General features: G+C 45.3%; 1 protein-coding gene across 1 annotated transcript; it reads right to left on the bottom strand.

Annotated features, from left to right (window-relative positions):
• Window positions 1–42,230: 42,230 nt before the first annotated feature.
• FNDC1 (fibronectin type III domain containing 1) lies at window positions 42,231–139,318 on the bottom strand (the record flags this gene model as incomplete). The annotated part of the gene is made up of 23 exons (XM_082669391.1): window positions 42,231–42,891; window positions 46,042–46,164; window positions 47,524–47,685; window positions 48,462–48,491; window positions 50,549–50,628; window positions 55,336–55,444; window positions 60,261–60,491; window positions 63,189–63,332; window positions 64,766–64,834; window positions 72,328–72,714; window positions 73,832–73,943; window positions 75,870–75,970; window positions 77,774–80,374; window positions 81,834–82,022; window positions 84,684–84,791; window positions 85,505–85,692; window positions 87,623–87,740; window positions 89,228–89,326; window positions 94,168–94,374; window positions 109,934–110,002; window positions 110,428–110,514; window positions 112,852–113,046; window positions 139,210–139,318. 23 exons carry the CDS (start codon window positions 139,316–139,318, stop codon window positions 42,776–42,778), a joined length of 5,634 nt encoding a protein of 1,877 aa, XP_082525517.1. The 3' UTR covers window positions 42,231–42,775.
• Window positions 139,319–144,179: the final 4,861 nt, after the last annotated feature.

Here is a 144,179-nt window from a genome sequence, read left to right as displayed (position 1 = left end):
TGCTCTACTTCCCAACATCTGCACCACTAAGGGGGGGCTCTCTGTCTCCTACCCTGCCCCTGAGCTTCCTTGTGAGCCCCCAGTAGAAGTTCATGGACAAAATCCTGGGAGTCAGAGCAAACTCCCCTGATGTCTGAGACTTCCATGCATCTTATAGAGTCATGTTAGCTTACTGTTGGCTTTTAGAAATTCTTTAAAAATCTAGCTCATTTCTTCTTACTCACCTATGTGGCAACTTCCTTTCCTCCCATGTTCTTTCATAGGTGAGCTAGTCTGTGCATCCTGACTTTCCTGGGGAAGCCCATTCCTCCTGGATTTTGTGTTACTTAATTGCCCTGTGAGGTCAGTTCTCTGATAGGTCAAGAAATGCTGTGATATTACATTTTTTCCTGCATTTTTCTCATTATTATAGTGGGCCAATACTCTTGCAGCTTTTTACCTAGAGGTGGAAGTGGAACTCCAAGGAGGTTTTTAAAACTTGAAATGTTCTCATCAGAACTGTGATTTTGAAGGTAAAGTGTAAAGTTACAATTAATGATATAATTACGTGGAAGGAATTTTTAAACCTATGACAGAGAATTACAAGATAACAAGAAGAAATAAACCTTATTTTCAACCAATCATTATATTTATAAATATAGCCCAAACACTTTTTGTCTGCAAGAAACCAAGTATGTCTTAATTTTCTTAATATCAGAGTTTCAGGTCTGTGTTCCCCCCAGATTTCTATGTTGAAATCCTAACCCCCCAATGTGATGGAATTTGGAGATGAGGCCTTTGGAAGGTGATTAGGTCATGAGTGTGGAGCCCTCACGAATGGAATTAGCACCATTATAGAAGGTGTTAATCCAGAGAACACTCTCACCCCTTCTTCTACGTGAGGACACAGTGAAAAGACAGCCTATGATGTCTGCTGAAGAAGCAGGGCTTACTAGACACCAAATCTGTCACCATTTTGATCTTGGACTTCCTTGTCTCCAGAATTGTGAGAAATAAATGTTTATTTAAGCCACCCACTCTATGGTGTTTTTGTTATAGCAGCCCAAACTGAAAAACAAAAAAAAGTAGGCTTGTAGGGACTTCCCTCATGGTGCAGTGGTTAAGAATCTGGTTACCAATGCAGGGAACATGGGTTCGATCTCTGGTCTGGGAAGATCCCACATGCCACGGAGCAACTAAGCCCATGCGCCACAACTACTGAGCCTGCACTCTACAGCCTGAGAGTCACAACTACTGAAGCCCACATACCACAACTACTGAAGCCCATGCGCCACAACTACTGAAGTCCACATGCCACAACTACTGAAGGCTGCGCATCTACAGCCCGTGCTCCACAACAAGAAGCCACCGCAATGAGAAGCCCACGTACCACAACAAAGAGTAGCCCCTGCTCGCCTCAACTAGAGAAAGCCCGCATTCAGCAATGAAGGCCAAACGCAGCCAATCAATCAATCAATAAATTTATTTTTTACAAAAGTAAGCCTGTATATTCTGGAATTAATTTTCTAATACAGACTAACACTGTAAAGTTACATACACACACATATGTGTGAGTGTATACATAATGATTGGTTGATGATCTTTGGAAAGCAATACATTTTTGTTAACTTTATTTTTAATCGATATGTAATATATATTTAGAAATGCACACAAATGTAAAACTCAACAAGACTATTTTTTAAGATACATCTAACTTCTAAATATATCCTTGTGTTATTAGAAATTGATCATTGTTTTCCGTGTGAAATACTTAATGCCCGCAATAGGAAGTAACAAAGGAGAATGGAAATAATTATTTTGTGAATTGAGCTGAATCTGTAGTTTTGAATGACATCTTCTATTTCTCAGCATATTTTCCCAAGTCCCAAAGACTTCTTGGATAAGGCTGAAACTTCTTGAGTATCTTTTGCCAAAAACTGAACGAGAATAAAGATGATATATTTAGAAGCAAGGGCTTGAATGAACTTCTCACATTCTTGCAAACATAGACAAAATCGCCCCTTTGGTTGAAACTGGGTGACATCAGCTCCTATCTCCTGTCACCTGGCTGGTGAGTGGGTTATTAAAATTAGGAATTCCACTCTATATCAGAGAAAAAAGAACTTCTGGTTTGCTCGTCTTCTTCCTCCTCTTCCTTTCTTCCTCCCAAAGTTCATCCTGGGAAGCCTCTACTTCAGACGAAGGATGTATGTTCTTTTGAGGCTGACAGAGGACTGGTTTTCTTTATGAAACATGAACTCCTATGGTTGACTTTGACTCTTTGAGTATGTGGCTGCTTTTGGCTGAAATAAGAGGTCTCATTCCATATTTTTCATCAAGCAACAGCTCGCCTTAAGCACTTCCTGGGAATCAAGGTTCCCTGGAAGCACATGACTTCCTGCTTGTCAGGTTTCATTTTTCAGATCTCTGAGCCCACCCTGCCATTTGTAATGTAATTCCCATCAGACTACCAAGAAACATTAGCAGAAATTTTGAGTTATTTTGACCCTATTCTCCAATAACAGCAGAAGAGTTCCTTGGGATTCTTGTGGTTCCTCAGAAAATTAGTCTTTTTCTATTAATTCACTTTTTGTGGATCCATCTAGTATTTCACTTTTTCCTCTAACACCTTAAATAAGTTGTCCCTGGTTTTTACTCTCCATCAGTGCATTCATTCCCAAATTAGGTAAACCAAAATGAAGAACTTGAGGTCAGCTTCATTCTGGAGTATAGGATCTGGTTGTACCAGTAGGTAGAAAGGGCCAAGGTTTGGTTTAATTGCCTGATTCTCCGCTAGAAACATCAAGCCAAACCAGGCCTTGCCCCCCTGATGGAGTGGGTCTGGAAGGCCTTGGATTCCTACTCTTGTCTTAGGGTGGACTGAGTCAAGGATGAGGATTCCTGTATGCAAAGGTGATAGACAACTTGTAACACACCTGAACTTCTTCAAGCCTGGAATCCAAACTCTCTGGGGAGAAGGAATCCCAGGTATCTGGGCAGGTCCTCTGTGGGTTTTAGTAGTTCTCTCTTCATGCACAGAAATTGAAGTTCTGATAATGAGCACTCACTCATCTTGAGAGACCCAGGATTGCCTTGTCTGACTTCAGCCCTTTAAAAAAGTCATCCCTACAAGGATGATTGAGCCTGATCTAAACCTTGGATAAAAGGCTTCAGAATAAATCTGATCCCACTTAGGGATCTCTCTTAAGGCAGCTCTTCTCCCTGGCCTTCTTATTTTTGGAAGACTTACTGTCCTTTCCTTTCTGCCCCTCTGGTCAGCCAGGCTGGCATCTCTACCCCTGATCTATCAGCCTCTCCTGGACACAATGCCTTCTGTGGACTAGCTCATCCAGGGAGGCCCTGGCTGGTCTGCTCAGCTCTTCCAGATACTTTCAACCTAATGGCTTCCAAATAGGTCTGAGTCCCCCCTCAACTGGCAAAGTGTCATTGAATCAACCAAAATGAAGAGCTAAAAATTCATCTCCTTTTTCTGTAAGATCACTCTTAAGATTGTCAACACTGGTTTTTCTATCAATTAACTAAAAAATACATTTTTTTCTTATTAAATGCAATTATTGTTGATTGTCCTATACAGGAGGAATTATAGATAGTTCACACTCTTGGAAATTATGGATGAAGATATGTCAAATTGGAAGGCTTTCAGTGAGTTCCTCTTCAATTACTCCTCTGGGAACTTTTGGACTCACTCTGCTGAAACTCTGAGAGCTCATTCCCAAGAAAACACTTGCGCAGGGGGTGTTAATGTCTTTTATTTATTTATTTTTAATAAATTTCGTATTTATTTTTGGCTGCATTGGGTCTTCGCTGCTGTACGCGGGCTTTCTCTAGTTGCAGCCAGTGGGGGCTACTCTTCATTGCAGTGCACGGGCTTCTCATTGTGGTGGTTCCTCTTACGGAGCACGGGCTCTAGGCACGCAAGCTCCAGTAGTTATGGCACATGGGCTCAGTAGTTGTGGCTCGCGGGCTCTGGAGCGCAGGCTCCGTTAGTTGTGGCACACAGGCTTAGTTGTTCCACGGCATGTGGGATCTTCCCGGACCAGGGATTGAACCCACATTCCCTGCATTAGAAGGCGGATTCTTAACCACTGCACTACCAGGGAAGTTCCAATGACTTTTAAAATGAAATTTATCTTGAGATTGTTCTTCTGCATGAATACAATCACCCAGGGAGTAGAGAACTTTCTTCTAAGAAGTTTCCATTTAGTGGGTGAGAAAAAAATCATTTGGCATTTGATAGCTGCCAGTCTCATTCCTGTGAGGTCTAAGGCCATGAACTGAATGTTCTTCTTGTCTAACATGGTTCCTTCTTTCAGTATCATCATAAAATGGAGATTCATGTGAATGAACTTCTAATCATGGGAAAGTTCCACAAGTAATAGGAACATATATGGCTTTGGTTCACACATTCTAAAGTAACGCATAAGACCTCTTATTTATGAAGCCCTGGAGTGACGCTGAAGAGTATAGTCCCCCCTGCAACCCTGTGAGGAAGTATGATTACTTCTTCTCTACAGATAAGAAGCTCAGAGAAGATAAAGCCTGGAAGGTTGGAAGGCTGGTAAGTGGCAGCCGCTGAGTTTGATTCGAGTCAGTGCTAGACCCCGAAGCTAGTGTCCTCCCCGCTCTCCTTCCAGGTTTCAGCCACCGCCCCCCACACGTATCCAAGAAGCACCCCTCCAAGCCTCCCAGCCTGCAGTGTCTTTGTGCCACATGACCGGGGATCAACATGGCTAGTTTGGAGTTTGCCAGTCCCAAAGGCACAGCTCACAAGAACGAATAACCCCCCCAAACCAGGGAGCAAAAGCATTAAAATGAAGCACGTCTCTCCCAAAGCGAGCGAGGTTCTATTAGTGACTGTTGAGATTCCTGTTTGCAACCCAGTATGCTTGACAAATGATCCTGGCCTCAGGCTGCTCCCAAGTTTCCATGGGGCTGGTGTTGGTTAAACTGCGACCACAGTTTAGGGATTTGTCTTGTTCTAAGCACGCTCTAATGTGGACCATTTTTAAAGTCTTTATTGAATTTGTTACAATATTGCTTCTGTTTTTATGTTTTGGTTTTTTGGCCACAAGGCATGTGGGATCTTAGCTCCCCAGCCAGGGATTGAACCCGCACGCCCTGCCCCGGAAGGCGAAGTCTTTAACCACTGGACCGCCAGGGAAGTCCCTCTAAGCACCCTCTAAAGTGAGAAGTTTGCTCTTCCCCTCCCACCCCACTCCCATCCCCACTGCTTCCCTTGCTTTTTGAATCCCTGGCTGAGGACACAGCTGCAGGAATCCACAGCCACGACCAAACAAAGCAGGACGTCCTGTTTGCTTTCAGCTGTGGGGAGAGGCCGGGGCCTGTGTCAGAGCGGAGTGGGGACGTGCGCACGCACTTCGCTGAGTCCGCGGCTCTGCGGACTTCTTTGTTTGTCCAGACCCCTGGACTTTCTTTCCTGGGGACTTCAATTTACACAAGGACTGCAGGTTGTTTAGCTTGAATGCAAAGATAAAAACAAAGCTTCTTAATGCCAACCCAGGGCCTGCTTTATAGCTCTCTATGAAGAGAAAAATCTATTTACTAAGAGTTGAGGCAAGAACGTGCCTTGAAGCTAAAGTACAGATTCCCTAGAGATGTTATAGGGATTTGCTTTTATTGCTCAACTTTGCTTTGCTTCAAAAATTGTCCACGTGTTTGAAATTTCAGTTTCCCCCCACCCCCAACATACATATACCTATCTCACTTCACCTTTTTTCAATGCTTGAATATCACTTCCCCAAAGTCCTGATTCCCATACAGTCTCCAGTTAAACCTCTTCTGTCTGCGTTTTGGGTGAGATACATTTTTTTTTTCACAGAATCCTTTTAAAACTTCTATTTTCCTATTTGTAGCGCCCAAAGTCTGAACACATAATGGCCGAGAGAGAAGTACATGTACTGAATATTAAAATTTTACAAAGGAAAGAAAATCTGACATTTTCAAAATCTCAAATATGGCTTTGAGGTTTTTTTTTTTGTTTTTTAAAGAATACTCTCTTCTTGTTATTGTTGCCAAGTTAAGGTAAAAATCGAGATTCATCCGTTTCCTCATGCACTAGTTCAATCAGCATTTATTAAGTATGTCAGTCTGTATGCTGTGCTCTGAGGCTACATGGATAAACATGCCATGGTGCTATCATTGAGAAGGGAACACATATGCACGTAGAGAAGAAAGGTATGCATAATAAATAATTGTAATAAGTGTTGCAAAAGAGCACCGTGGTAAATTGTCTGCAGGATGGGTACCACCGCTGAAGGGTGTAAACAGGACACCATCCCATGTCTGTGTGCAGCCCCTCCCATCAAGAGGTGGAATCAATTTCCCTTTCCTGACTTCAGGCTGTTCAAAGACCTGATAGACCAACAGGATGAGACAGAAGGGGTGACATCACCTCTGAGCCCAGACATCAAGAGGCTGCCCAGCTTTCCTCCTCTTTGAAGCCAGCCGCCATGTTGGAAACTCAGGCTGGACCCCTGAATGGTGAGGGTCCCAGGGCAGGAGAGAGGCCACATGGATGAGAACTGAGCCACCCAGCTGACACCATGTGAGCAAAGATGAACCATCTCTTCTAAGTCCTGCCCAATTCCTGAAGCATAAGATCAGAGGCAGTGAGATGGCTGTGGTTTTGAGCTCCCAAGTTTTGGGTGGTCTGTTATAGAGCAACACTGGTGATAACCAGTACAATGTGGAATAAAAGTATGAATAATTCTACCTACATCATCTGGGAATGAGTCAAAGAGGCCACAGTGTACAAGGTGACAGAGAGACACCTTATCAAAAATTATCATTACCAAGCTTCCAAGGCAGGAAACGGATTCATATACAGCAATAGTGAACACCTAGGTGATGCTTATTCCATGCCTGGTGCTGTTTTTAGTGCTTTACGCTCATTAACTCATTCAGGCCTCACAGCAAACTTCTGAGGTAAGTGTGCTGCTATTATCACCCCCATTTTACCAGTGGGAAAACTGAGGTTCAGAGAGCTAAAGGACCTTGTCCAAAGTCACACAGCCAGTAAGTGATGACCAAGGAGTCAGCAGCAGGCCCTCCAGCACCAGTCTAGGCTTTTAGCCACCATGTCTCATTCTGTATAAGCCAGAGTTTGGGAAGGAGCCCAGGCTTTGTCACTTAACTATCAGGGTTCCATTGAGGGGAGGATTCTGTTGATACAGACATGTTTGAGAACCACTGGCCCAGATGATCACCAGGGGTCTGAGATTCTGCAGTTTGATTGGCTGTGCTTTCAGACCCAGCACCGCAACCCCGCCCTCCTCACCTAGCTGACTTCCAGATGCCGGATGCCGCAGGGCACATGGCCTCTCTTCCCTGTCTGGCTCTCCCATCCAGCATCAATCTAGCTCTTTTCAAAAGCTGCAGGGGCCAGTGACACAATCAGAACCCTGGGTTTGTCTGTGATCTTTGTGCAGGTCAGAAGTTAAGAGGAGATGAGGGTCCCTGCCAGCAACGTGATTTTTTTCATTAATGCACCAAACCAGAAAACAACCTTGTCTAGAATGTAGTCTCTAATTCAGTATTTTGAAGTATTATTGAGATCTTTCTAGAAAAAGACACTTTTATATAAAGTGTCATTTTAAAATTGTATTACATGCTTAAAAGTTTAATTTTTCTTATTTGGGGACCATATTGATCATGGTCTATAACAGCAGTCCCCAACCTTCTTGGCACTAGGGACCAGTTTCATGGAAGACAGTGTTTCCACGGACAGGGGCGGGGGATGGTTTCAGGATGATTCAATGGCAATACATTTATTGTGCACTTTATTTCTATTATTATTACATTGTAATATATAATGAAATAATTACACAACTCACCACAATGTGGAGTCAGTGGGAGCCCTGAACTTGTTTTCCTGCAATTAGATGGTCCCATCCAGGGGTGACGGGAGACAGTGACACCCAAAGTGTGTTGCTTATGTCCAGTCTACTCAGCTTAATTGTCACTTGCCACTCACTGATAGGGTTTTGATATGAGTCTGCAAGTGGTTGATCTATTATGGTCTCTGTGCAGTCAGACCTCTCTGCTAATGATAATATGTATTTGCAGCCGCTCCCCAGCGCTAGCAACACTGCCTGAGCTCCACCTCAGATCATCAGCCATTAGATTCTCATAAGAAGCGTGCGACCTAGATCCTTCGGACGCACAGTTCACAGTAGGGTTCCCGCTCCTATGAGAACCTGATGCGCCCGCTGATCTGACAGGAGGCGGAGCTCAGGTGGTTATGCGAGTGATGGGGAGCGGCTGTGAATACAGAGGAAGCTTCGCTTGCTCGTTCGCTTGCCACTCACCTCCTGCTGTGCGGCCCGGTTCCTAACAGGCCATGGACTGGTACGTGTCCATGGCCCGGGGGTCGGGAACCCGCAGTCTATAACATTTGAGAAAATTCACGTCTGAGAATCACACTGATTCCATGGAGTGAGGTCTACCGCCCACATATGTGTTATCTATATTTGATACCCCCTAGAGGCCCCAACTTAGCTTAAGTGCAGTAGGCTTATAAAGTTTTAGTTTCCTCCCATCGGCAATTGGAAGCAATTCCTCCCCCTAAGAGGAGGGTCCAGCAGGGAAACTGCAGTCTTGCCCCACGGTGGCCAAGGCCTAGAGGCTCAGGCTTGTCTCCTGCAGCGTCTGGGGGCAGTGGAAACTGTCCTTACTGCTGCCCTGGGGTCGGTTTCAGGCCTCCTCGGACAAACACCTGGAAACCTGCCCTTCTCTCTGGGGTCGCTGCCTCCTTGCTTTTCTACTCCATCCTCCACTGAGTTCCACTGCAGTGTGATGTCTGTCCTCATCCCTATTACATTAAGAGTGTCTGCCTTGGATGTTCACAGCCATCTGTACAGAGAACCAGAAAAAGTAAACCTCCTCATTGGTACCGGCACCGCCCACTTCTCTAGGCTTAAGTCTGATCTACCGTTTGCTAAAAGGCTGCCTTCCCTGGGGGGCGGGGTAGAGGAAGAAAGTCAAGAATCCCGTCATGCCGGCTGGGATGGGCTGAGAGAAGCCTGTCTCCCCCCAGATGGATCCAATCCTGGACCAGACTGAGGTGAACCAAATTCCTCTTTTGTGCGGAGATTACACCATCATGTGGCTTCAGACAACTCCCCTGTACAAAGGAAAGAGAATCCTATCTGCTCTGTCAACTTTATACAAAAGTTATCAGGATTAAATGAGAAAAGCCAAAAGTAAACACTGTATATATCATGTACCATGTCGTTGTCATCTTAAATGATAATCGCGTGTTGCAGAGAGAATTCATTTCTCACGTGAAGGTGTGGCCTTTTTTGTTTTCTGTTAGTGTTATATTTTTGGTAAGAGATGAAGCAGGGTAGGTTTAAAAATACTAATCATATTCCGGCCTATGTTTCTTCTAGGACACTACTAATAAAAGCCAAGTTCTAAATCGTTTTGCTGCACAGAAGAGAAGCAATGTATTTGACATCGTAATCTTAAAATGAAAATCCAGCCTCCACTGATTCTCCTCTTTTTCAGTAAATTGCCCTTTGCCAGGTCTCAGGAGCCCCCCAGCACGTCAGGGTCGCCAGTTGGTGAGAAGGTGTCTAAGGCACCTGAATGGATCCGGGAGAAAGTCCCCGACCCAGCAAAGGCGGCTGAGAGACTGGCTGCCGGAGAAGTGGACTGTGTTTTATGGGAAAAAAGGTGGACACAAGCCCCGTGGTAGGGACTCCAAACCCTGATTTAACCGGCAAGTCAGAAAGCCTCTGGCCTTTGCATCCTGAGTGATTTCGCTGGAGGGGAAGGCGCAGGACCAGGAGGCCGGCACCTGCAGAGGCAAGAATGCTCATCTGGGAGAAGACAGAGCTAAGGAAGTTTGTGTTGGAAGCTGAGACTAGAACACGTGTTTCCTGGCTTAGAGCAGCGTCCGCAGAAGGGCGGTTACATTAACCAATCCCCTGTCGGAGAAGCAAAAGCCTGTTCCTTTGAGGTTCACCTCCTACCGAAACATGTTTTCCTAGTGTGAGCAGAGATGTCATGTGTCCTGGAGTTAGCGGGAAGGGGGTTTATCTGCTCCACTGCAGCTGTCTTGAGAGACCAGTGGCAGAAGAGGTCTGACCTTCTCCCCGGGACGCAGAGCAAGTTTCAGGAGAGGCTGGCAGGGAGTTGATGGCCCAGCAGTGGAGCCCTGAAGCCACGGGGCTCCCTCCAAAGGTAGAGGTCTGTCCTTCTCACCTTCAGGGCAGATTGCAGGGCCCATGGCACTTAATCTTCCAAATTTACTTGACCAAAACGCTTTTCTTTTCCAAGTTTATGCTCTGAAATGCTTCACCATTTTTCAAGGTGATGTCTAGATATGGCAAATTCAGAATATCCCTCCCCTGTTCGCGTGGCTTTCTCTCCACACCTGATCACTGCTCCGAGGGAGCTGCTGTCACAGGAAGAAATGTCTCCAGCATGGCAGGAAATGGAGAAACAGTGTGACGTCAACATTCATAAAAAAGAACGGTGTTTCCCATCATTCCAGCATTTGGCCACTTCTTCAGCACATCTTCAAGTTTAAGAACTTTATAAACATTGCCACAGAATGCATCACACCCTTAATTAAAAGTTTTGAACTTTGTATTAAGTTGGGTGTTTGATGAATTTAGAGGCTCTTCTCTCTGGAAATGACACACATGCCCCCACAGCCAAATGCCATTCCTGCTTGAAGCTGGCAGGCTTTGGGCTTCATTGCCGTGGTGGCAGTTTTCAGAAGACATCGTGAGTTTCCATGAGACACATCAGCTGAGTGAGGATTTGGAGGATTACCAACAGCTGAGAGGTACCGGAGCCGTTAGGATGAAGAGGAAGCTTCTGCTGTGTGTTTGCTTCTAGGCAGCTGCGAAAAAATTATGTGTTGTGCAGACATAGAGAACAGACTGGGGGTTGCCAAGGGGGACAGGGGGTTGGGGAGGAAAGGATTGGGAGTTTGGGATGCAAACTATTACATATAGAGTGGATAAACAACAAGGTCCTCCTATATAGCACAGAGAACTATATTCAATATCCTATGATAAACCGTAATGGAAAAAATACATAAAAAAAGAATGTATATATATTTATAGCTGACTCACTTTGCTGTACAACAGTAATTAACGCAACATTGTAAATCAACTCTACTTCAATTAAAAAAATAACGATTACGTGTTATGTGCAACAAACATTTCTGCAGGCTCACTGTGAGCCAGGCATCCATCTGAGCACGTTACAGATGCTAACTTGGTTCTCGAAACAACCCACGAGGCAGGTACTCTTATTTCCATTCTAGAAGAGGAAACCCAGACACAGAGGCTGGGAACCTTGCCCAAGGACTCAGAGCTCCCGAGGGGTCCAGCCAGCAGTGAGGCCCAGAGACGAGCCCCTCCCACACACTGGGAGGCCTGCCCCAAAAGGGCCCGCTCGCTCCCCCAAAAGGCTCCTGAGAGGAGGACGGTCAACGCGGAGCAGAGGTAATGATAACCCCTGTTAAGGTTTTAAGTTATGGATCATTAACTATGGTTTCCCTGTCACCGTCCCAGGAGCTACCACCTGAAATGAAGTGTCAGGTGACCTGCGAGACCAGGGTGAGGGAGAGTAAATCTCTTGGGGAGAGAAACCCCAGGTCTTTATCTCTTTTTTTTTTTTTTTCAATTTTTTTTTTTAATTCTTTTTTTTTTTTTTAACATCTTTATTGGGGTATAATTGCTTTACAATGGTGTGTTAGTTTCTGCTTTATAACAAAGTGAATCAGTCATACATATTTATCTCTTTTTGGAGTAAAAGAAGGAAGAAGAATTGGCCACGGAGGGCCGGGGAATGTTTGGTTTTGTTACCTTCTGAATCCTCAGCTGAAAGGGTTTCCACAGTTGTTTTCACTGTCACATTGGCTGTTATTTCTTTGTTATTTATTTATTTTTTTAAAATAAATTTATTTATTTACTTATTGGCTGTGTTGGGTCTTCGTTGCTGCGCGCGGGCTTTCTCTAGTTGTGGAGATCGGGGGCTACTCTTCATTGCGGTGCGCCAGCTTCTCATTGCGGTGGCTTCTCTTGTTGCGGAGCCTGGGCTTTAAGCACGCAGGCTTCAGTAGTTGTGTCACACGGGCTCAGTAGTTGTGGCGCATGGGCTTAGTTGCTCCGCCGCATGTGGGATCTTCCCGGACCAGGGCTTGAACCCGTGTCCCCTGCATTGGCAGGCGGATTCTTAACCACCGCGCCACCAGGGAAGTCCATTTCTTTGTTATTTAACATCGTTCATCCTTAGGGAATGTCGACTGAAATAAAAAAGCACAACCTGAAAGCTGAGAGTTATGTTTTATTTGACGGGCAAAACTGAGGACTTCAGCCCAGGACACAGCATCTCAGATTGCTCTGAGGGACTGCTCCGAGGAGGCGAGGGGAGGAGCCGGGATACACAGGAGTTTTTGCGACAAAGACCAGGTAGCCAAACATCAAAAGATTGCTGTTAATGAAAGAAAGCCAGACACCTCAAGTTAATAAAATTAGCGCTTTCTATGTATGGGAAGATGCAAAGTCTGGGCTCATTGAAATCGTTCCTTTGATACGCACCTCAGCTATCAGGGGCCAGTATCCTGTGCTTTTTCACCCAGAGTCTCCTCAAGGTGCACCGTCAGGGGTGGCTGCAGCGGCCGACTGCTTGATGGTGGGCATCCCGCCTCCATCCTGAGTTCCCCCAGGGCTCACCGCTGGGGCGGCTGTGATGTGATGGCTGGATGGCTGCAACATGCTCTGTTTACGGATACGGCAGGCAATATTTTTCATTCACAGTAATAAGAGTCTACACTCTGGGCCTCGGCTTAAGCTCTAACCACATCTTTCTCATCTAGTGCCCATTCCCCACCTCACGGGTGTGGATGCTTCATGGGCTTTTCCGAAGCAGAGATGTTCCTGTAAAACAGAGCGCTCTGGATCCAGCCACATGCGAGCTCACCTGGCACCAGGGAGTTCTGGGAACAAGACATCTTCAGTGATGAACCCAGGAAAGTTCTGGGCAAACTGGGTGGACTCTAGACTGTGCTCATACCCATCTCTTTGCCAAGGGAAAAGGATTTAAGCTATTAATCTCTATCTAATCTTAGCCCACTTGTGACAAGTACTGCTCTGTTTGTGAATCACCTGGTTGACACAGAGGAAAGACCCATTGGAGGGAACCCCCAGCTACCCTGGAGTCGGGCCAGATCCAACTGGGTTGGTGTTGACTTCACTGAAAGTTCCATGTTGAAATGGGAGTGAGTGGGGGCTCCTGCTGGGAATACTCTAGTCCACAGCACACTCATAGCACACCCCGCTCTGTAGCTGAAGTGAGGCACTGAGTAGATGTGCTTTGAAAAGAGCACCTTCGCCTTTGGCTTCTGACCCCTGATACCAACCTTCCCTAACTCACCTCTCAGCCCAATCATTCACTCCATGAATAGGGCAAAATGCACATTCGCTGCTCTGCTCTGCAACTCCTGTGTGATAGAAATACTAGAAATGACTTGGACTAATATTTGGACAAATATTTATAAAATCACAGAATAATCCAGTGAATATTATCTCACTCATGCTTTGGGCTATTTTCTTTCTGAAATGTTTGCAAAGAATTAGGAGATCTGGAACACCATCTTAGTACCAGTCTTTAAGCTTCAGCACAGTATACAATTTTTTTTTTTTTTTTTTTGCGGTACACGGGCCTCTCACTGTTGTGGCCCCTCCCGTTGCAGAGCACAGGCTCCGGACGCGCAGGCTCAGCGGCCATGGCTCACGGGCCCAGCCACTCCGTGGCATGTGGGATCCTCCCGGACCGGGGCACAAACCCGTGTCCCCTGCATCGGCAGGCGGACTCTCAACCACTGCGCCACCAGGGAAGCCCCTATACAATTTTTTAAACAGTTGAATTGGGGTGTAATTGACATGCTATCAACTTAATTGCGTTAATTATATTAAATACGATTATAATTATATTAATATATTACATTAATTATATTAAATATAATGTATTAAGTTTAAATATAATTAAATATATTTAATTATATTAAATATAATGTATTAAGTTTTGACATATGTATAAATCCATGAAACATTGGTGCAATTGAGATAATGAAGATAGCCATCACCCTGAAAGTGTCGCCGTGGCCCATTGTAATCTCCTCACCACCCACTCTCCTTTCCCAGGCAACTACTGATCTGATTTCTGTCATTTGAGTTGTTTGCAGTTTGGAGCTGTTATAAATAAAGCTGCTGTGAATAGTTTATGTACAACTCTTTGTGTGGACATATGCTTTTATTGTCTAGGAGTGCAATTACTGGTCAAGTTGTAGGTATGTGCTTAACGACAACTTCTGAACAGGTCATAACATTTTACATTCCTACCAGCAGTGGATGAACATTCCAGATCCTCCATATATTTGCCTATACTTGGTAGGGTTAGTCTTTTAAATTTTTGTCAATCTAATATATGTGTGAGTTGTATCTTATGGTTTTATTTTTCATTTCCTTAATGATTAATGATGTTGAACCTCTTTCGTGTGTGTATTTGCCATTCGTATATCTTCTTTGGTGAAGTGTCTTTCAAGACATTTGTCCGTTTTTATTGGGCTGTTGGTCTTCTTATTTTTGAGTTTTAAGGATTCTGTATGTGTTTTGGAAACAAGTCCAATATCAAATGTATACTTGCTTGCAAAGACTTTCTCTTAGTATGTGGCATATTATCTTTTTTTTCTTAGCAGTGTCTGTTGAAGTTTTAAGTTTTGATGAAGTCTAAGCTATCAACTTGTTCTTTTATGTATTGCGTTTCCTTTGTTGGAAATAAGAAATCATTGCCTGACCCAGGGTCACAAATATTTGTCCTCTGTGTTCCTTCTAGTTGTTTTATACATTTTAGGTTTTACAATTAAGTCTATAATCCAATTTGAGTTAATTCTTATATATGTCATGAAGCATAAATTGAAGTTTTTCTTTTTCCCAATAAGGATATACAATTGATCCAGCACTATTTGTAGAAAAGACTGTCTTTTCTCCACTGAACTGCCATTGCAGCTTTTTCAAAGTCAGTTGTCCATATATGTGTGAGTCTATTTCTGGATTATGTATTCTCTATTCCACTGTTCTACATGTCCACCAATACCACAGTCTTAATTATCATTTCTTTATAATGTCTTGAAGTTAGGTAGTGTAAGTACTCAACTTTACTCTTCTTTTTCAAAGAATTTTAGTTATTTCATGTCCTTTGAATTTCCATATGAATTTTAGAGTCAGCTTGTGAACTTTTATGAAAAAAGCCCAGATGGGATTTCATTGAAATTACATTGATCAAATTGGGGAGAATTGTTATCTTTAATTATGTTGAGTCTTCTGACCCATGAACACAGTATATCTCTCCTTCATTCAGGTCTTTAAGAATTTCTCTCAAGAGTGCTTTGTAGGCTTCAGTGTACAAGTCTTGGACATCTTTTGTCAGACGTATCCTTAAATGTGTAATATTTGAGTGTAATTGTAAATAATTTTTAAAATTAATTTCAATTTCAATTTCTAATTGTTCATTTCTATTATATAGAAATACAGTTGATTCTTTTTTTTTTTGTGGTACGCGGGCCTCTCACTGTTGTGGCCTCTCCTGTTGCAGGGCACAGGCTCCGGACGCGCAGGCTCAGCAACCATGGCTCACTGGCCCAGCCGCTCCGCGGTATGTGGGATCTTCCCGGACCAGGGCACGAATCTCCGTCCCCTGCATCAGCAGGCGGACTCTCAACCACTGCACCACCAGGGAAGCCCCAAGTTGACTCTTATATACATTCATTTGTATCTTTGCAGACTTGCTAATCACTTATTATGTCTAGTAGCTTTTTTCTAGATTTCATCTGATTTTCTACATACATGATCATTTTTCTTTCCAATCCAGATGCTTTTTATTTGTTTTTCTTGCCTTATGACACTGGCTAGAACAATGTTTGAATGGAAGTGATTTCAGTGGACATAATTGTCTTGTTCCTGATCTTAGGGAGAAAGCATTCAGTTTTTCACCATTAAGTGTGATATTACCTGTACATCTTTCCTAGATGCCCTTTGTCAAGTTGAGAAAGTTCTTTTTTCCCCCTAGTTTATTGAGAGTTTTTATCATGAATAGATGTGAGAGTTTTTTCAAATGTATTTTTCTGCATTTATTCAGATTATCATATGGTTTTCTTTATAAGTGTGTTAATATGGTGAAATGAATAGAAAGATTTTTGAATGTCAAACCAATTTTGTACTCCTGGGATAAAACACACTTGGTCATAATGGCCACGATTCTTTTTATGTATTGTTTATATATTACCAGACTCGATTTGCTAAAGTTTTGTTAAACAATTTTGCATTTATGTTCATGACAGATATTGGTCTATAAATTTCTTTTCATGTAATACCCTTGTCTGGTTTTATTACCAGCATAATGTTAGCCTCATAGAACGAGTTTAAAAGTATTCTTTTCCCTATAATTTTCTAGAATTTGTGAAGAGCTAGTATTATTTCCTCCTTAAATGTTTGATATAATTTACCAGTGAAGCAATCAGGGTCTGGTGGTTTTGAAATAAAAATTTGATTTATTTAAAAAGCATAAGGTTTTTCAGGTTATTTATTTCTTTGTGAGTGAGCTTTGGTAATTTGTATCTTCAAAGGCTTCTTTTTTGACTTCATCTAAGTTGTCAAATGTACTGGCATAAAGTTATTTATAACATCCCCTAATATTTCTAGGTTCTATAATGATTCCATCCTCTCTAATTCCTGATATAAGTAATTTGTACCACCTCTGTGTGTGTGTGTGTGTATATATATACATATATATATGACAAATATTACTATGTATACATATATTTTCTTATCAGGTTGGCTAGAGGTTTATCAATTTTATTGTGATTTCCCTTTTCTGTGGAACTTAAAGAAGATCAAAAATCGGGAAAATAAATTATCTTTTAACCCCCAACAAGCAAACTAACTAATAAACAAAACCTCAAAGATAGGTCCAAAGCATTTGGACCAAATCTGGTTGTATCTTTTTCACCTTATAATCATGAATCAAACCCATTCTGTGTAGAACTGCTGTTGCACCTCATAACAGAACAAATTGGATCATATAATTTTATATAATTCTGAAATTAGGGGACATAACTCTGTCAGTAATTTCCTTTATATGTAAGGATTGTTTGACAATAGAAAAAATAGGAAGTGAAACCTCACCCCTGCAGGAAAGTAAAAACTAGTTGCTTCAGGTTCTTTCCTGTTCATGCTGAAGAAGAATGAAAATGTTTCTTGCTTTTGGAAGGACCCCAGAGCCCAGCCTTGCTACTGAAGAAGGTAGCAACTTTCCTCTCTGAGACAAACCAGAGAGGGGTCAGGTTACAGCCACTCAGCAAACCTCACTGGAGAGACCAGAATCCTTCCAGCGGGAATAAACCGTCTGCCATCAGGGAGATAAAGGAAGGAAGAGGCCAGGAAACTGGAAATGAGGAGGATCTGTGTTGAGAGAAGTGACAGGAAACACAGAAAAGCAATGACTCTCAACTCTCTGAGAATACTGATTGTGTTGCTGGCAATGATGTCCAGACCTCCAATCTGACTCATTCCAGTTCCTTTGCTGTTAGAAGTTAGACATGTAAACACAGTGTCTCTAAGGGTGTTTCAACTGCTCATAACATCTGTTGGCTTTAATTAGGCACAAGGACCCGGCCACCTTCCAGCTCATTCTTTGCAGACCATGATTTTCATACCACTGATCTGGATCATTCATTTCAAATCCAGACAGGAAAGAAAAGATCAAACAGTGGTTGGCACCACAGGGAAGTCTTCATCTGAGGGCAGGGACGTTATTCCAGCAGGAAAACACTTCCTGTTATCTATCCCGTTGCTTTATAATATCCAGGACAACCTTCCTTCCCTGCCCCACAAGATGCAACTAGGACTGGACATTTGTAGAGGCCAGTTCTAGATAGATGTGGAGCAGGGTTCTGGAAGAATGCTTTACCTTTAAATCTTTAAAAAAAAAAAAAAAGCATAAGTGGCTGGAACATTAAAATAATCACAAGGAATACAAAAGGTTGTTTGGAGTAGATTTTTGATTGCGTTAGCCTCCTAGAAAAATCTCTTTATCTCCATAACGCCTGGAAGATCTACTGACCTTAGCAGTGTGGTTTCCTGTTCCCTCTGCATTTGCAACTGGTTACCTTGGGCTGCTCTATACTGGGAGCTTCTGAAACACTCCAGATTCACTATGTCAGGGCTCAGCTCACACCTTTTCTCCCCGTCCTGCTTTTGCTCCAGAATGTCTGTGTTTGCAAAAGTGGTTCAACCCACAGGTTGAAACATATCAAGGCCACAGTAATAGCACCACAAAAGGCTCTCAGCAGAAGTGGCTTTCTAGCAACTCCAGGGGTCACACAGCTGTTTAGGGGCAAACGTGGGGTTAGAAAGTGTGCCTCTTGTCTACTTGCAGGACTCTTTCCAGCAGGATTCTTTCCAGTCTATCCTGCTCTCTAAGCCACTGTTTTTCCAAACTAGGTCAGGGTCTCGAGGGGACGGCTTCCCAGTCCCCTCACGGCCTCTGCGTAGCACAGGGGCCGACCATGTACACACAACACTCTCGCCTGTGCTGAACCGGTGTTGCATTCCCAGAATTCCACCTCTCTGCCTGCTTTCAAGCACGGGGCAACCTGGTCTACCTCTGGCCGTTCCTCTTCCATTCCTCCCGGTTCTGGGATGGTTCTGAGTAACAAAAGCCTCGACTGTCCATGTTCACGAGGCAAGGGCTTACCACCCTCACATGGAGCCCACGTGGACACATGTGCACACGCACACACACAGGAGAGCATGCAGCTAACAGCACAGCATCCAGCCATGAGCCAGGACCTATTCGGCCATTCCAACGGGAACAATTCATCTGGAACATCACAGGTGGGCTGCCCCCACCCATCTCTGCATTTTAGGTCTAGCAGCTGGAGTGCCTCCAGGATCCTGCAGCATTAGGAGCAGGGCAAGAGTGGGAAGAGGGAGGACATGTATGTAGACTGGTCTGAACAAGAACTCAATGAGAATAGGGGCTGCAGACACGCCCCCCCCAGCACGTACGGCATCCTTGAGGGAACGAGTAGACGGTGCCCCATCCAGGTGGATGCTTACACACATACAAGGATAGATGGGAAAAAGGCTGCCCAGTGAGTTTGCCAGGGATCAGGGCTCGGCGGACCTGGCAGGGGACTTGGGAGCCTTCAGCCCACAGGTGTCCCTTGCCAGGGCACCCTCGTGCAAGGAGGAATCTGCCCAAGAGAAGACGGACCCCTCCAGTGACAGAGTCTCTCTCTCCCTCCCCTTCCCCTGGAACATGGGGTATGAGAAGAAAAGTCAAATTACTCAGTGAAGGAAGAAGCCAGTACAGCGAGAGGGATACATAAGCAATGATTTAAAAGATAACAGCCCAATTTTTCCAAATCATGGGACGGATGCTCTTTCCACCTCTTTTACATAAGTGCCCCTGACCTTGTGGTCAGGACAAGGCTCCAGGAATCAGCACTGCTCAGTCACCACATCTGTGGACGAGAAAACACAGGGCGGTGTGTTTTCTCTTTTCAGAGAGCACCCTAGGAACACTGCTTTATAAATGTTTTGAGGTTTCCAGCAGTCCTGGGGCTGCCATTCTTGCACACAGGAAAGCCGTTAGGTACATTTATTTTCTTCTCTACTATCTGACCAGGCAGGAGATTGTCTCTGCTCATAAAACCATCTGTCATCTCTGCTGCTGGAAAGTTCATCAGTGATTTAGGACCTTCTTTCCTTCTCGTCCCCATGTCGCACACGTGTCTTCACCTTTCCTGGCGAAAATGTCCTCCTCTGGTAAATTTCCCAGTGGCTGGCTGAGGTGCAGCCTCGTGCATTTGGACTTGAGCTTCTTTCCCATGTCCCAGTCAGCCAGCAGCCAGCAGGGCAGTCTAGTGAACAGCGTAATGGAAATTCAGCTGACGGGTGGAGGAGTTCCAATATAAATTTCCCTTTCTCACCACAGTTTTATAGAACTGTGCAAAGATACACATCAGCACTTTTGCAAGTCCAGCTTTCTTCTGAAAAGAATCAAGCCCACCAAAGCTCTAAACTTTTATGCTGTTATTTTTAACGGTTCAATCAATTACCCGGCACATGGCGCTCCTGTAACCCTATCCTATGCCATAAGAAGACAGTTCGAATAACAGGGTTTCAGGAAAGTCTGTGCCACATCAGCCAGAGTTTTATGTAACCCACCTCCCGCTCAAGGCTTTACTTAGTGTATTTTCTCCTGCGTTCTCAGACACTGATCTTTCTCTTTTATCCTGATGTCTCATTATTGTGTTTTTTTTTTTTTTCGTATATGGGGGAACATTCGAGCTCTGACTATACAAGGCAGCATTTCCATAAAGCACTTCCCTAGCCTCTATCTGTAGGTGAATATCCAGCAAAGAGGGCTGGCTTGCTCAGGCGGGGTTTAATTCTATGGGATAGGACTGAAGGGAGAAAGTATTATGAACAAAGTGACAGCCCTCAGTAAGTTCTAGCAAATTCCAAAAATATTTTATAGGCTTTTGATCTCATTATGCCCTCCTTGGTAAAGGAAGCTTACTATGCAGTTATTTAATTTTTGTGTACTTCTCATACGAAAACTTTGAGCTCTCAAGTGGGAAGATCAATTTCATGGGCTTGCCCTTACACTTCAAAGTGAATCAAACAATGGCGAATGGCTAGAACACACTTCAGAGTTGATATTGTAAGTGTCCTTAATTTATGTTTCCTCACTTCTGTGTCAAAACGAAAACTTGACGAAAGGAATTATTTTGATTTACAGGTATGACTGGTCTTATATAATATGAGCTCCTTGAGGGCAAAACTGATGTGCAATTATCTTTTTTTTCTGGACACCTCAGAAAGTAGTTTTTGTAACTGGATGGGACCTAACCCTAAGGGCTGGACAGTCTCCCAGACCTAGGAGGTCACAGCATTCCTCGCCCTTGGTCTTGGCGTGTACCTGCACCCGCCCCCCCCATCTATCTGCCAGGGCACCGCCTGTTCATCTTTCAAGACCCACTTTTTCCAAAAAGTCTTCGCAGACTTCCCTGCCCCCCACACAGTAGAAATGATCATATTGTCCGTCGAATCCCCACTGCATCCTGTATAATCCTGACACCATCACGTGCCTAACACTTTTTTTTTAATTTATTTTTTATTTTCGGCTGCGCCGTGTGACATGCGGGATCTTAGTGCCTCAACCGGGGATCGAAACCTCGCCCCCTGTACTGGGAGCACGGAGTCTTAACCACTGGACCACCAGGGGAGTCCCACACTGTATTGCACTTACAGCTTTACGTGTGGATGTCACTTTCTCACTCGGGGTTTCCCAGTCTCTGTGCTATTGCCATTGTGGGCCAGATAATGTTTTGCTGTGAGGCTGCCCTGTGTCCTGTGGAACATTTAGCATCATTCCTGGCCTCTACCTACTGGATGACCTGCTAGCATCTGCCCCCCCTCCAAAACCGTTGTCAGACAAATGTCCCTCGGGAGGCAAAATTACCCCAGTTGAGAACCACTATTCTGGACTCTGAGATCAGAGGGTGATAACAATGTTTTACTTATCTTTAAATCCTTAACACCTAGCGTATTCCCTGTTGTAGAGAGGGCATTTAGTAAGTATTTATTGAATTTTGAGACTCAAGTGAATTAATACATGTTAATAAGTTATTAATATTCAAAAATGTTATTATTTATTTATCTATTAATTTATCTATTCTTATTTATCTATTATCTGGAACTATTGCCCAATCTCAGCTATAGGTAGTGGTGGTAAGACCAAGTTTCTAACTTTAGGGTGAGGATTAACTGCGAGGTGTCGGCGCCCAGCACCTGTGCTGTGCAGCGTTTGTTGACTCTGAACTTGGGAGGACCTCTGAGCGGGATCGTAATCATTGAAACTCTGGACTCCTGCGCACAGGCTTGTGCCAGAGCCCTGGTAATCCTGGATTCTGGACCCCGTCTTAGGTATCGACGTTAGTTATGAGAGCTTGCTCTGACTTCTTACTGTAGGCCTGGCCTGGCTCTCCAGCCTCCAGACCGCTCACGTCTCCCGACTTCTGAAAGGGATGCGCCCCTTACTTGCCGTAAACCTGAACCAAGACCTGTTCCTTCCTGTCTCAGTCACATCTGCTGAGTTAGCCCATGTCCTGGAGTAACTTGTTTTGCCATTTTCTGGGCCCTCTGATGAGGTTATTTGAAAACTGTGTAAACCCTGCAAGATCTTATACATTCACCCTGGTTCTGAGACTCACTTGAAAAGTAACCAGTTCTGTTCAACAGCTGAGTCTGGGGCTCTGTACCGTGTAAAATCCCATGGTATTTAGATTCTGACTGCCTCAGTGTGTGAACGTGGTTCATGACAGAATTCAGTAAGTAATAAACAATCAGAAGGGGCGTCTCCTTTAGACCCAGGATAACGTAAGAAAGACAATGAGATTGGCTCAAAGTTTGGGCCGCATCAGTCTCATCATGACATCAGTTGCCCCCCTTTGAGCTGGAAATGTGACCAAGTGATCCCCACTCAGAGGAGTACACTTTGACAAAAGTTTATGTAGTTTATATTTTTATCCATCTTGCAAATTCCACTCCTAATTTTCTTTCCGCCTTCCCGTAATAATCATAGCAACGTACATCCCGTAATAAGGAGTATGATGTTAGCAGAGATCAGAAAAGCTAACCTGTGAAGGGACTTTCACCGCCATAGCATTTCCCAAACCCAGCGGCTCATCTCTTCATTCCCCTAGCCCTCCATTCATTCATTCACCTGTTTACCTATTCATTTGTTTGTTCATTCGACAGATTCAGTAGCTGTGATGTGCCTGGTGCAGTGCTAAGACCTGACTTTCAACGGTGAGTGAGAATGACACAGTCTCTGCTCTTGTAGAGTTTTGGTTGAGCGGGGAAGACAGACAATAACACATAATCATGCAAATAAGTGTACAGTCAGCACTGCAGCCCATGCTACAGCAAAGTCGGGGAAGGCTTCCCCAAGGAAGCAGTGCTGAAGATTTTCCTTTAAAAACCTACTTATTTCTAGGAACCACCTTCAGAAATTCTAATTCAGAGGTTTGAGGTGGGCTCCCGGGAAGGTGCATTTCCTAAGAGCACAACTGAGACTGCGCAGCCCTGACAGGCGGGGAGGCCACGCCCACTGAAAGTTCGGTCCAGCGCGCTGGAGAGCTGTAAACAGATGGGTCAGGAAACCAGAAGAAAATGCAGGTGAGGATCAGTCTGATACAGTCTCCAGCTCCAAACCCCACTTCCTAGCACATCTGATTCTCTTCCAATCTTCCCCTTTTAAAGACAATTCCCATTAAAAAAAAAAAAAAAACCTATGCTCATCACCTCCAGCTCAAGGACGGATACCAGCTTCCAGTCCTGTTCAATGTTGCCCAAGCTTATTTCTCTTTATGTTCTTTTTGCTACTCACTAGTGTCTGTGTGAGTTCCTGGGTTCCCCGTGAGAGATCCAGTTCTTCAGAACCTTAGAGCTCGGAAAATTTGTCGTGAAAGTTTATCCGAGAAGAGATTTCCAGATTCTCTTTAGTTATTTACATGTGAGCAATCAAAAAGCAGGATTGTGTTAAATGATTTAATTTGCCTTTCTTTCCTTGTGTGATTCCAACCTAAAACCAGCAGGACTGAATCCATGAATGGTCTGATGTTACTAAGCTGTAAAGGCTCCCCATAACCCCCGAGCTGTCAGGGCCTTAAGAAATTCTAGACCCCAGAATGCAAGAGCCAAATCGCCAAATACCTGTTCTGCTACCAGTAGAGATCAAAGATTCTGCTTCTCATTTATAACTTCTTTACTCTTACTTATACCAAAGAAGTGGTAGCCAAACCGTAAGTTTCATGACCTTGATGTCTCAATGACTTGCAGGATCCAATGAGTCTGTATTTATGATAAATACAGCCTTTGGAAAGGCTTTTAATGTGCTATTGAACTGGTGTCAAGGAGAAAATGTCAAAATACTAAAAATAGACTGACGTTTAAAACCTGGCCTCCGAGTCCACTAAAAGTTTATTCATTTCTCTCATTTTATATACACAGAAGTGATCTCACACTGCCACATGGTAGAAGGAGCAGAGTAATAGGGAAACAGTCAGATGGGCTGCACAGAAGTTCCCAGACCGGGACCTTGTGAGTGACGAGTGGCCCGCAACAGCACAAAGCATTGACTACCTGCTCTATCTGCTCAAATCTTCCCTTTATATAAATGATTTCCAGAGTTTGTTATTTTTATCAATGCCATCACAACTGTATTGAATCAGATCTAGCTGATTTACACTCATTAACATGTGTAGAGCTGGAAGAATAGCTAAAGAATCTCTTGTCTAGGAGTCTTCAAAATATGTTCCTCAAATTGCTAACATTCTTTGCAGGTATTTCAGGCTCTTCCATAAGTTTGAGGTGGAGGCTGAAGGGCAGATGACAGGGGTCCGGGCCCAGGCTCCAAGCCCCAGCGTCAACCAGGAATGTTGCATTTGTATCTGTTACTTATATTAGGATGCTGAATTCAGATTATTTTGAAAAAATTGCTGTAAAAACATTATGCTTCCCAACCCAGTCATGAGGCTCAAATGACCGAAGGGTTGAGAATTCCCGAAGATCACGTAATTGAATAGTGGTAAAGTACGGTGGAAACTTGTGCTTCTGGGCCTCAATACAGTTTGCAGATTTTGAAATTTTAATCTCAATTACAGATTTCAAAACCCTCTGATTAGTCTCTCAAATGTTTCTTTGCAATACTGTATAAATTCATGCTGTGCTTTGACTGGGAAAAACTCAGTAAAAACTCATGTTGTTCTAATTCATTCTTGAACAACAAATCCTTAGAATTCCCAAGCTACTTTATTTTCTTAAGCAAAAAACTTTCAGGCACAAACCCAAATGAAATTCTCCAATTTGGAATTCATCTGAGCACTTATATAATTTATTCCAGGGATAGATAAGAGGCTCAGTTAACATACCAATATGGATTAATTGATCGTGACTGACCAAGAAAGATCTTGAGGTCACCACTGGCCACAGAGATAATGCAGCAGTGATTAGCGATGTCTGCCATGGACATGGGAGCAAAGTGTGGTATGACTGCTTCATCTTTGTCATCCCCAGCCTCTTCTGATTACTATGCTTTGGCTTACAAATAATCTTGGAGTTGTTCCCTTTCCCAATTAGATGATGAATTTTCAAATTCAGGGACCATGACTGAATGCCTAGCAAATTGCTATATGTAAATGTAGGTGCTAAGAATCGCCTCCATCAATTCCATCATACTAACTGATATCAATTAGTATGAAGGAATTGAGTTGAGTTGAACTGAATAAAATCAAACTGAATCAAATTGAATGAAATGGTTCATCTAGATAGGATCATCAAAGTAAATGCTCAGTGGAGAATGCATATATACTCAGAGGCCAAAAATATTTTCAGCAACACTTAAAAATATTCTAGATTTCTTCTGAGAATATCTCTCAACAAGTTAATTTAAATTGACCCATGGTTTCTAAATTTTTTTTTATCTGCAGGGTATCAAAGCATAATCTTGGAACAAAATTAAATCTAAACAAAATTAAATGTATTTTGTAACTGTGCTGTCCTTGGCTGCTGAGTTATCAGTGGTCATGAAAAATGGGGATGTAGATAATGGAGATCATGGAAAATTGATTTGTGAACATTTTTAAAAGAATGATTGGAAACAAGAATGAATTAGATCACAGAAAGGAGCCAACTCCACAGAAATTTGCAAACATCACGAGACTGGAGGCTGTCTTTCCACGATGTTATTTCTGAGTTAACTGTCCTTCCCAGGGAGCTTTGCTCTCAGCTCTCCTCAACAGCGTACCATTCTCAGCACAAAGCTGAAAATAGAGTAGAAAGTGTCTGAGTCACAGTGACAGATAACATAGACTGGGTGGCCTAAACAGCAGACATTTATTTCTCACATTTCTGGAGGTTGGAAGTACCAGAGCAGGGGGCCAGCATGTTTGGGTTTTGGCGAGCGCTCCCTTCCTGCCTCGCAGATGGCGTTCTTCCGGATGTGTCCTCACATGGCAGGGAGAGAGCAAGCTCCCTGGTGTCTCTTCTTATAAGGGCTTCACCTTCATGAACTAATCACCTCCCAAAGGCCCCACCTCCTGTCACCACCATACTGCGATTAGAGCTTCAGCATACAAATCCTGGGGTGGAGGGGCACAAACAGTCCATCCTTTGCAGGGTGTGAGAAGAGAGATGGGTCTAAGGCTGACCTTGGGGGCAGTCTGGGCTTTCCAGACTCATTTGAAGAGGGGACATCAGCAAAGGGCAGAAGAGGTGAGACCACAGAGGAGGAGAGAAGCCCGGGGGTGGGGAGTGCGGGGGGTCACGGGGCCAAAGGAGAAGCCGTGTCTTCCCCTTGCAGTGGAGCTGACCTCTCTGTGCTGTCTTCTTCCAGGTCAGTGACAGACTGCGCCCTGATGGCTTATTTTTACTTGCAGCCACGTTGAGTTTGCTTTGCTGGTCTTCAGCATGGGTTTCAAGTACAGACTGTCTCCAGGAAGAAATCTTATTTGTGCCTAGTAGTTATAAATCTCAGCCCCTCTGTGACCAAAAATGCACCTTTGATTCTGAGCCTCACTACCCTGATCCCACCGGGTGGCAAAAACGGAATCTCCGTTCATTGGATGCCCCTCCCCTTTTCTGCAGTCGTGCTAAGTTCTATAGTGCGTGCATTGAGCTAAGCCATCATGCATGTGGGAGGAGACAGGCCCACGTTGTTCAGTGGTGTCTGCTCAACGGGTGTCTGCTGAGATCTCCCTCTGATCGTAGGGTCTGTGGTTATCAATCCTTGTAAGTCCTGTCGACTGGCCTCTTGCAGACCCAGGGGCTTAGCTGTTACTTCTATCCCTCCCCCTGGGGCACAGGGATAATTCTGCTCCTGGCTGGGGAACCTTGATGAGACTCGCCTTGTCTGCCTGGGTTTGCTGGTCCCTCCCCAAGTTCCAGCCACTTGGGCAGGGCTCTTGTGGAGCTACCCCATCGAGCCCCCCTCAGATTCTTCCCAACTTCCCCAGGATTTGCTGCCTTGCCAGAAGGTGGAGTGCAGGACCACTGTCCAGGGAAAAGAGAAGACCAGCCACATTCTTCTCAAAGCTCCTGCCATCCACTATCTTGTTGATGCTTGCACTCTCCATTTGCCAACAGAGACGCTGGAAACGCAAAGCCAGGAGAGATCACAGGCTCCATTATTCAAGGCTGATCTTCAGCACTGAGATCTGTGTCAGTCAGGTAGCTCAATAAGTAATTACAAAATGAGTTAATACCTTAATAAATGAATGGATATCTGCTCTTCACACCACCACATCCCCCTCCCAAGACAATGAACACAGAAGAAGTAGCCATGACATAGAGGGGGAAAAAGGGGAAGAAAAAAACTTAATATTTCCAAAATATTACCCCCTCACGTGTATTTTGACCTGAATTTGTAAGAAACTCAAAGATAAATCTCTGCTGTGCTAATAAATGACCTCCGTATCACAGGAGAAACACAACAGGTGTGGGTCCTTTGCTCCTGCTGCACATGCAGGATGAGTTGGAGACACTCCGCTCACTGTGGTCACCCAGAATCCGGGATGGTCAAGGATCCACGGCAACACTTGCCTTCGTGACCTTCAAAGCAGGAAAAGGGAGTGCCTCACTCAGGAAATTCAGTGCTTCTGCTTGGAGGTGGTGCACATCACTGCTGCTGGAAGCACAAGGAATTTGCCGTCCTACTCAGTGCTTGGAAAGAGGAGAATAGAATATTTGGGAAGAGCCACAGTAATGGCCATTGTCCACTTAAATAAGGACAATCACGTTCGTAACAAGAAAAGCTCTGGATGTATGGACGCCTTTCTGCAAGAGTCACACAAACCTTACATCCTACTGACCCATCCAGGTCAACTTCTACAGCCACAGGCCCAACTCAGAGGGAATGAAAACATCTCCGTGACCAGAATCCGCCTACTCATCATCGTTCCTCGCCTGTTTTTTTTTTTTTTTTTTTTATCGGCAGTCTCTTATGAAGATTCTCACTGCTTTATTGTACCTGAATTTTCTCCTCACTCTGAAAGAGAAAAGAAACTTTGGAGTTGATGAGATTTAAGATTTTCCTTGCATCGCTTCCATTTGGAAGGTCCTGTGTCTCACCTAGCTCTGTGGCTGGCGGGACCCCAGTGTGTGGTCAGCAAAGAAGACATAGCAGACGGTGGTTCTGGGGCATTTGAGTAACTTGGTACTTTTAATAAGCAAAGTACTTTGTATCTTCTCTTGTAAGTGAAAGTTAACAGTTCAATTTTATTTCACATTTGGCAACAGGTTTTGATTATTTGAAATATGGGGAAACTAATAGAAAGCAGAGACTGAGTCCTCAAAAATCTTTTTAGGTCTTTCCACATTCTTGCTCAGTGTGCAACCTATACACCGTTACATGTGTGATTATAGCAGCTCAGTGCATGTGTTCTGCAACAGTTTTTACAGACACCATAAGGGGATGTCATTAAGTATAAGTTCCTAGCAAATTCTCACAGTGCTCAGGCCTGGCTGTGTGCTGGGTGTACAATGCTGAAAAAGTTATACAAGCAGTATTCACTCAAGAAGGCCTTTCCTCCAAAAGATACTACAACTAACTTGATTTTTCTGTCAAAATGGACATGTATAACTTCATAATTCCAATCTGATACATATATATTTTATTTCCACCTTTAATAAATTTAAGAAATCATTCTATGATGGCAGCAAAATTCAGGTGATTTTCTTTAAGGAGGGTCTGTCAGCAATATGTGATAAAACATTTAGAGAAGTCTTAGAGGATCTTGGTGGCTTTTGCAGGGGGAGTAAATCTAGAGATATTTGCTTTACACTGGTTATCATGGCAGAAACCAAGGAAGATGAACTCTAAGTATGAATCCTTTATAAGCTGAGGGCTGCTGTATTGGCCCAGATCAGAAGCCACTAAAACTTAGTGAGGTTAGGATTTCAGACTAAATTAAGATTTTTGTTATTTGCCAGTTGCAATAAAAGTGACTTTAGCTTTTTTTCACGAGGAAAAGACAGTCTTCTTGGCTCCAGCTGAATAAAATTTTAGTCATGAGATATAGATGGATCATTGATGTAGGAACAAAGTTTCTATTACTCGGTGGTTGACATTCAAAACTGCAGACAGAGGCTGTGCAAATGTCTTTGGGGTTTATTCAAAACCTAAGCATACGAGCAATGGTTCTGGGTGATTAATGAGCCCATAACAATGCCAGGATTTCATCCACCCTAACGTGGCAACAGACACAGGAAACAGCCTGCATTTAGGAATGGTGGTTGGCTCTCAGAAAGCAAAGAACTAAGGGCAGACTGTTCGTCAGAGAAGAATAGTTGTACTTTTTATTATCTCTCATGAGCATGTTGCAAGAATGCTCAACAAAAATACTAGAAAATTGAAATTAACAATATATTAAAATAACAATAATACTACATCATGGCCAAATGAAGTTTATTCCAGGAATGCAAGATGGGTTGTATATTTGAAATCTAATGATATAATTCACTATATCAACAGATAAAATAATAAAAACTATCTCAATAGATAGTTTGACAAAATTCAATATTCATTAATGACAGTAATTCAAAAGAAACTAGGAATAAAAGAGAGTAAGTACAAGATAAAAGGAATCTACAAGAAAAGCTTACAGTTAACATCATGCTTAGTGGTGAAAGACTAAATGCTTTCCTCCTAAAATCAGGAACAAGGCAAAGATGTCTTCTTTCACCTTTCCTATTCATCATCATACTGGAGGTCCTAGCAGAGTGATAGGCAAGAAAAAGAAGTAAAGTGCATATATATTGGGAAGGAAGAAATAAGCCTGTCTCTATTCATAGATGATATGATTGCCTATGTAGAAAGTTCCAAGATGTCAAAAAATGTCTCCTAAAACTAATAAGTGTGTTTAGCATGATTGGGGACATAAGGCCAACATACAAAATAAATTGTAATTCTATATACTAGCAATAAGCAATTGGAAATAAATTTTTTAAGTACCATTTATAGTATTGCCAAAAAAATGTGAACTATTTAGACATAAGTCCAACAAAATATACACAGGATTTGTATCCTGGAAACTAAAAACACTGATGATAGAAATCAAATAAGATCTATATAAATCAAAAGATATATCAAATTCATGGACTGGGAGACTCAGTATCGCTAAGATATGAATTCTTCCCAAATTTATCATTGATTCAATGTAATGCCAATCAGTCCCACAGTACATTTTTTTGGTAGGAACTGAAAAGCAGATTCTAAAATTTCTATGGAAAGGCAAAGGAACTTGAATAGGCAAAATGATTTTGCAAAAGAAGGGCAAAGTTGGATAACTCGTGTGAGTTCAAGACATTACAAAGCTACAAAAAAAAAAAAAAAAGACTGTGGTATTGATGTAAAGATAAACCAGTGGAACAGAACATAGAATCCATAAATAGACCCCCACATACATATCAACTGAATTTCAATAGAGGCAATTGAATGGAGAAAGCCTTGTCTTTTCAACAAATAATGTTAGAACATTTTTGCTGCATATGCAGAAAAAAAAAGAACATCAACCTATACCTCACATCTTCCACAAAAATTAGCTCACAATGGATTATAGACCTACAACTAAGAGCTAAAATTATAAAACTTCTAGAAGAAAACATAAGAGGAAATCTTTGTAATTTCTTAATTATTTCACTAAAATCACAATTCATAAAAGGAAAAACTTGATAAACTAAACGAATAAAATTTGAAACTTGTGCTATATAGAAGACACTGTTAAGAAAAGTAGTCAAGCCTCACACTGGCAGAAAATACATGTTAATCATGTATCTGACAAAACACTCATTTCCAGACTATATAAAACATTTATAAGTTTCATATAGTAAACTTAAGTAAAAATAAGTAAACAAACAACCCAATTAAAAGAAATGGACAAAATATTTTAAAAGACACTTCACTTCGACGATATCTGGATGGCACATGAAGAGATGCTCAACATCATTAGTCATTAGGGAAATGCAAATTAAAACCACAGTGAGACATCACTCCACACCTGTGAGAGTGGCTAAAGTTTTAAAATAGAAAAATCCAGGTGCTGGCAAAGATGTAGAACGACTGAAACTCTCACACACTACCAGTAAGGATGCAAATGGTACTCCACTTTAGAAAGCATTTTGACAGTTTCAGACAAAGGCAAACACACACACACTTAACATATGACTAAGAAAGTCCACTCCTGGAGAAATAAAAGCTTATGTTTGCAGAAAGTCCTGTACACGAACATTTATAGCGGCTTTATACACAAGCACCCCAAATCAGAAACTACTCAAATGTCCTTCCATCTGGTAAGTGCATAATCACACTGTGGCGTATTTATACAATGGAACAGTACTCAGGAGGTAAAAGGATGACTCCATGTAGTAACACCAGGTACGAATCTCAAAGGCATTAAGCTCATTCAGCGTGAAGGCAGGCTCAGAAGTCTGTATGGTCCCTTTTACATGACATTCCGGAAAAGGTGAAATTATAAAGATAGAAAACAGGTCAGTTGGTGACAGGGCTGGTGATGGGGAATAGAAATTTAGGGGGTGATGGAATTTAATTATATTGGTGGTTACATGACTGTATGAATTTATCAAGATTCACAGAGATATACGCTACAAAGCGTGAATTCTACTGAACAGAAAAAAATTTTAGGTGAATAAAAACACATTATACATACACACACACTCACACAGGAATGTTATTCAGCCTTAGAAAAGGAGGACATGTTTGAACCCAGAGGCCATTAAGTCGTGTGAAATAAGGCAGTCACAAAGGTCATGTACTAATGATTCCACTTATAGGAGGAATCTAAAATAGTCAGACTCATAGAAGCAGAGAGTAGAATGATGGTTGCCAAGGATGGGAGAGGGGAAAATGAAGAGTTAGTAGTCTGCAAAGTTTCAATTATGCAAGATGAGTAAGTCATAGAGATCCACTGTACAGCATAGGGGCTATAGTAACACTGGATTATATACTTAAAAATTTGCAAAGAGTGTAGATTTTTTTTTTTTTTTTTGCGGTACGCGAGGCCTCTCACTGTTGTGGCCTCTCCCGTTGCGGAGCACAGGCTCCGGACACGCAGGCTCAGCGGCCATGGCTCACGGGCCCAGCCGCTCCGCGGCATGTGGGATCTTCCCGGAGCGGGGCACGAACCTGTGTCCCCTGCATCGGCAGGCGGGCTCTCAACCACTGCGCCACCAAGGAAGCCCCAAGAGTGTGGATCTTACACTGTGTTCTTATCACATGCGAAAATAATAATAAATAAAGAGGGTGTGAGGAAACTTTCGAAGGTGAGACATATGTTTGTGGCATAGATTGTGGTGTTGGTTTCACAAGTGTAGACTTATCTCCAAACTCATCAAGTTTTATATATTAATTATACACACCTTTTTGTACGTTACTCATAGCTCAATAAAATGGCTTAAAAATAAAAAATGAAAACAAAGAATGAATCTGTACTTGGAAAGGTCTCTGGAACTTAGTAAGGACAATTGGCTATTATAGATGTATGGGTGGATGTATTAATGGTATTCACCTTGTATTTGAACTGTGAAGCAGATTACAAGGTATATTCCAACTCAGTCAGTACATGAAATATCCTGACTACAGAAAAAGCCGTGAATTTATACCAAGAAAATCTTCTGGACTGGTCAACAAGCTTTGTACCTCTCAGGCCACCATTTGTTTTTCATTAACCAGAACATTCCCAAAGGAGAGACCACATTTTCCAATTCAGTATCAAAAGCTGAACAGAGCAGTCGTCACCAAATAAATATTTCCTATACAACAAGGCAGCCCAGAAACGTTGGAAATGGAATTTAGAGAGTCTCAAAGCAGCTGTGCTTTACACGGCATAGAACAATAGAGATGACAGCACACAGAGAAACAAACATAAGATACGCATCACTTAGATATTATTTCACCAAGCTTCAAAAAAAGTCCAGTTTTTCAAGTATTGTTTTAGGGTAGAGTGTGAACTCTGAGATGGGCATGAACTCTATGTGTCTGTTATTCATGCACACTCCCTGGCACTTGTTGTCATGGAAAGTTTGTTGAATTAAAGAAAGGATGGATAAACGCTGAACAGTGGAGAAAGCCTGACATTGTTGCTAAACGTCACCAGGTACTGAGGGCACAAGCTAGGTTGCATCCACTCTCCCGACATGGCCCTGGGTCTGCAGTTGGGTCCCGTGAAGTCCTGGGCCAGCGTGGGCATGTAGTGCCCGGGAGCAGCTGGCCATACACAGCCATTCCTGAAGGAATCTTAGGGCAGGACCAGCTCCCATAGGGAGCTTTCGAGATCCATCTGTGAACTGCTGCACTTTTTCATCCTGAGGCAAATCCATACATCTCCAAACCTTCCAAGGTTGGGTAGTGGGGTTGGGCTTACTGGGGTCTTGTTAGGGTGGCGGGTGGTCCGGAAGCGATGCCTGCGCAGGGCCAGGTGGGAGGGCCATGAAGAGTGCATGCGCGGCACATGCGCAGGGACGGACACGGGAGGAGACAGAGCGCTCCTGAGTCTGGGCTCACAGGAGGCGGCTGGGAGGAGTAACCCCAGGTTCAGCCCCGCGCGAGGGCGAGGCGTGGGTGCTTTTCCCCCGAAGCTGACTAGACCTTTGAGGGCAACAAACCCAGCTTCTCTCCCTTTGGGCTCAGCAGCAAACAGCACAGTGCTGAGTACCCAACAAACGCTGAGCAAATCCTTGATAAATCGAACTAAATGAGAACCTGTTGCTGAACAAAGCCAAGTTTGTCAACCAAGGCAAAACCTGGGGTGGAAAACACTGAGTTCATTCAAACTATCATTTCTCTTCCATTCCAACCACATAATATGGGGCCCTGAGAATGAAAGTTTAGTTTTTGTCAGGAATCAACACTAAGAGACATTGGGAATTCCCAGGCGGTCCAGTGGTTAGGAGTCCACGCTTCCACTGCAAGGGGCACAGGTTCGATCCCTCATTGGGGAGCTAAGATCCCACAGGCTGGGCGGCATGGCCAAAAAAAAAAAAAGCCCAAGAGACATTTACAGGGATGAGACAGTGTAGTGTGGGGACCGCAAGCATGTTTGAATTTGACTACGGGTGCTGTTCAACTGAGAGCACTGCTGAGAGGTCAGTGTTGACAGTGATGCAGCTTCTTCTGCCTTGATCAACTAGCAATGTCCCTCACAATCAGGGAAATGGGAATGGTAGCCAGGTGCTCACACCTGCCATTCCTGCTGCTGGGAGAGCAGGGCCTGTAACTAGCTGTGTGCCTTTCGCAGGTGATTTCAGCTTACCGGGTCTCAGTTTCCTTAACTGTATAATGATTTAAACTAAATGTCCTTGAAAGTCTACCAGCTCCAAGAAGAAAAGGGAGTGTGAAGGACCTTTCTATTTAAATGAGCTCTCTAAAAATTGTCTTTAACTAATTTTTGCTAATGGTATCATAATGGGCCGAAAGTAACGAATGATTGCAAAAAATGCATTATCACTTCCCACAAGTGGTGGATGCCTCTAATCGTGTCTCTGCAGACCTGCTCTCTTCCTTTCTTCACCCTGCTCTCTGTGGCATGAGCCAACCTGTTTCAACCTCATCAACCAGCCTCCTTGCCACCTGGCTTCCAGGTGGCTTTGGGTAACGAGGACCCTGGCAGGAAATAAGAGGGAAGGTGAGAGGAAGGGGAAAGAGAAAAGGAAGGGAGGAGAGTGAGCAGGAGGAAACCTGGGCTCCCTCCCTGCAGGGTTGCTTGATCCATGGAGTGAGGTCATCACTTCTCTAAAGCTGGGCTTGTCTGTCAGACTCTCCTGGATTCTGCCAACCACTCATCCCTCTGGCCCTCCAGGCTGCAGGTAGTAACAGCCCACTGGTGCACTATTCCTTGTGCTTCTCCACCTGCACCTACATAAACAATCCCTTTCTTAAACCTCCTTTAATTATCCTAATTTGAAGGTGACATCTGTTTACTGGTGGGATACTAATCCATCATCACAGGGCCTTCTACAAGTTAGTAAATAATAAATGTTTGCTTAATTAATGAAATATGTATAAGGTCTATATCTGCTCAGATGGCTGCATCATCTTTGAAGAAATGGGACAACAGTTGCAGACAGCAAGGATAGAGAAGAATTTGTGGAGCAGAAACCAAGGTTTCTGATTGAGAGCAAACATCTGGACCAAACAGACAGATGTGGTACCTGTAGACCAGCGTGGCTCTTCCGGCGTCTCTCTTGCTCCCTGAGCCTCTCTCTTGGTATCACTGTTGAAAATCTTGATGCTGTTATTCTCCCTAATCTATCTATCTATCTATCTATCTATCTATCTATCTATCTATCTATCTATCTATCCATCCATTCATCCATCCATCCATCCATTCATCTATCTACTATCTACCTACCTATCAACTCCATAAGGGATATGTAATCTGATGGATGCATCTCAGCATTCCCTACTGTCATGCTATAGTTCCAGAACTGTTCTTGTCCAACGAGAATTGGACAGTGTAGCCAACTTTTGCTCCTTCACAAAGCTGCTTTTCTCAGAAAGGGACAGTGGATTGAAGTATAAATTGCAGGTGCTTTGAGGGGTCCTGTCCAGTACAAGTAGACTGCAAAGACATGAAAGACAGGCCAGAGAGGAGCAGGAAGGCAAGAAGTCAACATAGAAGTCCATCTTTAGAATCTTTCTCGCCACCTCTTCCCTAGCCTGAGACACAGCTCCCACCCAGGCCCTTCTACTACCTGGCATCAACCAGCCTTCTGGAAGACAGGGGAAGGAGTAAACTTCTTGGGACCCCTATTTGCATGGGTTTTTCCTTCCCTGCTCAATTTTTTTTTTTTGCCCAACTACAAGTTTCCCTGCTATCAGATAGAAAGAAAAAAACGAAATAGGCTTGATTTACCAACCTTTTATATTCCAGGTTCTATGTTACAAATGACCTACAGTGTATCTCATCTCCAATTTCTAAATGGAAAAAAGTCACAGAAACCAAAAACATTGTCACAGAACTGGAAATAAGCTAACAGAGGACCATTGTCAGACACTGGACAGATTTCTCCATGGCAATGGGACTTCCTTGAGAAAATGATCTTGGCCTCAAATTCTCTGAAACAAAGTGAACAGGGCCAGCAGAGTGCACAAAGTAGGACACATGGAAGAAATGCACTTAGAGAAGAGCACAGAGCACCAGGCTCTGTGTTAGATGGCAGGATGTGATATAGTAAATGAAATAACAGAGGTGGCCTTGTTACCGAACCAAACTTGGGTCCGCTTGGTCACGCACAGTAAAGCCAGTCTACTGACACTGGGTTGTGCTGAAAGAAAGTGCAGCATTTATTGCAGGTACCAAACAAGGAGTCCAGGAAGCTAGTGCTCAAAAGACACGAACTCCCCAAAGCCTTTCAGGGAGAGGTTTTTAAAAACAGGGTGAGGGAGGGGGATTGTGGGGTGTGTGATCAGCTTGTGGACATGCTTCTGACTGGTTCGTGGTGATGTAATTGGGAGTCAATATCATCAACCTTCTGGTTCCAGCCAGTCTGGGGTCTCCGTGCTTGTGGGCAGCACACAGTTAACTTCTTCCACCTGGTGGGGGTTTTGGTATCTAAAAAACAGCTCAAAGGTTATGACTCAGGATATTACCTATCGCTCTTGAGGAGGAACTAGAAGTCCTTGACTTCGTTTAATGGCTAAACTATGATTATTGTGTCTTGCCTGACTGTTTTCCTTTCTTTCTGCAATTTCTCACTTCTCTGATTAAACTTATTCTTTGACTAGAATTTTTCTACAGACAAAAGGCAGGCAGATGACATGGTGGGGGGGCATCTGTTCTGGGAAGGCCCCATAGGGTCCTGCTCTGTTACAGCCTCTGCCTTCATAAAACTGGTAATTCAGTGAGGAGTGGAAACTGGTATGGCAAAGTTCCAGGAAAGGTAGACACCAATTAATTTTCCTGTTGGAAGGGAGATTTCAGCTCATCATGAGGTAAATGCCTTTTGTGCTGGGAAAATTACAAAAGGACCCTTTTTCCACCCAAATATAAAGTCAGTAGCCAATCACTGTTGAGAGGAGGGACGAGGCCCGGCTGGGTGATTCTGGGTGCACGACCCCTGCTGTCCCTCTCCTCTCCCCTAGATGTGTGGATCTTGAAGATGGGTGATTAGTTGGATGGGTGGACTTGGATTGGGGTCAGCCCTCCCTTGGGTGGGACAGGAACAAGACATTTTCCTTTACGGTGTCAAAGTTTTAGCAACAATAACTAGGTCGACTAGGTTAGTTCTACTGAATTCAAAGACCAGAAAATGAGCATTATTTTATTATTGCCTTTAAAAGTCAAGTCTGAGATCCCACATGCCAAGGCAGAAACACTTCGGTCTCAGGTGTTGCTGGTGCTCCCTCCATGCCCACCTCCCTTCTCTCCAGCCATTGAGGAGCCTCTTCGCTGCTTTAGGTCCCCACTTGCCCATGACACAGTCATCTGCTCTATTTGTCCCATTCACTTCCACCAGCTGACACCTGGTTACTGGCTTGTGTGTCTTCTGCCTGCCCCGTGAGGATACAGTCTCCATGAGGGCAGGGATCGTGTGTATTTTGGGCACCCTGCAGCCTGGAAAAGGGTCTAGAAGGATGTCCGGCATGTATTTTGGATTCAGTTGACATCTGCTTTGTGAAAGAGAGGCATGGTTGTCACTAATGCAGTGTCCACCACCCAGGCCTCCATGGCCCTGGAAGGCAGACACCCTCCTGCTCCCGGCCCCGTGGGGTGGGATGGGCTCGGATGGGGTGAGCTGGAAGCCTCCCTTCACCCAGGTCCAGCCTCATCAGCTCCCCACGGTCCTCCTCACCCCGCTGTATTCCCAGGGAGATGGAGAGAGAGAGGTCTGTGGGGCCCTGCTCCTCCTAGAACCCCAACCAGCATCCTCCCCCTGTCTTGGGGGGATGTCTCCTGCACTGCTCTTACCCATCTTCCCCCCACTCCACAAAGACCCCATAATACCCACCTTCCTCCTCCCCCACCTCAAATACTCTCTTTATGTGTTTAGGCTTTTGAAAGAAAAGCCAGGGGAGAAAGTGGCCAGAGTCACCCTGAAATACCAAAGCCCCTTAAACAAGGACCAGGAAGGCTCGGATGCCTTTGGAGCTGGGAGGGAAGATCCAGGTAGGAGATGGCTCAAGAAGGACACGCTGTCACGTGCCGCCGAAAGATCACAACAGAAATAGCCTGACCAGTGTCCACAGGATGTAGCCACCAGGAGAGACCTGGGAGAGCTGAGCTGTGAGAGGCCAGGGTGTGGCTGTGTAAGAAATACAGGGGAGTGGGGGGTGAGGGGATGGAATGGGGGTGATTAATTCAGGAACTGAGCTCAAAGCCAGCACAGTGTGAAGGGAGTAGCTGAAGGGGACCACGGGTGTTGAAAAAATTTTTTAATTCGAATTAAAAAAATTTTTAAATGAGAAGCACTAAGCACGTCTGAATGTTGGGGAAGGATCTTTCAAAAGGGAGACACTGCAGTTCCAGATCAGAGTCTGGTCCTGGGCCGGAGGGGGCAGCTCTTTGTGAGGACGGCAGGATGGACGCGGCTGCAGGTGCGTGGAGATCTGCCATCTGCCTGGTGGAGTGAGGTGGGGTCTCCCGAAGTGGGAGGGGAAGCGGATAGAGGTGAGTGGCGACGCGGGGTGGAGCGTGAAGACCATGGGCGTGGTCTGACAAACAGTTGCAGAAAACCACCGGGAGCTGAGAGGGAGTCAGACGGCTTGGCAGGCTGGAGGGGTGCGTGTTTGTTCATTGACAGGGAGGCAAGAACAACTGCTCGCTCACCTCCACGACCTGGCAGCACCTCCTGCAAGGTATTCCCTGTCCTGAGACTACGTGGTCCAACCTCACTTAAACCCTTTCCTTAAAACTTGGGGGCATTTCTGTTCTTGGCCAACAAACAATCTCTTCTTGAGAGAGAACTGCTTTCCCAATTTGGACCAAGGATTTTTGGTGTGTGTTAAATTTATCAGCCTCCATTTCTGTGTTGATTTTATTTCCCTTTTATCATAAATCCTTATGTGCTTAGCTCTCATCATGATTTTTTAAATGTGCACATTGATCATCTTACAATTAATATTTAAACTCGATCGCCATTCGTGACGAGTACACTTTGTGTTTTCGTACAATTTTCCTGACTCAGCCTAAGCTGAGAATGGGGACATGGGGTGATTGGGAAGATATTTTTAGACTCACTTCTTGTCTCCAACTGCAAGATAGTTACATTTTAAGGAGATGATTTTAAGGCACCTACAACCTGTATTCTGTTGCAGAAGTGTGGGCTGATTCTATGGGTGGAATTTACTGTTGTTGTTGTTTTAGAATTTTGTAAGAAATACATTTGTGCTTTTCATTAAGGAAGGATTTTTGCATTGTTTGAGTTTTACTTTTCTACCTGACTTTAAGATAACTATATATACTGAAAGGAACCACTCACAAGGCTCATTCTGGCCGGATCCACCCAGTTTGAGGCTGTGTATCCTTGAACAGTCCTTTTCTTCCGTTTCCTCATCTTTATTTTTTTGTTTGTTTTGTTTTGGCTGCGCTGCACAGCATGCGGGATCTAGTAGTTCCCCGACTAGGGATCGAACCCGTGTCCCCAGCAGTGGAAGTGCAGAGTCCTAACTATTGGACCACCAGTGGGGTTATAATTATACATAGTGACTAAGATCTGTGTTCTGTGCAGAGAGGCAAACGTGTTTTAACCCCATTCATCACCACATTCTCAAATTCCCCACTCTCCTGAACTGACCAAGATACATGGCTTGAATAGGTCAAAAAGGGGAAAAAAATAAGTCAAAACTCATCTGGTAAAAGCTGGAAATTATGCTCTAACCAAATGGTTATATTAAATATGCATGAAGTCCCCTAGAGACCATAATACTTCCCTAGACCACAGCACAGAGGGCTTGACCGACAGGAAACTGGGGGACCCGGATCAACTGCTCAATGCAGAGTTCAGATTTGCTAGTTAGATAATAAACACAACTCAAGTCAGAGAAGGGCCAACAAACATCTATTACGTAGCATGTGCTAGTTTTAAAATCTGGACTTTGCTAAAGCCTTCTTTAAACCTCAAGAAAACTCTTATCTACAGCTATACAGACTGTCTTATAGGGTAGATATTTTAGGCCTTGGAACCACACATGGTCTCCATTGCACATTATTGGTGTTTTTGCTTGGACTGTTTGTTTGTTTTGTTTACAACCCTTTAAAGGCATAGAAAAACCATTCTGAGCTCACAGGCCAATTAAAAACAGGCTGAGGGCCTCAAATTGCTAGTTTAGACATTTCCAGCTATATTTAAGGTTTTTTAGCAATGAACAGCTCAGTATTTTCCAACAAGGCTCATTTGGTAATTAAACTCTAACTTGACATGGAATGGTTTCCAGACCCTCTACTATCTTGAATGTCCCCTTCTTGGCATCCTGCTGCCAATGGAGTCCCTAAAACGTGTCCTCCAGGACCACACAGCACTAGAAACTTGATGTGACCACTGTGGTGGACTCATTTGAACTATTGCATAACCTAATTTGGCAAGAGTATTGAGAATACTATCACCTTTTTGTATAAATTCAGTGTTTTTGTTTCGGTTGTGCTATCATCTGGGATTTGCAGTAATTTCTATAAAGAACTGCAAACATCTCTTTGTAATCAAAGTTCAGCTTTCCAGAATCAAATACAGTCTAAGGTTCCAGGTGGGGCTCAAAAAACATTGCCTGAATGAACACCAGTGAAATCTTTGTATTTCTGGGAAGTAAGGATAAAATCCTTCTGAGGGAAACGTGTCCTTCTGTGTATGAAATGAGTGTAAAACCTTTCAGGGTGAGGCCGACAGGGAACACGACGTTTAGTGTATGAAAGTGTGAATCACGGAGGAGAGATGCCTGCACCTCTATGCTGGACCTGATCCCCCATCTCTTCTGCGGGAGGCCCCAGAACAAAGATGGGTTTATTAGGAAAATTCACTTATATTTAAAGATCTTATCCTTGCTTGTTATTGTGAAGCATGTCTGAATGTTAGTGTGGAAAAGAGGTGTTTTTTAGACACCCTTTGAAACAATTCCCCTTTTATGTACAAGAGCCCCAGAAACCCAGAAGATTCCTATTCTAGTATTTTCCCAGACTGTCAGAACGCCTGCATTTTCTTCACTGTCGTTTACCGTAGAAGAAGGAACTGTGGCCACTGGGGAAGATGTCAGCTCCCGCTGCCCCGTCACAAAAACCCCGCAGTGACTTGTTTCCTGTTTTATCTCCAAACCTACCGGACCCATCAGGCTTCACCTCAACACGCTGCTGGCACCGAAAATAACTGATTCCAGTAGGTGGAACACTTTCTGCCATTACATCATTTACGTAGTGGCACAGCCCCCGGGCCCCAGAAGCGTGTCTGCCTCTGGCTCGTTCCCACTACTGGCTCTTCTACCCTGAAACTTAGGGAAGACAAACCCTCCGTTCCCCAGAGCTGCCTGAGGACGCGGAGGTGCCACTCACGTGGAAAGGACACGACGTTTTAAGAAGAACTAAAGTGTCATTAGATAAACCCTCTCGTGGTGCAGCTGAGAGGGCTAAGATGCTTCTATTTCAAGGAGTAGATACTGAGCTAGGCGGGAAAGGCAAAAGAAGTCTTTTTAAACTGGATTTCAAAATCATCTGGGACCTAAAATCTTAATCTGGAAACTGACTGGATGTGTCCACACAGAGACCACCAGTCCATTTCTCACACGAGGATGGAAGGTGGCAATCACGCAGTTTGCCACCGGCTCACAGCTAGCATCGCTGCATCCCAGTCATTTCCACAGCTCAGCAGCGCTCACAGGAAGAACACGTGCCTTGCCGTTCTTGCCGTGTTATACAGAGTACCTGTTCTCTGGACCCTTCTAAAAAGATGTTAATATACAGCACCTCTGCTCCAAAAAGTCCCACACACATTTATCTAGTGAACAAGTACAAACTTAGCAATTTTAATCAGTCTTTGCAGACAAGTGTGGATATGTATATGCATATATACATATATATATATATATCAAAATTGAGAATTTACAAGTAAGATTTGATACAATTGGTCTAGTGGTGGGTTAAGTCCATAGAATAAATCTTAAGTAGGCTACATTTCCTTTGGTGGCATTTTTAGTAATTCAGTTCTACTGCATAGAAAGGGATCCAAAGCTTAAATTTAGCTACTTTTGGAGGGGTCCAGTGAGAAAAAAGAACATGGGTGGTGTTCCACAAAGCAAGCACAGCGTGTGTATGCTGATCCCTGGAGATACCAAAATGTCTGAACTTTGTGCCTAAAAAGTATGAAAATCACACCAGGCGTCCTGGTAGCTGCGCACGTCTGCCGTCTCTGGGATGAGCTATTATAAGCAAAACATGTGGAGAAGCAAAGTTAACAGCAACATTGAATCCTGTGTGTGGTCCAGGCCAAGAAGTAGGACTGAGCTCCAGATCAAAGATGCCTGAAGTGTCCGGTGTCCACCGTGTGGCCTTGCTGACACTGGGGACAGTGAAGCTTGGGACACCATCCCTTCTCCCTGCTCACAGGCCCTAGTGCAGGTTAGTCGAGGGGGCCGGGCAGGACGAGCTGCCAGCACGACCGTCCTGTGGTTACCACTTCCCTGGTATGGAAACCCCACACTCATACCAGCCCACGTAGTAGTAGGGGGTTCCAAAACCTATGTTGCCAAAGCTGACTGGCTCCTGGCGGTACTGGCGATAGTAGCCTGGAAGGTAAAAGGAAAGAAAGGGAAAGAATAATCAGTAATATTGTGATTTATAACAGAAAATGTATATTAGGTCTTCATCTCCATTGTTGGCACAGAGCGCCTGAAGCCCTTGGAATTTCCCGAGTGACAAGAGCTATAAAGCTGTGTGGAACATCATTATGTTCACAGTAAACCTTGTTCAACCACGCCGGAGTTTATGCTAATGACGTGACTTTCGGAAAGCATCTAAGGATGAGGGCTGGTCGCCAGAGGAACCAACCGCGTGATTGTGGGCGGGAACCTTCGGCCCCGCCCACAACTTCCAGGGAGGAGAGAGGGGCTGGAGATTGAGCTCAATCACCACTGGCCAATGATTTCGTCAATTGTGCCAATGTAATGAAGCCTCCAGAAAACCCCCAAAGGACAAGTTCGGAGAGCTTGCAGGCTGGCGAGCACACGGAGATTCAGGCAGAGTGGTGCTTCGAAGGGGCGTGGGTGCTCCCTGCCCTTCCCCATACCTTGCCCTAAGCATCTCCTCCGCCGGACTCTTCCCAAGTTCCCTCCTTTTATAATAAGCCGCAATTTAGTAAGTGAAATGTCTCCGAGTTTTGTGAGCCCCTCTGGCAAGTTAATCAAATCCAAAGAGGGGGTCACGGGAACCTCTGATTTATAGCCTGTCCTTATCAGAAGGACAGGTGACACGGTGGACTTGTGATTGGCATCTAAGGTGCATGAAGGGGGCAGTCTTGTAGGACTGAGGTCTGAAACTGTGGCATCTGATGCTATCTCTGGGTAAATGGTTTCAGTACAGATTTGAACTGTAGAGCACCGGCTGGTGTTGGAGAATTGCCTGGTGGTGCGGGAAAAGAACCCACACTTGGAATTGGTGTCTGTATCGTAGCATCAAAAGCACCTGAACCAACTGGAAGAAGCCTCATCCTAACAATCTCCTTTCGGACAGAAGATTTCTGATAAGTTGCTCTTGTGACAAAAGTTACTTCCAAATAAATACGACCATTTTTGTGTGGAGTCACAACACCCACCCTCTGAGGTTTATCCCAAGGATGACTTGTGGGGATAATCCAGTCTCCACATGTGTGACACCTCTCTCTCTCTCTCTCTCTCTCTCTCTCCCCACAGAGGAGGATCATTTTAGTCAATCACAATGGAGCACTCCCAGTAGGGCAGGCCCTGAGCTGGGCAAGCAACCTTAACCAAGATTCCCACGGAATCTGGGGCCCCTGACTTGCCTAGAACCACGGGCCTCCAAGATTTACCTCTCGGAATCCGCGGTAGACTTTCAGATCTTTCACGTAAACCTCTCAGAGGAAAGAATCCTGTAGCAGTTCTGACCACTTCTCCTTTCAAGAAGAAGTGATGCTCCAACCTCCTCAAAAAATGTTGGCAACTCAACAACCGCTCTCACCCCTTTGGCCCTGTGTCCTCTTGTAAGATGAAAGGTTACCTGCCATTCCGCCAGTGAGTTTCTGATGAACAAGCACCTCTGTTCAGAGCCAAAACCATGACAACAGTCACAGAAACACAGTGAAATACAAATGATGCATTTAATACTAACCCTGGGGCCCTGCAAGATCCTGAAACAATTAAGAGATGTGGTATATTATGTATGTTTATTGTGATTGTTAATTTTCTGTGTCAACTTGGCTAGGACATGGCGTCCAGCTATTTGGTCAAATATTATTCTAGGTGTTTCTGTGAAATTATTTTCTAGATGAGATTAACATTTCAATCAGCAGACTTTAAGTAAAGCAGATTACTCTCCACAATGTGGGTGGGCCTCACCCAATTAGTTGAAGGCCCTAGTAGGAAAGGACTGACTTTCCCTGAAGAGAGGGGTCTTCTGCCAGAAGCCTGCCTTTGGACTAACTGCAGCATTGGCTCTTCCCGGGGTCTCTAGCAGGCTTGCTGGCCCACCCTGTAGCCTTTGGACTTGCCAGCCTCCACAATCATAGAGCCAGTTCCTTAACATATATCTTGTTCTGTCTCTCTCTTTCCCTCTCTCCACCTCTGTCTCCAGTGTCTCCTCTGTCTCTCTCCATCTCCCGTTGGTTCTGTTTCTCTGGAGAACTCTGCCTAACATACTTGTTTTACTGTTTTGTGTATTTTAATGTATCTTAATTTTTTGAAAATGGGTAATCTTTGTACCACCTATGGTATTTTTTTCCAAACTAAAAAATGTTAAAGATCAGAGCATCTTATATCTTAAAAAAATGCCAGGTCACTAAACTGCTGGACTTCATTCAGTTGTTCTGTTTGTTTATTTGGGGGCTTGGGGCAGTTAGTAATGTATTACATGTTGTTAACTTTGAGATTAATACACTTACTTTCACCTTGCAATGCCATCATGAAATAGCTGATACATGATCTCCTGAAGCATATCATGGTTGGTTTGTATTTGTTTATTTTTTCTTTCCCTGGACTCTTGTTCATGGCATTCTCCACCTGGAAGGCCCTCTAATCTTTGCATGTATTTTTATGACTCAGCTCAGACTCTGCCTCTTCTGAAAGCCTTCCCTGGAAGCCTCAAGCGGCAGCCCCGCCCTTTTTTTTTTTTTTTTACGGTACGCAGGCCTCTCACTGTTGTGGCCTCTCCCGTTGCGGAGCACAGGCTCCGGACGCGCAGGCTCAGCGGCCATGGCTCACGGGCCCAGTTGCTCCGCGGCATGTGGGATCTTCCTGGACCGGGGCACGAACCCGTGTCCCCTGCATCGGCAGGCGGACTCTCAACCACTGCGCCACCAGGGAAGCCCAGCCCCCACCCTTTGAACTCAGAGAGTAACTATAATCTGCACAATTACCTGACAATGGGACAATTATGTGACTTAACTCTTGTCATTATTTGTACTTTAAGTTGCTTGCTCTTAGTTACCTTTCACATATTTATCCTCCCTTCCCAATTACTGACCATGTTTCCTGAGGGTAGGGGTAAGGTCTAATATTCCTTTGTGTCCCTACCTCTCCAAGGCTCACCCTAAACCCAGCATGTGGTAGGAGTATTTTGTTTCTTCCTTATTTTTATGCTCCAAAATTCTGCTAATATCCACCTTCAAATGGTAAACCAAATGCAGAGCTACAGTGAATTTTCTCCTTATGTCAGCCCTCCTCTCCACCCCCCAGTATATTACACTGGGCCTTGGTTCACATTACCTTGAGTGGTAGGGAGGGCTTCTATGTAGGACTGAGGCCCCGTTCTTCCATCCAGGTGTGAATCCACAAATTGACAATGGTCTTCACCTCTTCCCCAACTGTCCCCAATGCTGTAGAATGTATCTGCATAAAGGAAGGCGATGAGTCACTGACTGCTCCAGAACCGCCGCGCTGGCTGAAGGATTTGCACAAGCTTTGAAGTGGGCACATGACTTCAGCTCTGTGTGTCGCACTTTCCATGTTTGAAAGATGGTGATAATGGCACCGGTTTCAAAGTGTTATAAGGATTCAGCAGGCTCGTGTGTGCTAAATACTTAGCAAGTGTTCATTAAATGGAAACTACTAATATTATAGGCATTTTCAGCCCGTACATGGGAGACCTTTCTACTCTTTGGTTTAAAAACAAGGAGGAAACTCTGATAGGCAGAGAATGTATCATGAAATAATTATGAAAAGCATGAATATCTAGAAAAAAATAGAAGAAATTATTTTCGTACATAACTAGAAGTAGGGGGTGTGTCTGCAGCACGAGGCGCTGTCCTTGGTCCTGAACCAGAGCTGCACAGTAGGGCAAAGGTGTTTCTCTCAACCTTGGGATACCAGACATGGCTGTGTAGCCTCTCCCGGAGCAAAAGGACAGTGTGCAAGAGGGAAAAAACAGCAGCAAGAAACGAACAGACTGGTTGTAGGGAGAGGCATGTACACGGAGAAATTGCAAGGGTGGGGGATGGTTGGGGAGATTTTGACATTATCTAGAAATGATGAGCAGCAGCAAGAAACAAAACAACAAGAAAACTGACGTCTGACAAAATATAAACCAGCTGAGGGCAAGTTTTCTTTCTTTTTAAATGTATGTACTAGAAAAATTAAAAGTTGTGCAAATTTTGAAATACGAAACAATTTTGGGTAAGTGGGTGAGTTAAAACCAGCGGGGGAGAAATGGTACTTTGAAATGTTAGTATTCAAAGTAAATACTTATGTTATTCTTTGTTTTAATCCCCTACCATGATGAAAACAGTGTAATTTTTGGACACAGAACAAATAGTGCACCTCATATATGTTTCACCATCCACATTGTTTCCCTGTAAAGTTGTTCCAATGGCAAAAATCGTAGGGGGTACTTCTCCTCAATACTTCCAGCTTACACTCATACCTTAAAGAAACTTAAAGGCCGTTTTTCTTCATTGTTAACGTTATGGGATTAACAACAAAGAAAAACGGCCTTTAAGTTTCTAAGAGAATTTTGGATTTCATTCCTAAAAAGTAGTAGATTTAAAATATATACATATATTCCTGGGTACCAATGTAAATACTAGTCACTCCAGAATAGAGCCTGCAAAACTGGCTTGCACTTGAGCCAGACTGAGATGTGATGGGTCCATACCTCAAATGCATTCTGATGCACCTGCTATGTCAAGTTAGCATCTAATAAACTAAAAGCTTTCCACACCTTCCCATAGCACAGCATCCCTAAAGACCTACCTTTCAGGTTATCACTGAGGTAGATCTTATACCGCAGTGAATTACAAAGAACGACTCCCACAAACTTTCTGTACCACGTCCGCTTCACATACTGTCGGCCGTGGCAGTCCGTGTAGCCAGGGTCATGTTTGAAAGCAAATGGGATCCAGATGGGCTCACCACCTGGACGACACACAGCACACCTTCTAAGTCATGGCGTTTCACAGTGTTTATTCTTGCACAAAATACCGGAGAATTTGATTTATTCACTGGGACTTCCCCTTCTCTCAGGGCTTTTCTGAGCAGTTTTCCCACCTCCCAGTGGTCTCCCTCTCTGTCTGTCTGTCTTTTCTCTTCTTTCTTTGTACTGAAGTACAACTGGGGAGTTCCTTGTACCTGAATGCAGTTAACGTGTTTGCATTTCTATAAAGGATTCTCAGAGTAAGAAAAAGCCTAATTTAAGCTAAGGAACATAAGCTATAATGGCAAATTTGACCTTGCAGGGCACGTCACCCTACTTCCCCACCCCCAAAATCCCTCAGCACGGGCACCTCCTGTTCTTGTCACTCATAAGACCAGTCTTGAACTTAAGCAATAGGTCTTTCTTGGTTTATTTGAAAAACAAAGTAAAATTTTGTCGTACACTTAATGCATTTTGCTATCTTTTCAGCAATTTAAAATATTCAAAGGGGTTATGAAAATAAAGTTATCTATTTTCATAGATACTGGCCACCCATAATGGTTTTTATAGATATTGGCTGCTATGGCCCTATTTAAAAATTTCCAGAACATGCTTTTCCCTAGATTAGGATGATGGGTGCAAAGAAACCATAGAAGTTGTCAGAAAATTACGAAAATACAAAAGCGGTTCAGCGCGTCTACTTGTAACCATAACAATCTCATATTCAATATTCAACTTGATTACTAGAATGTCAAGTTTATCAAGAAGAGAAACTTACCTGGTGGCCTCACAACAAGCAAAGGATTATCTGTAGAAGGAAAAAGAAATAATTGACTTCACTATTACATCACACAGCCATGCAACTGTTGAAATGGTTTTTTTTTTTTTTTTGTAATTAAAAGAACTACCCAAGCTAGAATAGATAAAGAAAGTATAAGATTCATTTGACAGATGCCAAGACATTCCCTTAGTTTTTACTTTCTAGGCATTTCCTTTCAAGAAATACTCTTTTCTATTTATATTGTCTTGTTATTTATATAGATGGTGTGGGTCCTTGACGATAATATTTTGACATTGGGTACCACAAAATAATTCAATACTCATTTATGTTTTAAAATGTGTCCATCTTGGAGAAACAGTTCAGCGGTTTCTTAAAAAAGTAAAAACACACACCTACTATGCAATCCATCCATTCTACTCTTGCGTATTTACTCAAGAGAAATGAAAGCATATGTCCTTAAAAATACTTGTACATGAATGCTCATGGCAGATTTATTTGTAATAGTCCAAAAGTAGGAACAATCCAATGTCTATTAACAGGTGAATAGATACAAACTGTGGCACATACAATGGAACACTGCTAAGTAATAAAAAACAATGAACTACTTATAAATATGACAACATGGATGGATCTCAAAAGGATGCTACATGAAAGAAGCCAGACGAAAGAACTCACACTGTATAATTCTGTTGATACAAAATTCTAGAAGATGCAAATGAATCCACAGTGACAGAAGGCCCATGAGTGGTTGCCTGAGAAGAGGGGAGAGGATGGGCACACGGGGAGGGAAGGGAGGGCTGGATTGTACAGCAGCAGGAAGAAACTGTCGGGGTGATGGAGCTGTGCACCAGCATGACTGCCGGGATGGCTCCAAGGGTATAAACATACCCCAAAACTTCCTCAGCTGTACATCTTGAGGATGAACAGTTTACTGTACGCCATTTCTACCTCAATATAGCTGTTTTAAAACATGTCTATATCTTAGCCCAAATAGTGCCACTTAATATGAAACTACATTATAAGGAATTCTGCTTTAGACGAAGTTCATTTTTATAAAATACAGGCCAGGTAAACATGGGCCATCCTTTTTTTTTTTAATTATCACAGAGTAAAATTACTTTTTTAGGGTACACATCCTATGAATTTTTACCACACGTATAGACTCATGGAACTCCACCACGATCACACACAGAACATTTTCGTCCCCCCAGATCTGCTTTGTGCTGCCCCTTTGTACAGACCATTCATTCTGACATCATCTGCTGTCTATAAAATAAAGTGACATACCATTAGCTGTAAGTGTAAATGCTTGTTTTACTCTCCTGCTCTTAGGAAATAATCTAACCAAATGGAAGCGACAGCCACGTTAGTGTGGAGCTGACCCAGCTGGGCTTCTGTAAGTGCCTGTCTTGGGACCATGGGTACCAACTCTCCAGCCTGGCTTCCTATACAGAAAGGCTGTCAACCCGGCACCTGCCACCATGGGCCAGCTCTGTGTGTACTGCCTCAGACCATGACCACGGGGACATTTCACTGAAGGGCTTGAGAGCTCTGCACACCAGCATCCCAAAGTAGGGACATCCTCTGAGTGATATTGCTTGCAAGATGGACAGTATTTTAATTAGACCCTCCATGTTAAGTAGAGACATTTTCGTCTCCTAGTAAAGGAAGCAACTTAGAGATGTGACTAATTGAAAGAAGCAACGTCCCCTCAGGTCACATGACATTTATGCTCTTCAGCTGTTTGCAATTAAAAGAACAAAAGGAATTTATCTCTGTAACTAAATCTCTACAGATAGATTCAAACTTATCTTTCCCACACGGAGTTTCCCCCCCCCCCCCTTTTCATTGGAACTTGACCTTTTCACTTCCCAGGCACTTCCAATGAAGATTACTTTAAATTTTATTATCCAACTTTTAGCTTAGCATAAGAAAATCATGTTTATCTTATAAAATGACATCCAATATGAACTGATTAAGGAGAAGAGGATTTCACTTCTTCAGTTTTTATTCTATTGTAGACATGATTTCAGACTATTTGTTTTTAAGAAAAGGAAAAAAACAGGACATGAAGTCACCCATACCTGATTCTGTGACATATGAGACCGAAGGGCTGATAGGTCCATAGCCGTGAGGATTTTTGGCTTGAACTTTAAAATAATACCTGAAATTGGAAGAAAACATTTTTTGAAAGAGAACCTTGTTTAATTTTTGTGTAATGAGACAAACACCCAAACTATTCAGCACCTCCTCTGTGGCAGGGTTTGAGTCCTGTTTTTCACAGATGCGCACACCACCGCTATTTCTTCATGTTATTTCTAAACTTTCTCATTTTCGAATAACTTTTCAAAACAACATGTGACTAATGGGAACAGAGGGGCATACTGGGCAAACAGGCCACTTAGATTGTGTGTGTTATTTAGAGCATCAAGGGTTAAACTGCCCCACACAGGCCCGTCCTTGGATGCAATGGTCTCCTCTTGTCCTGTCTTGAGTTCTACTGACTGGAGGGGGAAGATGGAGTGGTGAAACGCTTACCAAGCAGAATTCCAATTGTAACCTAATTCTCATCACTGGACTGTGTGTGAAAAAGCAGGATGTTTGACAGTGTGATGATGCAAACCCATTGCTGGCAGGGAGAAGGCTAAGCAGTCCTGAGGCCGGTCTCCTCGGGGGAACTAACACGACAACAATGTTCTGGGTGCAGGACAAGTGCTATCCTTGGCTCTGGAGCCGTAAAGTCACTGAGTTTCCAGCTTCTGTGCCTCGAGGAAAGAGAAGCAAGTCCGGGAAGGGGAAGAGGAAAAGGCCTGGAGACGCTTTGCTGTGGATTAATCTTTTTCTTGGAACAGAGAATGTGCTAGAAAGCACACTGTCTGACTCAGCCTGTTCATCTAGAGGGAGAATGACAAGCAGGTAGATTGGGAGTCCCAGAGCATCTTACTTTGGACTCTGATGAGCTCTAGGACCAAAAGTGGTGATGAGAAAATACTGGAAAGCAACACAGTTAAGACCCACTCTACCTACTGCTCCTCTCCGCGTTGTCCTCCCCTCTGGGATTCCAGGTGTCATCTGTGCTCTCTTAGCCCCTAACTATCAACACTTCCAGGTAAAGAAGGTGGGTAAAAAAATCCCTGTGCGGGGAAGCTCTCCACCACTTCAGAGAGTTCAGAAGGAGTCTTGGTTTCCAGCTAGCAGAAGCTACACTTCAATGTTACAAAATCCTGTATTTGATTGTCAGACACACAGATCACATGCATTAATTAAGACACCCTAAATTTTTAAAAGGAGAATTATTTACATTTAGAGAGCAAAGGCATGTGTCCGCGGCACCTCTGCCCTGGCACCAAGCCTCCTGAGTTTCTGAGCTTCTGAGAACCCCAAGGGAGCCTCTGGTCTCACAGTTACACAGAGATATTTGATTTGGGGTTTGATTAAACAGAGAGCAAAGAAAAGCCCATTCGGTAAAATCAAGTCTTCTTTTAAGCTTTCCAAGAAAGTATATTCACATCTCATTTAGGACAGAATCCTTTTTTAAATGTCATTTTTTTAAATAAAAAAGATATGCACAATTAAGAACATAGGAATTCCCAAATCCCAATTCACTCAGCATTCCGTGTTTTCTCAGTTGTGCGTACTTTTAACTTAGCGGTCGTGGAGTTAAAGGCAGATTTTGCTAGCAGTTCAAGCAGTGGGTTGGGCATACATCAATGATAACAGTCCAACTTTACAGATACTTTTTTTTCCTTAAAAAAATAGGAGGGCTTCCCTGGTGGCGCAGTGGTTGAGAGTCTGCCTGCCGATGCAGGGGACGCGGGTTCGTGCCCCGAGAGGCCCGCGTACCGCAAAAAAAAAAAAAAAAAAAAAAAAAAAAAGGAAATCGAAACCTAGAGAGTGACACTGATATTCAGAGGCTACAGGGGACCTTTCTGTTGAATATTTCTCAAGCCATCCCTGGAGCCACGCTGCTACCTCTTCCCCAGACCCACAGAGGGAAACACCCTGTGCATTTGAGGAGATGGCAGAGGGATGACCAATTGCCTGAGAGACTATTCCGATTTCTTGGTTGTATCCATTTTGTTTTACCACTGAAACCTACGTATTCTCCAAATCTACCCTCCTGTCCACACAATAATTCCAGTGCTCCGCAAAGCCCACATGGCCCAGTTCTAAAGATGTATTTCCACTTGAACTCGCCTAATATGTCAAAATAAGTTTAAATATGCTGAGCTGAAAAACAACATGGGATTATGAAAGGAGTAAAATTCCTATTTTCGAAAACCACATAAGACTTTTTCTACAGACTAAAATGTACATTTCATACCCTGAAGAGTCTCTGTCTCACCCAAGTAACAAAAGCAATCCATGCCTTGCCGCCTTCTACAAGCTTCTGGCGCCTTCTTTTCAACAGCCTCCATGGTGACAAATCTCTGTACTTTAGGTATGGACTTACAATATGAAGATTCCAGAAAGTGATTCAGGGCTGAGTTGGGTGAATAAGGTGGGCAATGCCCACTTAAACTTGTCAGAAAAGAAGATCCAGTTATAAAGAACCAAAGCCAGTTTTTACATCCTGTCTTCTCCTGGGCTGGACCGACTTCTGCGTCTCTTACGAGGACTCTGAAGGGGGTCCTGAGAAGCCCTGAGGACTGTGCAGAGGGTGGGGAGACGCAGCCTCCGTGGAATAAACACGTGGACACCCCAGTGAGCCCATCGGAGACGCCCTGCGTTAGGGGAAACGCGGGGAAAAATGAGCGTCCTTACATTGTGGCACGCTGCCCGGGCTGTAAAAGTTCAGCAGCTGTTGGGGGGTCGGAGGAAGCCTCTGTAGCAGGAAGCACACGCCCTGCTTTCCAGCCGGCCCACTCCCTCCGCAGGACGCACGAACCACGGGGCAGAGGCAGCTGCTGCTCCCAGCCTGTCTATCAGGGCGCTCAGTGTGGGTGGACGCAGGACTTGAGCCTCAGGGGACACTAGGGCCCTCTGGGACCGGCTGGTCCAGCCTCCAGCCTCCTCTCCTCCCCATTCCCCCCCCCCCGCCCCCGACACCAGCCTCCTACTCTTCCTTAAGCCCACCGGCTTCCCAACACCCTTCCTGCCTGGAGCAACTTGACCTGCTCACCCACCTTCTCCAGGTGAAGTGCTGCTTATCTTCCCCCATGGAAGCTCACCTGACTGCACGCTAACCCCCAAGCTCAGGCAAAAAGCCCCCTATCATACCCTCAGAGCACAGTGTACTTCTCCCTCACAACACTGGCCGGGGAAGGTTCATACTTATGCATCTATAAACTATCTGTCTCCACCAGGCTGTGCGAGCCATGAGGGGCCACGGTGTACTGTGCACCCCTGCCCCACGTCCTCCCCAGGCCCACTGCTCTCTCCTGCATGGAGCCCGGTGCCTGGCCTGAGCAGACACTCAGTAAGCACTTACCGGTGGATCGCGGACACTCAATCATACCTACTGAAAGAACGAATCAACCATCCTACGTAACCGGGCCCTGATATTATTCACAACTCAGCACCAGTTTGGTACCAAAAGTTGCTACAGGAACGCTGGACTGCGGAGGGTGCAGGGCACTGGGATTTGCAAGGAGCCATGCGGCCAAACATCCCAAGGCCTCTTTCAGCTGATACTGAGGCTGTGCTGTAAGAACATTCACTCTGCCCACAATAAAAAAATGGCATGTTGACTTCGTTTTCTTTAGTTTTACTTTTTGCAATGAATCAACTTTTCGTTACTATCAGAGAAGAGCTAAGAAAAGTGCTCTCTCAGTTTCCTGTTTTTTATTTGCTGAATCTCAAAATTTATAACGGTTTATGAAAGCGCAGTCCAAGGGAGCCCAGGACATTAACAGGCCCTGAGGAAAGTTCTCCGCTAGTGCAGAAGTCTCTCAGTGCCCAAGGATATTGTCCAATTTCTATCCCTTTCAACACATTTCCGTTTAAGGAGAGTATTTTGTTCCAATCTCCTCTGTGTTCCTCTGACTCTATAAAAAAATGGGAGACCTTGGGTCCGAGTCACTTCACTTAGAACACTTCGCTATGGAAACACAGTGGCTTGACGTCCACGGTGTGCTAGAGCCATTCTACAGGCTTCAGAGAGCCGACCGCTAAACATCAGGCGTTCCGCAGAGCCAGGGTAGCTCAGAACTGGCCATGGTGGGAGGAATTGGCAAATACCATAAACCAGTTGTTATTGTTTTGATTTTTTTCCCAGAGAGCCAGTCTACAAGCATACCACAGCTCGACCACTGTGTTCTTTCCTCATGGCTGTTACCAGCAAAACCAGGTAGTATAAAAGAGGAAGTGCACGCTCATGCTGTTTGTACCCTCGAAGCAAGCTCTGCGTATTTCACGCTGGGGGCTCACTCTCAGATGGCCCTCTGGCTAGCGAGCCACTGCCCCGACTAGGTTACACGCTTCTTGTAACCGTTATTAATGTGTAAAATACATCTTTCTTGAATGGTCTGAACTTGTACAGTATAGAGTCTGAGTAATTGCTGCTCCATCCGTGTCACGTACAAAGCTTGCGTTGCCTAAGCCACCATGGGGTGAGTACAAACAGATCGATCCCCTTTCAACACACAGAGCAACCTTTCCTTCCCCAACGGTGGGTAGTTTTAGTCTCCGGAAAAGAGGGAACAAAATAGAAATACAATAATCTAACAATTACGGCGCCCATAGTGCTTTCCCCTAAGAAAAATACATGACATATGGTGAGCATTCATTGACAGTCTATGAGAGCTAACTAGAGAACTCAAAAGAAACCATAAAGACATTTTTGATTAATCCTTTTCTTTTCAACCTAAGGATATCCATGACCAGGCACATAGGTCTCGTTTTCTGTTTGTAAATGACTGACACATCATACCTTGTGTTTGGTTTCAGGTTCTCAATGGGCAGGTGAGTTACTGATGAAGCTTGGGTGGACCACTTGTTCCTGATGAAGTCTTCATAGGATGCACTGTAAACCAAGTAACCTACAAGTGGAAAGGAGGCAGAACCCAATGAGCATCAAGGAACCACATCACACCAGAGACATAACCCAGGGGAGGATGATGGGAAGGAAACAGTGGCGTGGAGGCAGCTCTGTGCGAGAAGTCAAGAAGGGGAGTGTGTTGGGTCAGATGGGATAGAACGCTGGTACCCACTGGTGAAACCAGATGCAGATGACAAAATTAAAGACACTTCCTGGTGACGAGCTGGTTCCCTACTTCTCTTCCGTGTTCTCATCTCCCACATTCCCTGGCCTTCCTCATCTCCTTAGAACTGATAACATCTGTGAGCGCGCAGCAGAAGAAAGGAGCAGTGACCTCCACGCAAGTATTTAAGAAGCTCCTGGTAGAGATGTATACAATCGTCCTTCAGGTGAAACGAAGAAACCGTGATGGTGAATGCCGTGTGTGGCTGAAAGACCCCAGACTCACAGTGGGTGATCTCCTCACCTACTGCTATCGGCTCTCCTTTAGTTTCTAGCTGTTGAATATCTCTGCCTGCCCTCGACCTCCCTCGATGTCTAGTGACAACAGTCAGGCAGCTCTTTTCTCTGCCTTATCTGCTGTTAATGGGCCTCAGCGGGTGGGCCCTCAGCCCTGACACCTGCCCAGCCTTCAAGGCTGCCTCATTAGGCCAAGGGAAGCTCACGTCACAGCTTCACACATTCTTTACTTACCTTGGAAGGAAATCGTTGTCAAGTACTTTCTACGCACCAAACATATGCCGAATCCTTTGGATTAAGTTTTACTTCGATGAATCCTCCTGGTCCTAGTACATAGGTTTCCCTGCCCTCATTCTGACACGAGAAGACTGAGTCTTAGAGAGGGGGTAAAAATCCAGTCCAAGTTCACATTCGTTCATTCATTCAACAAACATTTACTGTGTGCCTTCTACGTGTCAGACCCTGCACTACGTGCTGGAGGTCAAACGGCGACTCGTTTTATCTATAACTCCAGGAGCAGTAGGCCGGCAGACACACAGGATTACACAGCCGTGATGAGAACTGAGGAGCAGCCCACGTGCTGGGGGACAGGGGGCGGGCAGAGCTCCCCCAGGGCCCCGAAATGGGGCTGATGACTGAAGGATGGGAAGCAGCTAAGATGCATGGTAGGAGGTGGAGTGGACTCCAGGTAGAGGGAATTCCTGGGCAAAGATGCTGAAGAGGGAGGAGCCAGGAGAAGGCGGAGCCTCCGAGTGGCAGGGTGGGAGGAGGGGCGACAAGAAACGAAGCTGAGGAAGCACAAAATGGAAAAAATACGCAGGGCCCTTTGGTCACGAAGGCTTTTGCTTTTCATTCTAGAAGAAAGGGAACACATTGAAGGGGTGACACAATAAGACTGTCTTCAGCGCATCTCTCTGGTGCAAAATGGAGGACCGACACGGTGTGGGGCATGGATGGGATGGTCTAGCTAGACAGCTGTCACAATAGCCAGGTGAGAGGCGGCGACAACTCAGGTTCCGTGGTGTTAATGGAGGGAAATGGATGCATGCAAGAGAAACCTGAAAGGTGAAGCTGACAGGATTTAGTGATGAACTGAATATGGAGGGGAAATAAAAGGAGATTTTAAGATGACTCCAAACCTTCAAGCTTGCAAAAAATGGGTGGAAAAGTGAGGGCTCCTCTGAGATAGAAAGCCCAGGTGAGCATGTCTGGGGCTCTGAAGGATCATGAGTTTGTTCTGGACACGCTGAGTCTGAGACGCTTTGGAGACATCCCGGTGACGATGTCAAGCAGACATAATTTTACTGTTTGAGGCTCAGAGGAGAGGCAGGCTGGGCCTTGAGCTATAAACCAATGACTCCCCTCCCAGATGAATTAAAACCGTGTGCGTGGGTAACATCCTGGAGCGAGAGAACGCGGAGTAAGAGGAAAAGAGAACTGAGGCCCAAGCCCTCAGCAAGTCCGACCTTCAGTGTTTGGTCAAAGAGGGTGAGCCCGTGAGAGAGACTCGGGTTGAGAGAATTGGATCGCAGGTCAAGGAGGAAAAGATCAACAGCATCAAAAGCATCTAAGAGGCAAACGACTTCATTTAGCAACCTGTTCTCTCTGACTGCCTCCATTAAGACCTATTCTGGTGATGGAAAGGGTGGATTAGAGTCACACAGCTAACTGCCGAGCGCACAGGGAGCAGAAGCAGAGGCACTGGGCTCTGAAGCCTTTCCACGCTGCTTTCTGGAGGAATTCATTCTTCTCTTTTTTCAACAAATATTTCATGGGGACCAGGGAAGGGTTGCTGCTCTCTCCACAGGGTTCCCTCCTCCTCTGAGGACAGCCGCATCAAGCCACACATGCTGCATATAACAAAGGCACATCCGCACACATGTGCCCGAGGAGCCCCGTTTTGACGGGTCTGCCCGGCTAATCCGCCTTGAAATCAACTCCATCAGAACCCTGTGCTTCGTCCCACATGCTACGCGGGTTTCTCTGCTTATCCTTGGGTCTGAATTTTTATAATGTGCTATCAGAGCACGTGTAACTCCTGCTTTCTCTGTTCTTATCAAAACCTGTCCTGAAAAACTCAGAGGCCATCATGTGGGTGATTTCCTATGGAGTCACTCCCGATGGAGTAACTGCCTCATTCACTGGGACTGATCAGGGAAAGCAACGGGTTGCAGGCCTACTCACTCTGCAGGAGTTTCATATCGTTTGGATACCACCTGGTTACATGTTGACTCAACCGCCTGTGCAAGAGAGTACAGCTGGTGGAAACCAGCAGAGCGCTCAATATCTCACAGAGCTACCAGGACCCAAATGCTCTGCAGTGGGCCCAGAAGTGTGATGTTCTGTTTGGGTCTAGGAGGTATCTGTGTATCCACTTTGCCTCGCTGTTCTACAGCGAAAAGAGCTGGTGGTTGATTCATTTGCTGATGAAGAGCTCCCACGATATTCTCTTTTAGCCTCTGGGGTCTAAACAGCCCTGCATATTGCAGGGCTGTCGTGCACTGAACTATTCCACAGTAAACAGCTTCGCAGTATCAGCACAACCTTCTATCGGGAGTGCCCGAATCCCTATCAATTCTTCAGCCATGTTATCTATGCTCGTGGCATGAGTACTCGTGATTAGGGCACTGAGGTTTGGTTTAGGGTTAGGTGTAGGGTATGTGTTGATGAGATGACCTCAAAGTCTCCAGGAAGGTTTGGGATGTGAAGTTAACACGAGCATGTGTTTCAGAAGCACGCCCTCTATGGGATGATACAGGAACTGCTTCGGAGTTAAGTCCGGTGACATTTACCGGGAGTTCTCTGAAGGCTCCTCACGCGGCAGCCCTTGAGGCATGTCTAAGGTGGCTGGCGCTCTCATCCTGTATCCATCCTTCTGTTTTTCAGAAGCCCCGTGGCTCAGGGCACAGTGGTATATTTATTCTAAGTAACATCTGTTATGCAAGAGATCAAAAGCTAAATAGCTTAAGCTAAGATTTTCCATTATTTTTTTTCTGTATGCTTACTTGCTTGCTTTTCAAAATTGCCATTCATAAAATCATATTCAGTTAATAAAAGGATTTTCTGGCTGCTTTGACTACAAGCTTTCCTCCTTCCGTTGATTTATTCGTTTTCTATTAGGAACATGCTGGACTTCACAGAAGCTGGCCTCTGCAGCCCATGCAGCTCACAGGCTGGGGGCGACCGTCACTTACAGTTAGACCAAGACTCCGTCCCCTCGATCTGTACCCTCGCTCTCCCCTGGCCCTTCCGCCTTACCCGGCACAATACCCAGGCACTCTTTCCTGTGTTCCTTATCCTGGTTTTGGGGCTGCTGTGCAAACTCCATTAGAAAAGTTGCTCTTTGGATGTGCTTGGATATTTTCTTATCGTTTTAAGAGATAATGTTGGGGACATAAAGCAAAAGCACTAAAAATTTTGAATTTGATGAACCACACTAGCATATTAGTGACAGATAATATGTCAAACTCTGACTTACAGCACCATCCCCAGTCCCGAGTCACACACACACACATATGTTCCTTCCTCTTATATAACTAACTGACCCAAAAAGAATCATTTGCAAAAGAAGGGTCTATTCAAAAAAACATTAATTCTTTACTGTAGGAACTTATCTCAACAAATTTATCCTCAAATATATCCTTGGCAGAATCAAAGGAACTCATGAACATCTCACAGGCCAAGACCTAGGAGGAGGAAGATCCCTGGGCACTTTGCCATCACATCTGGGGCCCATCTAAGGAATTCAGGGACACGGAGACTGGTTTGGAAGCACCCAGCAGACATGGAAAGAAGGGAAGAGGCTGTCACGACCCCAGGGTTGACTGTGACTCCGGGTAGCGCACAGTAGGAGCTCTTTCATCACCCATGCTGTGGGATCTCATCTTAGTGTGGCTCTGTGGACTCCCTGGCTATTTGCAGGATTACAGAGTATAAGAGACGTAACGACATTTTGCATAGGAGGAAAGCAAGGTCCAGAGAGATGAGGTAGGTAGCTCAAAGTCATAAAAACCAATTTGGGACTAGGATTCAGGACTTCTGACTTTCATCTAGTGCTCTTCATACTACCCCACAAGGCTTCCCATACTGCCTCTATTTCATCCTTTTAAAAGAAGACATCTGCGTTCATCCATCCAATTCATCATCCGGTTCATGCCCCTGTCCATCCATTTAACCTGTCCATCCATCCTCACATCCATCCATCATTCATTTATCCAATCCATCCGTTCATGTACCCATCCATCCATCCATCCATCCATTTTCCATCTATCCACTCATCCATCATCCATCCATCCCTTACTGTCTGTATTTCCCACCTACGGGTTGACAGGAACTCTGAGCATCTGCCTTGGACACACCTGTTATCACATCTCCCGGGGCGGATTTGTCCCAGTCCACAATGACAAATGAGTGGCAGCCTTCCACGGCGACCACAGTGATGTTGCGGGGGGCATGCTGAGGAGGCAGGTCACTCTTCTTCAGGTCGTTTGGAATGATTTCATCCAGGCTGTCCACTTGGAAGTGATCCAGAGCGTCAGTCAGAGAGCATGGGGCAGACGGGTCTTTATTTAGGTACGTCACGTAAGGAGCTGGAAAAGAACAAAGATACCCAGTCGGATTGCTGAAGGCTTTCTCTGGAGGCAGAAACATGATGTCTGCTCCACGGAGGAGACCCCCTGATTCAGCCTCTTCCTACTAAGCATCCAGGGTCATCAGCCCTGATGCCAAACTTGGACGCGCATCCCTAGCCCTCTTGTATGGATCTATATATTTCTATCTTTCAACATCATGGTGTCAAAAGAGCTTACCGCCCCATCAACGTCCATGATTATGACCTCGGTGGTTCTGAAACATCTCTGAGCTACGATCTAGTATAACATAAGCCTGCAGCATTCTGCCATTCCTACGCCCCAAAACTTAGAAGGGTGTGAATCAGCCCGACTTAGAGTTCTCTCAACCTCAGTTCATTCCCTAGGCTGTCTTGGGACCAGAAAAAACCATACGCTGATCAAGATACACAGCCTTAGCCTCAGTTCTGGGTGGCCTTCCCTGGGACTTCAGGGACTCACATAACTACCTGTAATGTCTGCACAGGCCAGGCCTGAATACCCTTCTACAACATCACCACTCAGGACGATAATAGCTACCTCACATTTATGGATAGGCTCAAGCTTTCTCTATACACGTGATCTCAGTAGATACACGGGCCCCAGAATTAAGGCAGGACAAGAACTGATAACCCACACTCCAGCTGAGCCTACGGATGCTGACAGAGGCCCCCAGAGCAGCGGGCAAACAGAAGCTTTTCCCTCTAGTCCACAGCTCTTCTTATTACATATGCTCTAGAAGTTAGAAAAGCCAAGGAATTGGATTTGAGCTTGCTACATTCAAGACCCCCAAGTAACAATTTCTAGAACTTTCTAAACGTTCCATTGCATCTTTTCGTACAGGTTCTCATTCTCAGTGGCTATGAGGACTGAAAGCAATTTTTAGATCCCCTATATTCCAATACTCTGTATAAAATTAGGCCTTTTGAGCTTGTTCATGATCTCATCAGGAAGTTTGGGGGAGCCGTCTACTACGCTTTATAGAGTTATAGGCATATGAAAACAGCCAGACAATAGTAAGCCTTTCAGGCTTTTAAGAGTTCTTTGGAGCAGTTAATAATAGCACTGAAAGCATTTCTATTTCTGTCACGGAACCACAGAGAGAAAAGTCAGCACATTCGGGGGATTCAGCCAGGCTTCTGCGTGCCATGGCCCAGCATTACCATTTGTCTCAGGACTCCTCCTTCTAATTAAGATTCTTAAAATTCAAAAAAAGAAAAAAAGAAAGCACTTCAAACAGATAACACACACACACACACACACACACACACACACACACACACACACAAAGATTCTTGTTCTTCAAGTGCGTGTGGTTCAGACACTCAATACTACATCTTGGCTGGCAAGAGTTGTTCTCTGCTGATGGCAGAACATTTGTTTTGGAAACAGAAAAGTGTGATATTAGTTTAAGCTGTTGCCTGTCTCCACTCAGTAATAACTTATTGTTTTTGCACTTAGTAATATGTTAATCTGTCTTGTTAGCAAAGTTCATTAAGGGCATGGGAAGAGAAGACTCCCAAAGGGAATGAAACACAGTTTAGTGAAACAAAATATCCTCCTGAAATTGTTTTAATAATTGAGAAAGAAGAATAGAATCAATTTCTAGGTCGCAAGTCCTTGAGGCTAACAAAAACTATAGGAAATAAACTGAAGGGCAAACGAACCTATTTGTAAAACAGAAGCTGAGTCTCAGATGCAGAAAACAAAACTGTGGTTACTGGGGGGAAGAAGAGGGAGGGATAAATTGGAAGATTGGGATTGACAAACACAGTACTATACAGAGAAAAGATAATAAGAACCTGTTGAATAAATAGCACAGGGAGCTCTAGTCAATACTCTGTAATGACCTATATGGGAAAAGAATGTAAAAAAGAGTGGAAGAAAAAACTGAAGGAATGGGCTTCCCTGGTGACCACTAATTAAGAATCCGCCTGCATATGCAGGGGACACGGGTTCGAGCCCTGGTCCGGGAAGATCCCACATGCCGCGGAGCGGCTGAGCCCGTGCACCACAACTACTGAGCCTGCGCTCTACAGCCCGTGAGCCACAACTACTGAGCCCGTGAGCCACAGTACTGAAGCCCGCGCCTAGAGCCCATGCTCCGCAACAAGAGAAGCCACCGCAATGAGAAGCCCGTGCACCACAACCAGAGAAAGCCCGCGCGCTGCCACGAAGACCCAACGCAGCCAACAATAAATAAATTAATTTTAAAAAAAACTGAAGGAAAACAGCTTCAGCTCTTTGAAACTCTAAGTAGCTCAATTCAGTAAACCGCTCATCTTTTAGGAAGAAGCTAATGAAGTGCAGGCAAGGCCTAGTGGAAGTCTCATCTCAGAAAAGTTGGCTACAGTAAAAATACTCATATTCCCTGGACTGGTGATTATCGAAAGTGTTCCTTCCTCTTTGTCCACACAAGGCAGCCTCTCTGAACTCTATTCTGTCGGATCCCAAACGTTCTCCTGCATTCAACCCCCCTCCCGACTTCTGCAGAAAGCAAGCTCATGTGCATCTAAACAGGAATGACTCGCTGAATCAGCCCAAATGGAAAATTCATCCGGGAAAATAAGCCACTGCTGCAAGTGCGCGGCCTTGGCCAGTCCAAGGGATTAGCTGTGCTCTTCTTCAAGGAACGAAAGTTAAAACCCACGGCTCTCTGACTCAGGAAGTTCTATTTACCAACAAATCGCTTCTTTCCAGCCAGATCGAACTCTTCTTCAGGGTAGGAACTGATGGAGCCTTCCGGGGGGATGACAGCAGGAGTGGCAGCAGGGGTGGAGGGCTTGGTGGTGGCCGGCAGCCTTGAGGTCTCAGCTTCATAATCTGAAACGATGCGATGGTTTTGTAATTGGGCACTTCCAGAAAAGGGGCACCGTGTACCATCAAAAGAGACCTTCTTAAGATTGATCTCTACACGGAAGCACGTGCGCGCACGCACCCCACCGCTCCGTGGAATAAATGCTATGCCTGAACGGAATGTGATGCTAACAAAACAGTATCTCCTCCCACTTCAGTCCTCCCGGAAAAGCAGCTCCTGGTGAAAGAAAGGAAGGAAAAAAGAAACACGATGACCAGAAAAATGAGATTTTTAGAATCAAAGCTGGACAGAAACTTAGGATTCACCCCGTTTTGCAGGCTCCTGTTACTGGTCCAAGACCATTCTCTGCCTAAATAATTTTCCCTTTTAAAGCCATAAAAAATTCACATGAGAAAAGAAACTTGATTTTTTAAAAAATTTATCTTCTGTGTATGGGCTTTTCTCTGGGGAGGGGTGTAGGATTAATCCTATTCAGAGAACTAATCCGTTAACAAAAAAGAAAACTCTGCTCCCTTTCAACAGCTCCAAACCATAAGAAAGGTGCTATTTTCAAAGATGCTAAGAAAGCTTCCTTTGCTTTCTCACATCTGCTGTTTTTCTTTTAAGTCCATTTTTTTTTTTTTTTTGAAAACTGGGGGATTAAACCACTACATGGAACGATCGTGATGGCATCAAAGGTGACATTATTCCCACACTCGTGATTTAAGAGCCTTGGAACTACAGACAGCAGCAGGCAGGCAGAGCACAAAAATGGGGACAGACATCCCGAGTGTCAAAGGCCAGCACTGGGGTGGGGACAAGATTTCCACGTGAATTCCTTCAATTTCGGAGGCAACTTACAAAACACACAGAACCATCGCAGGGTCGTAAGTACAATGACAGGATTAGTTACCATTGATGGAGTGAGTGTTCCAGGTGCCATGCAAGGTGTGTGTATTCTTTATCTTAGAAACTTACCTTGACATGAAAACATGCTATGATAAAAAAAAAAAAGAATCAGCACATCTAGAGCACTGCATTTTTTTATGTAATTAGAAAAGGAGAGGAAGGAAAGAATGAGAATGGGAAGAGTCAAGGCTGGAGGCCGAGACCTGGTTAAACCAAGTCATTTTACTAACGGTGTGGATGGGGGACAGGAAGGCTCAGAATGAAGCAGCTCCAGGATCTCTAGAGGAGGGAGGGGCTGAGAGGGAGGGAAAGGGGGGCTCAGGGAACTGGTCTGCAAGCTGCATCTGTGTATCAAGAACACTGTTTTCCTTTAGGTTAACCTGTATTGGGGGGTAGCTTGGAGGGGGACGGTATAACCACCCTTCCCTAAGCATTGCCACCCACCCCTGAGTTCCGAAGGAAACGGAAATTGAAGTCATCCACTTAGTCATTAAAATAAGATTCTCTCATCAGAAAAGTATGCAAATAATGTGTTTAAAAACATTAGTACCTTCATCATAGATCACGTACGCCTCTTCCGTGGGCACTGCCGTGTCGGTCTCCAATCCTGAGAACTCATCTAGTGAAGGAGGAGAGGGGAACGGTCAGCAAACGTCCCAGGGTTTCTTCTCAGCATCACGCCGAGGGCACAGTGATCCAGCCCCATGATGGTTCCAGGGGAGTAAGCGCCCCCTGCCAGGGGCTCCTCAGCTTCCTCAGAAGGAAGGGAGCTGGAACCCAGATTTTCTCTCCTTTGTACTCAGAAAAGGGCCCTGGGGCGCCCTCAAGGATCGAAACAAAGATGCCTCCCCAGCATCCCCGACCAGCTCAAGGGGCTGTTCCTGACCTTCCTCCCACCTCTGCGGCGCCCAGGCTCCCCCTGGCCCGGGATGTTGCAGGCCTGAGAACAGGCATTCTGGGAGAGCAGAGAGTGGCAGCTGGTACCCAGGATGGGGACAAAACTCCTTCTTCCAGGAGCTCCTTTGTTCATGGCACCCTCATTCTCTCCAACCCCTGGATCCTGCCACTCACATGTTCCAGAAGCAGGGTGACCTCCTGCCTCTCCTCTTTCCCAATCTGGCTTCACTGCCCCTCTAAGCTCCCACCCTCTCTCACCGACTCAGAGATAAATCTGTACTGATTAGACTTCTTAACTTGCATATGAAGTTTGGAAATAATATTCCAATGATTACAAACTTGTTTACAAACGGGTAGGGCTCTATTTACAAAACCATGAGATCTATTATGACTACAAAATTATCCTCTAAATGCAATTAATAGACTTTTATATGTGATTTTTTGATGTCTTCCAGAAAGCCCTAATTATGAGAACCATTGTTAAAATGACTATTATTAATGACTGAACTGATATCACGAGCATGGATGACAACTTGGTTAAGAAAGGTGAGTGAAAGCAAAAACCACATTTTTTGCGTCCACCATCTGGGTCCTTTCAGCAGAAGCTTTTTTGAGAAGGTGGGAGGAGATCAATATATTACTTCTCGACCTGTGGGAGGAAAACACAGCTGCAAAAAGGAGACCGTTTCTTTGTAGCCGGTAAGATCTTGAGGCACCTTAAAAATTCAGAGGAATTCCTTTCTTCCTTTTGACCTGAAGCCACAGCAATTATACGGAACTCTCAATTCAAGGCACACTTAAAAGGCAGAGGGGGTGTGAGGGGACAGCAAGCAGGAACTAGGATTTATCACTTGCCTTCTGGGCATCAGGCACTGTCACATATATATTGTTCGAGTTAATCCTCACATAAGATAAATGGGGTTCATTATACCCACTTCTCAGCCAAAGACACAAAGGATTTATACCATGCCTGGAGTCACACAGCTGGTAAAGGATAAAGCGCTGAAACAGACTTGGACTTGAAGGCCTCGGCTCCAAAGACTATGTTCTTCATACTTCATCACTGCCGCCCCTGTTTAAAAGTTGGACTAACCGATCTTTTGCTTGTAAACCTTAAGGCACTTTATTAGAATCGTCATTCCGCAGCATAATGAAAGGGGAATTGAACTAGAAAGTATACCGACGCCCTTCACTCAAAATATCACAGGCACCAAGTTTGAATGGTTTTCTTGCTAGGAAATCACTGATCATTCCTGAGAGATACACCAGTGTAATCATTCTACTAGCCTTGTCTGAGCCTACTTTGAATAACTTCAGGAGTGCGATGCTGCCGAAACAAACTCCACCAGCCGAGGACAGTGGCAACCTTGCCTTGCTTGTCTGGCCCCTCTGCGATGAAAAGCCCCGCATACACCTGAGGCCCGTGACACGCCCCCCCACCTGCCTCACCATGGAGGTGGTGACGCTGGGGATGTTCTGACAGGGCCAACGAAAGTCAACAAAGAGAAGTTGTAAATGATCTGCCTTTCAGGATGGGCATTTCGAGAAAAACGATTAGACGCGATGTTTTTTTAGGTCATTCCAATGTCCATATGTCTGGATCCAAGAGGAATGACTTCTGGGTTGGTTTCAATTAGACAGTTTTCAGGTTGACACCACCTAACGTTTGGAGTTACCTGGCTGTTGTGTCCCAGAAACCATCTTCCTCCCTGTGTCCATTTAACTTTCAAGAACGTAGTCTTGTTTCACCTCATTATCAGCTCAGGTTCATTTCCTTTCATTATTATTCTTGCTCAGGTCAAAATGAATAAACTGTACAATGTTTGCCTCCCGGAGTGAACGAGAAAAGGGGAAACTATAGGGTTTCTTTCCTGGACTCCTGATACTAAATACAATTCCTTGAGGAGTTGAAACGCTCTGGTCCAGCACCAGGCCACAGACACGATGCCTTTCACCTGCGAACTTGGATCACTTCTTGAGATGAGTGACAGTTAAGTCTTCTGGCAAAAGTAAACATCCTACTGAGTGATTTAGTGCTCCTTTTTTTGTTTTAAGACCAAATGAAGTCAGGCATAATTTTTCTAAAAGAGCACCATCTTGATTCCAAGTAAAAGAAACTTGCAGATGTAATGAAATAGTTTTACAATTTTGGGGGAAAAGCTGACCCTCAGAATTTGCCCCACCTGAATGCCATTTTGAAGCATTTGGAGCTACATAAAACTGGATGTTTTATAAGCCAACCCAGAATCAATGTCAAAAGCTTCCACCTCTTCATATAAAAGTAGCTACCAGCCACCAACCATGTGGTACTCAAGGTTATTTTTTTGAGTAGTTTATCCAAAGTCATGAAAAAAATGAGCGTAAAATGTTCGGGTCTTAGCTCCAGAGATATTTTTTTTAAACTATAAAAAAGATTCTCATTAGAAGTTTAGAGAGAAGGTAAATTCCAGCCGTTTGAAACCCAAGGATATTTGCAAATTATTTAGTTGGTCCAGCTCAAGTGAATTTTCAATTATTCTGTTTGTATTTTCTGTCTCGAGAGTGAGCTGTGGCAGGAGGGAACTGTTTTCCACGATGACTGATGGTCTTCTAAAACATGCACCAAGGTCATGTTACAAATTGTTGAAGACGTTCAGCTGGCTCGTAACATTTCCAGACACACACGATACCATCCGATCTGCTGTCGAATTGGAACCTGAAAAACAAGGATCGCTGGTAAAAGACTTCTCAGTAGAAAACAGAGAATGCCTATGGCTTGGGGTATGGTGTAGATATCCAAAGATGCATAATTAGGTACCATGAGGAATCTGAGGTGAAGCAGAGGACGCTATCTCTACTGCAAGGAGTTTATTATTTAATAGAGAAGTCATAGCAAGCAAAAAAGTGTGTGTGTGTGTGTAAGAGAGAGAAAGAACACTAATACGCTGGAAACGAGCATATAATATGCATCTATGCTTACAGGAATATGCAAACAATATGGCCTCTATAACAAATGCTTAAATTACTGGAATGATTTAATGACACAAGGTTATTCCCAAAACACTATTTTAAAGCAGTGTTTTCAAGGGAAAGAGGGGCAGGATTTAACCAGGGGAGCCGAGACTAAGAGACGTGAAAAGATGATTTTAAAATTGGAGGGCTAGACACAAAATGTTAGGACTTTGCCAATGGAAGATAATGACAAATGGTCGGCTATATGGGGGTTGAAGAGGGGACTCTTGGAAGGGGAGGTGTTCTCTCAGGGGTCACAACACAGGTTCTAAATCATCATCCCTACAACAGCAATTTCAGGTTACTAGGTTGCAAAGTGCCATGGCCAAAATTTGCTTGGTAAATAAACATTGGTTGTATGCACATGGAGCCCCAGCACTTGTGGGTGTACATTATAAACCGAACTACAGTCGTCCCTAGATGTACACTGGGACTTGGTCCAGGAGCCCCTGTGAATACCAAAATCTGTGGATGCTCGAGTCCTTTTTATAAAATAGAGTAGTACAAGGAATCCAAGTTTGGTTGAATCCGTGGACGTGAAACCCGCGGTACAGAGGGCCCACTGTACACCGAACACAACAAAAAAAGTACTGGAGAGAAAACACGAACACGAGAGCAGAGCAAGAGGAGGGAGACACAGTACAGGTGGTACTGGGAGTGAAGTGTGAGGGGGAGAGTTGGGACTGTCGCTCCGCTGACATCAGCATCTGTCCTGAGTCTCACTGTCCCATTTACAGGATGTGTTTCTGCAGGTCGAGGCCACTGGAACGTGTTCAACTAAGACATGGCAAACTCTACTGTACTTTATAGATAATACAGAGGGTTTTCGTGAACAATTTTGACTGTGATTTTCTAATTACAAGCCGTCTTTAGAAGCCAATTCCCCCTTAAGGTGCTCCCTTCCACCTCTACCCCTCTCCAGGATTAGCCCTGACAGTTGCATTCCAGTGGTGGAGGAAGCGGGGACCGTGCTTTCTATTTCTGAGGCAAGCGCAGGGCTTGGATGAGTCACGTTCAAGGAGTGTGTGTCGAGCTGCACATCTGGGTAGGAGGCACACGGAGGCTGGTGTAAGGAAGCCCAGTAAGGAGGAATCATTTGAGTGTTGGGCCAATAGGGTCAGCCTAGCAATGGAGGTATGAAGTCTAAGAAACGTGACGGAGGAAGAATCGGCGGGAAATGATGAGACCTGACAACAGAGATGAGAGAACCAAAGGAGACATGAGACACCAAAGCCTCAGGCCTGCAGAAACGGATCTTTATCCCATCTTGCTCTGCCGTAAACAACTTGGTTTCCTAATGAGAGGGAGCTGTTTCTATCTACTGTAATTTCAGGTAGATTGTGCATTAGATTGTGAGGTTTCAGAGGCACAGCTACGTCACCGACTTTTCTATGTTTCCCACAGAATCCAACCCATGTGGAGTAGATGATTAATGATCATTTGCTGACATTATTTTCCAAAATTATGAATGAAGCCAGAAAAACAAAAACAAGAGCTACTCCATCCTCTTCAAATTACCACACGGGCTTTCTCATAATGAAATCACTGTACAATGATAAAGAAACATTTATCAAATGAATTCCCTAAATCAGGGTTTATCTAGACACAAGACTTAATCATGCTCACTTTCAATTTCAGAACCTATACACAGAAAGTATAAAAAATAGCTATGTCAACATCATTAGTTATTAGGGAACTACGAATCTAAACCACAATGAGGTACCACTTCACACCCGCTGTGAATGAAAAAGACAGATAATAACAGGTGTTGGTGAAGATGGAGAGAAACTGGACACCTCATACATTACTGGTGGGAATAAAAATGGTGCAGCTGCGATGGAAAACAGTTTGGTCGTTCCTCAAAAAGCTAAACAGAGAGTTACCATTCGACACAGCAACTCTACACAAGAGAATTAAAACCAGGAATTCAAAACAAAGAACAAACCTGTACGTGAATGTTCATAGCGACACCAGTCATAATAGACAAAAGGTGTTAAAAACTCAAATGTCCATCAACTGATAAATGGACAAAATGTGGTCTCTCCACACAATGGAATATTAATCAGCAGTAAAAGGAATGAGGTACAGACATATTCTACAATGTGGAGAAAACTTGAAAACAAATTATGCTAATTGAAAGAAGCCAGACACAAAAGGACACATTTCACATGATTCCATTTACATGAAATGTCCAGAACAGGCAACTATAGAGGCAGAAAGTAGATGAGTGGTTTCCCGGAGTTGGGAGGAGCAGAGAATGGGGAGTGACTACTAATGAGTCTAGGGTTTGTTTTGGAGGGTGATGAAGATGTTCTGGAATTTGATAGTGGTGCTTGTTGCACAGCTCTATGAATCTGCTAAAAACTGTACACTTTAAAAGGGAGAACTTGATGGTATGTGATTTCTGTCTCAAGAAAGCTATTATTAAAGATGTTTTTTAATAAAAACAACTATGATTGGAAATGATACTAGGAAGAAAATGTTTAATGAAGTTGTTAGTGGAGCAGCAGAAATAAACAAGGAAGGTAAGCCATACAGAAGTATTTTTAAAATCATAAATTATAGTACATTATGATATTGTTTGAGGATGATAGGTTGCTCTCCCCAAATTTAATTGCTTTTCCAAGACTTTGTACTTATTTTCGAAATGCTGTCTAGAGGTAAATTGTTACTTTTTTTTTTTTTTACTACCATTGCATTTCTTTTTTCTTTTTCTTTTTTTATTTTTATTGGAGTCTAGTTGCTTTTAGAGATAAATTATTATTAACACTTGGACACTAATTTGGCTTGGGCTAGGCTATCAGACGAATGGACAGGAGTGAGGTAAAAAATACACATCTCTAGCATGATCTGCAAAGAAAAGAAGAAACAAAAATACCAAGAAAAATATGGACCTTCATGCCAACTAAAAAGCCCCGAAATACAACGGAAATGCAAAGAACATGCAATAAAGCCTACATCAGAGGAGACAAAAGAAAATGTAAAATATTAATAATAACAGTAGTAGTAATTAGAACCAAATCCAAAATAGTCACTCTTCTGTTTACAACCAATTATTAAACAAATATCTGTTCTAATTATACTTCAATTAAAAAAATGAAACACATCAACGTACGCAGAAGTAAGGAAGATACATAATATTTTCATACCGGAAACCCAAAGGTAAATTCCAATTTGTACTCACTGGGTTAGCTGGTAGTGTGAGAATTTTCTTCCCAATCGTCCTCTTCTTCAGTGTGTTCCTTGTTCTTTGGTGTGAATTTTTCAGATATGTCAAATGTTCCTGTTTCTTCAGAACTTGTCCATGGAAAGACTAACTTCAAACAGAATTCCCAGTTTGGAGACAGCATTCATGTTCAAACTGATTGGGTTTATCAGGTCAATGATGCTATGTAAGAGTTCGGGGCATGAGTGTGATTTCCTGAAATGAAGGGTCTTCACTCTGCGTTAGCTTAAAAAGACAGAAGCTTTACAGCCTGCGTTGCAAGTCATTTGAACCCGAGGGAAGGGGGTGAATTTGCCTTCTCGAGCCTGAGGCAAATACAGGATGACACAGCAGGGGCGCAGGACAGCCCTGGCTGGGTGTCCCAGAGCAGGGAAAGGGCTCAGTCTTAGCCAGTGGACGGCCCCTGCTGCCACGCAAGGATAAGCGTTTTCCAAAGGGACTGCTGATCAAACATGCTTGGGAAATGCTACTTTACTTGAAAATTCACAATGAGACTATTCAACAGTTAGAGTCCAACAGGAAGAAATTCCTTTAACCTTGTTTACATCACACAGGTAATCACAGAACCTTTTTTAAAAAATTACTATATAATAATAATTATTATTATATTTTAATTATTATTATAACCAGTACTAATCTACTAATATCCAGTGGGACACACTTTGGGAAGCACACTGGTCCAAACTAACAATGTCCCATGTTTCAGCCAGATTTTTGACTTGGGTGGTGACAAAGGTTGCCAGATAAAACAGAGGATGCCCACCTAGATTTGAATTGTAGAGAAGCTTTCATATAAGCACGTCCCACGCAGTATTTTTGTTTGCTGAGTCTGACCATCCTAGTTGTGACACAGCGCGGTCAGTAAACCCCGTGAGCTATAAGTGCCTGCAGCTGCCTCTCCACTGTGCAACCCCACTCACCGCCCCGCTGTCTCTGCGGCCCTAGTCGGCAACGCAGCGCGCCATCACATGAGTTACCGGCACAACGAAGACGGTTACCTTCCTCGGGGTGGCACTCCGGGATCCCATCTGAGCCCACGACGAGGTTGCCATCCTCGTCATGTCGCTCCAAGGTCCCGGGGCGACAGGTGGGGATGCGAGCGGCGGGCTCGGGGGCGGTGGTAGTGGTGGTTGACTGCGTAGTGGTTCGGGTGGTCGCTGGGCGCGTGGTGCTGGTCGTGGTGGGCTGAGGGGGCGTGGTGGTCGGGGGTCGCGTGCTGGCGGTGGAGGAACTGGTGGTTGTCTTGACGACCCCCAAGCCCACCAGGGGCTTCCCTCCGAGGCTCAAAATGGGCTTATCCTGGGGACTGGCCAAGGGTTTGCCATATCGCCCCTGCCCGAAGAGGGGGAGGCCATCAGGGCTCACCACGGGGGTCCCTCCCAGATCTGAAACAAAAATCAAACAAAATCTGTGCAACAAGGTGAAAGGACACAGGGAAAGCAAAAAGCAAGTGGAAAATGTCTTCTCAGAGGCTTCTATTTTCATCAGTAAAAGGCAAAGAAATAATTAAAGGGACATCAGGTGAGGGAGCAGTATCTGCTGCTATCCAGAAATTTCTAGGCTATTTACATTATCCATCACTCTGTACTACCTTATATAAATATATAAATATTTCATTGTTATGCCCCATTACCTGCAATAACTCGAAGTCTCCAGTAAGGAAAGTAATTCTTTCGCCCTCTTCATTCCTACCCCTAAAGAGTTCAGTGTTACTGTGGACAGTAAGGTGGCAAATTTATTCTATAGAGGGCCAGAGAGTAAGTATTTTAAGCTTTATGACGCCACTACTCAACTTTGCCACTACAGGGCAAAAAAGCCACGGACAGTACACCAACAAATGCATGTTTCCATGCTCCACTGAAACTTTGTGTATGGATGGTGAAATGTGAATTTAATATAATATTCACATGTCACAAATGTTATCATTCCAGGATTTTCTGGCAGTCATTTAAAAATGTAAAAACGATTCTGAGCTCCCAGGCTGTATCACAACAGGCAGCAGACAGGGTTCGGCTTTAGAAGCTGCTTTGCTGACTCCTGCTCTCGGCTGCCCAATCCCAAGAATGAAGTCAAGAGCCACCTTTTCTAGAGGGTGGAGAGTCTGTAAGAAGACAGTTGGATCAGGGAAGAAGCTAAGTTCTGCCCCCTTCTGAGGCACCTCCTTTCCACATGGCTCAAGGGCCCCCATTAAAAATGAGTAGGGGGCTTCCCTGGTGGCGCAGTGGTTGGGAGTCCGCCTGCCGATGCAGGGGACACGGGTTCGTGCCCCGGTCCGGGAAGATCCCACGTGCCGCGGAGCAGCGGGGCCCGTGAGTCGTGGTCGCTGAGCCTGTGCGTCCGGAGCCTGTGCTCCGCAACGGGAGAGGCCACAACAGTGAGAGGCCCGCGTACCGCAAAAAATAAAAAAAATTTTTAAAAAATGAGTAGGAGGAGAAAGAGAGAAGTTGTCACTCTACAGCTAAGTCAGGACACTTTTGCTCCTTAAAAAACACTCTCACTTACCCACAATGGTTCGACCATCTCCTCCTAGTTTAACTCGAAGGGGATTTCCTTGTGAATCCTGGAGGTGCCTTCCTTCTCCGTTCAATACTAACCCACGATCAAGATCCACGACCTAAATCCATGACACAGATTAAAAGATATATTGAACATTTCAAAATGTTCACCTTAATCCAACTGCATGAACATATGTGAATAGGAAACATTATTTTTGTCAGCATCATTCATAAGGTTTAATAAGAATAAAGTACGAAACAGTCACATTTCATATTATAATTGCTTATCTATATAATATGTAAATTGTTTTAAGTTTCTCAAATATTCAAAAGATGTTCAAAATACTTTTACCATTTAATATGCTGTAGTATGTAAAAAGTAGGAAACAGCCTAAGTGTTCATCAACAGAGGAAAGAGATTAAATAAATTATGGCCCATCCATCCAGTGAAATACTATGCAGCCCATGAAAAGGATTCGGAAATTCTATATTTATTGACATATCCTGATGCAGACTTAGATTATAGGACCGATTATGTTGCAAAACTAAAATATATTCATTTGTGTAAATAAACTTAAAAGTGCAGAGAGAAAATTCTGGACAGATTATATCCCAAACTGTTAACAGGGGTTATTTCTAAGAAGTGGTTTGGGATGCGTATTATCTTTTTCATATATTTCTGAATTGTTTTAACTTCTTGCCATGAACATGACATGTTTCTATTTAGCTGTGAGTGTTAAAAGTCAAAGTTGCTATAACAAAACCAATTTAATTTGTAATTAAATTGCCTAATACAGTATGCATGCAAAATGTTCATATTCTAAGGAATTATAAAACTTGAACAAGAGGTATTATTACCTCTGTTGAGAAACAACTCATGCTCTACACTGTTGGTTCTCCAAGTGTGGTCCTGGACCAGCTGCCCCAGCCTCACCTGGGAACTTGTCGGATATGAGAATTACCTGGCCCTACCCAGACCGCACTGACAAGCCCCCCAGGGATTCCGATGCTCACCAATGTTTGAAAACCATGACTCTGCACAATCAGGCCATTGGAGGAGCCCCTGCAAGCAGGCCACTTTGTTGGGTGCTGTCTCAGTAATTAAAATAAAACTTATTTATATAAACCCTCCTTTTGAAATCTACTCCACACCGTTTCAATTCAAAATTGTTTACAATGACGCTTCGCTTTAATTTGCATTCTTCCTTCCATAAATTTCTGTTCCTTTGAGAAATGATAAAATGGATCTTTAGGTCACCTGTGACTGAAAATTCTTCGAAGTTCTTCAGTACGTTTTCCTAAACCTTATTGTTTTAAATGGGAAGTTTTGACTGGGAATTCTACTATAAATAATTTTTTGACTCTCTGAAAAAATATTTTAAAACTCTGAACATTGTAAGGTGTTCTGCCTGTCACCCCCAACCCACCAAAAACTCCTAAACATTTATCTTAACCCCAGGAAGTTAAAGTCATTTAGCTTAAACATAATAAAGCACTAATACTTATTTTTTATTTTGGTCAAATTGTTGGAAGATTCAAAAGGTGATCTGATTAAAAACTGCCTATTTGATTCCGGGATTTTGGGTTTGTTCAATTGTTTTTACCCTGCTTCCTTTTACAAAGGATTTGAGACAATTTACAGAAAATATGTATACTCTTTAATCGAACAATAACAAGAAATAAAATAAAGCTATCAGGCAGGAGTGGGAAAACAGAAGTTCATTTGAGAGGCTGGGCCTCAGGTTTTCTGTAACTGTTTGGCCCAAACATTTGTGTGACCTTCCTAACCTATCAAGGCAAATGGGAACAAAGGCCCATGTCTGACCTAATTAGTTATGAGAAGAAAGCAAACTCGTTACTCAGGAGAATCAGGGATTTTTCTGAGCACTGGAAGAAACAATATAGTATAAGTATATCGACACACAAGTGGTTAAAACTAGAGAAGAAAAAAAAAGACCGCTTCGTTTTTTATTATACAATGCCCACCATTTTTCTCTTCCCAACAGCATGAAAATAACCAGTATGTGTAAAGAAGTTTACCCTACCCACTTTGTTCCTTGAGGACCATTGATAATTCTTTGTCCACTTGGTTTTCCATTACTACCAGGAAGTACTCTCCCTTCTGCATTTGGTCTTCCATTATAACCTACACAGTACAAAAAAAAAAAAAAAAAAAAAACCAAAAAAACAACAAAAAACAAACCAAAACAGAAACAAACAAAAAAATCCAACAACAGAACCTGGTAAATTCAACATTCCTGGAAAGTTGGCTTCATACCAAACTATATCTAGCAACACATCTTTTCAAACAGGAACACTAAACAGAGTTTTAAACCAATAGCTCAGATATATTAGACAATGATAGTCTTAAATTGTGACTTGTACATGACACACATGAATGCCTATGAAAAGTATGGTAAAGTCACAGTTTTCTGACATTACTGGGGGAATAAGTGTGTTCAGCATAAGTAAATTTTCCAGATAAGGCTTAAGACCTTAAAGCTAGTAGCTGTAGCTTTATTTTAGCCAGTTGGAAGGTAGAGGGAAGGAGAGTCGGAACGATGGGGAAAATTCTCTCTAAAGTGTACGAGATGCTGTCCTGCTCTCCTCCACAGAGTATACTTCACACGCTCACTATTTCTAGCTGACTTGGGTCCCGCTCATCAATTGCAGAGCATAAACCCAGAGCTGACTCAAAGCTTGACTTCAGTGGGGCTGCTTGGGTAGTATTTGTTCAGAGAGGAAGTGGCAGGCCCAGCTGGCTGGCCTTAGTTGCTGTCTGCCTGCTCCTGGCACCTGCCCTCTCTCTTCACCTCACACCCTTTCTGATCAGCTGCAGTTTGGTTGAGGCCTCCACTGGGAGCATTCTGCTCCAGCCTGGCCCACCAGATAAAGTGCTTGGGCTTCCTGACAGCTATCTGCAGGTCAGAGACATTTCTCTCGCTCAAATAGTTAACGAAAAATTAAAATTTATTGAGTTTTTTCTATGTACAAGGGAATGTGGGTTTTACCTCTATTGTCAGGGTCTTAGGTTTCTGTAAAAGAGTCCGTTTTAATGGAAAACTGAACTCCACGTGGGGTACTGTTCTATGTCTTTAAGCTGGGCTAAATTAACAACATATTGCACAGATTAACAAATATTAATACATTCATTCAGAAGTGTTCTAGTAAGCCCTGATTCCATGCAAGGAGAGGGTAAGGCACCAGTTAACTGAATGCAGATTTCGGGTAAATACCTTAGATCCTGCCCTGGGGTCCATGTAGACTCCAGTTCACAGCTGCCTACATTCTGTCCTCAACCTAGGTCACACATCGGCCTGCTACTCCGCTGTGTGACATTCATCTTCAACATGCCTTTTCTGGAGGTTTGAAGCAACATTCACTGATTGCAATGTCTGAGCAATCCTCACCCAAGACATTTGAGTTTGTCCCGGGGTATTTTCAGCTGAGGGTTTTATATGCAGAACAACAAGCACACGATCCAGCCCACACAGGGAGTACTCCTTCCTGTGGACTCCTTAATATGCCCTGGCACAGGGACAGGTAAAAATAACGTAAAACACAGGAACCTGAGTTTGGCATCATGGCTACGACATGTTGTCAGATCTAGAGCATATGTTAAGGAACTCAAAGAAGCAGTATGGGATAGCGGAATGGCCGAGAGCTGTGGAGTTAGTGTTTGGGAATGGAATTGCAGCTCAGCCACTTCACAGCTGTCTGGCCTCCAGCAAACCACTCAGACCCCTAAGCACTGGTTTCCTCATCTGAAGACCAGGAGAAGCAATGCAAACCCAGGCGATGGTTATGAGTATGCGCTCATGTTACATCTGCAAAGCTCCTAACACAATGCTTGGACAGAGCAGATGCTCGATAAAATAAAAGGCTCTCAGGAATTTCTACGAACACGGCTGAGAGCCGTAAAGAAAACGTTAAGTTAAAAACAAATTACCTTGTCTGGAAGGGGGTCTCACAGGCGGACGTGAGAAAGGGTTCCGGAATCTTGAGTTCATCATGCGCTGGCGCAAGGAGAGCATAGGGGTGGTGGACGAGTAGATGGCAGGGGCGCGCGTGGTGAACCGCGGCGGGGAGGGGGGGGCCTCCGTGGGACTTGGGGTGGCAGGGCTGCGAGGGGCGTGTCTGGGCGGGAGGTGCGTGGCTCTCGGGGAGCTGCCCGGAGGTGGAGGAAGAGGACGCTTCACTGGGGTGGCGTTCTTGTCCTGCGGGGAGCTCACTCTGGGAGGCGCAAGCACGATAGCAGGCTCTGTCTCCCCCTTAGCGATGTTCCCATCCACGTGCTTGCCGCCCCTGGGGATGAAGGAGGAGGGCCACTTTGGAACAGAGGAAGACAGTGGGTCCTTGTCCTTTCCTCCGTTAAAAAACATCATGTCTTCATCTTCCTCCTCGGCCGAGACCGACTGCTGCGATTTTGACGGCAGGGGCTCCCTTTTGGATGGCGTGGCCTGGGACGCACCGTCCTTCTTCCCCACCGCCTGGGGCCCTGCTCTGCCGGGGACCCTGGGGCGGGCTTGGGGGTGGAGGCTGCCGGGCCTGCCTAAGGGTCTGCGGAGATGACTGTCGCCGGCGCTTCTTGCCTGAGCCTCCACCTGGCGGTGCTTGGGAAGGGACGGGGTGGCGACCTTGGCAGCCGCCGAGTATGCGGGCGCCCGGATGCCCCTGGTCTCCGCTTCTGCGCTGTCGTCGGAATCCTCGCTCTGATTCTGGGGAGACGTGGGAAGCCCCCCCTGGGAGCTCGCCGTGAGGGACTGCCTGCCTCTGGACGAGTAAGGGTCTGAGAAGGAGGCGCTTTCCTGCGACGTGGAGTGGGGACGCCCGGCCTGGGGATTGGAAGGCGGACGCCCTTCTTCCTTGCTCTGCGGGCCGCGGGGCTGCTGCTGGGACGCGGAGACGGCCGATGAAGGCTGCTTTTCCGGAGCGGCGGACCCGGCACCCATCCTTCGGGGCACGCGGGTCCCGCGGTGGTGCTGCGAGCGAGGCGCAGGAGACAGCTGCGTTTGGGAAGAGCCGCCCTCCACGCCCGCGTCGGTGCTCTGTTGAACATCCTGCGCCTTAGAGGGCGGAGATTTGGCCTGAGGATGCGCCCCTGCCCAGGTCCCCGCGGATTTGGGGTTCTCTTCGAGGGGCTCCTTCCGCTGCGGGCTCGCCGCTCTCTGAGGGCCTCTTCTCAGGTGGTCCGCGCCCCGGGAGACAGGCTGCCCGGAGGAGGAAGACGCGTGGTCATTCGCCACGGTGGCCGGGAGCGGCTGTTCGTCCCCTGCCTCTTCTTCGCTGTCTTCATGGCCGCCCAAGCCTCGCCTGTGGTCAGAAGCTGGGTGAGAATTCACCCTCGAGTGAACCCGGGGGCCCACGGTGGACGGCGGGGAGCTGGAGGGCCGTAACCGGGGTCCTCGGCCGCCGCCAAGCCTGTGTGGATATCTGCCGGGGGCAGCGAAGGGCCTGTTCCTGAGCGCACTGAAATGTCCAGAGACAGGCGCCCGGGACCGAAATGTCGGGGCCGTGGCTTCAGCCTGCTTCCCTTTCTCTTCAGCATCATTGTCACCGCCGCCGTCCGAGTCATCTGCGCCTTCAGAGGCCTGTGTCCTTGAGGAGAGACGAGAGGAGGCCGAGGAGGGCTGGGTAGCCCGTAACGGCGCGGTGGACTTGGCGGCTGGGGCCTCGTGACCATCCTTCCAGCCCCTGGAGAGCGGGGGCCCGAGCTGTGGTTGGGTGGGCAGCAGCCGAGATGTCCCCCCGTGGGATGGAGACAGTCTTGCGGGTGGGGCCGAAGCCCTGGAATTTTCCTCCCCATCCTCAGAGTGGGGCGCCCTCCGAGAGGGCAAGGCTGGTTTTGTGCCGTGGTTCGCGGAGCCTCCGTCGCGCAGGGCGCCCCAGGCTGGGTGCCGGCCGGGCGCCAGGGCGGGTCGGGCGTGCGCTGCGCTCCGGGGAGGCGGCTGCGGCGAGCCTGCGGCTGGCCCTTCCTCCTCTTGGTCCACGGAGTCATTGTCATCAGAGCTGGAAGGGCGGTGAGCGGGGCCCTCGGGGGGTGTGGCAGGGACCGAAGAGGCGGAGGGGGGCGCCCCTGGGCGAGGGTGAGAGGCGGGCGACGAGCCACGCTTGTCCGCGCCGTCCTTCCGGGGCAGCCCCGGCGTTCGGGCTCTCCCCGGAGCCCGCCCCGCAGGGAGGACCGGGTGGACAGGTCTACTTGGTGGTCTCTGCTGGGGCTTCTGGTCTTGGGTCTCCGAGGGCGAGGTTGGCGGGTGCCCTCGGGAATCCAGCACTTCCTCCTCGGTGATTTCTGTCGACTGAGGATCCACCCCTTCACTCTTCCGAGGGGGAAGCTGGGGTTTCCTGGGCAGCCCACCATTAGCCAATATTTTGTTCTTCAAGTCAAGAAGCAGGTTCTTGACGTTTCTCCCTTGGGGAGAAACAGGCAAACGAGTGTGTTTTGAGGAAGCTGGAGCTTTGGGCGAAGATGAGGACGGCTCGGGCTTTTCAGGCTCGTGAGGATCTTCCGTGTCTGCTTTCTGCTGAACATCAGACTCACTGGTAGGGGCTGTAATAGATTTTAAACAGTTTGATGTCAAAGAAGAAATATGAAAGATATGAAACGGAAAATGAGTAAGATGGCAGTGTGGAGGTGTTTAAAATTAGTCATAATAATCGATGACTTCTCCTCCTTTAGACCTGACACTTGCTTTCCCAGTTACAGCAAATCTCTTTTAAAGTTCTATTTTGCTTTAAGTAATATAGTCCTAGGAAATATGTGTATTGAGTTTCTATAAATTGAATCAGGCTATGTATGCCACGTCTTATTTGAAGCCGGGCTTTTCAGGCTTGTGACGAGTACTTGGAAGTAATTGAAATGAGTACTTGGAAGTAATTCATTGATTTTGTAAGCACAAAATCTTATATAGGACTTTCTTAATGTAACTGTCAAGATATTACAAGTGCATTATAGCCATTCTTGACAATGGAGGCAAGAAAGACACACAAGCCTGGCACAAAATGTTGAATGATCTATACTGAAAGCTATACGGAGACGTGTCGTGTATAATTTGCAAATGACTGGGGCGAGCTACAAATGTGTAATTTTTGAGGCATTACAGAGTCCCCTATTCCGCATAACATGTCCTTACTTGCTTTCTTCTTGCTTAAAATCCTTTTTATAATGGATACATTTGTAATCCCACAATAAAGCCTAAAATAAAAAGACCCCTGGGGTAGGCAAAACATTGTATTATGTGTACCCTATAATTTACCCTTTATTGAGAGCAGGATGGAATGCGGGAAGGGATGCTGTAAGGGGAGAAGGACTTATATAGCAATGGGGGATCCAGAGAGAGCAAACTTCATCTATTTCAGGTTTTTTTAATAATAGAACTGTGTAATATTGCAGTATGCTGTGGATCCTCACAGCATATAATGAAGGAGAAAGTTCCCAATATCTGGTGTAAATGTAAACAAGCAGGAAAGAAAACACAGTCCAGAAACACCCCACTCCAATTTTGGTTTTTGTTAACCTGCTGAGCAGTTTATCTACTGAGCAGATAAACAAGGTAACTGAAATTCTTCTGAGTAAGGCTGCACCCCAGAATAATGGCATACAAACTATAAAAATTTTATGTGCCATTTATTCATTAAAATGAACTAAAAATGTCACATTCTGCCTCTAAAATTTAATGTTCTTTCCCTGTCATCATAAACCCCAAATTACACAATGATATAACATGAATCACATAATGAATATATTAGTCACATAATTACTACATAATTCATAATTACTATTATAATAGTAATTAATGCTGTTAGCCATCAATAACATTTTAGCGTTTGGGGAGACCAATTTCTAAAGGGACCACAAAAATATTACAGACATCAATATGGTACCTGAACCCCAAAATTCATCCACAGAGCAGTTCTAAACCCAAGAGCATGATTCAAAGTAACACACCACAATTAGCAGTAATGAAGAGAGAGAAAAAGAGAGCCACAAATACACAATGCTTACTTACTTGCTGGCAGAGCGACAATGAAGGCTTTGGAATGAGGCCCCATTCCTCTCCTGTTTGCGGCCCGGATTTTGAAAAGATAGCGTTCCCCAGGCTGCAGACCATCCACTAGGGCAGAAGTAGTCTCTCCAGGATAGGTGAGGGACTTTGCTCCAAATGGTTTGAGAGCCGGGGCGTATGAAAGAATGTATTCTGAAATGATTTGGCAGACGGTTGGAAGGAGGAAACTGAAAACAGTCCTGTGTCCAGTAGACAGACTGTATGGGCAGGATGAATTAGAACGTGCATTACTAAAATTAATTCTCTAGCGATGCACGCCAAGTCAGTAGCTGGAGCATAAAGACACAGTAGAAGGTGAACTGACAATTCAATCAGGCTACCAGACGGGCCTACGGAGTCAGTCAGCTAGCAACCTTCCATTTACAGCAAACTAAATACATGGACCCCAGGAGGCCAGTCTTCATACATTTACCAAAAATATTTACCCTTGCGTTTGGGTTTTTTCTTCATTGTGTTTATTTACTAATTTACTATGACAGACTGTATGCAGAAGACAAGAAACCACAGGGAAAAAAATGACAATTCCTAGGAACTGATTCTGAAGAGCTGCTGACACCTTTAAGAGTTCCATTTTATTAATCTGGGCTATCTGCATTTGTGCATTAAGCCAGATAAATTCCATATTTGGAATATAATTTCACTTTTGTAGGAATTATGAAAGTTCTTAATATATTCAGATAAAGATTTTTCACAGTATTTAAAACTGTGAGGAAAAGTTGCTGAGTCACGGATTTATGTGATGTTTCATGTCTCCATCCTTAATTGGCTATATCTATAAATATATAATGCCCTGGGCCTTTGAAAATCATAGCAAATTCAGTCCAAGGGACTCATATATCTCTATGCTTATATGGAACTGCAACATAAGGAAGCCACATTTTAAAGCATAATTTTCACCCTCAACTAAAAACTGTCATGCCTATTTTCCTGCCAATGAACTCAAGATTTACAAAACTTATCAAATTAATATGAGTAGGAGGTAACCAAGAAAAATAATTTAAATTACAGAATGACCAAGCAGTTATCATACTTCCTAGGGGAGCCTGGATGGTCTTTCCTTTTCCCTAAGCTCTAATCTTTAAAAAGTACATTTGTCTGAAAAACAAAAAAACCCAGCATTCTTTTCTCATTGAAAATGAACAAACTAGTCATTTGTGGTGGTCAAAAGTAAGAATTAAAAGAACCCACTGTCTACAAAATTTTGTAATTCTGATTTTTTTTTTTTTGTGGATTCAATTCATCTGGAAAAAATTTAACCATGTCGAAGTATATTCTTTTATTATGTTTTCTATTTCTCAGGCATAAAAAAATGCCCCAGGATAATTATGAATTTACAATCCCACCACTACACCTTTAGGTTAGTGAGGTACATGAGTTCTTTCGGACATAAAAACTCAGTAGCTATTTATTACTTCTGGCAATATTTAATTGACTACCAGGGAGCTTCTTTTGCCAAAGAGCTATAAATATAAACTAAGATGTGGGAGAGGGGAAAAAAATAAGTGGCATGGTAGGTAATAAGGTCACCAAAGGAGCAATAACTGATTTATTTTTAATAACTTCATAACTTTTTTTTATAAAAAGGTAGTCAGCTAAAACATGTCTTTATTCAAGTTTCAGAAGTCTTTTCAGCATCACAATAATGATACAGAAGCCAATGTTCAAACTGTCATAAAAAGAACGATTAAAAACGGGGTATCCTAACTATTTTTTCTCTTCATTTGTTTCTGATTTATTCCACTGAAAAAATGAACAAGAATAGTACAATATATTCTTTCAAAACGTGGGAAGTGAGAAAGCATTAAGTTTAGAAAATACTGTCCTACCTCCACCTTCCGTAATTTCTACCGTTCAGTGAAAAGATATCCTTATAGGTCAGAAGAGATAACTTACAGTTGACTATAAAACAGAACCACCCAATTTCTTCAATTAAGAAATTCTCAAAGAAGATCAGTGATAATATTCTGAATTTTCTTAAGCTTACACAAACTTTCCATATTATAGTTTTCTTCCAAAATCAAGCAACAATAAAAAGTAGCCTTAGAGTACATTTGTATAGGTGATGTCAGGGGAACCCTCAACACCACCCTTTTAAGTGTCTCCAGATAGACTTCCAAAAGGTTCTTGAATGTTTTTACATTAAAAAGAAATTATCTGTGCTTTTATTTAATGTTCTCAACAGACCATTTTAAAATTTAACTAGTTGTGGATATTCTATGCTATTTTCATTTTTTTAAATCTACAGTATTTTTTTCTATTTTAAGGTCATATTTTCCTCAACCAGCCCCCCCACCCAAAATCAATTGTTCAAAATGCTGACAAACAGGGAAAAAGTCTATTTAACATTTTATTTTATTACTTGATTTTCAAGCCCATTAAATATTTATAGTCCCATGGGATTTCTGCTTACTCCTACCTGCCATGATCTTACTGGCACCATGAAAAGGCCCACAGCGTGAAAAACAGGGTGTCCTTTTGTTTGGTTAAAGGTTGTGATGTCACATCCATACAATTAAAAACAGCCCTCTCGATAATAGCATCAAAATCCCTGCATAGAGGCAAGATGAAAAGTCATCTTCACGATGACCTGGGTCTTACTGACAATGAAAACCCCTCATGAAACATCCTTGTCCATTGCCTCAGCACCCCTGATAGGTACGTTGCTTCCCTGTTGCTTGTGCAGTCACCAAGCCTGCGATTAGAACCAGTTTTTATCAGAGTCAATGTACACAGCTCCCTTTGGGGTATTTCACGCCCACGTGCTTCTTATACCTTAAGTAATGAGGTTCCTACCTTTCACTTTCCCCTCCGTCTCTAGCAGTGCATCCCAAGCTACCGTGACAGCCGTAGGTTTGCCATTGACTGGCCAGACGGTTAAATTTTCAGGCGCTGTGGTAGGAGCTACAAAAGGACAAGGATCCAAGGTTTAAAAGTGCCCTCATGGGTATTCTAAAAGGAAATGACATGTGGTCCCTACATACACACTTTTTATTGCAGAGCTGCTGTGTTAACTTTCATTACACACGAGAGAAAATTCTCCACTTGCTCTTGGCGTGATTTATATCAGTTTTCCCAACTCATATAGTAAGGTTAGACATACACAGGGAAATGCTTTTAGGAATTCAGAATTTCCCTCGTTGCTGAATATCGAAATATACAAAGAAGATGAAAATCCAGTTTCAACTTCTTTTGAATAAGGTTTCTAAAGACACAGTTTAAAAGAAAATAATTGTAGTCTTAAATATAGAACAAATTTCTCCCCCAAAAGCAAACATGACCTCAGCCTTAAAAAAGAAGAGTCTCTCCTCTATTCTAGAGCCATGTGTTGTCCAGGGGCATTCACACATACAGTGGGGATTTATGGAGGCCCCCCGTGGTTTTAATGTGCTCCACGTGTCAGAATAACATGCTCATGAAAAGTGAAGGATACAGCATGGACCCAAGGAAACTTCTTTGTGTTCATACATAGAAACGCTTCCAAAATTTAGGGTTAATGTTACTTTGAAAAATGCCACTGCTGGCCTTTATCGCTACTGGCTTCTTAAACTGTCTTTAAATCTTCTTTTAGTGGTAATTCCCAAGTTGAAAGTCCAAAGGCCATTTTGAATACAGACCAGATTCTGGTGTTCTCTGGAAGACAGATGTACTCCATTTGCCGTCTCGTTCACCCTGTGAGATGCGGACTGCAAATTCATACATGGTGTCTGGAATCAGGTCCTCTATCAGCACTCGTCTGTTGGAGACCTGCTTGTAATCCCACCTTGCGGACTCCCCCTTTTCTCGGTAGCGCACAGTGTACTGTCTGTAAGAAAATGCAAGGCAACAGCACACCCCTCTGACCAATTCTCTGCACCTGAACACTGGATTCCTTGACGTTTTCCCTTCCCCACAAGTGATGACTTTTGGAGGTAAGTAGAGAAATCAAAGAGGAGAAAATTCTAAACTTTTGACTTTGTTATTGGCTCAAAGGATCTACTTAAGTTCCAGGAAGATGTGTCTAAAATAGCCCAGAGGAGATGGACCTTATTGTCCTTTCAACACCAAAATGTCTTATTGTTCAAAAGGTCAAGCAGCGATTAAAAGGAAGGGATAGAAGGGAGACTGTTTTTCTGAGGCAAGGGCCTTATTAGGGGGGTGTGTGTGTGTGTGTGTGTACGTTGTGTGGAAGAGGCGATATTAAGAACCAGAACCGGCCCGAAGTACCTTGGCTCTCCAGAAAAGAAAGACAAGAAGACTCATTTCATGCCAAAGCAGGCATGTTTTCTATAAGGAAAGGCACCATGTGGTTTTGAGTAGACTTATTACCATGAGATGGAACAAAAATGTGTAACAGAGCAGGAGAGAGGCGCTTATGAAAGGAACTCTGCTGTGCGATTATCAGGCAGAGAAGTACGGTGTGACCCAACATGGTCATACTGGGCAAGCCCCGACCTAAGACATCCTCAACACTTGACATTTAAGAGTTGCAAATGCCATTTACTGGACTGCTTTTCCAAGAAGTTTTCTTTGTGGCCACTTTACAGTAGAAAGCATTTGATGCATTAAAAGTGTGCTGTTCATTACGATATTTAATTAGTTAGGATAAGACTTCAGTTGCAGACACAGCACACCAATTCGCAATAAAAGTTCTGTTAGAAAACTCAAGCCCTTTTGTTTCCATCAAGATGTTGGAAATCAAAGTCCAGTGGTAATCAGGAACACTTCATGTTGGGGGAGGCCCTATGGCTTGGGAGAGAATCACTATGCATTTTCTGAGGTCTTTGACAAGAAGCAGATGTCTTTTTTTACTAGCAGACAGTGACAGAAGCTCTATCTAGTACAAATAATATATCTAATATATATCTAATGTATACTACATATATAATATATATCATATATATATATATATATATATATACACACACACACACACACACACTCAGCATTATATTCCATTCATCTTCTAAAGTATAATCACTTTTCCTGGTTGCAAATAGGTTCAAAAGTTAATACATAGTGACTAGACCAAATCTTTGGCTCTCTGTTGGCTATGTACACTACTTAGTCATTTAACACACAAAATTTTTGTGACTCTATTAATCTACCACTAACTAGAAATGGCATTCACCAGTGGCCTTTTTAGCACAAAAATTGTTTTAACCTTATGGTTTTTCCTCCATCGCTATTGCAAATGAATGTAAAAACCAGAATAGCATAAGATCGTGGCTTAGGACAAAATACGTGCACTTTGTTACACACAGAGGAGCTGGACAGGAAGCAGTGCAGTGTCTAAAGAAGAACCACTGTGTGCAAGGCATCAGGCAAACGTCCACCACTCTACATGGGACCCTTCCTGCTGCCACTCTTCCTGGATAACAGGAAGATGGTAAGACTCTTCCCAAGGTGGACCCACGTCCCCTGTGCGTGAACAGAACATTCATGAGACAAAGCAAAACACAACTGGGGGCAAAGAAAGAAACAGAATCTAGGAAAATTCCAAACACAAGTTAAGACTTTGAACAGATGAGAGGTGAGGTCCTACTGTGTGTCTTACACAAATCTGATTTGTGGGCAAATCACACACTCGAGATTAGCTAGACTGTCATGCAACAGTCTACCCGTCAGCTACAAAAGAGGTCAGCGTTCACATACGTCCAAAAATACAATCGTTCAAATAAATACACGTCTCTTCAGGGCCGGAAAAACCATGTCTCTCATATAGAAAATAACGACAAAGAAAGAAGGAAAGGTACCTTGATGTGACAACTTTCTTCTGTTTTTCCAAAACAGGATCCACCCAGGCTACCAGCACAGATTGGGACGATATTACCCGGACATTGATGTCTTCAGGTACATCCAGTTCATCCTCTTCTGCAATGACAGTTGTGCACATGGAAAGGCTGTCCCCAACAGTAGGCTCTGCCCCGAGTCCCTCTGGTCCCCAGAGTTTATTTTTTTAATTGCTTATGCTTGAGGTAGATAAAACGAAATGAATAGAAAGTCAAGCAATTATTTGACTGGTCAATGCAGAAAACCCAAAATCCCCACTCTTCCTCTTCTTAAACACATTCTAAGCTGCCTAACCCAATCGACATAAGAACAGTAGCACAAAAAGAGGTGCTTTGCCCTTGGTCAGAGATACTCCAAATCACTCAGCGTTTTCTCAATATACACCATGAGTTTCTGGGAAATAATGCAATTTTTACAGGAGGCAAAAGTTTAGGGGAAGAAAGGGTCAATTCAGAGCATTTCCTGGGCAATCATGGCATGAAATAAAAATTCTAGCTCAACGATTGCACAAGTCATATTGAGTCCAAGGTCCTTACAATTTAGAATCTGTGATTCCAAGGCAGATTAAAAGTAATATTCAGACAGAAAAGAGAATTCAGTTTGCCAGTTTCCAATGGAATACAGTAACGTCACAAAGTTTATAGTTTTTGTTCAATCTGTAACACCGAGACTCACAAGATGTCTTCAGTTTTGCTTTTAGTCTCTTGGAATTTTTGGGGGGTTTTGTCTGTTTTGTGTTTTTCTTTTCATCTTTCAGGGATCATGTTTCAAAAGGATGTGGCTTTCACTACAAGTAGGGGAAGGTGGAAATATGGAGGGACTTCTTCTAGAGCAGCAATTAAAGAATTTAAAAAGTGAAACAACATACATGTGGGATTTTTCTTATACAACGTACCATTCTAATAATTATCAGTATAAAAGTATAATATATAGATATATGCTATATTATATAATTCAAATAAATTGTGAATTCATGAAAATCATTACGCTGTAGGTTCCCTCTTTAAATTAAGGCACGTGAATCAGAAAAGGTATATTTAATTTGTTACTATATGATTGATATAAAAAATATCTGCTGAATGGATGTGGAAAAAAGTATCCCTTAGTAAGTAACCAATGATCAGGCTACCAGCAAGACACTATTACAATTTTTCTCACTCTTCTCAATGCTACTTTTAGGCAATTTTAGCTGAACTAAAGTTTGAGTGCGTCTCTTGCACGCTGCCCCTCCACACCTCCTCGTCCTTCTCTCCCTCTGTTCCCAGTCTCTCACCAAGGGCAGCTTATGCATGAGCAGACTGTGCCTGTTAAACGGAGTAAAGGCTCGGCACTCCTATCATGACAGATCCGAAGCCATTCAAATACACACAGAGATAGACTTCATCACAAGAACACTCTGGCCTCTGAGTAGAAAAGAAACACACATGCTTCCAAAATGTGACCAAGTCTGCCCTGCTGTTTCCTTTTATACTCAACAAAAGCCATGTGCATTGTCGCTCAGCCAGCATCATTCAGAAACAAACAAGCCCTAGACCATGGCTTGACCAGACGCGTCCTTGGAGACATACCTGAAATCTTCCGCTTTGTTAGGGCAGCCCTGTAGACCGGCTGACTCTGCCCCCGGGAGTTCAGGGACTGCAGTGAGACCACGTACACTGACTCGGAGGCTGTGGACCAACAAGCAAGAGATGAGGTTCTGCAGCTGGTTTTCTGGAAAGCACACCCCTGCTCGTCTGTGTTCCTCTCCTCTTACCTTCTCATCTCTCTTGGGCATTCCTACTTATTCAGGAAAACTACAGGTGAGACCAAGAACTGTAAGGAACTAAACTCAAAAAGAACACGATTTATGTCAGGAAATGTGGAAGGGATTTTTACCTATAATTCCTGGAAAATGGGTTTCTAGCTCATTAGCATCAAAGAAAGAAGAACAATGTTTAAAAAAGAAATGAACGGAATATTTACCCACACAATTCCCTAAATTTTTTTACCTCCAAATATAGAGGAGGGAATGACTGTTTTTATTTGTCATCAAAAAGAAGGGAGAGAGACAAGAAGAGCCAGTGCACCAGGCTTGCAGCCCGGATGGGATGCTGTGCCCTTCGAACTAAAATCCTCAGAACGGGGTCTCTGAAGATTAGCTAAGGGCAAATGGAAGAGTAAATTCATCCTTTATTTCTGGATTGTTCTTTCAGTTAGTTCACCTCCACCCCACCCCCCAAATTGTGCATTGGGCCCACTAATGTCCAACTTACCCGAAACTTGAAAACTTTATTTGGAAACAAATTACAATAATGAACTAAAACTTACAACTCTCAAATGCTATGGAATCATGGAGTCTGAGACCCCAGTGAAACCTTGGCTAGCTTCCAATTTGACCTTCTTAGTTTACAAATAAGGACATAAAGCCATAAACATGGATTGATTTGCCCAAGGTCACACCCCTAAAAGGACTAATAATCTTCCCTAAATCTAGTTGCTAATGCCCAACTCCAGGTTCTAGCGACCTAGTTTCCTGTAGCAGCCTTGATCAATTCAAGAATAAAAATGAGGCAACCTGACATACTTCTAACGCACATTAACAAGGCGGCACTGAGACCCTAAAGGAAACTTCTAACACTGGTGTCCTGCCTGCAGGAATTGCAAACTTCCATATGGCAGTGGGAAAATAAACCTGTCGTTTTTACAAACAGCACGTCAAGTTAAACATAAAAGGAGACTCGTGCTCAGAAACACTCACACTGAGAGCCCTGTTTATGTAAACGTCTGAAGTCTAATCACATTTCAAGGGAAGGGGCAATACTGGACAACCTGCTCCCTCCCGTGTGTGTGTGTGTGTGTGTGTGTGTGAATACACACGCACATAGGGCAGGTGAAACTCATACTGTCACATGAATTTTTAGACTGAGGCTCTCACATCTTATTCTGTCAGAGAATTTTGAAATATATGTTTTACAAAAGGGAAGAATCAAGTTTGTAACACTTGAATTCATAGAACATCCAACTAAACTTCTCAACATTGGAGTCCTTTCAGGTCTGTTCATTTCTTGCTGCTACTGGCAAGTACACCAAATGTCAACAAAGAAAACACTCTGCCATTCAACCTCACAATCCGGGAACATGTACAAATAACTAAATGTGAAAAGCAGTGGCTTATCTTTTATCAGGAACCACCAAGAAAAGAATAATTTCCCACAATTGACTTTTTTACATATCTGCGATGCACCTCTTCAAGTTCTTGGATTTGCTGAACGCCCAGGTTCTTGATTTGCTGTGCTCTCCAAGTCAGCTTGGCCCGAGATGATCTCAAAGGAGCAGTCTACACTGCAGTAAACTGTAACAATGGTTTCACACGTACTGGGTCTAGTCTCTGTGCCGCGTTAAGCATTGCACATCAATTCTTCATTTAGTGCCGACAAAGCCCCACGAGGAAGCTACTCTCATTGTCTCCTTTTCACAGATGAGGAACCAGCTCAGTGGGGTGAACTGACCCCAGGGTCATGGCCTAAATGCAGGACTGGTCTCACTCCCAGCTCTGTGTGGCTCCAAACCCCAGGCTCTTACTAATGCAGGTGAGGAAGGGGCAGGGCCCAGGGCTCACCGGGCACTGACTCCGGGCCTGAGAAAGCACCTGACAGCTGGGTATGCACCAGTCCGTCTCTTTTTCACAGAAATATAATAAAAACACAGTGATATAAAAGCACACGTCTTTCTGTGCTCCTGACTATTGAATAAAGGGTAGAAATAAAATCTCCAAAATGACTGCAGCATCACCAGCCCAGGGACCACAGGACCCCAAGCCCCAACCCTCCCTGTCAGAGCCACCGTTTTCCCTCACTTCCCAACCTCGGCGTAATGTGGCAGAAACTACTTCTGAAGGTCCGTGGAAACGTTCTGAAGGACTCCAAATGTACACCTGCTCATTCTTCGTTACTGTCCGGCTCCCACCTCACCTGGGCTGGCTACCTCCTCTCCCTCTGTATTCCCATGCCCCCAGGGACTCCTTTGACCACAGGATTCAACCCTGGTGCCCTCCCTCCCCCCGCAAAAGGCCCCGAGCTTCTTGCCTCCGGTGCCTGCTTTTCCCTCTCCAGCTGCTTTCACAACAGTGAGCACTAAGCACTCTGGGTACCGTCGGCCCTTGTGAGGGACCGCCGGGCAGCTGGTACCCAGCATGGTGCCTGACATGGAAGATGCCCAGGAGGACGTGTTTAATGAATGACTCCAAGGACCGCAGGCCCAGCACTTTTCTCCAAGTTTCCTTAACGTTTGGCCATTCCTTGCAGTACCACACGTTCAATGGCATCTCGGTCATCAATGGAATTAAAATCCTATGCGGGATAAAATAAGGAGACAGGCATCCCCTAACGTAGCGGGCCACGCCGACATCCACAGGAATTCTTCACATCATTCCATCCTCCTGGCCAGGATGGAGCAAGTGTCCAGTGAGACCTCCTCCTCGAGGTGACCACTTAGATCGTTCACAATGGCAAGTCCAATGCTTTTTTTTTTTTTTTCCCCAACGCTTTTTATTTGTTGAAAATTCCTAAGCTAGCAGGTGGTATTGGAAGCCTCAGAGTCCTGAGCTGTCAGTTCAGGCCAGGATCAGGGCCCACCACTGACCTCAGTTCCAACATTTGCTCAAGTTCAGGAAGCAAAACAAACAAACAAACAAAAATCCTTCTGCTACACTCAGGCGAGCCAGGGGTTCACTACTGAGAAAACAAAGTTAACAGAACCAGTCAGATGAAAAATTTGTTGACACCAAAGGACATTTTAATGTGTGGTGTCTATGAAAGATGCAGCACAATGAAAACTTTCCACTTACAAAATGCTCTCTCTACAGTATCAGAAATGCAAAACTAGTGACTACTTATCTGCTGATATCCTGGGTAGAATTTGGCCTGAATCACCAAAACAGAGCCACTTAACCTGCACAGTACAACCACTCAAGGCAAGGGGTAGGCCCAGGAATGAATGAATGAATGAATGAAGAGCCCCCAGATTATTCTGTGGCTCCAGGTGTGGAGCCTCTAGCTCTGGGTCTCACTGCTAATCCTGCAGCCAGGCTTCACGAAGCATGCACAGCTCGGGTTTCTCCATTCGCTCCCACGATCCCTCTTGTTTTTGTGCGGCTTTGAAGCAGACAGGTAGCTAGTCTCTTCGGGCTGGAAAAAGTCTGGAGTCTACTTTGAGGCTTCAATGCCATGCCTGGCTCACCGCTGCCTGTGCCACCACGTGGAGACCCCGTAAAGCCCACAGAACGCCAGGCTGACCCTGTGCCATGAGCACCCAACAGACTTTTCCAACAGTGGGTGTGTGAGCAGAGCAGTGAAGGTAACTTCCGAGAATCTTCCAGGGAGCGAGTCCAGCCTGGCTTCCGCTCGGTGTCTCCACCAGCTCAAATCTGCCCAGGTCAGTCTCTAGCCCCTCACTGCGTAGGCTGGGAGCCAAGCCACGCCTGATGACCGCGTCGTGAAGAGACCCTCGTTCCCACTGGAGCCTTGGGAAGGCCCAATAAATCACACCCTCTTCCTTGCCTGAGCACTGATCTAATTAGAAAGTGAACAAGAATAAGCAGTGGAGGCCACAATATCTATGGCTCGTACAAACTAAGCTGGAGAACACGGGGCAGGTGTACGTTCTAACACCAAAGCCCAGAGTCAGACAGACCTTGCTGCCCCAGGAGCCCGGGCCCTCCACGACTCGGGCACAGAGGGGCAGAACAGAACGTGTACTCTGCAGCCTGGCTTCCCCCAGAGGAGGCGATAGGGAGGGGCTGAGCCACGCTTGCCCAGCGCCTCCTGCGAAACTCATCACGTAGGTAAGGGGGCATGAGGGAAGGGAGAAAAGCAGAAGTGTTGCACGAGTGTTGCAGTGTCTCCACCCCCAAGGAAGCGCCAGGCGTGAGGGATCGTTGCTGCGCCCCTGGGAGCGTGGGCCGGGTCCACTGTCCAGGCCTATCAAGGAGCAAGGCCAGCAGAGATCAGGCCTGGAACCAAGCAACCAAGCACATAACCTCTCCCGGTCCCAGCCTCCACGGCCTGTGCTCTGATGCTTCCTTCACCCGATGAGGGTTTGCAAAGAGGAAGGAGGGCGGGCTGGGTCCGCAGGCTCCATCAGCTGCCACCACATTTCATCTCGATGGGATGCGAGGTCCAGTAGCCCAGGATCTAAGATGCAGCTTAGAGAGCAAAACGATGAGAGCAGAGCCGAGATGGGAAAGCATTAGCCCCGCCCCCTCACATCCAGAAAAATGACCCAGTGCAACTGGGTCAGGAAGCCGCTGAAGGGCACTTGTTGGGCAGCCTTGTCCCACCACTAACAGAAGGTGGAAAGAATGGAGGCATGGACGGAGGATAGAACAGAGAACGAGGTTTTGAATAACTGTAATACCTGGAAAACGAACGTTACAACTGAAATACGACGTTCTGTCACGAACAGGCTTCAAAATCTTGAAATGACAGCCAACGTCATTAAAACGTCGAATGGCAATGAACATGAAACTCACCTAGCTTTTTAATTTCGTGTGTTCGCTCATCCCTCGTCAGTGGAACATAATTCATCTTCCGGCCACTTTCTCCGTAGCCCAGAAGGAAGCCCCGTGATCTGCGTGGACTCTTAGCTCCAGACAGGTGAGGCGCCTTCCACGCCACGGACAGCTGGTCGTTGGAGGAGCGGACTCGGACCCGCAAGGGCTTGTTGGGCACGTCCTTTTCTTAAAGAGGACATGACACAGAGACCATTAAACAGCAAACCCTGGTGCTCACCATCAAGGATGGAAAGCGTATCCAAAGACTGACCACCACAATTAGCAGTTGGGCTTAAAACATCCATTTTTGGTTACCAGTTCTAGTAAGAACATCCTTCCCCCAAGGGCATCAACACTCCGTGTCCACGTTCCTCCCCACACTGCACACGGAGAGATCTCAAGGACTTAAAGTGAAAACATACTGTGTGTGAGACTGCCAGCCAGAAATCTTGGATGTTTTACAATGTTCCTTTTCATCTATTTCCTCTTGCCCCCTTAAAGCCAAAACTATATATCTTCTATTAAAGCAAAAGGTCAGCGTGAAATATAGCAAACACTTTCATGCTATTTTTAACTGTCCTCCTGGAAGCTTTTCCACTATACAGTTGAAAAAAAAATGGGCTTTTCTTGTCTTTATGGTGAATCACTAAGAACTAAATACCGCTCTCTGGTCTTGATCTTAATTTCTCTTACATGTCCAAGTCTTGCCCCTTCAGACAAACCCAGCTGCTATTCCCCATGTCTGTTGTTGCCTTCCTGCTAAATGAATCCATTTAGAGAACTCTTCTTACTAAACTGAAAATCTCAAGAACCGCTCTAGGGACTTCCCTGGTGGCTCAGTGGTTAAGACTCCGTGCTCCCAATGCAGGGGGCCCGGGTTTGACCCCTGGTCAGGGGACTATATTCCATAGGCATGCCGCAAGTGAGACTCAGCACAATCAAATTAAAAAAAAAAAAAAAAAAGAATCTCTCTCATTGTTAACATTCTCAAGGCAAAGCATTCCAGTGGCCAATACTTAGTGTTCAACGTTTTGTTTTTACATCAATTTAGAGCTGATAAGCTTGGGAACAAGGGCTGTGGACCATGTGACAACTACACTGCCTGGTTCTGACAGTGGGCCACATTCTAGCCCTTTCTGGGGATCCAGTTACCTAATGAGTTTCCGTATATCAACGCCGCCATCAGTTCTGACTAATTTTATTAAACTGGCAAATTCCCACCTAAGCTAACATTTCAACACTAAAACAAAATACAAAAACAAATGTCATGAGTTACTGAGTTTCAATAGCACAGTAAACAGCCATTGGAGATGGTTATTCCGAAAACCCAGACACCTGGCTCCAATGTCTTGAATCGAACCAAAAGGAATATCCTTTTGAATATTAGCTGGCGCTATCTAGTCAGTCACTGGGCACCGCCATTCCTAAAGGCTACTGAGAGAATACCGTATAACGGTTCAACAAATATTTTCCCCAGTTCACAAAGTAGAGATTACTGAGATTTTTTTTGTTTTTAATCCAATAATGTAGTCAATGAACTAACTATACAAAACTTGGTCTTGCACCCTGGTGATGTGAGTGTAACCACTTTCGCTGGGGTTATACTACAATTTCAGTGTTATTCCAAGTTCAGGGGTGGGCTCTCCATTTCAAGGTCTAGCCTCTATAAAGATTAGGGACCTCCAAGCAACCACAGAAATGACAAATATGCTTATCGCTCTAATTCAAAAGAAAATAATTTGCCCAAAGCGTTCAGTACCAACAGTCCAAGTCATTAATGCCACGGCATTGATGAACCGAATGAGTTCCTGTATTAATCCTATGAGTTGATTACTCTTATGCGTTCCTAGTGGGAATCTCTTGTTACATACTCATAACAACGTGACATCCAGTGTTTCTAGAAAGGTACAGGCTGGCGAATCTTGTTAAGTGTTGTGGGTGACTGTGGACATGGATTTTCTCCATCAGCATGTGTCACTGCTGAACAGACTTTGTGTGGGGCGAGGGTAAGAATAGTTTTTTAAACATAAATAGGGAAAATATCTTGTAAAAACCATTTGTGGAAAGCAAAATCTGGAAAAGGAGGAGCATGTTTAGTCTCAATGAAGCTTTGGTTTGGTTTTTGAAGTTAGCACATTTTTGGAGGGCATTCCTCAGAACAAAATACACAACCGAGTTTAACTTTTCAGGGATGGAGTTTGTGTCATTTTCAGATTTATGCAAAGTTATGAAATAAACTTGACATGAGCCATAAGCAGGGGGCTAGAGGTCGAGAGAAGAAATTTTAAAGGAAGCAAAAAACCTTGCTTCATTCTCTTTACATCTTCTAAGTCATGTTTTACTCCGTGCGCCCCCAATACAAACTATCACCACCCACAAAACTGAAGCCCCTCTCACGAGTGATGCCACGGCCCCTCCGAGGTGAACCCCTCGCGGCTGGTGTTTGGTTCCAGAGTGTCCAGCTTTGGGCAGGGGTCAGGGCTATGTTTTTTAAAAAGTCTATAAGGTGAAAACGATCTCTGCCAACAACATACGATGCTTACTTTACTTTTAAGAAAAGCTCATACCTCCTCGAGGGAACCTCAGTGACGCGGGGGTGAGAAATGACTCCTGTTCAGGCTGCCACAGGCCATTGGCTCTGCTCGCTTTCCCAGTGGGACTGGCAGCTTCCCCCCAACCCACCTGGCTACCACAGCCTATCTCCCCAGCGGCAGCAGTAAACGTGGTGGGTGTCCACGCTGCTGTCACCGACTTGACCGGCCTCAGGGCTGCCCTCCACAGCTCCTGTGCTAAAGCCCCGTGGGACACAACCACGATCCCGTCCTTTGCGTTAGGCAGCACATCAGCGTGGGACTTCCGGGATGATCTCCAGCAAAATGGGCAAAGCTACCGAAAACACACGCATGGGTCTCGCAGGAGTCAGCTGAAAAATAAATTACTGACCAGAGATGGCATTCCCCGCTCTGCGGCTCTGCCCCTGTCCTGGGACCCTTCCAGCCTCCCATTTTACGGTGGAACCAGCATCCTTGGAGAGCGCACTTTTACGGGGGGACCTTGGGGAGCGTTGTAGGGCTGGGCTCCAGGACAAACAGCCCCTGACACTCAATAGCAAAATTCTGAACAAACAGTAATAAGGAAAAAGACCACTGGAATGCCCCCAAATGACAGGGTCCCTGAGGAGGAGAAAGGCGTGTTTCCAGGAACAAGGAGCTCGGTCCCAGACGGCACAGGTTTTTGCCTGAGGCCCTGACCCATGCCAGGCCCACTGAACGTCGGCCATGCCACCCCCTCAGACTGTGCAGGCTTTCCCCCAGGCTCCGGCCTGCTGTCTAACCCTCCACTCCAGGGTTCGAGGACGAGGCGAGGCCTGCCGAGCAAGCTCTGGGAACAGGGCTGAGGCTACAGTACAACCAGCCACACTGACTACCCGCTACACAACCTCCCAGTTTGTCACGAGCTCTTGCGTGGCTCACTTTAATTGTCCTTCCAACATTTCCCAGGTGAGTAGGATCGATGTCATAATCCCCACAAGAAAACTGAGGTTCGAGAGGTGAAGTAACAGACCCAAGGCCACACGGCTAAGTGCCAAGCAGCGACCTGAATTCAGCCACTGAGGCCAAGTTCCCTTCTTGTCCACCTACGCCCCCTCCATTCATGCTCTCCCCTTACCCACGAGCCATCCCACCAAACACCCAACCTCTTCTGCTAATGAATGTGGGACAAGGGTTCTGAGCTGGACAGGCCCCTTCTGAGTGAGAGCATAATGCCTTGCACAGTAGGCATTACACGTGCGTGTATGCGTTTTTTTTTGATGGATCAGACAGTAGACTCAGCAGGTAGCTAAGGAACCAGACAAGGCCCCTCCCCCAAGACTGTCCCAGACAACTGCCCCCAGACTGCGCAGAGGCCGCTGACTCTGGAAACCAGAGTGAGGTGACAATGTCATCCCTCAACACACAGCCCTCCATCCTTCAAATCTCTGAGTTTAGAAAAGCCAACCACAATTTTTTTCAAGTACTTTCAAATTTTCCTTCCTTTAAAATTCTGGTGATACATACTTTCAACAGCTTTTATAGATCTTTTATAGATCATCTGGGAGTCCTCTTTTAAGCTGATGCGCACATGAAGAAAAACTATTCATATGGTTCAAATTCACTTGCAAGGAGATTATCTGTTTTCTCTAAACCGTATGTGATAGCCTCACAGAAGCCTTCTGAAATTTTTCTAATAAATCCCTGTAAATCTTTTATCTTGAAAACAGGAAGTCACAATTGCCCAGAGTAGTCAAGTTCACATCCACTAGTGCCGAGTGTATTTTAAACTTGGCAGGACAGACTCCGTCCATCACTCTGGGTACCACATAACCAGGTAGATCCTGGAACCACAGAACGGGTCGATCACAGAAGACCTACAGTGATTACACACCGTACACTAGGCAGGTCAGCTGGGTGAAACAATTGCCGTGTAGATTATGATAAGTATCCAAAAGCCAGGCACAATTAGGACGTCTCTCCCAGGACTTCCACGGTGGCGCAGTGGTTAAGAATCCGCCTGCCAATGCAGGGGACACAGGTTCTAGCCCTGGTCCGGGAAGATCCCACATCCCGCGGAGCAACTAAGCCCATGCGCCACACCTACTGAGCCTGTGCTCTACAGCCCGCGAGCCGCAACTACTGAGTCCACACGCCACAACTTCTGAGGCCTGTGCACCTAGAGCCCATGCTCCGCAACAAAAGAAGCCACAGTAATGAGAAGCCCGCGCACCGCAACGAAGAGTAGCCCCCGCTCACCACAACCAGAGAAAGGCCGCGCGCAGCAACGAAGACCCAACACAGCCATAAATAAATGTATGTATAAAAATAAATAAATAGAAGAATGTCTCTCCCGATTTGTATCGCCAGCTATGCAAACTGGCAAGAATTCTGAAATTGGAGGGAATTAAAATCTGTTTTATCACAAAGAAAAAAATCCAAAATTCAACATGACGCTTTGCCCGTTTACAATTCGAGCCTTCGTTAAACGTGTCGTTTCTCAATTGGGCTTCCACAGGCTCAGAAGTAGGGGTCTGAATCTGAGTGTACCTCTCACTGCCTGTGTGATTTTGAGAATCCTCCCCGAACCTCAATTTCCCCCTCTGTAAACTAGTGTCCAGCACACTGGGTTTTGTAATCGAGTCCACGTAAAGCATTTCACATCGTACTGGCATCTATCAAGCACACAGTGCCTGTTGTGTTTGTGGTCGCGATAAAAATGAAATCGCCCATTTATCAGATTCAGTGGATGGGTGGGTGGCTCCTTCCGGAAAGTGAGCTGTGGGTGTATCACAAAGCCTTTCGTGATGCCTGACACACAGTGGGCACTAAAAAAATGGGTTCCAAAGAACCAGACGTGAGCAAAAGAGACGGACTTACTGCCAAAGCCTCTAAAATATGAGGCTGTCTCCATCCAGGTGACTTTTTTGCACCATAAATAGAAAGCACTGTTCATTGCCCTCATCAGCATCTCAGTTACCAATCACTCTGAGCAGATGCCTCCTCTTCGTTGGCATAAAAGTACACGGCCACCGCTGTCTGGGACCGCTTTCCCCAGCCTGGTCTCAGCTAGCAGGACATTCTCGTTTTCCAGGAGAATGTGAGGGATCACTCAGTCTAGAGCTTCGCAGAGTAAGTGGTCTGTCCCACTTACGGACCAACCTGACTCCCACTGTGCTGACCTCCAAGCTTTGAGAAGATGGCCCTTATCTTCATGCCGGGGTGCCCACTGGCCTTCCACTTGCCCAGCCTCTGCCCCAGGCAGCCTCCCCGGCCTCCCCAAGCAGCAGACCTCAAGGCCACCAGAGACACTGGTCGGAGGGTGGGCAGGATTCCGGCCGCGAGGCGCCGTCCTCAGGCTGCATTGTGCATCAGAACACCTGAGGGCTTGTGAAAACACCCCCCCCCCACGTCTATCTGTCTGGGTGAGATTCCAGAGCTTGTATGTGCTTTTGATGAATAAGCATGATTAGGAAGTGGAGAGGGGGCAGGAGAGGGGGAGGGAAGATGCGTTAGAGGGGGTGACATGAGCTGTCTCAGCCGGAGGAGAGAGACACGTGCTTTGCTGCCCTCAATGTGAGTCTGGGTCCCCTGCCCCCCCCCCCCGACACGGGGGCGGGTCAGCAACACCTCACAGCCTCTGTCTGCCAAGGGCTCCTTCTTCCTGGCTGAATTCTGACATAATCCTCCTGCAACACCTCTGATGAGTCCCAAAGCTCTGCAGGACCTCAGTACATTGAACGACGTACCGACTTGTTGTCTATTCGGACAGGCCCAGCTGTTTAACAAGGAGAAAGGAAATCTCGTGGCTTCATTTTGGAATAGCGTCTGTCAGAGCATCACCAACCTTCCTAATCTATCGGATCCCTACGACGTAAGTCATTTGACAAGCACCCTCACAATAACCCAATAAACACCCCACTGACAGACAATAAAAGCGAGGTTCAGGAAGATTAAGGGAGAATCTTGAAGCCGGGCAGCAAGAGGCACTAAGCTGGCATCGGAGCCCAGGTCTGTCGGAGTTGTTGCCCTGGTTCCCTGCACTGTTATTCCGAAACTCATGGCGGCTGCAGGGCTGGCGTCGTCAGCAGCACGCTGTGGCATAAGCGTGGCGCCCGTCCGGGACGAGGGCCCCCTTGGTGCTTCTCAGACACCTCTGGTGAAGGACGGGTCTGCAGAGGCAGGCATCACCACCTAAGACTTTCATGCCGTGGGTACCCCTGCTTCAGAAGATGCCAGCCAAGCTCCTTCCCAAGGGCCTGGCTGCTCTTCAGGGAAGTTGGGTCCATCTGTTCCGTCAGGATCCACTCATCACACTAGTCCCCTTACATTCATCTGTGTTTCCGTCTCCGAGGAGCGACCATCTGACGAAAAGCCAAGTACTTGGTCAGCTACCCCAGTGGCCTGGCTGCCTGACTCATCCCGGGAGGCACTGTGGACACCAAGGGGAGAATGCGTGTGACAGGCACGCATCTCAGCGTCCTTCAGAGACACCAGAGCAGCACCCCTAAACCATCGTCTGGAGTCAGTCCATCGCTGCTGCTTTTTGAGGGGTTGGGAGAAGAGAGAAGGTCTTGAAAGAAAAAAAAAAAAACCAAAAAACCTTGATCTCCCCCGAGCTGATCAATGTCAATTACGAATCATGTTAAGGATTGGGGAAGCCTTTTATAAAGCATTTAAAACTAACTTTCAATACAGACAAACCCAAGTGCCCTCGGTTTAAGATTTCTGCCGCCCCCCGTCCAGGTTTCACAGAGACTCCTCTTTCCTGCTTCCTAGGACCACGCGGGGACAGCCAGGCTGTCCCCAGATGAGGAAGCCACAGGGAATCCTACTCAACATCGGGTATAGAAAGGGACGGTGCAGTTAGAGGCCAACCCCACAGGCCAGTGGGGTCCACAAAATCCAGCAGGACTGTCTCAGAAACAAAGCAAATGCTTCAGCCAACCCGGGACCGCTCCACTCCAACCATGTTGTTTTTTTCGGCTGTTTGTTTCACAAAAGTGCTGGCTCACTTTACCACTGAACAGAGCTCCTCAGATGCTTCACCAAGGTTTATGTAACAGCAGAGAAAATGAGCTCAACCCCCAGAAGCCTGGAGCGTGGCAATTCAGCCCCAATCTCGGTTTTATCCCAAAATTGCATTTGAATTTTATAGACTACTCTATAATATTTTGGTGTCTGTTTTAAAGTCAAAAATAACATTTTAAATAACCGGCCATCAAGAAACCACTAGCCGTCGGATCTGCGTCGTTTACCTCATGCCTTCCTGGACTCCTGGCAGTGTCACGTTCTCCCGAGTTCTGAGAACCCAGTTTGAGAAGCCCCAAGAATGACCAGTACGTCAGCAGCTTCAGGATGTCATCCAAAAATGCCAATCAGTGGCTGACTCTGACCCCAGTGGTGCTATGAATATCAGTGAAAATTACACCATCAATGTCACCGCACAGGACTGAGGCTGCAAAGGCCAGGTCGCCCCACGATGGCAGCCAGCAGGACATTAACGACACAGGCAAACTCTGCACAAGTTGGCGACGAAGCCGTGCTCTACGACCAGAACAAGAAATCAGCAGTCCTATAACTGTTTGCATGGACACATCCCTCAGTCTTACAGATCATAAGCCCTTTGAGGGGCGTCTCTCCCTACGTTAAACCAATAATTTTTCTCCACCACCACGAAGGCAGAGCTAAGGTCTCTGTGTCCTACTCAGGGCAGTGGCTCAACTACAAGCCTGGAACAGTGACACAGTTGCCGACGTGCTCAGCCACCTGCCTGGGCCCAGCTCACTCACTCCCCATCCCTGGCCCAGCCTCACCTGACTCAGGGTGGAAGGAAGGACGGGGACCTCCTGCAGGTGACCCGCTGCAAAGCTTCCTCCACGAGGGATGTGAAAACACATCATTAGAAGCATCTGCTGGGCCCATCTGGTGGTGCTTCAGTTCTCAGCCACACTTCCTGAGGACTCAAGAGGGCCACAGAAAGCAAAGGAGGCAATCGTCCTCTCCTGAGCTCCTTAACGGCTGAAATGTGGACATCTAGCATTTCCTCACCTCACAGAGGACACAGAGCCTGCTGGTCAATGTAAGCTAAGAGGCAGGGGTGTTAAAAATTCTAAGAAAAATTATTCAAAGCTTTTTTCTGGTTTGGTTTGTTTTAGTCTAAAGCTCTTCTGCATTTGTTTCATTTGGGAGTAGGATACTCAGCAATGCAGTTGTTTCCTGGGTGTGAAAGACCTTTTTCCTATTCATTATTTCAATTTTTAGCACTCTCCAACATGCAAATGAAAGATCCCGTTACAATATATGAATAGGTTGACAACTGAGATAAGAAAGTGCTTTCCTTCAGGACTGACAGCTTCCTTTGCAGGGAGCCTGTATGAGAAGCTGCAACCCTCTTCAGTGATGTCACTGCCCCTCCCACCCTCTTTTTCACTCAGACGTCGAAAGAAAAGCCGGTGACAGATACGCAGTCAGAAAGTGGCATCCAGCCCCCAAGACGCTGGCCTTATCGGGCCGGTAGGTTTATTAACTACTGCAGGTTCCTCTAAGACTTGACGGCAAGGACGGCCGACATTCCATTCAAGGCCACACACGTGGGGACAGTGGGGACAGTTCATCTCCCCAGCTGTCCACAGCCCCTGCCCCACCCACTCGAAGCAGCCACTCACGAGCCTCTGAAATACGCGCCCGTCCATGGGGGGAAGGGCCTCGCTCACAGTCGCTCGTTTCCTAACAGTTCACTGAAGGGAAAATCTGTGCACAGATATTGACACTCATCAGTGTAGACATGGAGATGAAACACCGCAAAATGTGGGTTTCAGCCCTGCTGTCCTGGAAGGCTGCTCACCACTGCTGCCTCTTCCGGGCAGCTGGCCGGCGCTGAGTCCTTCCCATGGCATTCTTGTTTGGGCTGAGACTTCCGAGTTCCCACCCAAGAACGTCTGGTTAAATGACGTTCAACAGCTCTGCACACAAGCCTCTACTGCCTACTTTTTATGATTAAAGAACAACCTCTAAGGCTGGTGAAGTCTAACCATTCTGATGTGAGAGGCGGCTTTGAAACAGGCCCTCACATAGAGGCCTGAGCCCCAGGATGAACGTGGAGAGAGGTAACCCCGCAGCAGGTGGATCTGACTGTGTCTTCACAGAGCAGCCAGCCCTGAGGAACTCCAACCTCCAAATGCATTCAACGCCATCCTTCCCCCAGGCCCCGCCAAGAAACGGGGGCGGGGGGGGGGCAAAGAACTAGGATCTCTGACTAATGACAGCACCGCAAAGTGACGGCAAAGTGGCCTGCCCGGGGCCAGCCCCAGAGCCAGCAGCTAAACGGGACGGGGGTGCCCGACCTCCTGACACACTGCACGTCCTCCAGAGCACAGGTATGGAGAAGACGCAGCCTCCAAATTCACTTCACTCGACAAACATGTCTTGAGCACATACTGTGCGCTTGGCCCAGGCTCTGGAGATACAAAGATGAGTAAATCATTTTGCCCTGCCCCAGAAGAGCTCACCACCCAGACCAGGAACCACAAACCAGGTCTGCCCTGTGCATTGCACACTTAAAAAAACACTAATAATTGCATGAGAGAGCTACTGAAAATATAATGTCACAGACAGTATTAATTCCCTGTGGGCCAAAGAATTGTTAAATTGAAACCAGTGCGTGCAAAGAGGACAGTTTTTGATTCATAATTAAAAAGTTTGAACTGGGCTACACTTAAAGCTCAAGTCTAACGCTCAGCAGCCCCGGGATCTGGCTCCAGGATTATCTGACGACTGCCCAGGGCGGCAGTGCTGTCTGTGGTTCGCCTATTGCTGCACCACCCAGGCTACTCTCTCCCAGAGTCATACACACACACATCAGTATAAGTGAGTTACCACGACCGTCTCCTTGGCTCACTTGGCAGAACGCCTGCCATTTGCAGCCAGAGAAGGGGAGGGCGCCACTTCCAGCGTATCACTGGAGACAGTTCTTTATCCTGGGCACCCTTGTGCATTCAGTCACCACCCCAACACCCAGAAACTATAATTCAGTGTTTCTTCCTTGGCTAATACGCTTCCTGGATTTGCTGACCTAAGACACTCCAAGTAGGGTGGAGACTAAGGGAAACAGCCATTTCTCAGGAATGCTTCCCAACTGCTTGCAGAGCTTAGGATCACTCATTCAAAGTGCCTTAGTGTCATTAATTCATGACATTTCAAAGCTGAAAGGAACCCTAGAACCTTAGAAGGAAGCTTAGAACCTGAGAAGCTTCTTAGAACAGAGCCTGGAGCCTTCCTGGGGAGCCCCATCATTGTATGTCTGAGGGGCTCAGAAGGTCAGCTCTCACTGTTGGCTGAGCCTGAGTCTGGGCTGCAACAGTGCAGTGGAGACGATTACGGTTTGATGGGTTAATTATGCTCTAAGTTAAGAGATTAGGGAAGGAGCCCATCTCAAGACAATGGGTTAGAATTTTCAAATTCCACATCAGTCACATCTATATAAACAAACTAGCAAGAAAATGCACCTGGAGATGGGTGCTCATTTTGATGAACTACTGATAGAAAAGACCAAAACGCATGCTCGGGGCATGCCCTCCTGATATGTCCACAGACATTTCCTATGAAAGGAGTGCCAGGGAAGAAAGGGAAGAGGCCAAGCTTTGGTTTTCGGGGTTTCATAGTTTCACTGTTTCAGCGTCAAATAATTTGACACCTGTTCCAATCAGCTTTTGAGCCAGCTCCTATGGGGGAGGGGAGGCTCCAAAGTTGAATCCGACCCCAGAACAGCCCTCGGGTCTAACCACGCTTGCAAAGAAGCTTTCCGTGTCTCAAGTCAGCCTGAAAGAGAACAGCAAACTTTCCTCAGAGCCAGGAGGAGGGAAGGGAGCCGTGAAGGCTTAGAAGTCAAGAGGGGGAAGACAAGAGATGTCACCCTGATGACCTTTACTTCCCAGGGAGGCAGGAAACAAGGTTACTTGCTAGAAGTGATAGGAAGGCAGGTGGGGTAAGGAGCCTGAAGAAAGTGGCCAAATTTTCGACTAGCCACTGTGAGAGAAAGAAAGGAAACTGAGTAAGGACAAATCATTGCCGAGCAGAGCCGAGGGCCCAGATGAAGTTAGAAAACCAGCTATAAGAAGCTGTCACAATGCATACCAGCTTAGCTCTTTATTTCTCCCACAAGGCTCAGCAGTTAGCACGCAGGAGGGAAAACCAGAGAGCTGGGGGGAGGGGGTGTCTGGCATATGGCCATGCTGACACGAGTGCGGCTGAAATGCTGGGGACCCAGATAAACTAAGCAAGAAAGGAGCCAGGAGACGGCTTCTGGACTCTGGAAAGGGGAAGGGTCTACAGACCCAAAGCCTGATTGGATCTGAGACAAGCTTCTGACCTGAGGGCACTGAAGCAGTGAGATGATGGGGAATTTCATGACTCTAGATGGTGGAGGGCAGCAACTTCTTCTTCAGTGACAGGAGTGAGACTATCAAAGGGACCATTGTCACGGAGGTGGATGCAGTCCAGGACATAGGTGTGGCAAGGCGCACAATAAGCTAAGTGCCCTCAAGCTATCTGGATTCAGGGAGCAACCTGGGGATCAGGGGGTGACTGTGATGAGGAAAGTAATGGCTGGACCACAGGTATCATGCCAGTGTTGGTTGGAAATGGCCTAAGAGAATTGTGAACTCTGTGCTGAACTTGACTCTGAGCTATAATTTAACTGTAAAGAAAAAAAAAAAAAAGGTAAGCTTCATGAACTAAGTATAATGTAAAGAAAATATGAGGCATCAATATGACTTCTATTTTATGTCTAGTTTGGGCACCATAGCTTAAGGAAAGCACAAAGGACTAGGTTGTTAGAAAACCATAACATTATTAAAAATACATGTGATCCTGAGAGCTAAAATTTCCCAGCTGAAGAGCTAGTGAGAGCAGATGAATTGTCCTCTGAGGCCCCGGGCTGGCTGGAAGCAGAGGTGGACCGTGGTCCTCATCCTGGACCGTGGTCCTCATTCTGACTCCCAGTGCCTGGTTCTGCACAGAGCAGATTACCCAGATCCCGTCACAGGAAAAAAGCTAAAACAACTTCAGAAAAGTCTGCAGGAAAACTAAATAATAGGATTCCAATAAGTGAAGGGACTTGCAGCATCTCTTCCCTGGGACAAAGCAAAGGCAGGTGGGTTTACAACTCAACAGGAGAGATTTCACATTTACATACTAAGAACACTTTCTAACAAAAAGATATGCGATGAGCTACCCGAAGAGGAAGTCTAAACTTCTGCCCTAGAGTTGCAGTTTTGCTTGGTCCTATCATTTTCTGAGTCCTGAGAGTGTCCACATTTGCTTGAGTGACCATCTGAGAACCACTCAGGTCCAGCCCACCTCCAGGACTCCCTGCACGCTTTTCCTCCCCTCTTGTGGCTTCTCAGACAGTCCTCATAGGCTCTCAGCCATCTTACTGGCACCCCCCAGGCTCCGCCACCCTGCTTGTCCTATTTCACAGCGCTGCTGGTTTTTCAAAGAATTTATGATTATGCTACGGGCTAAATTTTGTGTCTCCCCACCCCCCAAATTTTTATGTTTAAGACCTAAACCCTAGTTACCTCAGAATGTGACTGTGTTTGGAGACTGGGCCTATTAAGAAGTGATCAAGTTAAAATGAGGTTATTACTCAGGTGGCCCTGATCCCATCTGACTGGTGTCCTTAGAAGGAGCAAAAATTTGGACAAAGATACCCAGGATGCATGCCCACAGAGGGAAGATAAGCCAAAGAGAGACAAATCCGCTGACATGTGAGGAGAAATCAAATCTGCTGACACCTTGATCTTGGACTTCCAGACTCTAGAACTGTGAGAAGATAAATATCTATCGTTTAAGGTAACCAGTCAGCGATATTTTGTTATGGCATCCCTACCAAACTCATACAGGTTGTATGCGTTACTTTTTGCTTATAGGTTTACTGTCTTTCTTTCCCACTAGAACGCAGTCTTCGTTAAAGCCATTAAGGCCCTTGTCTATCTTATTCACTGTGGCGTCTTTTGCACCCAGAACTCTGCCTGGAAAGCCGCAGGCCCTGAATGAATGAATTAAATAATTAAAGTCCTGTTTTTAAGTAAAGACCATGAGGTGAAGATAGATTCCAGCCAGCAAAGGAGGCCTTCTGAAATCTGAACTGAAACCACTGTTTCCAGCAGAATAAAAGAACGGATTTTCCTCTGGTTTCAAATAAACACCGGAAGAACGTGAGGTATTACTGATCAAAGCACTAGAGCCAAGCCCTGGGGCCTCACACCAGGTGCAGATGCTAATGTCTGCGTTTCTAGGACAAATCCCTTTGCATGAAGATACCTGGAATTCAGAATAGTACTTCTTTTGTTTAACAGGATTATCATATATTAACAATTTCCTCAGAAAAATAGCATAGCATATTTCCCAGGCCATATTAAAAAAGGTACAGATGCATGTTGATCCCTTATTGATAATTTCCCATAAATTATTTTTTTTTTCATTAACAATGAAATGTAATTCTTTTCTGGAGCACTGTAACCAAGTCTATGCATTCTGTATATGCATTTTTTTTAAGTTCTGCTTTGTATCATATACTGCAAAAGGTTTTGGCTAGCAATTTCTTCCAGCATCTTTATTAACATAATGTATGGCAAATACAGTGTTATGTATTATAGCAGAGCGTTCTTTGGCAACTAGGGCCTACAGAGGCTCCTGCAGAGACAGGTTAAAGGATCTCACAGTCCATAAAACCAAGAGTGAGCTGGGGCATGATTGTCTGTGGTTCCCAGTTCCCAGGGTTTCTGTCACATGTGCTTACTCAGAAAGGACACACACACCCACTCTCACACACACACCTGTTTCTATTAAAGAAGGCATAAGAAATTAACTACTTAAGAAAAAGTAAGGAAATTACTTGTTCTAAAACTGCCATTCAGAAAACTCTATCAGGAAGATGATAAAAATAAAATGGTTATTTAAAATACAAAGTATAAAATTCAAATACAAGGCACAGTACATCTGTCAGTAAAAGGTTTATGTGTGCCTGTGAATGTTTACACGTGTATCTTTAGGGGAAGACAACCTCTGAAATAAACATCCTTTCCTATTTTGCACATTTTCTAGGTGTACTACTACCTTCTTGACTCCTGTACTGTCAATGTCTTCCAAGGTTTGATCCTTGGCTTCTACTCTTGTCTCTCCTAATTCTCACCCACTCATCACTCTCCCTGCTTTAGTTCTCCCTCTACAGCTTGACTCCTAAACCCATACCTACCTCTTGCTTCTCTCTTCCAATTTTCAGGCCCTCATCTCCAATCACCTATAAGACATCGCCACTACATCCCCTCACATCCAACGTATTTAAACAAGAACATATCACCTTTCCTAGAAATCCAGTTTCCTTTTCTGGTTGCTTTGTTCTTCCACTCTCCTTTTGTCTAAAGTGGACTTTGAAAACTGCCTACACCCATCAAATCTGACCTGAGAAGCAGATTAGGGTCATTGGTTTCCACATACTCACCTTCCTCTCAACAACAATACCAGATCGATGTATTTAAAAACACTGTTCCTTGCCACACTGCCTTTGGGATATCACCCAACCACACTCTGAAATAACTGCTTTCATTTTGCATTATCGTTTAACCAGGAATCAAATATATTCATGAAGCACACAGGAAATGTCAACACGTCTCCCAACAAGTAAAACAATATGGCCAGACAACATCAACATCCAAATGATAAAACACACATATATACAAATATGGAGCTGAGATGGAAGGCAGGTTATCTAACATATCACAAGATAGCCCATGGATAAGAAAAGAGAGAGAGCCTTGATGTAGCAATGTCAGCCAATCAAGGCCACTGTTTGGTGGGCCCCATTCATTTCTGCATCCACAGGTAGAAGAGGCGCAAATATCCTCATCGGGCCAGGACTGCCATCTCAACCACCATATTTGCCTGTTAACAGCACAACAGCATCCCCCGATGCAGACGAAGACATGCCCCACACCAGAACACGAAAGAGCAGTGAGGAGTGCAGACTGCAGACTGGCTGCGGTCTGGTCCATCCGGTGCAGAGCAGATCGACCAAAACCGTGCGGCATGTGTGTTAGTTTAGCGATGGGGACCGGATGAAGGTTTGTGAGCACATGTGTGTGTGACAGAAGCACGGCCCTCTTTTGAGATGGTGCTTCGGTGAAGACATGAACCGAATGAGCAAATAGTACCTGTGACGGTTTCATTAAATGGTCCTGGACCCTTAATGGGAAAACCATCAATCTTGATCCATTCACCTCCTAAATTAGGAAAATGTAACTTGATCGTTAGAAAGGAGGACTGTTGTCTTGCCCACATTTCAGTGCATCCCTAAACGCATATTTCAATGGTCTCTTCAACAATCTTCCAAAGGATCTGCTCAGGCCATACGAGTGACTAGGCCCCTAACCTGTATGGACAACGCACATTTTTGGTCTTTTATACATAGTTTACTCTAATGAGTACTCCGAAATTTAAGACAATACGCTAATAACCTACATCAAAATTATTTTAAAAGAAGGGATAAATCTCTCCTAGTTTTCAATCTTTCAGCTTGCCATACAAGTCTAAAAATTTCTTGTTTGGGAACTCTTTAATGATTCTAGATTTGTATTGACCTGATGAAGCAAAGAATCTCCCAATCTAAGTCACAAAAATACAGCCTCCAATTCTAGATAAGACTTACCAGGCAGGCTTTCAGCTCTGTAAACTGGACGGCTCACTCCACTGTTGTTTTCTGCAGTAACCAGCACAAAGTACACTACCCCCGGCTCTGAAACATATGGTTTATATCAAGCCACCGTTTCAAATCTCCAAGAATGACAATTTAAGTCACCGTCTTCCTTATACCAGTTATAACCAAATATAAAAATCTGAATTAAGTGACCAGTCTAACTATAGCTTTCTCTCTTCTCTTTAATCAAAATCACTGACATTCATCCCAGGCAACTGAAGCACATCTGACCAAAAGAACACAAAATTTATTTAATACAAAGTACATGACATGTGTAATAAACCTGGATGCATGAACAGTCAACAAGAAAAGCTTTTGCGTTTTTTTAATGTGAAATCAATGTAGGAAACAGGCATGCACTGTCCACTAGATAACTGGTTTAACCCACAGTGTTAGTAACTACGAAGAATATTTCCCAATGGAAACTCCAAATGGCCACCTCCAAAAAATAGTGAGAAAATTTCAGTGTAACTCATAAAATTTAGTGCATGGGAAATCTTCATGGGAAATCTTTATTTATGCAATAAATAAAGCTGCATGGAATGTTCCTCTTTTCATAATAAAATATTTCCCTTCCTATGTGTACATGCTGTCTTTGACTATTTCAACAAAAATCTAGAAAAACGTTTCCTGGGATCTTGGATATGCTAAGCGTGAAACAATTGGGCTTCATTTTTTGACGTGCATCTACAGGTCAAGGACACACAGCGAAGGTCTCTTTGGCTGAGACCCTGAAGTTGCTGGGATGCAAAAGGAAAACTAGACACCGTGTTACAAATTGAGGGTACCCTGAACTTGCGGCTTCGAAAAGCAAAACTCCAGTAGTGCTGGTTTTCCTCCAAATGACTTATTATCTTAGAAAGGTAAGTGAAGGTGCCGATTCCCTGAAGAGGTGAGAGCTTGTGGCACTTGAGGGCACGCAGGGTCGGAGAGGTAGGAGCTCCGTCACAGGCAACAACGTTCACTGCATCGCTCAAAGTGAGGAGCGTTCCTTTCACAAAACTTCAGTTCGCAAGCCAGAGGCCCAGCGGCAGCTACACATCTGGGACCCCTGCTATGCTCAAGACTGGTCCGCCTTCTGTCTGACCACGGCAGGGCCCGGTGGCATTGAGGGCTTGGCACGACCTGCCGGACTAACTGGGAAATGCTCTAGGTTCAGACAAAAAGCAAAACCAGGTTTCGCCAGGCACTTTCTCTCTTCGCTCTGAGCTTATTCGTATTTCAAAGAAATGTCATCAGCGTGTCTCTGATTCTGTTCGGTTCACTCATCAGAAAGATGCTGGGGAGACACTCTCAGTCTGCAGTGAGTTCTAGGGCTTTCTTTCTGCATGTTTTTCTTCTCTGCAGCAACCCTAACAAGGGTTGAGCGAGCACATGTGACGCTGCTCGTGCCTTTGGTGGGATAGAAGCTCCATTTAACCTCACAGTAGGACCCTGTGGGGCCCTAGTGACGTGGAGGAGATTCAGCTCCGGTGAAACGTACGTTTCGCTGGAACCGTGAAGACGGGAATCTGTCCCTCTTTGTCTCTCCTCCGTGCACTTTCTGCTCTGCTACCCAGAAAGTTTAATATCACAGTGCAGGAGGTAGAGAAGGAGTAAGTGTACTGGATGGTGACCAGGAAACTAAGAAGCCACGAGCTGGTTTTGATCCACTGAAGGAAGGCAGCAGAATGCTAACGTGGCCGGAGGGGAACCTGGTTGTCACAGGTGCTGAATTCTGTTACTTCCTATGATCCATCTTAAGGTTGGACCATGAGATGACTGTAGAATAAACAGGGTTCCAGGCCAGTGGGACCAAAAAAGCAGAAGATAGAGGATCCACTGGAGGCAGCTCAAAGCCTACGTTCAAAACCACCTACACCTGCCCTTATAAGAGAATATGTTTAGGCAAAAGGCTAAATACGCCAAACTTCCAGAACCAAATCTAATGGTGAGAAATGTTGTATCTTCGAACCACGTGTGGCAAAGCATGACACGTCACACACCGCTACAGGGACACATTGCTTGCGTAATCCCTGATTATAACACGGTTTGTAAGTTAGAAGCCTCAAGATCAGGCTACAGACTTGCCCAGTTGTCAAGTTCCTAGAAGATAAAAAAGGGTCGATGTATTTTCCAAAAGCACATCCAGAAACTAAAAATTGTTCCCTACATCAATGTGGAGAGAGATCCAGGAGTACTGGACTTCAAATGCAGGTTGGGGAAGCCCATGGGCAAGATGAAGGCTGTTGCTTAACAGCCGCTTGACCTTGGCTGTCCATCCCCGAGGAACCACTGGGTACCATTTTTGTCCCACAAATAGTCACCCTGAGAATGGAAGGAGAATGTAGGTGTACAGTTAGTTCTGACCAGTAACAAGACCAGAGTGTCACTTACCCACATCCTCAATAAGGAAGGAGTGTGTCTCCGCATTCACCTTGATGTATTTAAGACTTTTCAGTGACTTCCCATAGGCAATGTTGTAATGCTCCACGGGTCTACTGGTAGCATCTTTGGGTGGGTCCCACGTGACTTTCAGGCCCATTTTAGTGGACAGCAGTTTCACATGCCTTGGCTTCAGTGGATGGTCAGCTATGCAAACAGCGCAACTATCAACTCACGGGAAGGGCAGATTGGGAAAACGAATTTTTTCCAATGTTCTCTGACATGGTTAGCGAAAGAGGAAATGACTCTCGATCTGTCTGATCCTGAAGACTTTAAGTACCATCACATTTGGACATCATTACAGTGCGACAGCAAAGCAGACATACCAAACCTACAAGCTTTTATGTACTTCAGGGAACTGTGGGTGGTAAATTTAAACCCAAAGTAAAACAAATCAAAATAAACTCTAGGCGTTCCCCAGCCTGATCATGTTGCCTTGCTAGTGCAAGATTAATGAAATAGTAATTTGACATATTCTCCAGAAGCTTTCATGTATTAAATAAATTCTTAGGATTTTACATGGTACAGCTGGACAATCTTTCGAACAACTCTGAGAAGAATAACATAAAACTCCCATGATCAGGAAGAATTTCCATTGTATCCAAAGTGAGATAACAGAATCATTCATTTCCACAAAGAAAACAAACCAAGATCAACACCTTGAAAGAGAGGTAACCCGCTGGTTTTACCTGCATGTAGCTAATTTAAATGTTTCCATATCTTGTCCCAGAAGAGGAAGGACAAATTATGAAGAAGCACATTTTTATCTCCAGTTATGAAGTTCCAAAAGAGTGTTCTTGATTTTCAAAAATAACCAAAATGAAACATAATATTTTGTCAAACAAAATATCTCAGCTCATAATGTAACCGATATTGCAATGCAACATAACATAAACAGATGCTAATATTCACGCAACAGTCAATTCTGGGGCAAATCTGGATCTGAAACTGATTATTCAATGATGCAAGGCATTCTCGGGGTGGGGGGGAAGTAATCTTAAAAACACAGAAACATTTAAACTTAGTAACATTAAGAAAAATGAATTTAGACTCTCATAGAAGAAGAAAGGGAATAAGGAGTGTTTCGTGATAACATATAGATTGGTTAGTATATGACTGTAACACCAATGAAGATTCTGAACAAAATAAGTATGGCTGATTCTAACATATATCACTTATTCTTCCCCAAACTACCCTGCTGCCTCAGGAGTAAAAATGATAAAAGGAGAGAACTCCTGGGACCCCCACTAAAGAAGTCCAAGGAATGAAAAAATAGAGTATGAATATAATAATTTTCGAGGCACTAGAGGAAGAATGTCCACTTTGGAGACAAAAACACAGTGTCAGAAGCTGAGCACGGACCAGACCCCAGAAAGCATTCCTTCCGCAATGTCAGAGGTGAGGGTCCTATAAACCCGAGATGGGAGAAAGCACAGACCAGAAGCTTAACACCATCAGGGAAATTCTGAGTTGAGGAGACAATAAAGACAGCACACTAGTGAGTTTCTGGATATTTCAAATTAGCAATCATGGCGACTCTGCCATAATTTTCACTGACCCTTCCTCGCCTACGAGAAACTTTTCAGGATTTACTTTGTCTGAGGACCGGGGCTCCCTTTCCTCAGTTTCCTTTATTTCTCCCAAGGCTTCACTACAAAAACCTCCCCTCCTTCTCTGCCACGTGTTTGACCTTTTCTAGTTGCAATCCCCATTTCCCACACAGCAGAAATCATTCCCAGGAATCCAATATTTCACCCTGACCAAAATCTCGGTGGAAACAAAGCAAGGACTCCAGCACCATGAAAGGATGTTCATGGTTAGGTGATTCTCCTAAGGAAGAAAACAAATGAATGAATAAGTGAATAATGCTTTTCTTTACAGTTCGATTCCAAACCTCCCTTCAGACAGATGGTCTGAAATGTGAGACTGCGAAGCCCTAACACCATCACATTTTCCTCTGGGTGCGAGTGATCCAATCAGTACACGACGGCCTGGGTCTGAAGATGATTTATGTTCATTACTGACATCTGAAAAGAGGAACAATCTATAAATATGTTCATTGTTCATTCCTGCTCTGCCTTACATCTGTCCTTGGACACAGCATGGAATAATTTCTAAGTCACATGAGGATTGCAGTCAAATGGTTGCATCAGCCCAGCACAGGGGAACATTCAAAACCTCAAGGAGCTCCAATAAGATGAGGAAAGTGAAGAAGAACAAGAGGCAGATCCCCCTGGGTCGCCAAAACCCAATGCACATCACTGCATTCCGCTTACCCCATCAGTTTCCAAGTGGGTCCATGCATGAGTTTGTTTGTTCTCCTCTTGCCAATGATCAAGTACCATCAGTGTGTCTCAACTCGCTAACTGCCTGTATCAGCACTGTGCACTAAGAAAAAGGCCATATGGTGCCAAACAACTCTGAAGTATAAAAATGGGAGAGGGAAATGGACAGGAAAAGAGGGCTTATTGAGTGCCTACCACCTGCCACCCTCTGCCCTGAAACTTACACTGCAATAGGTGCTCTTAACACACACAACTTGAGAGGTGTTGTTTACTCCCTCCATGTGGCAGATGAAGAAAGCAAGGCCTGGAACAGAGAGGTTAGGAGAACTGCCCAGAGTCACACAGCTGTGTGGAACAGGGGTGGAACCGAATGCAAATCCTGCTGTGTCCACAGCTCACAGACCCTCAGACTCTGTCCCTGCTCATAAATGACCAATGACCACACTCATGGAAAATTAATTTAGGAAGCCACTAGTATCCTAAAACCAACTGTGAGGCCTCCAGCTGCGTTCATCATTTGCTCCACCATCTACCCACCTTCCCAGCCGTTTTCCCCTATGGGGGGTACTCTGCATTCACCTACAGTCACCTTGCCTCCTGCTACCTGTACTCATCCTCTCCTCTCTCTGGAAGGCATGGAGTAAGTGAACAATACTTGCATTCTTATAACAAAATCTTAGGCCAAAGGAACAACTTTCTAATGGTGACATTTTAGGCCTTGGACAGTTACCTAATAAAGGTCGTTTTTGAACACGAAGACCTTTGGGGACCCTGGAATCATCCCTTAGAGGCAGCCTTAGGGTCAATCTGCTTGTAAAATCAGTCCTGAATTTAAGATCCTCCAAAGGCTTTAGACCCATGTACCATAACCCGTCCCCCCACCCAACTCCCCAACACGCATACAAATTGGGCCAAGTAAACGAAATACCACAGTGACTTAATTAAGCGACACTTTCATTCCCTGGGCTCTCATCAACTCTGATATTTAAAATTGGTATCATTGTCGATGCTGCCTAGTCAACATCACCCATGCCTCAGAAAGGCTTGGACGAAAAGAAGAATAGGAGGGGGCTAAATGAAAGGAACTGTGGTCATTCCAGGCCTACCCCTCCCCCCCCAAGTGCCTGCGCTCTGAGAGTATTCATCAAACCAGCCTCTATCTAAGGGAGAAGCAGGCACAGATCAATGTGCGTGCACTTGGATTACTTGACAGAAGACTTATTCTTGGGGCTAGAAACACAGCAGTTCGTTCTATTCGTGGTCATTGTTTTGTAGGTCCCATGACTTCGTTCCTTAAATGTGAAGTAGAGACATAAGGAGTGTGAAATTGGTTTCAGGGCCTGCAGACTGCTTTCTGGGTTCCAGATCAGCATTCCGGTAGCATAAAGTGGATACACGACATACACTGGCTCCTTCCTTATTTTTAAGTGTTCTTAGAAACTTAGAACAGACCCTCCTGTCTGCTAGATAAATGAAGCACAGAACCCTCTTGTAATACTTTTCAGTATTCTCATCTGATGAAGATGATACAGGGATATATTCTTTAAAGCCATGTATGCCATGAACAGCTTCTCCAAAGAGAAGAAGGACAAACCCAAAGTCAATAGAACAGGAATCACATGACCCAGTACAGGGGATGCTGGGAGGGCACCTCACAGAGTGTGTGTGACAGGTTAGGGCTGTGACAAGCTGTTTTTTCATCTCCACAGAAGGCAAAAGGAGGACGTGAGCTCAAGCGGCACCCTAAGGGATTTCAGAGGAAACAAAAAGAATTTCCTGTCCGTGTCCTTCCCCATCACCCCCCATTCGAGGCTGTCTTTGATGGAGATAGACGGTAAGGTGCTCGAGACAGAAGCAGCGGCCTGCAGAGTCTGCTATGACTCGAGCAATTTCATACCATGACAGAGTCATCCTACAGTTCATATCAGTACATCTCATCCAGATTCAGGAATGTTTTACCAGGTACTGAGCGGCAAAATGGTATTTTGATGATATATCAGACACCTGGGAATTGCCAAGCTAGACATCTCCATGCCATGGCTCCCATGAGACCTCTATTGGTCCGTTGGCGAATAAAAAGTAGGGACAGTCAGCACCCAGAGTTCTCACTTTGGTCTAGGCTCCAAACTCCAGGCCTCATTCAAGAGGGCCCTAGCAGGCCAATTTGGTTGAAGGGTCCAAGTGTGGATGCACATCTGTTCAAGGATGGAGTTCAAGATTCCAAGGGCTCTGCAATGTCGGTCCTCAGAGAGTCCGCAGAGTGGCCTCAAGGGATTCTCCAGGGCTGACGAAAGCCCTCGGGAAGGCTGGGTCCAGAGCTAGGTCCCACGGCCGGCCTGGTCTGCCCAACATCTACAGGGCTCATTTATCCTAGTGGACAGGGCTCAATCCCTCACCTGTCCTTTCCCCACCTCCCCACTCTGGCATCTCTCTGGGCATCGGATACGGACCACACACTCAGTACTCACTTAAATGGCTAATGGGTTGAAGAGAAAGACGTTAGGATGGTTTAGACTAATGAGGTCAACCGAGGGTCCCCAACCCAAACACCTCCAAGGACAGGAAGATGAAACAAATAAGCGAAGACATATTAAGGACTGTAACGCTCCGACCAGAGGCACAATTTACTTTCTGGCACCTGTTGACCAAAAGGAATTCAGGATCCAGACTGTCCAATATTCTGGGGAGTTTTTTCTAAGAAGCTAGAAATCCTGATTTTTGTGTGAAGTCTCCCAATTTTATACTAATTCACTTAAGTTTTAAGAAACACTGTATGAAGAAACACACACACACACACACACACACACACACACACACACACACACACACACACACACACACACACCCTCAGCTGGCCAGACTCAGTCCACTGGCAGCCAGCTGGTGACCTCTACCTTAACTCCAGAAGAAACCATTTAGTTGCTGATCCTGACAACTTCCCAATGTCCTGTGTGAATGCTGAGACTCCCGTGGGAGTCTGGGTCCATCAGTAAGAGCATCAGGTCAAGGTGCATATGCTAAAGTCTGGAGAAGAACCAGCACTAACCCAGCCCCCGAAGGCTTGAGGTACAGATCTGTTCAAGAATTCATTTCCCACCTCCAGAATTCCCTCTCTCTCCCAAGAGACCCAAAAGCTGTGAAAAAAAACTTGCCTAGGCTCCAAGGAAGGAGGACCCATCTCAGGATGAGTCTAGGGAGGGGAGTGTGAGGTGCTGCCTAGGTTTCAACTACTCGTACAGTCAATGACTTCCACATGCCCGGCTCTGCCCTAACCATCCCAGACGGAGAGTCCCTACCGCCTATTTGATAGGCCCACGTGAGTTCCAAACTGGACGTGTTGAAAATGAAACTCTTGGTTCAGACTCACCACCCATCCTTAAGGGTACACACCTATCTGCAACAGCCAGAAATAAACATGTTCCTAGAAAGGGAGCTCTGTCAAGGGCTACTTCTCAGATTAAGAGAAGGAAAGTTCAGAATCCATTCATACAATGAAGCAAGGATAAAAGTGATTCCAAAAAATGACACAATCCATGAGGAAATCCTGCTGAAGACTGTGATTCAGAATAGTAACTGGATCTTTCTGGAGCCAAAGTGTTGTGTTTGTTTGTTTGTTTGTTTTGCTTTGTTCTACTTTTAAAAAACAGCCTCCAGTTACTTCATTACATTCTCCAGACAGGCAAAAAGAGAAGGGAAGGGAGATGGATGGCAGACGTGAGGGAGAAGTTGTGAGACCACCATTAAGCCACCTGCATGCTTCCTCTGTACCTGCTCCATCGCAGCTTTCCAAGTGGACTGACTTTAGTCAAATCCGCTACACCAAAGCGTTGGCACACAGAGTTCAACGAATATCAGAGGAATGAATGAATACTGTGAACTGGATTTACGGTCAACCTACCATCTAGAAACAGAACAGTAGCTGAAAAACAAGCTCAAATCCTTTCATTCCTGTGACTGCACTGGACAGAGCAACCTCTCACAGAATCATCTAGACAAGGATGCTACCCCCCAGCTGAGGTAGGAAAATCCACAGATAAAATGTTAGTTGGTAGAACCCAATATTTTCTGAGACAATAACTGACAGTCATTACAAGAAAAATAAGTATTTCTTCTTTGAGTTTTCTACTGCATACTTACTGAGGGAAATGACTCAAGCGATAGTTTGATTTGACTTGAAAATTAAATCTGAAAAATAGATTTGTATCTCAAAACTCACGGTCATATTGTACTATACAATTTATAGATTGACGTTAAACAGCAATGATGAGCTGAGCTGATAAATAACAAATCACATATAATTTTATCTCACCTGACTAAGTATGTGAAGGAGCTTTTCCAGGATTTGAAGGGTAGGGGACAAAAGCGGTCCTCAGGAACATTTGAGCTCAACCAATTTGAGAAAGTAGATAAAGGAGTCAGAAATCAAACTATCAGGTTTATTACTGAGGAGGCTGCACTGGAGAAGGTGGATCTAATGTGTGACCTCCATCGCGCCTCCTGTCCCCCCTCCCGTCCCCCCTCCCGTCTCCAGTTCTGGGTAGACACAGCTGAGCCTGCAGAGCAGACAAGCTCAGGACCACTGCCTCACAGGTTGGGTGAGAGCAACAGGCCTGGGCCTCCACCCAGCGCTCCCCATGGGTAAGCAGGATTGGAGCCAAATGCAGCCTTCCTACAGCAAAGCAGCCTCCAAGAGGACACCTGTGTGCCTGACTCTTCTAATTCGTGAATGCCACCGAGTAGAGAAAGTAGACCAATGGAGCCTGGGCTCTCACCACTCACCCCTCCAATCTGCACGCCTCAAGGAGGGGAGGGAGCACAGGATGAGGACAGAGGCCAAAGCAAACATGAAGAGAGGACGATGGAAGTCCCGGAGCATCCCCAGAAGCTTGTTCCCTCAGCCCACTGGGCATGACCTCAACCTGAGGCCAAGTGCGGCTGCCTCTTCAGAGCGAGGGTCAGGACCACTTGCCCCCCCTTCAGAGCCTCCCCCGGTACTAATCACTGTCCCACCATGTATCTTTCTGGGGTCGTAGGTGGGGACTGCCCGCCCCCAGGTCCCCAAAAAGCTCTGAAATGAGGAAGGCTCATTCTTTAACCAAGTCCAAAGCCAAGTTGACCTCTAGCCTGAAAATCCACTTCTGCCCTTTCCTATTTCAGTCCCCAATTTTGCCCACCTCATGGTGTCCAAAATAGCCCACGGGATTTCAGCAACGAGATGAAATGACAAAATGAAGATACTCTGAAAATATAACACTAGCAACATAAAAAAGTCCCCGTTTCAATTTGTCTCTCCTATTACAAAAGTCCCAGGGAAAAAAAGTCCAAGAGTGAAGGCTTCTCAGCCTCACAGCTTAAATAAAATAGAAAGATTTGAAGTCCAAATTGCTTTATTCCCTTACTTCTTATCCTGTTTCACCTCAGCCAGAAGAGATTCATTCAAATGCCCAGAGCGGGGTCAGGGTTCTCTCAGAACTGCAACCTCTGCCATCTTTCACTGGAACTGGCATCGATTCTTCAGGATTCCCTGGACTAAAACTAATTGAATCCAAAGTCTCTCAGCTCCCCACATTCCTAAAGAGTCCTAATAAGACCCTAAAATCTCTGCAAGACCCTAAAATCTCTGCAGGGAACCAAAAATGTGCTGTGTGAAGGACACATATTATTTTCTCTACCCAGTGAAGCCTCCCCCAGTTCTCTGGTAACAGACCTCTGGTCCTGTGACCCAGCCAACCCCAAAAACTTCCCAGGAATTGTTCTCACTGGAGCTGGACCCTGAACATTGCCTTTGCTCTCGGTTGGCATTGTGGGTGACCAGTTCTTGCTGTCACACGGCGAAGAGACCAGAGATGGAGAGAAAGAGTCTGGGCACCCCTAAGACCAGCTCGACCCCTGCCCTTTCCCAAGGTACGGTTCCACAAGCCATGAATTCCGGAATTTAAATTAGTTCGAGTTGGGTTTTCGCCACTTGCAGTCAGAACCTAATGGATTAAGAGCCTATTAATCAAAGTCTTCTATGGAAGTCAAAAATAACTTTTTTGAAGCTACCCCAGCAGCCAGTACATTTGGTCACAAAAGGCTGCCAGTGCAGACACACCCAAAGAAATTAAGGCAAACACCAGCCAGGGACGGCTGCCATTCTTAGCTGAGGACGCCTCATAGCCCACCCAGTCTGGCAGTGGAGGCCGAGAAGCAGGAGAGGACAACCCTGGTTAAGGAGAAAACCCCCAAAGGAATGTTAAAAGCCTTGGAAATAAACTGGCCCCTTAAAACCCCAAAATGCTAAAATTATTTCTTAAGTATACCAAGGATTTCTCTTTAATGCAAAAAAACCCTTCAGGTTTGTGTAAGTCTCTCTACTGCTTTTTTGTTTGAAATTCAAGTTTGACTTTCCACTGAAAACCGCCAAATACTTCCCAGACTCTGAAATGAAGAAAACACAGATCTCAGTGTAACCACAAATGTTTGACCAAAAATCCAATCGATACGCCAAAAAAGGTTAGGACGTACTGAAATTGCAGTGTAGCTTGGGGGAGGAAGCAATGTGATCTACAAATCTGACTATGATTCCCAGGAAAGCTGGAAAAATTCAACAATTATCCATAAGATACCAGACAGCACAGGGCTATCCAGAAATGCAGAAACAACCAGATGGTTGGCAGCATGTGCGCAAAACACTGAAATGACTGCTTTTTAAATAATTTTTCAAATGGATGTTGGAATTCTATTTGCCAAATAGTTATGACCCTTCCCTTCCAAAAAAAAGGGGAGGGGGGAAGTACATGGTGTTTTGCAACTGTGCGAAGTAAATCTGATACTAGTAAAATTTACAGGTGGCTGATTGAGTTTTCCACCTGAAAATCTGGGGCTGGGTAGACAGAGTCAGAGTATGAAAATAATGGCCTGGCTCCTCTTCCGACATTTCATGCTAGGCATGGGGTTCCATCAAAGTGTTCCCCACGGTCGGCACAGTTCTTTAGGTATAACTGAATAAAAAATGAAACCAAACTCTAGATCTTTGGGGTCTTTAAACATAAAAAACACTCCAGGGAGCTGAAAGAGCTTTGCAGACAGAACCTCTGAGCCCACCATGGGGATCCACACAATACCGGCCTCACGCAGAGAGAAACACCAAGGCAAGCAGGTGCTCTGGGTCCCTCGGGAGGTCAAGGGTAGCCAGGGCTCTCCGGACTTCACCCCTGGTTCACATCCCTCAAAACCCGGTCAATTTCTCCAGGTTCATAGTGACTTACTGGATTCTACATTCTACCCCATGCCCCCAAATATGGCAGATATGTCCTGTCGTATTTACCTGGGAAGGGTGTATGTGAGTAGAGAAGCTAGAAGATTCCAAACGGCCCGGGCAGCTCTTGTGTGCGGCTGGAGCATCAGTCCCGGTTTCCTAATGGCCAGAGGGGCCAGCCGAGCCCTGGGGGCAACTGCACCCCTGCTCAGCACGCCAGCAGCCTCTGCTAAACCTGAATTCCCCGCAAGGTCCCTCGCCCCTTGGGCATTTTCCAGTATTTTGATAACAACAAAGCACCATTCTAGTCAGAGGAAAAGGCCAAATTCATATGCGTACATGCCACTGTGCTTATACAGGTGCTGGATGGTCACTGAATACAATTGTGAATCACATTTTTTCTCCATTAGCTCAAAGAAGCCAAATGGTGAAGCCATCCAAATCTCAAAATTCGAGCCACTGGCTAGTCTTTAAGTAGAGTTTGTCTGAGTCCACTTCCATCCTCTCTCGCTGGCAGCACCACTGCACCCGCATCCAGCTGTGTGCAAGCCTCCTCCACCCTGCGCCGGCTTCAGGCAGCCTCGTGTCATGGGCTGAGCCGATCCCCACTCTTGGCTTCGGGAAACTACTCCCCTTGGGGGTCGCACACAAGCTGGTCACGCCTGAGGCCACCAGGCACTCCTGTGGGCACATGGGGACTTCCCAAGGGAAGAGCCCAATGCCACATGGACAGCGCTTTCTCCTTTGTCCCCTTCTCCACAGGAGATGGCTCCCAACTTCCTAGCCAAGGCCACTCGCACCCTCAACACAGCCACAGTCCCTTGATGCTGGTAAACAACGCTGTCATTCCAACACTCTCGCATCACCTCAAGGGTTAACAGCTCCCGATGGACAAAGTTTGCTTAGAATGTTCTAGATTCTAGGTTGTTTGTTTGTATTTGGGGGGATACTGGGGTGAAGAGTGGAAGCCAGAATACTTGCTAATATAGTTTAACCTCATTTTATTCCCCTTCATTATCTTCTCTCTTTCTTCTCTCCTGACCCCCAGCACCTTGGGAAAGATCTACAAAGCAGAAAAACACAAAAACTGACCCAAAAATGAAGCAGCAAAGAATTCTGTTTCAAAACAAACAGCAAGCGGCAAAGCCAAAGTCAGATTCTCAAGCGCAAAGGATTCTCTTAAAATGAATCTGCCTTTTCCCTCAGGATGTTTTCTGAGACGTTTTAAGTTGAATTTTTATTAGTCCCATTCAAGCCAAGTGTCCCAACTAATTAAGAACAGTTTAGCAGTTTGCATTGAATTCAGAAACTGCTGTATAGACACTGTGGGTGGGGTACCCGAGAGCCATGCCCAGCTGCTTCTTCCTCCCTTGCCTTCTTCTATAGTAGAGGCTGAGATACTGAATATTCATAACCCTTCAGCTTCCCCTATAGCTAAGGGTAGTCATGTGGTCAATTCTAGCCAATGACATATGAGACAGTTACTGCCGCCACCTCCAGGAAAGCATTATCAAAGGGTCTGGATCTGCTGTCCTATGCTTTCGCCTTTTGTATCTTCATCTCCCCCTCCCCGGGATGTCAATGTGATACCGGGAGATGCAGCAGCCATCTTGGAACGTCAATCAAGTAACAAGTCTGAGAGTGATGACCTGGCCTGGGGTGGCAGAGTGGAAATACAAAAAGATCCTGGGTCCCTGAGAACCTCTCTGCTCCCGAGTTTATCGGTGAGTAAGATAAACAATTCCCTAACCTGTTGAGCCACTGCTCACCAGATATCATGTTATCAGCAGCCCAGTCCATTGCTACCTGATGTCATCATTTCTGGATCCATAAACACAAATCACTTTTTCTCTTGATTTCTAAATGAGAACTGCTTTAACTTTAATTTCATTCTGTTTGTTGTTTCTAAGGGATCCACTCCAGGAATTTAATTTCTTTTTTGGTTTTATACATGTATGTGTCTTTTTTTTTTTCACACACACTGAGGAATTTAATTTTGACAGTGTCAGTGATTTATTTGTCAGTATGCCATGGACTTGCTACCCAGATCATGATGCGGCCAGAAAGGGTGAACTTAACCAGCAGAGCTGGCAGAATTTGAACATTAGGAGTTAAGGTTTTAAAGCCCTTGTGGCCATTTTATTCAGGAACCAATGTAAGCAAAAGCTACTGTTCCAGAGACAAAAACAAGAATTCTTCCCCATCTAAACCACCAGCTTCCCAGAATGGTTTAGGGAAATGGAACTGGAGGAATTCCACAGACATATTTATCTATGACAACAGGAAAACAAGGGACCCTGAAAAGAAAATGCCTAGATGTGAGAAGGGAACATAGGACTCCTCCCTGCTGCTGGATGGCATCAGAGACCCTACGAGAACCCAGTACTTGCCAGGCTTTTGTGGGATCTTTTGCACATTCTTCAAATTCAATTCGCAGCTGAGAAATAGCTGGTGCAGCTTAAACTCAGCCTACTACAAACTGCTTGACGTGCCAGCCAAAAAAAACTCCCTGAAAATTCATTCCTTGTCCCAAAATGTGAAAGTCATTGTCTAACTATGTTAAACACTTGGGCATTACTGTCGCTATAATCACCGCTCATCTTACTCAGAAAGCTCCCTGAAAAATACCCTTAGAAGAGAGGCGAGGCAAATGTTGTGGACAGGAAGGTATGAAACAGAGTAAATGAGGCAGACATGACCAGAAGCCAGCCCCACATGGACCCAGTGACAACCCAGATTGCTAAGGATAATCACTTTCTGAAATACGTTTTCGTATTTAAAATGTTTTAATAGTTCAGATAATCACTTACTGGTTACGAATGGGCAGAGGCAAACCGTCTACCGATGAAGATGAAAAAATGCACAACACGCCCAATGAGCAAAACGTTGTAAGTTTTGCAACGGGACCATTTGTGAAAAGGAAAAAATAGAGAAGCAAGAGAGAAGGAAGGAAGTGAACATTTGCTGTGTAGCTACTCAGCGCCAGCCACTTCATTTACTTCTGCAGCAGGTATCTACTGAGCCCCTACCACGTGTCAGATTCTGGGCTACGCGCTGGGGATCCAGAGGTGGTTAAAAAGAGTTCACGTGACCAACCACTAGCTCTTGAATCTCCGTAACAACCCAGTGAACCGTGCTTTGGTATCCTCGTTTTTATTCAATGTTTTGTTTTTACTAAAGCATAGTTGATTTACAATGTTGTGTTCATTTCTGCTGTACAGCAAAGTGACTCAGTTATACATGTGTATACGTTCCTCTTTTATATATTCCTTTCCATTATGGTTTACCAGAGGATATTGAACATAGTTCTCTGTGCTCTACAGTAGGACCTTGTTGTTTATCCCTTCTATATGTAAAAGCTTACATCTGCTGACCCAAACAGTATCCTCATTTGTATAAATGAGGAAACTGAGCCTCAGAGAGTTGAGTGACTCGCCAGGGGCACACAGCTAGTAAGTGATCGTGGTCACTTACTAGACTCAGGCCTGTCTGAAATCATAGACCATATGCTCTTCCTCCTATACCTGGTTGCCTCTCAGCTGCCATTATAACTACAAGGAATAAATGTAGGCCTGGAGAGAAATCAGAACCAAAGGTATAAAACTGAAAGTCACTAGTGGAAGCTGAATTCACTGGGACACGTGAGCTCACTGCACTGAACGAGCTCTTCTAAGTGTCAGGAAGATGTCATGCTGCCAAATTCTCCTTCTCGCTCCTTCACTTACGCTGCTTCCAGCAACAGCTGAATCATTCTCCTCGTGGAAGTACCTCTCCTGTCCTCCCTGAGCCACAGTCTCCCGCCTTCCAGGACACCATACTCCCTGGTTTCCCTTTCCCATCACTTGTCTCCTTCAGCAGCTCCTCCCTCTTTGCCAGAACTCAAAACGTTCCAGTGCTTCCAAGCCCCGCTCTGGACGCCCCTCTTCTCTGCGTACGCCTCCTGGGCCTTCACTAAGTTAGCATGTCCAGTCCCAGGACTGCAAACACCACCCATGTGCTCATGGCTCCCGAATTCATAACTCTAGCTCTGGCTTTTCCTCTGAGCACCAGCGCATCCAACTGTCTACTTAGCATCTCCAATGAAACCCAAAGAACACTGGTGTCTAAAGGATGACGGGGACCAAAATGTTTTAAATCTGAAACATTAGTGATAAAGGAGAGAATCAGGATTCAAATTGCATCCTGGAAGACAGGAGTGGAGAGGTTTTCAGGAAGAAGGGAATGTCCGTCAGTGTCGAGTAAAGGCTCAGAAGAGCTCACTTTTTCTCCGCTTGTTATTAGGACGTGTCCACTCCCATTCAAAGCCCCCCAACCAAGCAAACATGCCACCGATGTTTCACTCTGCAAATATCAAACTTAATTCGTTCCTTTTCTATAGCTACCCTCCAAGGATTTTTGTGAGAATAAAGTGTGAAAGAAAATCATAAAGCACTCAATAAACGTGAGATACAACAGTAAGCAGAAGAGCCACAGAAGGACCAATGTCACCAATTACAACCCAATAGAAAACGACCCGGCAGGATTCCCAGTACCTGGGCTCTTGGCCAGCGCCCCCTCCTCACACAGCAGGCGTGGGCTGTGGGTCCTCATTTCCCTCAATCTCAGGAAATACGCTTACATAATATACTTAGAAGTTTTAAATCTTGACAGTTGAAAGTCGGGTAACCTGATCCAATCTCCCCTCTTCAATCTGCCTATCAACTGCGTGTCTAAAATGGTCTTCAATGCTTTCCACGACTAGACGGTTCTACCCACATTCCAATAGGTTTCCCCCACCTTCAAGGGTAAGCATCTATGAATGTGTTACTCAGTTGGGTGATGCAGGGTTATTAGGCAAGGCGCTGCCCAGGGATACAAGTGAGGTAATCACAGATATACAAGAAAGGCAAAGGTCTTCAGTCTCCTGAGCAAAGCACTATATTGGCATCCGAACGGAAGAGCGAGGGCGTCGACATTAAATATCATCTGAGTGCTGCTAACAATAAACGTTATCAGGGCTCAGACCGTCCTCTTCAGGCTAGGATGATCGGAGAACAAAGTATGGCATCAGTGGAACTCAAGGACAGCCTTTGCTAGAGGTTTCTCCCATGGCCACTGCTTTCCACAACTTGCATTCTAATAGGACACTTAATCTCTTAAGACTCTAACCCAGCCTACCCTTTAACCCTCACAATGTTCCTGAATTGCTCCCTGCAAGGAAAGCTCATTACAACTTCAGAGCCTCATCAGACCCTATGGAACTCATCCCAGACAGCCCTCATGTTCTACAAGAGACACACAGTCTACTGAGACGGTAGCGGGTGCCTCATCTCCCAGGCCTCTCTCTCCCTGGGTGTTACAGTCAAAATGTCATCATGACAACCGTAAAATAAGATCAGCCCAGGTCTCAGGAAAGTCAAGGAGCTTGGTGTTCTCTGTCCCTCTTTTCTCTTCCCTTTGACTATGGTCTGCTTGGATATCTGTAGCTATGTATGTGGCTTCTGAGAGTTATTCAATGTAAGAAGATGCTTCAATCCTCCCAGTCTATCAGAAAATAATAGAAAGAAATCGTTGGGTAGGGTAGAAAATAGTATTATCAACAGCAGGGCCAGGGAGGCATTACAGCAGAAAGAGAACATGGTGGCTTTCCGTCACACAAAGAATGTCAGGGAGTCAGACACTCTGGGAGAGCAAGGCTGCCACATCACACCACCTAGAAGACTCCACTAGACAATACAACCTCGATAAAAGAAAGACAGCAACACATCCCAACTTTTACTAAATAGGAAAAAAACGTAGATTGTGTCAACTTCCAAGTGCACCTGCCAGGCCAAGTCCTCGGACAAATCTGGTGATTTCTCCTGCTGATCTTACGATTCTACGTGTTATCAGTGTAAAAACATTCAGAACTTAACACCCTATCTGGCAGGCGGAAGTTGATTAGAAAGTACTAGATGATCCTGTATTGCTACACTGATCACATTTGAGGCCATTATTTATTGTTGCATCAATCCCAACTTCTTTATTAAGTCTTTGTAGCCTGTGCCTTAGAGCCTAACAGAGTAACTTGCCCATAGCAGACCTGATTTAACTATTTAATTACTTATTTTATGAACGAAGGCTTTAGCCAGGCTGGATCTATGAACTAGGCTCACTGAACGTGCGTAGGTGTTTGGAGCTCTGGGTTGACAGTTCAGCACACAATGCAACACAGTGACTCACATCTGCCCACTTCTCAACTACGGCCCAGGGCTGGAAGTTGTGTGAATTCTTTCACCTACTGAAAAGGAACTGTGTTGGTATGAAGGCACACCATATGTTGTGGGTTGAATTGCGTCCTCCAGAAAGATATGTTGAGCCCTCATGCCCAGCACCTGTGAACGGGATTTAGAAACAGGGTTTTTGCAGATGTAATCAAATTAGGATGAGATCATGCTTGACCAGGGTTGGCCTTAATCCAGTATGACCAATATCCTTATAAGATGACACACGGGGAGAATGTCACGTGACAACGGAGACAGAGATTGGAGTGACACACCTACAAACCACGAAGCACCAGTGATTCTGGAAACCACCAGAAGCTAAGAAAGGAAGGATTCTTCCCTAGCGCCTTCAGAAAGAGTATGACCTTGCCCTGCAGATTTCGGATTTCTAGCCTCCAGAGCTATGAGAGAATAAATTTCTGTTGTTTAAAGGGCCACCCCGTTTGTGGCCCTTTGTTAGGGCAGCCCTAGGAAACAAGAATACCGTGTAAGTAAGATTCTTCACTCCCGCTGCAGACGGGACTTCCAACACAAGCCAACACTCCTCAAAATTCGTGTGCTGACTCCACAGGTTAGAGTGAGAGGCATGCAGGGGCCTGCCCCACACCCACAAACCACACATATCCTGCTGGCCTCAGGTCAACAGACATAAAGAGATTGAATGTATATCATATGTAATTAATACCAAAGAAAGCATATCTGATCATTCAGTGAATATTTACTAAGTACCCACTATTTTCAGGCAGGGTTCCAGGCAATGGGGAGAATTCAGTGAACAAAACTGACAAAATGGAGCTTCTGTTCCAGAGGAGAAAGACAGGCGATTACCACCACACAAGTGAAATACGCACACTCTCAGGTAGTGATAGAGGTTGAGGAGAAAAATAAAACTGGGATAAGAAGTGCTGTGGGGTGTGGGTAAGATTGTACTGTTAAATGGTGGGGAGTGGTCAGGTGGGGCCTCACAGGAAGATGATACGGCATAAAGAACCTGAAAACGGTGCGGGATATCCCATACATGTTTATGGAGAGTTGTTCAGGCCAAGGGAACAGCAAGTGCAAAGGCACTGGGGCTGGAAGGCACCTAGCACATTAGGGAAGCAGCAAGGAGGCCCAGGGGCTGAAGCTGATAGTGAGGGAAGGCCTGGTGAGGAAGATGATCATGTGTAGCCTTGAAACTTGCTAGGACTTCGGTTTCTATCTGAGAGAGGTGGACGGCTCTGTGACATCATGCATCCTGAGAATCACTGTGATGCTGTTTTTCGTTTTTTTGTTTGTTTGTTTGTTTTTGCTGTACGCGGGCCTCTCACTGTTGTGGCCTCTCCTGTTGCGGAGCACAGGCTCCAGACGCACAGGCTCAGCGGCCATCGCTCACGGGCCCAGCCGTTCCACGGCATGTGGGATCTTCCCGGACCGGGGCACGAACCCGTGTCCCCCGCATCGGCAGGCGGACTCTCAACCACTGCGCCACCAGGGAAGCCCCTGTGATGCTGTTTTAAAAACCGAGTGTAGGGGAAGAGGGCAGGAGCAGGGGGACCAGTGAGAAGGTTATCGCAGTAATCCAGGTAAGGCGGCTTGGACCAGGGTGGGCATAGTACTTCCCTGCCATGCCAAATTACTCACCATAATATCTCAGTACACACAAAATACTTGCAAACTAACTGTAGTGATCTCAAGCAGAATGGGCAAAAATACATACTTTTTAAAAATAGGCTTTTACCTATCTCAAAAGGTTATATATACAATTCCATTGATATGACATGACATTTTTTTCTTTTTGGCCCTAGTTCCCTGACCAGGGATTGGAGCCCCCTCGCCCCTGCAGTGGAAGCTCAGAGTCTTAACCACTGGACCACCAGGGAAGTCCCTGATATGACATTCTTGAAATGACAGAATTACAAAGATGGAGCACAGATTAGTGGTTGCCAAGGAGGAGGGGAAGAAGGGAGGTGGGCGTGGCTATAAAAGAAAAGCAGGAGGGGTCCTTCCGATGGAATGTTCTGTATCTTGACTGTGGTGCTTGCACAATCTACACGTGTGTTGAAATTACACAGAAACACACACACAAAAGCATGTGAAACTGGTGAGCTCTGAATAAAGTGGATGACTTGCACCAGTGTCAGCTCCCCAACCAGGGCAGTGCACTGCGGTCACACGAGATGTGACCTTCGGGAGAAACTGGGTGACGCAAGGGAATCTACAGCTCTCTGAAAATAAAAACTTTTAAAAACCATTAAAAAAAATGACCTTTTACACACATAATGTCGTCCGAAGTCCTGACCCTTCTGCCTGGGGAAATGCTCCCGTAAAGCTGTCTTTACACTGACCTACAATAAGTACAGCAAGCCCCCCTGGCCTCCGTGTGACAGGTTCACCCACGCGCTCCACTTTCTAGGTGGAAGCATCAGTGTGACGACCACACAGCTGGGCCATTGCTAGTCCGGAGAGCCTGAGCCTTCGCTGTAGAGGATTTTGTTTTATAAAACACTATGAGGGGGCTTCCCTGGTGGCACAGTGGTTGAGAGTCCGCCTGCCGATGCAGGGGACACGGGTTCGTGCCCCGGTCTAGGAAGATCCCACTTGCCGCAGAGAGGCTGGGCCCATGAGCCATGGCCGCTGAGCCTGCGCGTCCGGAGCCTGTGCTCCACACGGGAGAGGCCACAACAGTGAGAGGCCCGCATACCAAAAAACAAAACAAAACAAACAAACAAAAAACACTATGAGGATGAGGTGGTGCTGCCCTCGTGAGATTGTGCCGGCAGCTTTCCCCTCTGTCGACCCAAAGTACCCATCGGTGTCAACAGGTCTGGTTCTTCAGATTCCAGCTGGCAGGGCCCACCTGGCCGGGGCCGCCCTCACCTGGCCTGGCCTGGCTCGGGTTGTTCCTCTGAGCTCCCAGGAGGCCACACGTGACCCAGCAGGTCTCCCGCCTCTTTGGCCCTGCCCCGCGCTGGGTGGTCCAGCTGCGGGTGACTGTCAGTGGGACTGCACCTGCAGACAAATGCGGTGTCGTCTCAAATTAGGAGCCGTGGCTGCACACCTGCTCGGATTGTTTACTACGATGCTAAGTGGTTCCAGCCACAGCACTAGGGTGCAGGGACCCACCATCCACCCTTCTCACAACAGCAACACAGGTGCATCCCCGATCCGTGTCTGCTGGCTTTGGCCAACCATCTGCCTGCGACGAAACAATACAGCTGTCCTGGACCTTCCAGTCCTAACACGCATCCCACTGCCTGTACCCTCCCCTGCCCTCCCCGTGCCTGTGCTGTCACAGACGGACTGTGTGTACTGGACTCGGCATTCCTGTGCTTGCCGAATGAATGAATGAATGAATGGACACCTTCCAATGGAAACTCCCACAAAGTGAGAGCTGGAAGGGGCCCTTCTCCACATCTCTAGTCCAATCCCCTAATTTCGCAGATGAGAAAACTGAGGCCTGAAGGTCACAGTGCCTAAGGTCACAGTGCAAATGAGCGGCTGGGTCAGGGCTACTGGAGTGAATGAAGAGCTGTGACACCAGAGAATAATTCCTAAAAGACAAATCCCAGCATTTCAATGACGCATCTCTTCTGAGAAGTCTGAAACCCTTCACGCTCGTAGTACTACAGTCTCACCAGGTGCAGGTCTGTCAACCCCACAGATGAGCTGCTCCTGCTTCTCAGTGCTGGTCCTTGATTTAACCCTCCGCTGTAATCAAACTTGAATTCTGGGAGCCTTCTGGTGAAAATCCAAGGCCAGCGGCTCAGGGTTATGAATTCCATCACACGGGTCAAACATTCCCAGAGAAGCCCTGTGTTAAAGGTTGAAGGGTTCATGTAACAAACTAGACACAGAGCACTGGCCTCCAGGGCCCACTAAGTAAAGGGCACTCCCCACAATAAGGATCTTGCTTATATCCAAATGCCAAATCGATTTTGTAACAGGGAATAGGGTTCACTAAAACCCCATCTGACGTTAAGCCCTACCAGAGTTTAACATGCTTCCGTGTACAACAGAATCATTTCTCAACAGCAATGTGACCAAAGCACAGATTTGGAAGGGCATCCTGAGCAAATCAGAAACGGTTGTACCGGCCTAACGAAGAGACCGACATAGGAAACGTCCAAGCCAGCGGGAGCCGGGGAGTCTGCAGGAAGAACATGGGGTCTCAATCCAGGAGACTGGAGTCCAAATCCCAGGACCCCCACTCAACTAGATGTCCGACTCTGGGACAGTCCCCTCGGGGTAAGATGAGGATGTTACCAACTTCACAAGGCTGCAGTGAAAATGAAATGACATGACATACAGGGAAAATGGTAAACTGCGGCACTTTTAACTGCCAGTTCATATTAAAAAGAAAGTCGAGGCACAACCTAAGAACCCCTCATAAAGGTGAACACAGGATTAACTAGACTGTACTTTAAGGATTATGATGATGTTACCATTTTATCATGGCCTCCACATATAGGAGGCCACAGGAGAAGAATTAGCAGCTCTCCAGTTATTTCGGTGCACTTCCAAACCTGTCTTAGGAGTTGCATTACTCTCTCTGGTTACAAAGAGAATCCAGTGAGCATGGAGGGGAGATACTGAGAGAGACGGTTTCACCCAAACTCACTCAAAACTGACTTCCAGTGCCCAGGAGGCAGGTACCTCCCCTCAGGGTCCCTTGTGCTCACCCATCCTGCAGCTGCTGCAGCTTTGACCAGAACCTGCAGATATAACAGGGGTACCCCAGCAGCTGACCCCAGCTTTAGGCTTCAAATTCTTTCTCACCAACGGGCAACTGAAAATTGCTAACTTGCAGGCAGGTCCACTCTCAGTGAGTGAGTTGTCCTTCCCAGCTTAATATCTGAAGGAAACTCCAATGAGTAGCAAAATTGAAAAAAAAAAAAAAAAGGGCAAACACTAAGGGAAAACCAAAGCAGGTAACTGAACGTATGTCCTAAGTTTCTTGTCTCTGTAAAGCCCCGGCGACGGGGGCTGGAACGCGAGGAGCCAGCGGGCGGTGGCAACGGGGCAACGCGGCGGGAAGGCCCCGAGCGCCCTCTAAGGGCTGTGGACCGCAAGTGCTGCCGCCTGCCGGGCCAGGAGCCGAAAAAGGAAGGAACTGGGAGAAAATTGTCTTCCGCATCTTCCACGTGGCATCACCTACTACTCAGGGGCACAAAAATTCCTTATTCACAATTTCTAAATTTTCATCACCTGATCCATACTGCAGAATTTTCCTTGATAAGATGATACTAATAACACAATTCCCCCAAATTAAATTAAATTCATCTTCTTTGTAACTAAGACAAGGATAGTGTCTTAGGAAAAAACGATGTTCGCCATGTGTTTAACCAATATCTCCCTGAATCCAAATGCTCTAAAATATGTCTACTAAAATAATGCAACAGGGACTACCCTGGTGGCACAGTGGTTAAGACTCTGCGCTCCCAATGCAGGGGGCCCAGTTTCCATCCCTGGTCAGGGAACTAGATCCCAAATGCATGCCGCAACTAAGAGTTCGCATGCTGCAACTGAGGAGCCCGCCTGACGCATCTAAGACCCAGTGCAACCAAATAAATAAATATTTTTAAAAATTATTTAAAATAATGAAATAATATCCATTCTCTGCCCTCAGCTACCCAGTTCTCCCCAAAGGCAGCCAAGGTCTCAATGTCAGATGTATCCTAACATAAATATTCTATGGTTAAACACGTGAATACACATACATATATATTCTTTTCTCTCCTTTATCTTTATACATTTAAATACTCACGTCCATATTTTCTAACTGAAATAAAAGCTTCTGAATAGAAGTTTTATTAGAACTCAAGAAATTCCTAAATTCCATAGGGACCAATGAAAAGAGCTCTGCTCCTTAATCAGCAAATCATGATGGGGCCTTTCCTGAAATGCTTACATCTAGGCTCCCTTTACCCACACCCTCACCCCTTGCAGTAGCAAAATAATGGTCCCCAAAGATGTGCATGTCGTAACCCCAGAACCTGTGAATGTGTGATCTCACACAGCAAAATAGACTTTGCACATGTGATTAAGTTAACCATCTGGATATGGGAGGTTGTCCGATGTAATCACAAGGGTCCTTCTAAGTGAAAGAGGGAGAAGGAAGGTCAGAGTCAGAGAAGCTGATGCATGGATGGAAGTGCAGGGATGCCATTGCTGGAGAGGTCACCAGCTGAGGGTCGCGGGCACCTCTGGAAGCTGAAAAAGTCGAGAACCGGATTCTCCCTAGAGCCCCAGGAGGAACAAAACCTTTGATGTTAGCCCAATGAGACCCATTGCAGACTTCTAACCTCCAGAACGGTAAGATAATAAATTTGTGTTATTTTAAGCCACTAAGTTTGTGGTAATTTGTTATAACAGCAACAGGAAACGAATACACCCCTCCACCCCTCACCCCCAACAGGGCCGGTTTTCAGGCCTTTGTGTCTTAAATAGAGCTATGAATGGTTTTGGTAAGATGATGATCTGGAACTGACCAGTGATAACTTTCCAAGGACATAAATTATCACTCTGCAATTCTATTACAACCTCTAATTCCTACTAATGAATTGTGTGCTCAGTTGACAAATAAAACAGTTCTTTCATCTGGGGGAGGAGGGGCTCCAATGTACAAGATAAAAGGAAAGGGTGTATTCACCCACTCCTCTCAAAGAGGACAGAAGTAGGAGGGGAACTCTACAGAGCTGCATGTAGGTTGGGCCACAGGAGAATCTGTGAGGGCTTCTAGAGGTGGAAGGAATCTTTCCATTTGCTTGATCCAGTGGGGATTGACCAACTGGCCCGAAGCCACACAGCAGGTGAATGGCAGTGCTGAGACTCAAACCCAGGCGCCTTGATCTTGAACCTACATCCCCTCTATAGGCAGTGGTTATCAAACTTCCTTTTCTCAGATTCCTATCTACTCTTAAATTAATGAGGATCTCACAGAGTTTGTATTTTTGTGGATTTTATCTATCCATATCTACTGACCAGAAATTAAATCTAGGAAGAGGTTAAACTACGTACTTATTAATTCATGTTAAAATAGCAATAGTAAACCATTACAAGCTGACATAACAAACTGTATTTTATGAAAAATAACTGTTTTCCAAAACACAAAGAAAATGAGAAGAATGGCATTTTTTGGCATTTTGGCAAATCTCTTTCATAGAAGACAGCGGGATCTCCTATCTGATTATGCCTTCAACCTATTGCAGTATGTTGTTTTGGCTGAAGTACCTGAAGACAATCTGACCTCATACAGATATGGGAAAGGTATTTTAATAGCCTTACAGATAATTTTGGAAAATCTTTGATACTACACCAAAACTCATCAAGTAGCAGTTTCTTAAAGGTTAGTTGCAATGTACAATCTGAAACCATAAAAAGAATTTTTCACATTTTGTTACATTAAAAATCCACTGGGCTATTTTGCACTTTGATGGACCTTTTAGCCAGGCAAGATATTGTAACACTGTGCATGGGTCACTTGGATTTACCAGTTCACTTGCTTATGCAGAGTATCTAAATGTTGACACATTTTATAACAGTATTTCAAAATCGCGTTCTTTTATATCACCACCTAACTTGTTAGGAAAGTTTCTAAGTATTGGGAAGCTTTCAAGTTTAGGACATTGGAGGTGACATGGCAAAATTCTACTTTTCACCTGACAGCTCAATTTTCTCACTGGCAAGACATACTAGCAGTTATTTTACCAGAAGTGGCAGACCGCCTTTGTTCATTTTTTTGAGATGTCTGCCAAATACTCAAGTCAAAATAACTGGTCTGTCTGTAGCCATTCTTTCCGGTAAAGGTGGCGTTCCATGAAAAAAAGCGGCTAGTTCAGCTCACAAGTCAAACTATCACACAACTGCTTCTCTGCGGGATTGCTGATGAACTTGGGCAGTCAGCAGAATTGCTTTCTGTGCCTTTCCCATTTCCTCACACGGAATATTAAAAAGACATGCAGACAAGGGTAGAGATTTGGTTAAATTAATCATTTTTACTGTTGTACCAAGGACATTCTTCATGGAAACTGGCATATCCTTTCTCAACTTCAAAAGCCTGAAAAATGCAGTGACTACCAGCTCACGGTGGCACCAACGCTAAGATTCACACTACAGCACCCGCAGTTGTTTTCTCACTAAGCTTTTGTACCCTCCCTACAGACGTCACCACTGTGAAAAAGGCAAATAGTCTTAGTATTACTTTGAAAATAGCTTTGACCTTGCGGACTCCCTGAAAGGGTCCTCAAGCTTTAAAGAAAAAAGCTTTTAAATCACCCAAAAGCATCCTAAGATAACCACTATAAATGTATGGGAGTATGTGTGTCCTCAGGTGTTTTTAGAAAAACGTATCTTATCAGACTGGCAAGTGCAATCACAATTTTAACTGTTGCGTAGTATTTTATTGTAGGGATGGGGGGGAGCATGCATCACTTGCTGATTTTGTTTTACATTTTAATTGACCACCAAGTTGAAGGGTTTATTTAGATCTTCAGCATGCCCTGCAAATCACCTGTTTTAAGGAAAGCTCCTCTGAGTTGTGATGGGTCAGCCACTAGGAAGGTGGCTCTGGGTGATTTCATGACAGGGATTCTGATCCCGAAGGTCTGGGGGATGGGGGAGGGCCTGACTCGAGCAGCTTAGCCCACGCATTCGTTCAGTGAGAGAGGAAGCAGTGTGTCCACAGCCCTGCTGCAAGTACCAGAGTACAAGTCTGGAGCAGTGACTGCAGCTATTACAGCAAGACAGGCAGGAAGCCTTCCAGAGAAGCCGGTGAATAAATTACGTGCCCCCCGATTTCTTCCCCAGCACGTGGAGCTCTCTGCAGGCGACGTCGCTTCCTTCTATCATTTAAATGCAGTAGATATGCATTTCAAAATGTGTTTGTCCTCCTTTGTCTGCTTCTAGTCTGGTCATCATTTTCTTGCAAATCCCACGTCAACACAGTAGAGAGGAGTGCCAGTAAGCGTTCCAGCTCCCACATTCCACAGCTCAGTGATTTACAGAGCGGAAGGCGAGCCAAGGAGCAGCACGCGGAAGGCAGCAGGATTCCGGGAGCGATCACACGCCGCCCAGACTTCGGACCCACGCAAATGTAAACCCGTCGGGCAGGTGGCAGTGGAACCTAACAGGTACAAGGCTGCAAAATGCCAGGGTGGCACTGGCTCCACTTTCAGTCTGTTTTCTGATACAAAAACTCTTTCCAATTCAGAGAATTTTAATTTAGAAAAAAAAAAGCCACGGGTTGTAGGGGGGGGAAGTTGAAAGGCTTTAAAATAGTTTTATTCTTGATAAGCACTATACAAATATTCAGTGAATGCTTTCCTAGAAATAGCTAACAGAGACGAAAACAACCTACAACTGGACCCTCGTTTTATGAAAAAGTGGCATTTAGCATCCCAGCGCTTGGCATAATCCTGAGACAAGCGTTATGCACGATGCACCCACCAAAAAGACTCAGAAGGCAATGGGACCCCCAACTTTTCCCTTTTCCCTTGTAGTAGGAGGGCAGTCGACACACTAAATAGCGTCATAAAGCAAGCAGCCCTCCTTCGAATCGCATCTGAATTTTTATAACCCAGCTGGGAGTGAGCAGTGTCAACAAAAATGTCGACTTCAAACCGATGACATAAATAAAAGCCACACAGTGTCAAGTGTGAAAATGCCTGCACAGGAGGTGGAAACAAGGGCCACCAACGGCTTAGGGATGAAAAATTTGTCTCGCTCTGCGGGAAACGTACAAGAAATCTGAAAACAGCGCGCTTGCATTTTCTGAAAAGCGTTTCTCACATTTCGGCCCCCAAAGCAATCATCCACCCCGTCTCCAGCCTCAGCCTTCGGGGAATGGTGAGCTTCTCCCGAAATGACCCTCCCTCTCCCCTCTCCCTCCTCTCAAGACAGATGCCCCCTTCGCAGCTCCAAAATTCCCACCGAGATGCAACGTAAGAGCGCGGCTTCTCCCTGGGCACCGAGGTACCCGATTGCCCCGCGGCGGCCCACAGCTTTCCCCGTGTCCTTAGAGAACAGTCCTGCCTCTCTGCCTCCCTCTGGTCTCCCGAGTGCCGTCCTTCACCAGGCATCCGTGCCTCGGGGCAGGTGAACTGGAGGAAAGAAGGATGCCCACGGGGAAATTCTGGGCAAAGGAAAGCGTCACCCCTCCCCCCACCGCAGAGCCGAGAGGTCACCTTTCTTTCATTTTTCCCCCCCCTTCTTTTCTTTGCCGGAATGTTCCCGGAATGTTAGACTGCTGTGTCTCCCGACTCCGGGCGTTCGACGGCAAAGTTGAAACCGCTTTGCGCTGAGGTCCCCATGCCGCCAACCGTGTCCCCGGGCCCGCCTCCAGCGCGCGAGGCTCCGAACGCCCGGACCCGCGTCCCCAGCCGCCCCTCCGCGCCCCGACTCGCGAGCGATGAGGACACACTAGTTAGTGACAGGACATGCAGCCAGTACAGAGCAGGCCGGCGGTCCCCCGAGCGACAGGCGGGTGAGCGGCGCACGGAAGGCGGACAGGGAAGCGGTGAGGAGGCGCGGAGAGCCGGGCGGCCGAGGCCGGGACTGCGCATACCTGGAGCCCCCGCCGAGGAGACGACTGGCAGCAGCGCGGCCAGGAACAGCAGCGCTGCCCAGGGCAGCGGGAGCCGAGCCCGCGGGGACGCCCCGACCTCGGGCGCCATCGGGAGCCCGGGGTGCGCGGCGGGCTGGGCCGGGCGGCTGCCGGGTGGGCGCTGGGCTGGAGCCTGGGAGCGCAGAGGGGCCGCCGTCGGGTCCCCGCCGTCGGTGTGCGTCGGAGCGCTCTGCGCCGCACCCGTGCGCCCAGGCCCCGCGCCGCTCGCTCCCTGTCCGCGCCGCGGCCGCCGCGCTCCGCACTGAGGCCGCCGGCCGCCGGCCGCGCCTTTTAGCCGCGCGCGGGCGCCCCCTGCCGGCATGCGGGCTGAGGGGGTGGCGAGGGTGGCGGGGTGATGGCCCGAGGCGGGCGGGGCGCAGGGCCGCGGCTCAGGGTGCCCAAGCGCCCGGGAAAACCGCTGGGCGGGTCTAGAAACGCAGTGATTGCTGTGCGGGCGTGCGCTCCCGCTGTCTAACCTCTCCGGCTTTCCGGCTGCGGGAATGGCCCATCACGTCCAATCTCCTTGCCAAGCCCAGGCATGCCTCTGTCACCTTAAATAAATACCTCTGGCTTCAACGTTGGGGACCCGAGCCAGGCCCCTTCACCTCTATCAGCCTGTTGCGGTCGTTCCTGCAGCCCTCCCTGGTCTTCCCCACACCCCGCACCCGGGAAAGGAGGATTTAAGGTCCTTAGATACTGCTGCTCCTCGCTGTGGTTTCTGCGGAGCGCCTGAACTGGGTTCAAAGGCAGCGTTCTGTAAGCGCGGAGCTCTCAAGGCCCAGCACTCGCCTGGCCTCGCTTCCTCCGGTCTCTATGATGCTAACACGGCCTAGGCCTCCCTCTCCCGATTCCCACCTATCTGCGGTAGGCTCCCCGCCTTGGAAGCCTCGCCGCCCGCCCGAGCGGACTGGGAGAGCCCCTGGAGGCGACCAGGACGCCTGCGCCCGGGCAGGTCCGTGCTCTGGGCGCAGATGCCTACGTTGCCCAGCAGCGTCCTCGCAGACCTCATCTGACTGCAGCTCACAACCTAAGGTCGAGTCAGCCCTCCGTCGTGACAGGCCCCAACTTGACCAGACTTGTGTCCTTCTGCAAAGAGGAAAAGATTGCAAGACGAATTCTCGACTGACGAAAAAGAAACACAGCATCTCTTTTCTGAACTGAAACACCACATCCGCCCCTTTAAGCCCTGGCAGGCGCCGCTTGCCCAGTGAGCACCCAGGAAAGGCAGAATTCTATGGCCTTCCTTTCAGGAAAACATTCCCCTGGGTCCCAGTTCTTCATTCATCCTGCAAGGTCTATGAGCTCCCAGAACTCTTCTTGCAGTTTGCAACCATTTTAATGTTTAATTACTCCCCAGTTTTGCAATGTTTCCCCACCGCCATTTAATGGAGCTATGGCCTTGGTCTGCCCAGCACCCTCCCCTCCCTGCTCTTATTCCGGGAATAATAGCCCCCTCCTCTACTCCAACCAAACGGCTCCAGTGGGGCCTGTCCCCTCCCAACCACCCTCTTTCCCACCTAGTTGGTCCAAGGATCGCCAGTGGCCCAAGCAGGGTCAGTCAGAGTAAGGACTTTTCTCGTTGGAGCTGGTGGAAAAGGTTTTTTCCTCCGGTCATTCATGGATGCTGAAGGATGGTAGCTGAGGTAAGCTGAAATATGCCCCCCCACCCCCACCCCCCCGCCAAAGATGTCCATGTCTTAATCCCTGGAACCCGTGAATGTTACCGTATACAGAGGGGGGAAAAAAGTCTTTGCAGATGTGTTTAAGTGAAGCATCTTGAGTTGGAGAGGTTATCCTGGATTATCTGGTGGGCCCTAAATACTATCACATGTGTCCTTATAAGAAGGAGAAGGAGATCTGAGGTATATAGAAGAGGACACAATGTGTGCACAGAGGTAGAGATGGGAGTGATGCGGCTACAAGCCAAGCACACAAGCAGCATGAGCAGCTGTTAGAGGCAAGGACCAGATTCTCCCCCAGAGCTTCTGCAGGGAGCACGGTCCTGCCAGCATCTTGATTTCAGTCCAGTGGAAAGAATTTCAGGCTTTTGGCCTCCAGAACTGAGAGAATAAATTTGGGTTGTTTTAAGCCCACAAACTGGTAATTGTTACAACAGTCACAAGAAATTGATACGGTAGCCAAGAGGGGCCTGTGTGTCTGACTCCAGCCTCGGGGGTACCATCCAGAGATACTGGAGCCAAAACATGGAGGACAACGAATCAGGGAGAAAGAATCGCACAGGTGGGCAAGTCCTGGGCTCCAGCCCCAGCTCTGCCCTTCCTGAAGATTGCTTCCGGGAGACAAAAGTTTTCTCTGGCTAAATTGGAGTGGGATTTCTAGCTCGCAACCCATGAGTTCTAACCAGTACCTTCCCCCTGTCCTCAGGAGGATGAGAATCAAGATTTACCTTTATGTCCTGTCTGCCACCCAAAAAGGCCATCACAGTACCAAGCACACAGTAAATTCCAGGAAATACTGATAGATCAGTTGCCATTCATTTGCTCACTCAACCAATATTTATTGTGTATCTACTTCGTGCCTGACACAGCTCTGGGCACTGGGGATCTAAAACACTAAAAACAGCAGTGATTGAAAGTGAGCAGGAGATAAGTTTTAAAAGACGGGGGACATTGTAGTAAGGACAATGAAGGCTACATTAGGATTTAGGCTTTTATCCCACAGTGGTGGGGCAGGGGAGTGCATTGGAGGACTCTGATCAGAAGAGTGGCATGACAAGGTTTATGTGGAAGCAGAAAGGCGAGTAAGCAGGCTTTATAATCAAGGTGAGGGCAGATGGTGCTTGGACTGGAAGGATAGCCATGGAGGGGATGAGAACTGATGAGACTCTCGGTACAGCTTGAAGGTACAGGTAGGATGGTTTTCTGACAAATTGGATGAGAGGGAACAGAGAAAGAGAATTGGCAATACAAGAAGTCACACTGTTCTTACCCTGGTCATTGACTCTCCATTAAGACTTTTGTAATTTCAGGATTTCACTCTTCAGTTTAGTTTTAAGAAAATGATTACATGGCATAGCGTGCAGAAGCTCAAGGGGAAGGCTCATCGAAGGTTTACTTTAAGAGGGTTAAAGTAAACATATATTGTCCAGAAACGAGGTTGGGAAATTTAATTTAGATTTTTTAAATTAAGTACAGCAAACTTTTAAGAGTAACAACTAAAAAATATAGAATGTATAGCTTCTAAACCAAGAGAGGAGAGATTTCAACATTCCTTCCTCAATTATGGATCAGATAAAGTAGTAAAGCTGTAGAATATTTAACACAACTAACAAGCTCGATTTATCGGTCATATACAGAATATACATTATTATTGAGTGCAAATGGAACATTTATAAAAATTGGCCATGAATTAGGCCATAAAGAAGCCTCAAATTAAAAAAAAAATAGGTGTCATACAGACCATGATCTCTTACCATAGTGCAGTGAAGTCAGAAATCAAAGTCAAAAATAAAATTTTTAGGGACTTCCCTGGTGGCGCAGTGGCTAAGAATCCACCTGCCAATGCAGAGGACATGGGTTTGATCCCTGGTCTAGGAAGATCCTACGTGTCACAGAGCAGCTAAGCCCATGCACCACAACTACTGAGCCTGCACTCTAGAGCCCGCGAGCCACAACTACTGAGCCCACATGCCATAACTATGGAAGCCCGTGCACTTAGAGCCCATGCTCCGCAACAAGAGAAGCCACCACAATGAGAAGCCCGAGCACCACAATGAAAAGAAGTACCTGCTCTCCGCAACTAGAGAAAGCCCACATGCAGCAACGAAGACCCAACTCAGCCAAAAATAAATAAATAAATTTATTCTTTAAAATAATAAAATAAAATTAAAAAATCAAAAATTTAAATCTATATTTAGAAATTAAACAGACAAAATCATAACACAAATTGTTAAATGCTCAGAACTGAACAATAATAAGTTCTGTACATATCATAACACATCGGATATTGCAAAATTAGAAAGTGTGTAGCCTTAAATATTCATATATGAGAAAAATATGTAACCTCAAACACCTGGATTTAAAATTATAACATTGAAAATAAGCTAAATGCCCAATTAAGAAGTTAAGAAAAGAACAAGAATAGAGAATAAACTCTTTAAAGGAAAAGGAAGGAGATAGTAAAAAAAAAAAAAAAAAAGCAGACATTAATGAAAAGAAATCCACAGCAACAACAGAGAGTATAATTTTAAAAAATAGTCCTTACTGGGGCCCCTAGATCAGGCATCCAGAGATCTTTACTCCCTGACAGGCAGGGTCAATGCCCCTACTCAGCCTTGAAGCAGTTACAGAAGACGGACCATTGCCCCTCTGCTTCCCTTAAGAATATGGGAGTAAAATCTCTGAGGGGGAAATAAAACAGGAGGGAAGGGGGCAGGGCACAACCTTTAAAAGAATGACATAGCCCTTGAGGATATGACATAAACTGGTTAGAACCAACTAGGTCCAAGATGGAAGACGATTCACCTTCCAGTAGACCTTGAGCCTCATTATACATTCACTGTAATGCACTTGCTAACTGACATACCCACAGGCGGCATGACAGTTCCAAGGCCAACCATAAAAGCCCAAAAGTATGTGGTGGCTCAATTCCTGGAAATCCCTGCCCACACTCTGTCTGTGGAGTGTGTTTTTCCCAAGGCCACTTTTGCCTTTTGAGACGGACCGCATTCTGTCTATGGAATGTGTATGTCTCTAAATAAATCCACTTCTTACCTATCAAGATAAATAAATAAATAAATAAAGATAAAAATAAAAAATGGTCCTTAGAATAATAACTACATATTTTGTGAAATTTATTAAGAAAAAATAGGAAAGAAGGTACAGATAGAGGGTAAATAGGAACTTAAAGAAGACACAACTACATAAACAGCAGATATTAAAAGGAAAAGAAAATATTATGAAGTATCATAG

The sequence above is a fragment of the Grampus griseus genome (genome assembly GCF_964374135.1).
Source record: "Grampus griseus genome assembly, chromosome: 13".
Lineage (NCBI taxonomy): Eukaryota > Metazoa > Chordata > Mammalia > Artiodactyla > Delphinidae > Grampus > Grampus griseus.
The sequence above is the reverse complement of the archived record's forward strand: the minus strand, read 5'-3'. Positions and strand labels throughout refer to the sequence as shown.